This window comes from Cololabis saira, chromosome 1, assembly GCF_033807715.1.
Source record: "Cololabis saira isolate AMF1-May2022 chromosome 1, fColSai1.1, whole genome shotgun sequence".
Classification (NCBI taxonomy): domain Eukaryota; kingdom Metazoa; phylum Chordata; class Actinopteri; order Beloniformes; family Belonidae; genus Cololabis; species Cololabis saira.
The window spans coordinates 35,994,183-36,105,750 of record NC_084587.1 but is presented as its reverse complement, the minus strand read 5'-3'; the positions used below and the strand labels follow the sequence as shown (position 1 = coordinate 36,105,750).

General features: G+C 40.5%; 3 protein-coding genes across 6 annotated transcripts; 2 read left to right on the top strand and 1 right to left on the bottom strand.

Moving 5' to 3' along the window:
* Nucleotides 1–2,620: 2,620 nt before the first annotated feature.
* On the top strand, nt 2,621–33,299 carry tmod1 (tropomodulin 1). Of its 2 annotated transcripts, XM_061722078.1 has the most exons (12): nt 2,621–2,901; nt 9,094–9,172; nt 9,933–10,069; nt 15,440–15,596; nt 18,386–18,502; nt 23,280–23,369; nt 24,364–24,494; nt 25,966–26,073; nt 26,217–26,360; nt 27,317–27,461; nt 28,987–29,086; nt 30,382–33,299. In XM_061722078.1, the coding sequence occupies exons 3-12, from the start codon at nt 9,947–9,949 to the stop codon at nt 30,398–30,400; spliced, it is 1,134 nt and encodes a 377-aa protein (XP_061578062.1). In that variant the 5' UTR covers nt 2,621–2,901; nt 9,094–9,172; nt 9,933–9,946; the 3' UTR covers nt 30,401–33,299. The 2 variants fall into 2 exon arrangements, with proteins under 2 accessions (XP_061578062.1, XP_061578070.1); XM_061722086.1 differs by lacking the exon at nt 28,987–29,086 and having other exon boundaries at nt 2,622–2,901.
* A 200-nt stretch (nt 33,300–33,499) lies between these two features.
* On the bottom strand, nt 33,500–65,044 carry cplx2a (complexin 2a). The gene is made up of 4 exons (XM_061722064.1): nt 64,854–65,044; nt 63,626–63,710; nt 40,248–40,426; nt 33,500–35,064 (listed from the first exon to the last, which is right to left on the bottom strand). Exons 2-4 carry the CDS (start codon nt 63,654–63,656, stop codon nt 34,873–34,875), a joined length of 402 nt encoding a protein of 133 aa, XP_061578048.1. The 5' UTR covers nt 63,657–63,710; nt 64,854–65,044; the 3' UTR covers nt 33,500–34,872.
* A 23,768-nt stretch (nt 65,045–88,812) lies between these two features.
* gne (glucosamine (UDP-N-acetyl)-2-epimerase/N-acetylmannosamine kinase) lies at nt 88,813–110,502 on the top strand. Of its 3 annotated transcripts, XM_061722035.1 has the most exons (15): nt 94,966–95,151; nt 96,241–96,264; nt 96,358–96,432; nt 97,597–97,745; nt 97,909–98,155; nt 98,372–98,579; nt 100,113–100,265; nt 100,409–100,621; nt 101,002–101,089; nt 103,498–103,708; nt 104,945–105,074; nt 105,168–105,389; nt 107,288–107,470; nt 107,702–107,818; nt 108,219–110,502. In XM_061722035.1, exons 1-15 carry the CDS (start codon nt 95,113–95,115, stop codon nt 108,452–108,454), a joined length of 2,295 nt encoding a protein of 764 aa, XP_061578019.1. In that variant the 5' UTR covers nt 94,966–95,112; the 3' UTR covers nt 108,455–110,502. The 3 variants fall into 3 exon arrangements, with proteins under 3 accessions (XP_061578036.1, XP_061578019.1, XP_061578027.1); XM_061722052.1 differs by lacking the exons at nt 94,966–95,151; nt 96,241–96,264 and adding an exon at nt 88,813–88,990; XM_061722043.1 differs by lacking the exon at nt 96,241–96,264.
* The last annotated feature ends 1,066 nt before the right edge of the window (nt 110,503–111,568 follow it).

Below are 111,568 nucleotides of genomic sequence, written 5' to 3'. Positions count from 1 at the left end.
AGCGGCGTTATGCCGGCGTTGTATGGTTCTGTGTGAACCAACATAGGCGGCGTATTGGCAGGACTTCTTTACACCAATATTGCGGAATCTGTGTGAAAGGGGCTAATATTTGCAGTGTTGACTGTTCTTTTTCAAGCCCTCTGCAATTCTCCCCGTGCTGTCGATCAACTTCTGAACCAAATCCTGATAATGGCAGTCCATTCTTGCACAGTCAATGCTTGGAGTTTGTCAGCATTTGTGGGTTTTTGTTTGACCACAAGTTCTCGAGGGGAGTAAGATCTGGGGAGTTTCCTGGCCATGGGCCCAAAATCTTTTTGTTCCCTGAGCCATTTAGTTATCGCTTTTGCTTTATGGCAAGGTGCTCCATCATGCTGGAAAAGGCATTGTTCATCACCAAAACACTCTTGGATGGTTGGGAGAAGTTGCTCTCGGGGGATGTTCTGGTGATGTTCTTCAGGCAAGATTGTGACAGGGCTACCTCCCTTGACTGAGAAGCAACCCCACACATGAACGGTCAGGGGGCTTTACTGTTGGGAATACTAGTATTTCCACCTCATTATGCAAATGAGGAGGTCCAGCTCCTCTACTATTCCTCAAGGAAGAAGCAGGATCAAGGACAGCCCTCATTTACATAATGAGGCAGAAATGCATGAGGTAAAGTAAAAGGAGATGAGGGAATGTAAAAACAAGGAATGCATGTATAAGGAAAAGGGAAAAAAATCTTTTTTTAATGCTTTTAATTGTCAGTTTTGCGCTAAATAAGTTACTTCTTAAACAGTGCTAACATATAAATGGTATGATTTTACAGAAACAAGTTTGTTATATAATGCATTGCAATAATCTCGATGGTTATTACAAATCGAGGTCTTGGTGTCGGCTGCCCACAACCACGTTCAGATGAAAAATAAATCCCAAAAATGAAAGGTTGAGAAAATGATGTACTACTTTAAAAAGCTTCTAGTTTTGCTCAGTTTTAACCTGTACCCTCTATAGTTGGACCCCAACAGTGGACTAACCAGAAGGCCTTTCCTCTCCAACTCAACTTTATGCAGAGTTTAAACAATTTAATTCAATTTAATTTATATAGCGTCTATTACAACAGAAGTTGTCTATAGGCGCTTTCCAGAAACCAAGAACATGACCCAGAGCCATTATTACATAAACATAACATAATCAATGGCAGGTAAAAACTCCCCTAGTGGGAGAAAATCCTTAAGCCAAACAGTGGCAAGGAAAAACTCCCCTTTAGGAGGGAAGAAACCTTGAGCAGGACCTGATAAGGGGGGACCCTGCTGCCGGGGCCACAACCAACATAGTTAATTTGGACATTAAAATTATATGAAAGTAACTGAGGCATTGTCGCAATGAACAGACTTGATACTATATTTCACTTTATTGTAGGCTGCTATTATTTAAAAACAAGGATTTTTTTTCTAATATTAAATATTTGAGAAATCGATGGGAAATGATCCACGGATATGAAAATTGATATTGAAGTATTAATTGTTAAAATGTTACCATTAGTCTAATATATACGGAAGAATATTAGGGCCAGGCAGGAGAAAAATATTTTAGAGGGAGATTTTTTTTTCATTGTGCACTTCGAGGAAAAAAGTCGAAATGTCGAGAATAAAGTTGAAGTACAATTTCGAGAAAAAAGTTGTAATGTTGAGACAAAAGTCGAAATGCCGAGAGATTAATGTTGAAGTACAATTTCGAGAAAAAAGTCGAAATGTTGAGATTAAAGGAGCTTGAGGCCGGATTGAAGATTTACGAAAAAAATCCGTATACATTTTAAGTTTTCTAGTAATGTCAGATGAAGCGTTCCAAACCCAAAAGAATGAGCCCTCTAGTTTATCTCTCCGTTGCCTTGAACAGGCTGTGTGCTGCAAAATGTGCTGCAATTCGGTCCCGAATTTCCCGCGCTGGGCTGCGGATGTGACGTCACATGACGCTGCATGCACGTTCTCCCCGTTCTCCCGTGCCGGCTTCACTGTTGGCTGCAGTACCCCCAACGGCCGTCGTGGTGAAGGGTGGCGCTAATGAGTCTCATTTCTTAAAAGGAGCCTCAAGCTCAAGTACAATTTCGAGAAAAAAGTCGAAATGTCGAGAATAAAGTTGAAATACAATTTCGAGAAAAAAGTTGTAAAGTTGAGACAAAAGTCGAAATGTCGAGAGATTAATGTTGAAGTACAATTTCGAGAAAAAAGTCGAAATGTCGAGAATAAAGTTGAGGTACAATTTCGAGAAAAAAGTGAAATGTTGAGGAAAAAAGTCAAAATTTCGTGAATAAAGTTGAAATGTTGAGAAAAAAGACTAAATTTCGACTTTATTCACGAAATTTTGACTTTATTCACGAAATTTTGACTTTATTCTTGAAATTGTATTTCAACATTAATCTTCATTTCGACTTTTTTCTCGACACTTCGACTTTTCTCTCAAAGTGCACAATAAAAAAAAACATGAAATAAGTTTTCCCCTCCATGGCCCTGGTACTCTCCCATCAATTTAAGCCGTGTCCGATGATGGATGCAGCAGCAGCAGCCCCAGCTCTGACATCATGGGAGTGACAGGGCAGCGGGAGGAGGAGGAGGAGGAGGAGGAGGAGGAAGATCTCCACCAATAACTTTACTCTGCCCTTTGCGGGAGACGGGATTGAGCCTCTGGAAACCCCAGCAGAGACGGCCGGCCGCGGGGGAGGAAACTCTCGAGCTACCGCTGAAATCCTCCGGCTCGGGTCGGTCCGCGGGTCTGGGCTTGAGCGGGTTGCGGGTTCGGGTTCCTGCTGCTCCGGAGCGGACACGCACCGCGGCTCCGCCGCTCCGAGGAAACCATATCTGGGCAAAGTATTCGGAGCTGTCATCCAGCTGGGCCCACTGGCTATTAATAGCGCTGGAGGAGGTACGTAAATGAATGCAAAAAAGAAATAAAAAGACATTTACAATCTGAGCAATAAAGCAGGGAAATAAGTGAACACTTGTCTCACTTGTTGATGGTTAAGAATTTGCATGCTGAAGATAAGTTTAACAGACCAGTGAGAGTAAAGCTTTCAACTTTAAAACGGATGTTTCTTTACAGTAACCCCTGAGAAATCTGCAATAAAACAGCCTTTTATCACAGTATGATGCAGTGGTCGACACATCTGTACATGTATTACAGGCACATGCTTCATGCTCTATCAGATGACATATTTGCCACCTGGTTCCTCATCTGAAACATGCACAATATCCAGAAGTTTGTGCAGTTTTTTTTTTGTCTCCTAATGTGAACACAACAGTCTGATGAGTGAGGGGACTCTGCATAAAACATTAGGCTACTACATGTTGACCCCTGCAGGATGCACAAAGGGCCGGGCATCAGTCAGGTTCAGGGCAGAAGCTGAGCCGCTGTGGCCCTCACTGTTCAGGTTGTGATAAGTGAAACTCTCTGGCTCTGCAACAGCCAAGTAGAAAAAAACGAAACTGCTAACAGCTTAGTTTGTTGTTCTGGAGAACATGGGTGTTTCCAGAGATACCCCCCCCCTCCCCCCCAGATTAGTCAGTTTGATTAAATGCAACTAGTGGAGATCTTGGACAGGACAGGTGAACTGCATGTATAAGCTGTCTGTCACATTCAGGAGACTGTTATCAACTTAAACTAGCTAAAGTAGAGGCTGTTTTCTCACTACTGTTTTACGGGCAGATTTGTTGAGTGTCAAAGTAGGGTTGCCACCCGTCCCGTAAAATACGGAATTGTCCTTTATTTGAGAAAAAAATATTGCGGCCCGTATTGAACTAATACGGGACACGATTTGTACCGTATTTTCATTAACCTTTACACCATATTCTAGTTGAATTATTGAAATAAGTTAACTTTTACACCATATTCTAGTTGAATTATTGAAATAAGTTAACTTTTACACCATATTCTAGTTGAATTATTGAAATAAGTTAACTTTTACACCATATTCTAGTTGAATTATTGAAATAAGTTAACTTTTACACCATATTCTAGTTGAATTATTGAAATAAGTTAACTTTTACACCATATTTTAGTTGAATTATTGAAATAAGTTAACTTTTACACCATATTCTAGTTGAATTATTGAAATAAATTAAACTTTACACCATATTCTAGTTGAATTATTGAAATAAATTAACTTTTACACCATATTCTAGTTGAATTATTGAAATAAGTTAACTTTTACACCATATTCTAGTTGAATAATTGAAATAAATTAACTTTTACACCATATTCTTCACCTGTAACTATATTATACATATTGGCTGATGTGGACATACGTAGCATAGGAGGCTATTTCAGTTACTAGTATGGTTGTCTGTCTCTACAGTCATGCAAGTTCAATGCTATTAAAGCACTTTAAACTTTAAATCAAAGCATTTAGTTTTTTCATATAAAATAAAAACATTTTTATTCAGTTTAGAAGTTTTGGGGCTTTTTTTTTGGCTCCTGCGCTGCTGAAATCAGGGCGTCCCTTATTTCTATTTCTGAAAGGTGGCAACCCTATGTCAAAGGCTTTGGTCACTCAGAGTTTTACAGAATATGTATATGAAGTTAAAAGGAGTTTCCTGTTAAAAATGCTGGGGAAAGCAGTTTTTATACTTTTGAACCTGAGATTTACAGTATTTGTGACAATGGTTTTGCTTATACACGATCAGCTTTCATATAACTTTCCAGCTATCTGCCTCAGGTCATCAGTAGCCGTCCCCCCCTTCTGCTCAGTGTATTTCCTGTAATGAAGGCGAAGCATAAGCTCACAGAAACTTCATAAATACAGGCAGAGGTCTGCTTGATATCATCAGAACAGGTCAGCATCTTCCAGAGAATTTTGCAGTGTTATTTGGAGTCCAGCCCAGTTCTTGATCTTATATTTTGGAAACGTGTCCTGTCATGGATCTTAAAGAAAGCAGAACAAAAGAACTGCATGCTCGTCTCCCCTGTTGACAGGCAATATGTTAGATGAGAGGCAAATGTTTGCTGTCACACTGAGCTCATTAAATGCCACGCGTCATGGGTTTTAGTTTGGGGATTGAGCTCAGCATTTTCTGCCTAATTAGAGAATCCTCTCTTAGTTTGATGTGGATCCTGCAAAGTTATAGTTGGTGCTGTGATGTGGACTTTCATAAGTAGCAGCTCAGCTCAGGTCCAGAGGAAAAAAAAGTGATGATCCCGGGTTTAGAGTTTGCTGTGTTCAGTGTTGTGACTCGTACACGTTCAGCTGGAGCTGATCCATCGTCTCACATCTTGTTCCTTATCCAGGGGGGGACTGCAGTAGATCTCTTCACTGAAACAAAAGAAAAACATGGCACAGACTATTTGTTGGTCGTTATTTTTCCACAGAGGGGAAAGAGATGAAAATTTCAGGGAACGGTGTGGTCTTCCCCCAAGATCGTACTTGTGTTCATACAGTTTTCTCCTCTGTGTTGTAGCAGAGGTGGACAGAGTACTCGACCCCAGTACTTGAGTAAGAGTACAAATACTACTGGTCAAAATTTACTCCATTACAAGTAAAACTAGCTCAGTCAAAATATTACTCGAGTAAGAGTAGAAAAGTACTTGCTTTTAAAGGTACTTAAGTATCCAAAAGTAAATGCTTTTAAATTTACTTTAAGTAAAAGTAAGAGTAAGAGTAAATTTCTTATTTTCCACATCAGTAAATTACTATATTTTTTAATTTTAATTTAATTTAAATTTAATTTAATTTTTTTACTTTGTCTGTGTTTTGTCTGTGCCCTCGTTTTTTATTCGGTCGAACTCAAACATTGAGTTAAGATACGGCCAAGGATTTTGTGAAAGTCCCTGCTCCGAGTCCGGCTCATTATCAGACGACTCAGCGGATTGTCTTTCTTCTCCTGACGCAGGCGTAGCCATTGTTGCGGCTCTGTCTTGACTTGTTGCGGCTCTGTCTTGACAAACGCAGGCTACTTTGGCGGTATCGTTTTGAGGAGGCTTGACGTATTTCCGCTTTACGTACATCCCAGTGGAGAGCGTGCACTGTGATAGGTCTCCTCCTTTGACAAAAACAGCTTGTGTCCAATAGGATTTTAGGGAAGAAGAAAAAAGAGCAGACCTGAAAGTAACGAGTACTTTTCAGCCTTCCTAGAAATTTACTCGAGTAAAAGTAAAAATATTTGTCTTGGAAATGTATTCAAGTAAGAGTAATAAGTACCAAAGAAATCTAATACTCAAGTAAAGTACAAATCCTCTGGATATGTACTTAAGTACAGTACTCAAGTAAATTTACTCTGTTACTGTCCACCACTGTGTTGTGGCACCAATTCATCAAAAATGAGAAAACTCCCCCCACCGGCCCCTGGATGAGGTACGCCAGGTGTACCTCATCCAGTGGCCGGTGGGTGTCTGTGGCCCAGTAATCGAAGCCGTATTTGGTTGGGTGGTGAGCGCATGGACTTGTGCCAGGCTGGACGAGTCACATCTTCCCAAACTTCGAGACCCGGGAACTGTCCAGGTAGTGGTTCACACAGAGCTACACAAATGTTAGTTATCGTCAAGCTCTCCGTCACGAAGGCAGGTAGTACAATCTTGAAATGTCAAATGTGAAATGCCTTGAACAAAACCTTAAAGAAAAATATGGAACTCAGTGAAACGTGTTTAAAATATATTTGGGATGCATTAGCTAGTTGACCTGTTGCCTTTTCACCCAAATTAGGGCTGGGCGATATGGACCAAAAGTAATATCTCGATATTTTCTAGCTAAATGGCGATACTCGATATATATCTCGATATTTTTTCTGTGCCATAATTGGGGTTTCCCCCAAAGCATTATAGCATAGCGTCTCTGTTAGCTTCATTTTTTTCTGAGACAAACCCTTAAAAAAACAGTCAGTTTTAATACAAAGCCTCGTACCAAATGTCACACAGGTTTCTTTATTAACAGAGGTCTGCACAATATCAAAATGTATAAAACAAATGAAATAAAAATAAACTGCCTGCATATATAGAATAAAAATGCTTCTTGGATAAAATAAAACAAATATCCCTTTCCTGCATAACAATTAAATTAAAATACACTGTGCAATTAATACAATGTAGACAGTAACAGGCAGACTTTTCCACTGAGGTTGACAGTTGTGCAAATAACAAAAAATTTGTGCAAATCTCAAATAAAACATTCAAGTCAATTTGTCAGAAAATAAGCTATATCAAAATCGTTAAAAAAAAAAAAAAAAAAAAAATTTTTTTTTTTTTAAATCGATATAAACGATATTGTCTCGTACCATATCGTGTTTGAAAATATATCGATATATATTAAAATCTCGATATATCGCCCAGCCCTAACCCAAATCATTTTATTTAACAGTTTTACAGCATGAATGATAGGAAATTGAAAGAATTAGAGGGTATTTATCCTGGTGGGTAACCTCCGGGTACTCTGGTTTCCTCCCACAGTCCAAAACATGCTTGGTAGGTTAATTGGTGATTCTAAATTGCCCGCAGGTGTGAGTAGTATGTCTGGTTGTTTGTATCTACAGTATGTGGCCCTGTGATGGACTGGCGACCTGTCCAGGGTGAACCCCTGCCTCTCGCCTATTATTAGCTGGGATAGGCTCCAGCAGACCCCCGTGACCCTGCAAAGGATAAAATGGGTATAGATAATGGATGGATGGATTATTTCATAGCTGATCTCCTCGACAGTTAAACAGTGACAGTGTTCTGGAGTCTTTGGACAGATGAAACCAAGACACACTTGTATCGGTGATGGAGAGAGAAAAGCACGGAGAAGGAAGTGAACAGCTCATGATCTAAAGCAGACCATGAGTCAAACGTGGTGGAGCTGGTGTTATGACACGGGCATGTGCGGCTGCTAATAGACCTGATGTTTACTGATGATGTGACTGCTGGCAGAAGTAGATGAAGTGTGTAGGATTGTACTCTTCTCACTGTCATCTAAATACTACAAACCTGACGGGACTAAAACATGTTGGTTAGTCAAAGAAATGGGATATTCTTCCAAGTGAGCTGACTGATCTCAGCTCAGCAGAGGATAATGTTCCGGTGCTGGAGATGGACGGACCCATGAGCAAGCAAAAACTGAAGGTGGCTGCAGTGAAGTTCTGGTAGAGCCTCTCCATGATGTTCATGGGCGACAAACTGCAGGCAGTTATTGACTGAATAACTGTCCAAACCTTTAAAATGATGGTTATATGTACATACAGTTTTGCTTAAGTGACTGTAATTCCTAAATGGTCCTTTTAAAGATGAAAGTCGACACTTCGATCACATCTTGGTTGTTGTAGTTCAAGTCCATTGTGGTTGTGTATGAATGCAAAAGCATAAGAAAAATCAATCGTTAACCAAAATACTTCCACACTAGGGAAGGGCGGTATGGACTTAAAAATGTATCACGATCATTTCTGGCATTTATCCCGATAACGATAAAAATGACGATAAAAAAAAAATACCAATTCAACTCCACCTTTGTAACTATAAATCTATCACCACATTCAGTCTTTGGAGCCTCCAAAACACTGCTCTAAAAGAATACTAAATGCTACTAAACTACACCAATTAAATTGAATTAATAAAATCTTTCTTTCTTTCTTTCTTTCTTTCTTTCTTTCTTTCTTTCTTTCTTTCTTTCTTTCTTTCTTTCTTTCTTTCTTTCTTTCTTTCTTTCTCTTTCTTTCTTTCTTTCTTTCTTTCTTTCTTTCTTTCTTTCTTTCTTTCTTTCTTTCTTTCTTTCTTTCTTTCTTTCTTCTTTCTTTCTTTCTTTCTTTCTTTCTTTCTTTCTTTCTTTCTTTCTTTCTTTCTTTCTTTTCTTTCTTTCTTTCTTTCTTTCTTTCTTTCTTTCTTTCTTTCTTTCTTTCTTTCTTTCTTTCTTTCTTCTTCTTCTTCTTTCTTTCTTTCTTTCTCTCTTTCTCTCACACGTACGTTGTGCGTGGATTTAACACAGAACCATAAATCAGCTTTACACAAAAACGTCATCAACGGGAATTTATCATTCTTACCGTGGGGAATTTTTTTGACGGTATATCGTGAACGGTAAAATATCGCCCATTCCTATTCCACACTAACCTGTATTTGTCGTGAGAACTGTAAAACTCTCTTCACACTTGCTTTCATCCGTTTCAGGTGTCTCGCTCTCCCTGAACCAATCTGGGCCTTGGGTTGCCTTTGCTGTGGTTTTAGTGCCGAGGTGGGGATCATTGAGGTGAGTACCGTCCGACGCCGTATCACCGAGGTCATTTTCAACACTGCTGGCTATAAATGAGCTGGTCAGAGGAGGAAGAAGCGCTCAAGCTGTTTACTCAAGCAGTAGCTCAAATACAAAGGCACAAACTTCACTCTCTTAACATATAAACCAGGGGTATTCAACTAGATTCGGCCGGGGGCCACATCTGCAAAAGGACTGCATGGAGAGGCCGCACAATTTGAAAATGTGGGGGTTTTCAAAATGTATTTTGCACTCAAAGACGAAGACTTATGTAAATATAATACATTTGTATTATACATTTGAATATATCTAGTTTACATATGAATGATGTATTAATTGTCTCCAGAAATTGATATTGACCTACTTTTAATAAAACACGCCATAATGACAAAGCACCACTTTCCACCAACATTTCCTTATTTGAATATTATATTAAGCATTGAGCACAACCATTTTAGTCCATAGTAGCCAGTTATAAAAATATTATAAAAAAAAAAAAAAAAAAAAAAAATGTTTTTTTTTCAACAAACACCTTTTTTGAAATATGACCAGGGGCCACATAAAAGCTCCTGGCGGGCCGCATGTGGCCTGCGGGCCGCCAATTGAATATCCCTGATATAAACCTTTTTACGTCCTACAAGTAGCACTTACTTTTAAATATCACCCTCACTTTAACGCAACGTACCCTTTCAAATAACCAACTAAGAACTGTGTTTTTAGATTTGCGTTTTGTAACAGATGCCATCCATTTTTTCAGGTGTGCTGTCTAAGATGTCGAAGTTAAAGAAGGAGATGGACAAGTACAGGGACGTAGACGAGGACGAGCTGCTGAACAAGCTATCAGAAGAGGAGTTGCAGCGGTTAGAAGATGAATTAGAAGAGCTTGATCCTGATGTAAGTTTATAACCCCAGTCTGGTGGATTCAGGGATGCACCGTGAGTGGAACTGCTCATGTATGAAACACTGAGGTGTAGCAAACTTTTCCTTTGGATTGCAACTGACTGGTATTAGGTTTTTAACAAACTGTGCAAAGTGCAAAACAGTCTAATGCATTTTCATCCTTGAGTAGTTTTTGCACAAATTACATATTTTTACAACATTAACGCAGGAGCAGCTGATCAACGGCCTTGAATCTTGCGTATACAAAACCAGGCAGTGCAAAGTCTAATAAACAGCAAGTGTACAAATGTACATTTTTACTGTACTTTCTGAGCGCTTGACCTGCAGAGTTTACATTATCTGAGTGTAATTAAACTAAACACATAGTTCTGTTATGTTTTTATGGCAGTCCTGGGTTTACATTGTGTTTTACAGCTTGTACAAGTAGGAGAAATATGAAGAGATCTGCCACAATGAAAACAAATTCCAAATTATACAGATTACTGAGTCCAGATGAATCTGCGTTTACAGTCACCATTAGTCAGCCACATCAGTGGAAGAACTTCTTAGTCTTGTACTGTAGTTGATAATGTTGCAATCTAAAAAGGAAACTCCGAAAAAACAGGGACACGGAGAATGAAATGAAAACAGAATGCGACACGTACCAAAAAACGTTGGGACGTAGGCAGCAAAATACTTTAAAAGTATGTGGTACTAAAGAGAAACACACGGAGGAAGATCTTTGATTGGTAAACAGGTCAGTGACACGATTGTTTATAAAGGGATCCTTTTAAAGAAACATTTCAGAGGGAAAGATGGGTAGAGGTTCACTAAACTGAAAAACTGCCTATAAATAGTTAAACAATTTCAGAAAAATGTTCCTTGGCATTAAATTGCAGACTTTAAATATTGCATCATCTGCAGTACATCTTCAAGACATCTCAAGAATTGGGAGGAATCTCTGTGTGCTGTGAGCGATCGAGGGCTAAAATCAGCGTTAGCCGCCCCAGATCCACAGAGCCGTCGGACAGGAACGATTCTGTGGATGGAGATCGCTGCACAGCTTCCTGGAACACTCCCAGGAATCACTGGCGAAGTAAACAGTTCACCGTGCCGTCCGCAAATACAGATTCAATCTCCGTCATGCAAAGAAGAGGCCACATACGAACATCATCCATACAAGCCACCGTTTACAGCTGGTGCTAAACTACATATTGCTTCTGCTACCAAAACAGCTTTGTGGGCCAAGAGTTGGGGTGCCTGCCTGCAGTTCAGACCTTTTCAAATGAAAACATTTGCTACATCATGAAAATAAGAAAACACAAACTGAGACCAAAACCTGTTGAGCAGTCCGGATCCTAAATTAGACAAGAATGTGACAACATTCCTCCTCCAAAACTCCCAACAGCTGAATCGCTCTGTTCCCAAACACTCCACGTAGGACTGACCCCACTTTTGTGAGACATATTACTACCATCAAATTTAAAATTACCTTTTTTTTTCTTAAGCTGCTTCAATTCCATAGTTTAAACATCCAATATGTTCAATCTTCTGTCTTCTGATTGTATAATCATTGCATTTTATACAGTTTTAACTAAAAGTTTATTTGAAACTGTGTACGTATTAGCTAAATATTCTTTGGGTATTTATTACACAAAGTGGCCTCTATGTTTTTATGTTCTTTTCTGCTCAATAATAAATGGTATTAACATGCAAATAGCATTCACTTCAAAGTAGAGCAGTTTTTCTTCATTTTTTGAGGTGTCTAAATTTACTATAGAACTCTTCAATATACATGTCTTTTTTGACATTGTGGGTGTTTAAAGTTAAATTAGCGCTGTCAGGTGAATGTTGTGGACTAAAAAGTAATTTATTTTTCTCGTTTAAAAGAAAATGAATTTGAGCCGTGTAGACTTCCCCATTATCTACAGTAGTTTTAATTTTTTTATTGAGCACAACTACAGAAATGACAACATATGAGCAAATTGTATTCGTCTTTCTGCAGGTCTTTCGGATGAATTTATATCTGGATTTGTCAACTGAAGTTCAGTGATTTATGATGGTCTGAGGGGAAGCTCTAATAGTGTTTAGATGAACGTTTAGTTGCTCACAAAGAGCCTGGAGTACCCCTCAATGCCAAGGGTATGACTGGAGGAGTGTAAAGTCGAGGCGCGTGTGTGTGTGAGAGGGAGAGAGAGACTGATGCCAGCAGTGAGCGACTGCAAGGACTCCATGACGTAAACGTCAGACAGGGTGGGAAGTGTGTGCGTCATGCTTACCTTGTTTGTCTGTTCACGAGGGTCACCTGTTACCCAACAGTTAAGTGCCCATTGGCTATAAAACATGCATTAACTTTCCCAGGAAGATGTCCCACATCAGTTCCAGTAAAACCCAAACAAAGAAAAACAAAAACAGCTTATATATATATTGGACAGCTGCACTGTGATTACCGGTAGTTACAGTCAGCAGACATGATTCAAAAGAACAATTTGTCTTTACTAAACACTTCAACTTGGCTTAGGGGTGGGGTGTGTGTGTGTGTGTGTGTGTGTGTGTGTGTGTGTGTGTGTGTGTGTGTGTGTGTGTGTGTGTGTGTGTGTGTGTGTGTGTGTGTGTGTGTGTGTGTGTGTGTGTGTGTGTGTGTGTGTTATAACTTATTATAACTATACAAGCTAAAGTTACAACATATTTGTATATGTTTTTCATATTATTTACATCATATGAAATTAACATTACATTTAGTATGAGGTTGCTTTAATTATGTGGCAAATGATAATAAACACAAGAAAGATGGTACTAAAACCAAGGACAGGCACAGTGATCAGTCAGTATAGATATAAATCCATAAATAAATAAACCTCTGTCCATTATTTTTCATTTTTTAAGGACAGGCAATTGTGTTATATAAAAAATACATTATAAAATGGAATAAAACGTGAAATAAAACCTGAGCTCAGTGCAGGGCCTCCCAGGGTTGTTAGAGAGTGGCAATGCCCATGACTGTCACTTAGGTAGGAGCACTGGGTGATATAATGGGAAAAAGATCGGGAATAAAAAAAAAAAAAAAAAAAAAAATCGATATTCAAATTTTGAATATCGATATTGAATCAGCTGCATCGCGATATATTGCCATATCGATATTTTTGCCCACACCTAGATACAACCATCTGGTGGCCCAATATGAGCACATTAAAGGTGAAATCTGTTGGCCCGTTACATCTCAGCCTTGAGGATGTGGAATAACGAGCCCGCTCCTTCAACCTGACTCAAGTGTCAATGAAACATTTTCAGAGGAATAATAAAGATCTTGGTTATTAGAAGTCAGTTTCAGGTTTTTCTCCAACTGTAGCACGCTACAACATGTCCATTACTAAAAGACAGACTTCATGCCCTCGTAGAAGTAAAAACAAAGGTCCACGACAGGCTGTCATACCCGGGGTTTCCTCCTGTCCACATATGCAAGCAGCTCAAGGTGGCCGTTTCATTTAATAAAGGAAACGAGTGACAGATTGCTCTGAAAGGGCGTGCTAATAAAGTTCTGTCTGCTACTCTTTCTCTGGGTGAATTTAGATATATGTGCGTTCACGTGCGTCCGAGTCGGTTTAGAAGTAAGTGCAGCTTTGTTGGATGCACAAATAGAGGAAGAGATTTACTCCATCTTTGTGTTAGCACCCTGATCTCCTATTTATTCTACACCCTGATATTTCTGTTTACACAAGTGCAAATATAAACACACATTGATAAACTCATCCACACATAATGGCCTCCAGATAAAGTTTACAGCTAGTCATAAGAATGATGTGTTAGTTAAAGCTAAATGAAATAGGCTTAATGTGCTAATATGCTGTCGTTTCATTAGTCTCTCGTCATACCTTTTAAAGTCAGCTCACCTGTCTCAAGGACGCAGAGAAAAAACAAGCGTACGTGCTACAGTTATGTCTCACGGATTAAAAGTGTGGCTTTGGAGAGGAGGAGAGACTCCGATGCTGTTAAAAATAACATGCTGTGATTGGGACCTATCACAAATAGCTGATGTCACCGTGTAGCAAAGAAAGCTTGGTGTGCTGCTCAGTTTACAGAGGTCTTACTGCAAACTGCTTGGCAAGAAATTCAAACTGTTTTGCTGTGATGTTTTTGACGTGACTTCTTTGAGGTTTTGACTTAAGGATGGCGGGCTGGAGGCAAATGGACAACTGAGTGAGGTAGAGAGAGAAACCGACTGATGAATATAGAGTCCCCTGAGTGCTGAGAGCACAGATAAGATATGAAACTATAAGCAGCATCTCTAAGAGCTTCGTTCTGAACGTGGCTTTAGGTTGAAAATAGCTTGTGTGTGGGGTTATGGTATGGGAAACTTCTCGGTGCTTTGTTGGGCTGGAGCGGAGATAAGGTCTGATATAGAAGTTACATTTACCAGCACATTGATAATGTTCTGTATATATACCTACAGTCATGTGCAGTACTCGAGTTGTAAAAAAAAATCAGGGGGGGTGGCGGATTTTATCATATGGGGACAGATAATTTGTGCTGATTACAAATAATATAATATATTACAAATAATAGCACTGACTAAAACATCTGCAGAAATACTGCAGGAATGACATAGCAGCAGTTAAATGCAGCCTTCTGTAAGCTTTAAATATCCACTGGGCTTACATCAAATACATCAAAACACAACAATAAAAAACAGTTTTCTGAACTTATCAATATGACTCTGTCCTTCACAGGATAAGTAAAATGGATCACTGCAAAAACTCAAAATCTTAACAAGAATATTTGTCTTATTTCTAGTTAAAATGTCTCATTTTAGTGAAAAAAATCTCATTACACTTTAAACAAGACTCATCACTGGAAAAAACAACAATTTTCACCTGTTTAGAGTAGATTTTCACTTAAAATAAGTACAAAAATCTGCCAGTGGAACAAGATTGTTTTGCTTGTAATGAGAAGATAAATCTTGTCCCACTGGCAGATTGTTCTACTTATTTTAAGTGAAAATTTACTTGAAACAGGTAAAAATAGTAAAATAAGTTATTTTTCTGGTGATGACTCTAAATGTTGTTATATCAGTAAAACCACATTCATTGATGAAATGACATAAGGGATGGAAACGAGGGATGGCAGTTTCAAAGGGGGGATGATTTTGACTGTTTTTTATTTCAGGGGGGATGCCATCCCCCCTCATCCCCCCTCAACTCCTGTACTGGTCACGTGAACAAAGCAGAAAGTGCATCCTCCTTCATTGGCGAGTTCTCAACCATCAACACATGACATTTTACACTGACATTATTTATGCACACTGAACCGTGTTCCTGCCATAACACGTAGTTTTGTCCATGTCTGCAGTATTAAGAGTTCACCTTGTAAATTCCCCTCTTTGTCTAGAATGCATTGCTGCCCGCTGGGATGCGGCAGAAGGATCAGACCAAGAAATCCCCGACGGGAACGTTTCAGAGGGACAATCTCCTGGCCCATCTGGAGAAGCAGGCCAAAGAGCATCCGGACAGAGAAGACCTGGTGCCCTTCACCGGAGAGAAGAGAGGTGGGGATACACTTCCTGTTAGAAGCAGTTTGATAACTGGGTCATGAATTTAGTACATTTTAAAAAAGTCTTCCTGAGATATTGTAAATTGGAGATTTTGATGCTTTTTTTTATTATCAGCAAATGCATGCATCTGGATTTATTTTATTCAGACAAAAATGTGTTTGAGGATTTCTCGGTAGTCTGCAGGAAATTGTAACGCAAATATAATTAGAGCGAATAATTCCTCTAAAAATTAGAATAAATGTTTGCCTTAGTCCTAAAATGAACTTACACTAGGGGTGGGTATTGCCGACCTCACAATAACACATCACAATACTTGAGTCACTTACAATACGATATTGCAATATCCAAATTTTGCAATATATTGAAATGTTATACATATTTCGCTGAAAACTGTAAAAGGCAATATGATCTTAAAATCTGATTTGCACGTACACCAGATTATAATGATAATTCATGGGACAAACTGAGTCAAGACAATGTAATTCAAATTATCCATGCTGTTTTATTGTAGCCATACAAGCTACACCATATTTGCATATGTTTTTCATATTATTTACATTATATGAAATTAACATTAACAATACACACAATAAGGTCGTACTGGATTGACAACCCATCTGAAACATGATTTATTATTTGGAAGAAAAAAAAATCAATGTTCAAATTTTGAATATCAATATCGAGTCGGCGTTTTGTGATCTATTGCTATATCGGTATTTTTGCCCGCCCCTAACTTACACGATGACAAACATTTCTTTCTCTGACTTTTAAGAGTTAAGTTAAATGCTGCCAATAGCTGGGTTATCTAAGGACCTTACATTTTGAAAATATGGTTTAAAAAGACTGTTGAGAGTTTGGTATCTGATAGGTAACATTCAAACTTAGACCCCGTCCACACGTAGCCGGGTATTTTTAAAACCGAATATTTCCCCCCTCCGTTTATAAAAAAATTTGCATCCACATTACATCGTTTTAAAAAAAAAAACCCTTCCACACGTAACCGAAGATCTGCGTTTTTGACCACATTCATAAGCATTTCAAACCTGTAGATAATCTGCGGCTCCCAGGGAAGCTGCACCTCCGTGGCTCCGCTTCCCCAGCAGGCGCGTCTCCTTCTCCCCCCCGTGTCCCGCCACGGAGCTGCCGCGTTATCGACGCAGCCCTACGCCGTAGCCTACGCCGTACCCTACGCCGTACCCTACGCCGCACCCTACGCCGTAGGGTACGGCGTAGGGTGCGCGTCGCCGCGTACCCTACGGCGTAGGCTCTGTGTCGGTGTAACGCAGTAAGCGGTGGTCAAGAGCAGAGACCATTTATTTAATAGCTTGGAGAAAAGATGCTGGATCATCTGTAGTTCTGTAGTAAACAAAAGGCGCACGTCAGAGCAGATTTGTTGTTGTTTTGGCGCATAATGTGACGTTCGAAAACGCAAAACTCTGATTGTGTGTGTCTACACGCATCTACATAAACGGAGTTTTCAAAAATCTTCACTTTGCCCGGAGTTTTTTTTAAACCTTCGTTTAGTTGCGTTTTCATGTGGATGACAGGTCAAAACGTAGGAAAATATCTCCGGTTTAGCAGATATCCGCAGATATCCGGCTACGTGTGGACGGGGTCTTAGTTAACTTAGAGTCTCTGAAGTCTGCGGTGCAGCTTAGTTCCCCCAACGCTCCCTTCAGCTGGTCCTCAGAGGTCCGTCAGCTGGCCAGCGTCAGTCTGGTGTGGACACAAAGATGTTTGTTTTATGGATGGTGAGAGATGCCAGACATATCATATCATGTGCAACTTTAGACGATCTCTCAGCTGTTGCCCACACCGCGCTCTGGTTGCAAGTGCTTCTGCTTCTGTACACTTTTCTGGGCGTATATTCAAGGTGGTGAAGTCGCTCTTATGCAGACAAAGCCTTTCACTGGCCACAATGTTTGAAGGGAAACTCCCGTGTACACCAACTAGTGTTTCAGAGCCGGTTTAGAAAATCTCTTGGTGAAATTTAAGAAGCAGGCCACACAAATGCAGAAATAGCAGACTGATATCAGCAAAGATACAACTCTCTTGGCCCTTTAGGTGTCACATAAAATGATCTTCATGTTAGGTGACTGATCTGTTATGAATCAGAGCTGACTGGTGCAGATGGACCTCCCACTGCCTCACGTCTGTCTGATTCTTCTCTTTAGATTGAATTCAAATAGATACTATTGTGGTTTTTTCAGTGCAAAGTTCTAAGTTGTCCTTTTTCTTTTCTGAAATTCACTAGTTCTTGACTGCATGATACGAGTCATGGCAGAGATGGGACAATACAAGACGAAGCACAGAAATTAGAATAACGCTAAATTAAATACTGAAGAAGATTGTAAAAAAAAAAGTGTCTGAATAGAAGAGTGAGAAAACTGATGTTTATATCTGAGTGTGTGGGCATTTCTCAGTCATGATCATTTCTCTTGGACAAATTATATTTGTTAACCTCCTCCGTTTCCTTTGTTACCATGGTGACAGTTTCTGCAAATATTGCAGAAGGGTAGAGAGAGTGATATCAGGGGACATTTTTGAAATCTTCTCATTTTGAACTTGGAGAGCAGTTTCTCAAAGAAACACGGGACAATGCTCTAAGCTTGTCTTCTTGATCTGGGAGGGCGATATGACCTTAACAGTACAGCTTTGTCAGCTTATCTTATTCTGGGCAAGCTTCCATCCAAAGTCAAGAAAAGCTGCCACCTATTACGAAAACAAAAGAAAAAGAAAAGCATGGATTGTTTTGTATTAAAGTCTACCCATCGACTTTGCAGGGAAGGCCTGGGTGCCTAAAAAGCTGGTGGACCCGAGCATAGAGGACGTGACCCTGGAACCGGAGCTGGAGGAAGCGCTGGCGAGTGCTACCGATGCAGAACTCTGTGATATCGCAGGTAACCGCAGTTTACGTCAAACTTCGTTTTCATCTTCTCTACAAAATTATGAATGTATTTTTATAAAAAAAGGTAGATATTATATATAATTATATATATATATATATATATATATATATATATATATATATATATATATATATATATATGTATATGTATATATATATATATATATATATATATATATTATTTATTATTTCATTCTTGTTGTTTTAGCCATTGTTTTCCATGTTTTAAGGTTATACAGTAAGTAAGTACAGAAACCGAAATCAAATAGGAATAATAAAACATGCTCATCGATGCATATTATTACAAGGTCGCAAAATAGCGGGAATTTTTCAAAAATCGAAAGCTTCCTTGGAATTAAAGAGAATAAATTATACATTTTCAAAACTGTGCATTCACTTATATCAGGGATATTAAATGTTGAAAAAAAAACATCTTTCAGCACAATGTTGGTCAGTACAATTTGTTTTAAAATAAATTTAATTTGACAATAATTGAAGGCAGCACGGTGGCTTAGTGGTTAGCACTGTTGCCTCACAGCAAGAAGGTCCCTGGTTTGACTCCCAGGCCCGGCAGGACCTTTCTGTGTGGAGTTTGCATGTTCTCCCCGTGCTTGCGTGGGTTTTCTCCGGGTACTCCGGCTTCCTCCCACAGTCCAAAAACATGCATATTAGGTTAAATTTGTGATTCTAAATTGCCCGTAGGTGTGAGCGTGAGTGTACATGGTTTGTGTGTATATATGTGGCCCTGTGATGGACTGGTGACCTGTCCAGGGTGTAACCCCTGCCTCCCACCTGAATTGAGCTGGGATAGGCTCCAGCAGACCCCCATTCCTCCATAATGTCTGAGGCCATGTAACAAAACCAGTAACAAGACAGAACCAAAACCTAGACAACGTTTAATCTTTAGTATGAAAGTTTAACAAACATTTTTTTTTTTTAAGTTTAGTTTTATGCAGTTCCAGTCAAATATACTTCATGTCAGCTGGCTAACCACATTTTGTTAATAATCTAAGAGGATGTTACCGAGCTCATCGGATGACTGCCGCTGTTTCTTCTTCCATCTAGTATCCAGTTTTCTTTATTCATACATCATTTTCTATACCCGCTTAATCCCAAACATGCTAACGGGGGTCTTACCTGGTAGGGGTACACCTGGAAAGTTTGCCCGTCCATCGCAGGGCCACATATACAGACAAACATCTACATACACCTCACACTCACACCTACAGGCAATGTAGAATGAGCTGTGGGAGGAAGCCGGAGTAACCGCAGAATCCCACACAGGACCATGCAAACTCCACACAGGAACACTCCTCCAACCAGGAACCTTCTAGCAACAGGGCTAAACACGAAGCCACCATGCTGCACTTATATTACTAGGTCAATTATAGTTTACAGGTTATAGTTTGATTTAGCATGATGTGTATCCATTCTTCTAGCATATTTCTAATTTTCCAGCCTTCATGTAGATTAACTGTTCCAGAATAATACAGTTTCATATCAAACTATATACGTATACATCTCTCTGAATGTATTCTCCAGAAAAAAGCCAGATACACAGCTGGTGTCTTGATACATGTCAGCCTCACTGATGCAGAAAGATAAAATGTGAATGAAAAATACATGCTTTGTTAGGGGAGTGTCCTACGGTTCTTTTTATTCATGCTTACTTGTTTTTAATCACACTTTTTGGTGAAAGAAGCCCAAGAAAGTTCTGCTCCCAAATAAATCATTGTCAGCAGTGGCATTAATAAAAACAAACTGAGTAAATGAATGTGTATGTCTGGCAATGACCAGGAAAATGTTTATATTCGTCTTTGTTACATGTTATTAAAAGTTGCATCAATTCCCATGGAAACTCCCATGGATGATTTCCAAAATTCCCTAGCGTATTGTCCCATGGAAGGTTTCTGGGAAGTTTCTGTGAATTTAATTGAAATGTTGTGCTCTTTTGCAACCCTTATGCACTCTATAATACACTTTGATCATGTCAGTCAAATGGTCCTTGCTTGGATGCCCATTATTCATATAGCTTTATTTTACCTGTAATGAACTTTGGTCAGTTTTTAAATGTGATAAATAAATAGACTTGACCTCGACTTACTTGTGATATTCCCAGTATTGGATTGCTGTGCTGAATATGTTCAAATGTCTTAACTAGTCTTCATTCTCCATGTACGCACTAATCAGCGTAATCACATCATAATGACCTAAACAGCCCTTGTTAATCTCATTTTCCTCGGTCTAACTCTTGTCCATTTCCTTCAGTGCTCCTTCCATCTTCCCTCCACCCCTCCCCGCCACCACTCCATCAGTTTCTCCATGTTTTCTTCTCCAACGCCTGCTGGATCTTTCAATCCATTAACTGAACACCTGCCAGGGTATCTGCTGACAGCAAGCCATGGTTGCATGAAAGCACTGTTTTCTCCATGTGTTCATGCTATTGTTTTTTTTTATGAGCAGACACTGACAGTGACACTCTTTGTGCCTGTAACTGCTCATACGCTGCACATACGTTTTCATTACTGCTGTAACAAATATTTTGTTGCATGGACTGACAGCCCCGTTTTGCACTTATTTCTATAGCGGCTGTTTAGCCGCTATAGAAATAAGTACAGTATTCCTGAATCTAGTCAAAACAGTCTTACTTTAAGCAAAACATTTCTACCAATGGTGTAAGAAAATCTCTCTTGACTAGAAATCTTAAAACTAGCAAAATAGTCTGAAATAGTCTTGAAGAAAGGTTTTGTTGTGAAAACAAATATAACAATAAGAACTTTTTGACTAACACAATTAGCTTAATAAGATCAAGATGTACATCTGATGCATGCAGCGCAGCTTCTCGTGTCCTAAACATCCCAAACCAGTAACCAAACAAATACAAGGCATTTTTGAAATGTAATACTGCACAACCGGATAGACACTGATCTTAACTTAAAGGAGCTTGAGGCCGGATTGTGGCAAGATTTATGAAATAAATCCGTATACATTTTAAGTTTTCTAGTAATAATGTCAGATGAAGCGTTCCAAACCCAAAAGAATGAGCCCTCTAGTGTATCTCTCCTTTGCCTTGAACAGGCTGTGTGCTGCAAAATGTGCTGCAATTCGGGCCCAAATTTCCCGCGCTGGGCTGCGGATGTGACGTCACATGACGCTGCATGTGCGTTCTCCCCGTTCTCCCGTGCCGGCTTCACTGTTGGCTGCAGTAACCCCAAGGGCCGCCATGGTGAAGGGTGGCGCTAGAGAGTCTCATTTCTTAAAAGGAGCCTCAAGCTCCTTTAATGCAGTATTCAGTATGCAGTATGTGAACAACTGCACACTTTGTAGTTTTCAGCATCAAATGGTGTGCTATTTCTGGGAAAGTTTCAGTTTATAGCTATCAACTAACGAGTCTATCTCGCAGCTTGTGTCCCATAATCAGAGGTGGAAAAAGTACTGAAAAATTGTAATTGAGTAAAAGTATCTTTACTTTGCTTAAATCGTACTCAAAGTAAAAGTAAAAGTACTCATCTAAAAATGTACTCGAGTAAAAGTACAAAAGTACTTCATTTAAAATGCAATTTGAGTAAAAGTTACTTTCAGTTATTTAATGCAAAAAAAGGATGAGTCACGAATCAAATCCAGCACAAGTTGTTTTAATTAACTTTGAGGCATATTAAAGTATTAATTTAATTAATTTAACATCCACACTTGTAAAAGCTCAGCTGAGCTCAGTAACATGATTCTCTTACTTCCGCAGAACAGGACAAAAAGGACAGTCACAACCTGTACTGTAAAGTGCAAACTATTTTCAGTCATATTGTCCAACCGACAACACTAAAACCAGAATCAAAGTATTCAAACACAAAATAAAGTGCCCAACGCCCGCAGGATCCTGCTATTCACAATAAACCAAAATAAAATGCCCACAAGATTTTCACCATAGATTTTGTACTCAGTAACGTGAGGGGGTTCAAATGTAGCAAAGTAAAATACTTGGGTCAAAATGTACTTGAGTAAAAGTAAAAATTACATATTTCAAAAACTACTTAGAAAATTACAAATTACTCATAAAAAGTACTCAATTACAGTAACGTGAGTAAATGTAATTTGTTACTTTTCACCCCTGCCCATAATGCAGTGGGCCACAACGCGTGACCGGCTTCCAATAATGCCATAGCATAGATGACCACCATAACACCAGTATACACTACAATGTACACAATGTGTATGGCATCATGTATAGCACACTTTGTGCCATGATTTCATAACCTCTGACACAGACCACAATTATGGCCTGTTTTTTTGCTTTTCTTAACTGACTAACTCCACAGAAATCTATTTCAGATATCTAATCTTGTTTTAGGTTTAACAAAGCACTCGCATAAACATTTTATCACTCGTACAGCGGCTCTTCTCTTGTGTGGGAGTTCAGCATCTTGCCCAAGAACCATTTGATGTGTGTTGGGGCCCAAGATGGAAACACTCACCATCCAGCCGAAAGACCCCCCCGAGTAACGCTCAACTGCCGCAGAAGTAATTGAAGTTCATGACATCAGTGGGACTACTGGGGCTGAGGCCTTATGGATGTTTGATAGTTTAAACCCAACATGTCAGGTGTGATTTGCTTGGGTTGCTGCAAGTGTTGCTTTTTATGGTATATATGAGCATGGTGACCCATTGTATGGTTAAGCGTTTTATACTCGCCTTTATTTATTTATTTAATTTTTTTTTTTTTTTTTCAGCATTCATGGTGTACATTTATATTCTGTCCTCGTGCTTTTTTCTAGCCATCCTGGGTATGCACACCCTGATGAGCAACCAGCAGTACTACGAAGCTCTGGCCAGCAGCACCATAGTAAACAAGCAAGGCCTCAACAGTATGTATGACACACAAACACACGTGCATTTTATCACTCCTGCATGTTACTTACGATTACATCTGGCTGCATGACTTGTTTTAAGAAGACACAAAGACACATGGCTGTGGTTGGGTTTCTGAAGGCAATGGGGTTGCCTTTAAAAGAAATAATGTCATGTTGCAAGAATGAAGGTTGAGTTTTCTAGGCAGCTGATGCAGTATTTCCTTGCCCTTGGCATGCTCTCTAATATAATGATGTGCGCTAAAACTAAGCAGGCTCTCATACGTTGTTCTAAAGCTGCTCTCTGATAACTTATCTATTTACGTTTCATTGCATAAACTGTCTTGTAGATTTCTTTTATCACTCCATCACGCAGATAGCTGCATACCCATTGATGAGCTGCTGTTTATCTTGAGTCGTGGCTCATCTCGTAGACTTTCATCCAGCTCCAAATAGAGCTGTCAGACAGGCCACGTCATTTCCAAATATGACAAGCACATAGAGATACAGTCTGCTGACACTTTCAGTTGCTTTGTTTTTGTCTAGTTTTCTATTCGTGAAGTTTTTTCTTTAATTTTATGGCAAAACACCTATCTTAATTGTCATATAATTAGCTGTTTTATACTCATAGTATGACATTTTGGAAAATGCAGAGATGGTTGGCTGAAATGGCTTTGCTGTACAAGTAGGGATCCTCACAACCGCGTACAGTATTTATTATGGTCGTTTCCTGTTGGAAAACACTGTAGCTGCATGAACAGCAAGCAGAACTGTGTGTCGTTTGGCAAGAAACTCTCATGCTGACAGATGTGTTAAAGCTCCGTAAAGCAATCAGTTACCCAAACAATGTAGGTTTCTAGAGTTCATTAAATTTGATTTAGAAGCTAGACTCCAAGGTGCTTAAACAGTGTCAGGAGGTGAAAAGATGGCATGTGTTTTTACTGACAGGGTGGTGAAGTCAGGTGTGTTAATGTTGAACTGTTGAGCAGAGTCTGGCTGTGCTGCTTTCCAGGTGTGATCCAGTGCACCCAGTACAAGCCCGTCCCTGACGAGGAGCCAAACTCCACTGACGTAGAAGAAACGCTGATGAGAGTTAGGAGGAATGATCCTGACCTGGTGGAGGTCAACCTCAACAACATCAGGGTAACCAAGGGTTGTACTGTTTGGACAGAATTAAGGGAACACGTGACTTAAAGGTGTCACCTCATGTTTGAAGGGCAGTTATTCATTTGATTGATGCAATTTATGACACGCTACAAGCTGGAACTTTAAAGTGGTAATCCTGCTAATTTCCATCCAGCAAACTCTAATCTTTAGTACCTCTTGCGTAGCTCTGTATCCAGAATAACTCTTAAAGGCTGCAGTCTTTTCAGACAAAGATCAGCAATTACAAGGACAGATGCTTTGGAAAATTGAGAATATTTAGCCTACAGGCGGAACATTAGACAATTAAGGACCAAATGGAAACATTCAGTGTATTTAACAGCCCCATTGCAAACTTTTCACCCCAAATTTGCCAGCTTTCAAGGGTATCTTGGCATGAGGAGTCAGTGAAACTGATTGCTTTTCTGCGCTGCTCCTGGCAATTAAAAAAAATCCACACACTGCACACACAGCTTAGACATTTCAGATAACTTTACTTGCAGTGCAGATGGTCGGCCTTTTAGCGTTGAAACTGCACTGACTTTCACACTTTGTCTGTCTATGAATCCAATGTCATAGCAGTCACTGGTGAAGTAGTGTTGCATATAAATGAATGTGTTAGAGCAACGGATGCTGGGGCTTTACAGAAGCTTAAAAAAGTAAACTTTCCCATGGAACCAAAAAAAACCCTTTTGTAGGATCTATCTTGCAAATAAAAATAAAACCCTTAAGAGATTTTAGGGTTCAGCTGAAAACACATATGTTAATTAGCGTGCTGTCGAAACCTTCCGCTGCAGCGTTCCTGTTCATTTGTAGGCCACCCGGCCTGAAACGCCTCCTGTCATGCCTGCCAACACCCCAGAAAAGAAAACACTAAACAAACATGTCAACAAGATGCAGCATGACATAGCCGTTGGATCGTCCAGGAGGCTGTCCTAACTGCTAACCACAACCAGCCCTCTCACCAGACACGACACTTCGGAAATCCCATTTCGTGCACATTCTGTAAACACGCTCTGCTAGAAAAAGGATGCATCTCGTTTTTGAACTGCTGGTCACGTGTGAGATGAAGATTCATTATGATAATATTGTACATAATTCTGAAATATATCATATTATCCCTTTTTGATAAACATTTCAACTTTTTTGTACAGTTAAACCTTTTCAGACTAAAACACAAATTTTACATGTCATTTCTTCATTAATCATGCCATAAATCCATTCCAGTGCAAGAATATCCCCATGTTGGAACAATATTGTGAGGAAGAAAAACTAAATAAATTGAAATTTTCCATCAAAATAGTTAAGTTGCAACAGAAGTTATATTTTTTTAAAGCAGCTAAACCTGTACTTCTACTATACAAGACATGGTGCGTAGATATTTCACAAAAATAAATAATTAGGTTTTGGGTAGAGTTGCTGAAACCATCGACAGATCTCTCTGAAACAAACTGTGTTTTTCTCCAACCAGAATATCCCCATACCGACTCTGAAAGCTTACGCAGAGGCGCTGGCGAAGAACACCGTGGTGGAGAGGTTCAGTATTGTAGGAACCAGGAGCAATGACCCAGTAGCATTTGTAAGTATTCCTCCAAATTTAACAATTACAAAACCATCCGTATGGCACATGTGCCCAGTGCAGCTACAAGTAGTCATTTTAGAGCACATAACTCCGAAGCAACATTTGAAGGAAGATAAATTGTGTTTGGTGTGTTTCCTCAGGCTTTGGCAGAAATGCTGAAGGTGAACACGACACTGAAGAGTCTAAATGTTGAGTCCAACTTCATCACAGGGACCGGAATCATGGCCCTTATTGAGGCGCTGCAGCATAACGCCTCACTGGTCGAGCTCAAGATTGACAATCAGGTAAAAGTCGACACACACAACCCACTCGGCTTGGGTTGAGGCAGCCCACTTGCTACTTCAGTTTTGCGCTCTTAAGTTGCATTATTGTGGGTTACACTACACAATAATACATGTAATACTCACTCATTCAGATTGCCTTTGTACCTTTCGCCATGTAGCAAATATGACTCCATTCAGTCATGGACTAAAACACACACACATGTATGTATATATATATATATATATATATATATATATATATATATATATATATATATATATATATATATATATGTATATGTATATATATATATATATATATATATATGTATATGTATATATATATATATATATACAGTACTCGAGTTGAGGGGGGATGAAATAAAAACAGTCAAAATCATCCCCCCTGTAAAACTGCCATCCCTCCTTTCCATCCCTTATGTCATTTCATCAATGAATGTGGTTTTACTGCTATTTCAACATTTAGAGTCATCACCAGAAAAATAACACCAGAAAAATAACTTATTTGACAATTTTCACCTGTTTTAAGTACATTTTCAATTGAAATAATTAGGAAAATCTGCCAGTGGAACAAGATTTATCTCTTATTACAAGCAAAAAAATCTTGTTCCACTGGCAGATTTTTTTACTTATTTCAAGTGAAAAAAAAGGTGTTTTGGTCAGTGCTATTATTTGTAATATATTATATTATTTGTAATCAGTACAAATTATCTGTCCCCAATGCATATGATCAAATCCACCATCCCCCCTGATTTTTTTTTTTACAACTCGAGTACTGTATATATGTGTGTGTGTGTGTGTGTGTGTGTGTGTGTGTGTGTGTGTGTGTGTGTGTGTGTGTGTGTGTATTAATATATATTATTCCCTGCTGCTCATGGAGATCATCTTTATTGGCCCTGGAGAGTATTTTGTTTAACCGCTCTTCTTCCGTCTCTCCCGACCTTCTCCACCTCCAGAGCCAGCCGCTGGGGAATAAGGTCGAGATGGAGATCGCCAGCATGCTGGAGAAAAACACCACCTTGTTAAAGTTTGGATATCATTTCACCCAACAGGGCCCACGCCTCCGTGGCTCCAATGCTATGATGAACAACAATGACCTGGGTGGGTTTCACATCACGCACTTGCACACACCTGCACACACCTGCACACACCTGCACGTAGGAGACGTCACTACTTCCAGACTTATGGCTGGGATCATGACAGAAGTCTTTAAAGTGGCCATATTGCGCTCAGTTTCATGCGTGTAATTTGTCGTATCAACAAAGACCTCTACCGGGCTGCAGAGCCTTTCATCATGTGTATGTATGTAATTATGCATACACACGTGTCAACAGGTGTAGATGTGAAAACTGTGCTTATTAAAAATCAACTGAGTGAGAAAATATTGGCAGCCAAGAAGTAAAAAAAGCTAATGAACCACTTTTCACTCTCTAGTAGCTCTTGATTCTCTTTTTCTCTTTTGTATGAGATGCGTTAAAGTAACAGTTTTTTTTAAAGACCGATACTCTGAAACGATGGTCACCGTGCCAGCGATGTTTGCACCATGTGAGCTTCAATCACCGGAACAGTTCTCAGTTTCTGCAAACCCAGCACTATGCTGCGCCTCGTTAATGAGCTGACCCTCCTTGAAATGTTACAGAGAAACAAACCCACTTGCTCCACCACTGGTCCGGACAAGCAACCTGCATCTAGCGAGCCGTGGCTGCCCAACGTCCCCCCGCAACCAAAAATACATTTCTTAGGAGACATCTGGGAACTTCAAGCCAAATATTTAGTTGCAAGTACGAGCAGATCCGCCGGGATTTAAAACACACACGGTCCGTGCTGCGGACTCGTAAATGTCTGCTTTTAAAATGCTGAAGCTCCTGCTCCTACTGTGGATGAGCTCTGCCTGGAGAATAAAACCATATGAGGATATTCCAGCCTCTATTCCATCAGAGAGCCGGTGTTAGAAAAACTCTCCATGGAGCTACACGGGGATACTACAACATTTACCTCGTGTTTGGAGCGTGCACTCAGACCTAAGGTTATAATTAATCATAACAACACTAGGTAAGTGAGAAACCACGGAGAAGCATAATATGGCCACTTTAAGCTGTATTTATCAGTTCAAAATGTGCAAATGACTCATTATTCTGGAGTTGCTCGTGCAGCTTGTGTATAGTCTCTAAGCCTATTGTGTTTGGCAGCGTTAGATGTTGCGTGCACCATTATTATGGACGTCTTATCTCCATTAAATCTGTTTGAGTTCCACTTTAATCAGAGTCTAATAGAAAAGTCCCACTGATGTCATCGGTTTGGTAACTCAGCGAGACAGCCGGCCAATGAAAACACTACCTTCCTAGGTTATGACATCAGCCCTAAGAAAAGACGCTGCATGGGAGAGAACATAATGTAACGACTGGAGGAGCAGCTTCCTGCATGAATTTATTCAATGGTTTTAAATTAGTTCATTTTTAACCTTCTTGTACGATGAGTTTTATTATTGTAACCATGACTTTACTGACTTTACTGTTAATAATTGCAGTTATCTTTTATACATTGTCTCTTATGGTTTTATAATCTGCTGGTGTTATGCTCCGCACGACTTGAGAGTGTCATCATTTTTTTCCCCTTCATGTTTAAGCCCGTGTCGTCAGGTCGGAGTCAGACGGCTCCTTCACCCTCACTTTATCTGTCCCTGAACTGGAGAGAGCCTTTGGGAAAAAGTTCAAGCCCAAGACAAAGTAAAACAGAAACTCAGCTGAAACCAAAACACAGCACTCTTTGACCGCTTTCTGCTGCAAATCCCTCCCGGTTCTCTCTTAAACCGCCAGAGCCACTGCTGCCTCCTATCAGCTCCTCTGAGAGTCTGTTGCTTCTCCACAGCACCCGTCGTCGTGTTCCTTCTTTTTATTCCCTCTTTTCATATCTGTCTCTTTCGTTTTGCTTACTTTATTCCTAAAAAAGTGAAAGCTTTTACAAGATGCAGTAGTGGGTGAATGGAATAGTCAACTCAGCAAATTTAAATTCTACTTTTGTTCAATACACAAGTAAGACTTGACTATTTTTTCAGAAGGATTTGCAAATCTGTCGATTTAAAACGCAAGAAAGATTAGTTTTCCCAAACAGACACACAAATGAGAAGGATGCATCTATAGAAGGATGCTTCTTTTAATTGAAGACCAACAACAGAAGCAGAGTTTAAACCTGAAACTGAGCAAAACACGGATGGAAGGCAGCACCGACTAGACGATAGTCCTCTTCTGTCTCTACAGTCAAGAGTACAAGACGCGTGTTCTGGATGAAGCTGAGCAATTTCTACTCACCGTTGCAGTTTCTGGATGTTCCAACTTCTTTTGCAACTGCGCCGCTGTCCTGCAGCACACCTGCTTCAGTTTTTCATGACTTCTTTTTGAGTCAATCTTCTCTCTTTATTTCATGTTTTTTCTGTTGTCTTCTTTCTTTTCTCTTGAATGCTCCCAGGCTGGATCACTGTTGGGGTGGAAACAGCCCTCAGACCCTCTGAAGTCTGAAAGGGGCTGGCAATGCTTTTTTTGTTTTTATTTTTTGTAATGAGTTCCTAGTTGTCACAACAATCAAGTCAAATTAGACCCCATTCTGTGTTTGAGTCTCTGTTCTCCTCCCCATCCCTGTCACGTGGTGAAGTGCGCCTTCGTCATGTCCCTGGGGAGGACACTGAACCCCAGATTGCCCGTGACAAAAAATACCCAAAACATCTAAATGTGGAATATGGTGATCTGCTGTGGTGGTTCTGGGAAAGACACTGATTAGCTTCATCCGTGTCTTACCAGACCTCCGCTAATCAATTTGTCGCTCTATTTCTGAGTTGATCCAGCCTTAGATCTCCCATTTGTCTCATGTTCCTCATCTGCATCTCTTGCTATTACATCAGCAGCTGTCAACTCTTTGACCACATTTCTCTCCCTTTTCACACGATGATCTCAGTCTACTTTGGTTTTCTTTCTCTGGTTTCTCTGTCTCCCTCTTGTAACCTCTAACTCGTTCTGTCCATCCGCAGTAAGACAGAGACGGCTTGAAGGAGGACCCATCTTCCCCAAGTGTCGGACAAATGTCTAGAAACCAGGGCTACCTTCAACCTCCTCCATCGCCACCCTCCCACACCCACTCATGGTCCACGACGGCAGGTTCAATTGTTTTCATGTACAGACGCTTGCTTGGTAGACGTTCAGTTGGATTAGTCAGAAGAATACTTTGGAGCTCTCGATGCATGTGAGAAGTAATCATTTTATTCTGTGCTCTGACATTTGTATTTTCACACCGATTCTAGGCCAAAAAGACCGATGCTCTTTGCACAAACTAGCCAGGCAACACGATCCTTGGTATTTTGAATCCTACAGGATGTCATTAAGTGTCCTTAATAGATGTGCTTTTAAAGAGGACTCATTTGAAAGCTGATCTTCAGCTCTTAGATGTCCCAGTTCCTGAGGTGTCGAGTGAATTATATTAATACTCTTGAGTGAATTAACTGTGTTGCGTTCTCTGTTGTTGCCAAAAGGTCAACACACTGAGGCATTGTCCCTTTACACCACATACTATGAGAATGCTGTAAAGGATGTTGACCCAGTCATGAAAAATCTGATGTTATGCTCATTTAGTCATTTAGTAAGCCGTTCAGATACTAAGCTACATGTTTTTTTTTCATTAATCGAAGGTAAACCTGGTTTACTGCGAGATGGGTCTCTTTATAAAGAATATATTTATTTGAGACAGACCTGAGAAAGAGTCAGAGCTGTTCAAATAACTTGGATGAACGGTGCTTGACAGCGTACGAGTGTCGCTATAAAATGAAACGCTCACTTGAATGAAGCATTTACATCGGCAGAGGCACTGAAGTGACGCCCACAACTCGCAAGCGTTTGAATGCATTTGTGTTACACTCTACTGGGTCTGGTTTGTTTGTGTTTGTTCATTTGTATTTACTGGAGCTAACATGTTTGATGTCATATGAAATGGTTGTTACTGTAATTGTTTATCCTTATAGTTTTTGCATTTAAAGCGGCACAAGGGAACTTTTGCAGTTCTCTGCTCAGAGGGTGTGCCTGTTGGCGTGGAGGTGAAGTTATTTTTAAAATGCTGTCTCATGTTGCGTCTCTTGTCCAGTCCCCCTCTTGTTTTGTCTTCCATCGTCACTTTTTTGAGTCTCTTAATCGCCACGATGTCCCCTGTAGCTCTGTGAGCTAGTTTCATTGTTGCTGGTGTGTGATTTTAAACGGTGCTTGCTGTGAAGCGATGTGCGCCTGTCACAAGAGACAATGGGGCAGGAGTCCAAAGGTACTTTGGGTGGTTTGGTTTTTTTGTTTGCTGAAAGTGGGGACGAGAGACTGCAAGAGTTAGACAATGCTTCCTAAACGTAATCAGCTAATTCTTGAAATTAAATTGAAAAAAGACTTGATTGTGCTGCTTTGATATTCACTCTATCGAAATAAACTAATACTGAGACTACTTTAAAATTCACAAAGTTGACAATATATATTTAGCAGTAATTAGTTGGAGTTGAACCACTGAACATCTGACCCTTTGATGCTGGATTTATTAGCCTGATAGAAATGTTCCCATCAAAGACAATTGCTTTTGACCAACTCCAATAATTATGTTGGAGGAATGCTGCTCTGTATTTGAGAATAAGGAAAAGAATGGCTTCAAAATTGTCTTTTTCCCAGGAATGAGAACCCATGAAGCTCCAGTGAAGAAAACATGAAATAAATCAGAGCATTTTATTGATTCAATAAGAAGTAAGTTTGAACTGCCCATTTTAAAAATCAGCTTGTGTCCTTGATGTGAGTAGTTACCTGATGATTGACTGAATGCTGAATCCTTGATGCCTGATCACATTTCTGTACCACCCTCACGATCATTACAATGATAAATACAGATGTATACAATGAAAAAGAATCTAAAAAATAGATCAAATGATTAGAAAATAAATTAAATTATCTAATGTATTTATATAGATACAAAAAATATATTAACTAGAAAACTGTTAAAAACTAAACGGGGTGTTTTTAATTAAATATGGAATAATAAATACTAAATTTAAAAAAAAATATATAAATTCTGTGTGTTATTTCATATATCAGGCATTAAGGGGTTAGGGTTTAAATAACTCATTCAATGTTATTTCAGTTTTACACTTTTCACTCCTTTGGATGTCAATCAACAAATTGTAATTATTCATTGTAAACATTTACACTCCTCACACTTAGAATGTTTGTCTTTTTTGTTTGTTTTATTTGTTTTGTAGTAAAATAGAGTTTGACTTTTTTTGTTATTTTTTGAGTTGAATGTTTTTGATTATGAATTTAATAAAGCTTGAAAATTGTCTATGATCTTGGACTCGATGACGTCTGGTTGAATGTTTTCTTCAGACATGTGGGAGCTGCAGCGACACCCAGTGGCAAAGTGAAGGAATTACATCGATCTACTTTGGTTTGGTCTGCTGGATCATGCCCCCCTCTGTCCACCACCGGTACTATTTACACATTAAAAAAACAGTAGCACTGTAGCATACTTTTCAGTGATCAAAAAAATAATGTTCTCACTTGTATTTGCATAAGTAATAATTGATAAGTTCTTATATAGGGTATTTTTGCATATTTGTTTTCAAAATAACTTTTCAATACAACATCCATTCACTTGAAACACGTTTGGATCTTTTTCTTACATGTGGTTGTTTCAAATCTGAAACATTTGAGTGTGTTTAAAGTCTAGGTTTTTATGGTCAGCCTCTGCACAATTCTCCATTTCTGCTTTCCCAGCCAATCCGTCATTGTATGTGAAAGATCATTATCCTGTTGAAAGATCAGGTTCCCTTTCTTTGTCTTGAGGACAGATGGCCTCACACTATCTGAGATGGCTCTCTGATGTGATGTACAATTGATATTTGAATCAATAAAAGCAATCTATTCAGTCCCTGAAGTAGCAAAGGAAGTGCAAATCACTGCATTCTGTTAATAAAATGTTGCTTTGTGTTTTATTTCTTAATGTCAGTCTTCCAGATTGTCCGTTTCATCAGGACCAAAGCTTGGCAGCTTCCCCCATGTTTCAGAAGGGACAGAACCATTTCAAATGTGTAAACACATGCAGAAACACAAAAGGATGACACGTGTTTACTTCCTTGTGTCTGTGAAGGTTTAACGTTTTTTTTTATTATTGAATCTCAGGCAGAAACATACACGTTAATTCTTTATTGCTGTTGCCGTTTCATGTCACCCTCATCCAAACCAACAACATTTCCTTTCATTTTATTTCATAATTCTGTAAAACAAAATCAGTTGGCAAACTACAGCAGCTACTTCTCAGTGTGAATGTGAACTGAAAGGAAGTTGGTCTCTTTTTCACAGATATTTACAAGAAGCAAAACCCAAATGATCTCATTCAGACTCCATTTGGTATTCTGTTCTCATAGATCCTGAATGTCATACTATACATACTGTAAGTTCTGGTTTTATGGCTAAAAGCTTAAGGTTTTAGCTGTTACATGAACAGCTATGCGGTCAGTCACCATTCAAACACAGACAAAAAAAAAGAAAAATTCAGTTCCCTGTATACACACGTCTATTTTTTAATACTAATGTTATAAACGGTTATATTAACATAGTGAAAACACAGTCAAACTCAGGAGTTATTGCCTTCATTTATATATATATCTATATATATATTATTATTATTTTCTTGTTTTGCATGACAAAGAGGGGATAAACAGGGATCAGGTGGTTTGGATACATATTCATACATCAAACTTACCAGACAGATGGCATGCAAGACATACAAAAGAGACACACGAGCTAAAGGGAAGAAACATCTGTAAACGCTATACTGCTTGAACATGGAAGACGTGGGTACCGGAGCGGCGACGGGGCGTCCGAGGGGCAGACAACAGTGAACGTTTAACACTGTGCAAAAGGTTTGACATAAATTTCAGACGTGGTCCAACACGGACACTTTAGGATCACACGACAGCGGTTTTTAATTTGTGTTTTTAAAATATGGCTTTTCGAGTTATCACATTTGTTATTTTAGCCAGCAGACGCAGAGACTATTCATATTTTTTCGTATAATATCTATGAGTGTTTGCCCACTTTGAGGCTTGCTAGGTGTTTAGTTATGTACAAAATGTGTGGAGGCGGTGGACCCATCGCAGAGGAGAGAAAGATTCAGTCAAAAACTTCAGACCAGAAGGTTTAACCATCGAAAGTGTGTCTGTGGCCCTCTGCTCTTCAAAATGTAGTTAACACAATTGAAGTTAACGTGGGACTGTGGAGTCGGTCTAGCTTCGTCTGGCGGCTGTATGCCACACTGCTGGCTCAAATGTGGTTCCTTCCCCCGTCATAAAACCTTAAGTTCCCCCAACACGAAAGCACTTCGCCAAGTTGTGACTTCAATTAACACAGTGACATTTGACTGAGGAAGAAAATATGACTCAAGCCAACATTGTATATGCAGCCTCCGAACTAAGCTAGACGTCAATATCAGTAGTTAACTGGGAATCCTATTTCTTGAGCATGTCTTGCAGTGGGCCCGGCAGGTACTTCATCACTGTATCCATGATGCTTTCCTCCTCTTCCTCATCTCCACAGCCGGCTGGCACGAGCTTCTTGGGTCGAGTCAAGCTGCCTGGGTCTTGCTCCTCTGCAGCGGCTGCGGCCTCCGCCTCGGCTTCCTCCTTCTTTTTCAAGCCATACTGGTAGTCACACACAGGAAATGAGGAGTTATGGATGGAAAGACCAAGTGCACTTATATGGAAACATCTTGTGGCATTAAGTCATATTTCGTACTGTTCCTTTGGGAAAACCCATACGATTTCTCGAGGATTTGAATTATTTGGCCCAGTTTGATCAGGGCTAATCGTTTTTTGGCACATTTGGCGATGTTATGACAACGGCAAGTGCCCAATTGTCCTAAGATTTGATTGAGACCCCAAATAGGAAGAAACAGGGACACAGGATAGATGGGTGGGTTCACCTGGACCAGTTTTTATTATATCAGTTATGTCGTCAGTAAAAGTAAAATAAAATGACATTGAAGGCTTCTGTTAATACTATTATTGGTGGAGATGTTTTTGTTCTTTTCTTGACAGATTTCTGCGAGACCTTGATTTAAAACCTGGTTCCATTTGACTAATGAATCAAGTTTGTTTGCGAGAAAAATTTGGCAAAAAAATGGTTAATCCAGAGGGCATTTTCTGAACAAGATTTGATATTGTGGTACCTCAGGATAATAGTCTCCCAACAACAGGACAAGTGTACACATTGAGTCGGCGACTGCAACCTCTGACACCTTTTTTATTTAGTTAGCTACCATAAAATGTGATCGTCCATTTGATCCAATAACAGGAACTGAAGTAGGACTACATTAGGAAACAACTCAACTCAACTCTAACAATAGCGAACTCTTGTCTTCATGGTCTGTGACCCCTCAAAAACAAAAAGCTTTTGAGATGACGTTTCCAGATTACAACATAAATGTATTAACAGAACTCTGGAAATGTATTTTCAGAACTCCTGAACTAAACTCCTCTGACAGTGAAATAAGCCGTGTAGGGTTAGTTTGGACTTTATTTACACAGAATGAACCAGAGCGAGGCTCCACTGAAGTAACCGACCATAATTGGATAGCAAGCCCTTGGAGCGTTCCTTATTGTTTGTTCATAAAACGTGAGGAAATGAACCAGAAGAGGAAGGTTTCTTTTTATCCTTCTGATTAACAGAATTGTCCTCAGGCCTGCTCCGTCCAGCTACTGTCGGTCCTTCACGCAGCATCTGCAGTGACGTGGTCACAGGAAGCACAACCAGAGCCTGCAACCTGAGATGTTTGCAGAAGAGAAATCTGACAATGAACTCACTCAATAAAAAAAAAAAAAAATGTTAATCAGATTGTAGGAGTGCCTTTTTGAAAAAATGTTATGCATTTTTTTTCATTATTATTATTTAAACCCTTTATCTAATCTATATTTTCAGTCTAAATTCACCTCGGCTTTCTACGTAATCTTGAAAGTACACTGATCTATTTTAATCAGTGGAGTAAAAATAACACAAAAGCAGCCACATCTGTGTTTAAATAATCTCCCTCTTGAACATTTTTATGGAGGTAGTTACGCTGACGCGCAGACGTGCAGGCGTGAACCCTTCAAAGCATCTCAGATTCAGCCTGTCTCACTAACATTTACATTAAATAGCACTAGGTTTTTAGTTTGGTTTGATTGTTTTTTTTCTCCTCATTTAGTTATTTAAGTAGCATTTTATCTTTGAAAAGCTGTTCTTAAATATATTCAGTGTTCACCATGTCCCTTTCCTCACACGTCTGACTGTATTTCTTTGTTTCGTGTTGACAACAGTTTGCTTGGCTAATCCAGCAGATTAAGAAGACCATCATACCTCTGTATTACCAAGACTGTGTTGGTTAAGGGATCAAATATAAATGCCAAATATATGGTAGTATGGGAGTATGGGAGAGTATAGTTCCCACAGATGTTAAACAATGGATGGAAATTATGTTTGAAGTTGCATCATATGAATGCATGCAATGGGAACTTATTTTTTTGTAGGTAGGATAAATGGAGAAATTCCTACACATGGTGTTAAATGTTTATTAGAAAAAAATTTAAAAAATTTACCCCTCCTTGAACCGCCACCTTAAGGGGTGAATATACTTGCTGTTCGGAACGCGGCTGCATCATGGCCGACACACGTATCCTGGATTCGTTTCACGCGTCCACATGCACGTTCTCCAAAAAACACTGAACGTGTACGCGACTTGCTTTGCCCGCGAGTGGCGCTGGTCAAGGTCGAGCACCTGGTGGCCAGGTCTTTGCCCATGGGACCCGGTAGGGTTCAGCTCAAAACGGCGACTTGGGCCCGTCTTCAAATAGGCTCACCCCCCCGCAGGAAGGACCATGACAGGCCGAGGCAATGTGGTTTGGGTAGCATTCATGGCGGGGTGCCTCGGCGACCCAACCCCTGCACCAAAACCCTCTCAGTAGGGTCATGGAATGTCACCTCGCTGGGGGGGAAGGAGCTAGAGTTTGAGCGAGAGGTTAGGAGATACCGGCTAGAGATAGTCGGGCTCACCTCCACACATAGCTTGGGCTCTGGAGCCCAGCTCCTTGAAAAGGGCTGGACCCTCCACTACTCTGGAGTTTCCCAGGGTGAGAGGTGGCGAACTGGTTTGGTCTTGCTTTTAGCCCCCCAGCTCAGCCGCAATCTGTTGGAGTTTACCCCGGTGAATGAAAGGGTCACTTTCTTGTGCCTTCAGGTCAGGTAAAGGTCTCTTACTGTTTTTCGTGCTTACGGCAACAGCAGTGCGGAGTACCCAGCCTTGTTGGAGTCCCTGGGAGGGGGACTTGATGGTGCTCCAACTGGGGACTCCATTGTTCTACTGGGGGACTTCAACGCTCACGTGGGCAATGAAGAGGCGTGATTGGGAGGAACAGCCTCGGCGATCTGAACACGAGTGGTGCTTTGTTGTTGGACTTCTGTGCTAGTCACAGTTTGTCCATAAGAAACACCATGATCAAGCAGAAGGGTGTCCATCAGTGCACGTGGCACCAGGACACCCTAGGCCGGAGGTCAATGATCGACTTTGTTGTCTTTTCATCACCTGGTGGTGAGTTGGATACACTGGTGGAGGAGGAAGTTGGACAGACTGGGCAGACCCAAACATATTGTGAGGGTCTGTTGGAAATGTCTGGCTGAGCCCTCTGTCAGGGAAGTCTTCAACTCTCCCGAAAGTTCCCCGAAAGAACTTCTCACAGATTCCGAGGGAGGTTGGGGACATTGAGTCCGAGTGGACCATGTTCTCTGCCTCCATTGTCGAAGCGGCAGCTCAAAGTTGTGGACGCAAGATCTCTGGTGGCTGTCGTGGTAGCAACCCCCGAGCCCGGTGGTGGACACTGGAAGTAAGGGATGCTGTCAGACTGAAGAAGTAGTCCTACCAGGCCATGTTGACCTGTGAGACTCCTGAAACAGTCGAAAGGTACAAGCAAGCTGCAGCTTGGGTGGTCCTGGAGGCAAAAACTCGGGTCTGAGAGGAATTGGGTGAAGACTTTCGGTCGACCTCGAAGAAATTCTGGCAAACCGTCCGACGCCTCAGAAAGGGGAATCAGTACACTGCAAACACTGTTTACAGTGCAGGTGGGAAACTGTTGACCTCAACTGGGGACATTGTCGGACGGTGGAAGGAATACTTCGAGGATCTCCACTGACATGCCTTCAATTGAGTTAGCAGAGACTGTTGACTCTTGGTTGCACTCTTCCATCACCCAAGCCGTAGTCACTGAAGTAGTTCTTAAGCTCCTCAGAGGCAGGGCACAGGGGGTCGATGAGATCCGCCCTGAGTACCCAAGTCACCGGATGTTGTAGGGCTGTCTTGGTTGACACACCTCTGCAACATTGCATGGAAGAAGGGGACAGTGCCGCTGGAGTGGCAAACCGAGGTGGTGGTCCCTCTGTTTAAAAAGGGGGACTGGAGAGTGTGTTCACAACTAAAGGGGATCACACTTCTCAGCCTCCCTGGCCTACGCTAGGGAACTGTAGAAGAGAATACGGCCGATAGTCGAACCTTGGATACAAGCGGAACAATGTGTTTTTTTTCGTTCTGGCCGTGGAAGACTGGACCAGCTCTATACCCTCTCCAGGGTTCATGGGAATTGGTCCAACCAGTACACATGTGCTTTGTGGATCTGGACAAGGCATTTAACCTTGTCCTTTGTGGTATTCTGTGGGGGGTGCTCCGCGAGTATGGGGTCAAGGGCCCTCTGTTAAGGGCTATTCGGTCTCTGTAGGATTGGAACAGGAATTTCGTTTGCATTGCCGGCAGTAAGTCAGAGTTGTTCCCAGCGCATTTTGGACTTCGGCAGGGCTGCCGTTTTTCACCAATTCTGTTCATAATTTTTATGGACAGGATTTCTAGGCATAGCCAGGGTCCGGAGAGGATCCGGTTTGGGAACCACAGGATTTCGTCCCTGCTTTTTGCAGATGATGTTGTCCTGTTTGCTTCATCAGACTGGGACCTTCAGCATTTTCTGGGGCAGTTTGAAGCCGAGTGCGAATTGGCGGGGATGAGAATCAGCACCTCCAAATCCGAGGCAATGGTGCCTTCTCTGGGTAGGTGGAGAGGTCCCGCCTCAAGTGGAAGAGTTCAAATATCTCGGGGTCTTGTTCACGAGTGAGGGAACGATGGAGCGTGAGATTGACAGACGGATCGGTGCAGCGTCCACAGTTATGCGGTCGATGTACCGGACCGTCGTGGTGAAGAGGGAGCTGAGTCTAAAGGCGAAGCTCTTGATTTACCGGTCAATCTACGCACCTACCCTCACCTATGGCCATGAACTGTGGGTAGTGACAGAAAGGACAAGATCGTGGACACAAGCGGCCGAGATGAGTTTCTTACGCAGGGTGGCTGGACGCTCCCTTAGAGATAGGGTGAGAAGCTCAGTCACTCGGGAGGAGCTTGGAGTCGAGCCGCTGCTCCTTCACATTGAGAGGAGTCAGCTGAGGTGGCCTGGGCATCTGTACCGGATGCCTCCTGGACGCCTCCCTAGGGAGGTGTTCCAGGAAAGGCCTTCTGGGAGGAGACCCCGGGGAAGACCCAGGACACACTGGAGAGATTGCGTCTCGGACTCCCCTCGGAAGAGCTGGAGGAAGTGTCTGGGGTGAGGGAAGTCTTGGCATCTCTGCTAAGACTGCTGCCCCCGCGACCCGGTGACGGATGGATGCATATAGATCTGCAGGAGGCCTTTGTATATAGGGTTGTATACTGTCTGTTGATGATGGTGTTAATGTCTGTTTTTGAGTTTGACTGTATGTTTATGGGTGTATGAATACATTTAAAAAAAACACTTTAATGACAAAAAAGATAACATCATACCTTATCCCTAATGCCTTGCCTCATCACTTCCCTCTCAGCCTCCATCTTGGCATATTTGTCCTTCCTTTCCTCTTCCTGCTGCCTCAGGGCCTCCTGTCGCTCCTCCTCTTTCTTTGCTGCGTCGGGGTCTTCCTCCTTCTCTTCCCCACCCAGCATCTTGCCCACATCAGGGGGACCTCCTAAAACAGACAAAGAGAGGAAAATAAAGGAAGACATGAGGCCTCACCACAGATGCAGCAGGTCCAACAGGACGCAGTTGCCAAAATCTCAAAATATACCATGAGACAAAGTGTTTAGAAGAAGTCGAGCCAGACATGTGACTAATGAATTGCCTCTGTATCCTTTTTTTGGGTCCCGCACTTGGAGGTGTCGCTCCACTGTTAAAAGCCTTGGGGTTACTTTTGATAGTGCTTTTAAGTTTGACAGACAGATCAGCACCGTAGAGAAAGGGTTTTTTATCAACTGAGGCTATTAGCTAAACTCAAGCCCTATCAGTCTACTAAAGTTCTCGAAAGATTTATCCATGCTTTTATTACAACAAGGCTGGACAACTGTCATTTCCTGTAGGTGGGGTTAGCTTAGTCTTCACTTCAACGCCTGCAGCTGATACAGATCGCTGAGGCTCTATTGCTGGCCAGCAAAAAGAAGAGAGACCACATCCCTCCTTCTCTCTTCTATCCAAAGGTCCTTTTAGGATTTTTATTGCTTGTTTTTAAAGTCTTGGGTGGTGTTGTTCCTCTGTAATGTCCATTTTCATACTAGAGCTCTGTAAGGAGGCCTAATACTGAGTGAGGACCTGCCAAAGTCTGCTAACAAGCTGAGCTTTTGGAAGACAAATTCATGTCACAGGTCATACAACACGGCAAGGTCTCTCCCACGCAAAGATTTCAAACTGGAGGGGTGGGGTGGTATCAAAAGGTGCTGCTCTGGTGCTTTTGAAGGAGGGCAAAGAAACAGCCAAAGTAGAGAACCATGGACGCAGTGGCCGGCTAAGGAAACAAATCCCAATACACCCCCTACTTTCTACCACTAGCCCTCACTCACTACCACTAGCCCTAAAAATGAGTAGGGCCCTTGAAATCTTCCCTAGGGATTGGGGCACCACTTGCCATGTCACTGCGTGGTCACGTTCGGGTACGTATGCGACGCCGTAGTTACGTTTGCACATACGTCACACCATATCAGGAAGCTGCGAGCTAAAAGAAGGCTAGAAGCTGTTTTAATTTCCACCGTAGCGCTGTTAATATGCCACTTTATTAAGTTTTAATATTTTTTCAGGCGTAAAAGTAACCGTTAAGATCCCCAACCCTGGGCTCAGTTTATCCAAATAACGCCTGTTAAGAAATTTGCGCCGATGTTTTCGGGATGAGAACAGCCTGCCGGCTCGGGAGCTGATTTATGGTTCCGCCTTAAATCGACGCAGAGCCTACGACGTACAGCATACGGCGCGCGTCGCCGCGTAACCTACGCCGTAGGCGCTGCGTTGGTGTAACGCGGAACCATAAATCAGCCTTTATTCTGGCGAGGTCTGAAAAAGACTTCGCAACAACGGACAAGCGAGTGATTATATACATTCACTGAGTGAATATTATGAAAGTAAAATATATATTTCTCGCTAGAAATGTAATCAAAACGCATTTTTATGCAGAAACTAACTCAAAATATTGATTTTATTCACTAAAAAATAAGAAATGTCCGCCATGTTTTTTTTTTATTCAGTCTGCAAATGATGATGTAAAGCATTCTGGGAAATTTTTTTAGCCCTTGGTCAGCTAGTGAGCATCTGAAAACCCTCGCTCTGAAGTGCTAGATTCATAGCCACTACCCCTCGTTTTCCCCACTAGCCCTAGATGAAAAGAGGAATTGGGACACCACTACCCTCACGGGAACGCGCAAAATTTAGGGGTAGTGCTGAAAAGTAGGGGTAGTGGCTGTATTGGGACTGGGCCTTATTGCAGAAGGCGAAAGACACATTACGCTTCCTTCCTTTTGAAATCAGAGGATGTTCATCAGTCCCATGAGCACACCCATATATGTCTGGAGACGTCTGACCAAAAGTGGTTTTCATGGGAGAATGGTGGCCAAGAAGCCATATTTCTGACCTGAAACAAGACGAAGCGACTCAGCGATGCATAAAAATGTTGGAACTGGGGTTCAAAAATGCAGCAGGTTCACTGGACTGATGAGTAAAAATGTCAAATGTTTGACGGCTGAAAGGCTGGAGAGCAGTGCACTAACAAGTGTCTTGGTCGGAAGTTTGGGATTGTGTTTCTGTAACTGAAGCTCGTCAGGCATCCTCACGCTGAGAAATGCAGATAGATACTCGAGGCCCTGAGCTCAACATGCTCTATCGTCTAACGCGGAGAAACGGAAGGATTTGAGGCAGTTTACAACACTGAAGATCTGTGCTCACTTCTCCAAGATGTCTGGATACCTGTCAAGTTTCTGGGAAACCTCAAATAAATGTCAGAGAAGCAGAACACTGCTTCAGCTGGAAGAGTAGAATGAAGACTGGGGAATATACTGAATTAGTATATTTCTGAGTATCATGACAGAATAAGACATATCAAGGAGGAGAGGAAGAGATGATTTGATCTAATTGTCTTGTTCCTATTAGCAGGATTAGCCATCAGTTCCTCTAGAATACACAGAGAGTATGACACCGCTGAAACGATGAAGAGAACAAATCAAATGGGAAAATAGAAGGGAGGACAGAAAAGATGAAAAAAGAGTATAGGAGGATGCAGCTGACGGAAAGGAAGACAACAGGAGAGAGCTTAGTCCTCGAGCCTGCTCCGTCTCCCAGTATAATTGCAGTTTTGACTCATCTGTGTACTAAAAACAAACTAAAGGGAAAATATAGAGATAGAGCCAGATTACTACAAACCCAGATGAGTCATATATTGAATTACCCTTCAGAAACGAGACATTCTGATGAGCACCACCCAACATCAAAATCTCAGAATTATAAAAAAAACAAGTGGCATGCAAAATTTACAAAAACGAAGAAAAAAAAAGAGAAACTTGGTTCTGTGATCAGATGGCTCATCATGAGAGACATTATGGGGAAGAATATTAATATCTGTTAAGTCAATTTGTTCCCAAGGACTTTACTAATACTGCAGTCTGAGTAAACTGTAATTAATCTGCGCTTCTCTCACGCCCACCAGTCAGGGAAGGGCCGGGACCGCCGCGCGAGCAGGAAATCAAATGAGTGAGGGAATGAGCTTGGTCAACAAAATGCTGTATTCAGAGAGTGACACAGCCATTACGCTGTAGAGCACAAATGAAAACACAGTCAAACATCTATGTAACGTGTCACAGCCACAACACAGCCATAAACAGCCCCAACGATCCATAATTTCAACCATAATCCTATTTTGTAATATGTAGCAGTCCTAACTCTATCCATGTGCATCTGATGCCTTCGCCTTACCGTTCACAAGTGAGAACCAAGTACAAAAGTGAGCCGAGGGCAAAAAAAGTGGTGTGGGATTGATCTGGAGCTTCTCACATGTGAGTTGGTGAATTAACTTCCCTGTGCACCCGCTCTGACCCCCTGAGGCGTTTGGTGCCTATTCACCGGTCCCAAACATCCGTATCATCATGGTGAGGGGATGAAACTTTGACTTAGACATAAGCTGCAACTCTGCACTAAGACGGGGGAAATGAATCCCGAAAGTGCAGTCATTTTACGATTTATGAGCTCTTATAGCAAAATTGCATTATTTCTTTCTGCGTTTAGTTCCAGCTAAAAAGGGGTAATGCTGCATCAGCGATGATGAACTGCACAGAGAGGCTGACAGCATCGTCTGTCCAGCCACAGCACATAGGTATTTGTGATTTTTATAAGTGTGCATTTGAGAGATGACAGCACATGTGGGCAGAAATAGCTGCTTAGTTCCAGTTTTGTATTGCGAGGGTGAGTTATTGTTTGGTTGAGGAGTTGCCTACTTTCATTTATTTCAATTTGTTACATTTGCAGTGTCTACTTCTCCAGGCTTTAATCCACCCACGTTCATTGGACTGCTTACATGTACGTTTTCAACCATTGGTACTAATATACATCATGTTTTCATAGCAGAAAGAGGCTGCAGCACAGTGTACTAATTCAGGACCAATAATTTAAGAAACACTGAGCTTGCCATTTAAATCTGGAACTGATATTCTCAAAGATGCAGGCAGATTTCCCCGATCCATGATGAGAGCTGATTGGACACACTTAAAGCAGAACGGAGGATCATCGGGCCTCAAAATGTCGAATAAAATTCAGAGAAAGGGAGCGACAATAAGGCTGACTGAGTATGTTATTGTACAAGACAGAAAAAGCTCAGCTACTCTAAACCAAGCTGAAACCAACCTGCCTGGTTCCATAAAGCGATACTGGAACAAACGGATCATCTTTATTGAAATTAAGTAAGTACGCTTGTGAAAGTTTGAAATGGAGAGTTGAAAAGTTGGATTTTTGTCCTCAAATGTACATGAAAATTCAGTGCTTTGGCATGAATTCAGCTCGTTATCAGTGAAACTCAAACTTCCTGTGGTAGCTGAGATTCCTTTCCTTGATGTATTTGGACATGGCTTTGCTGTGAGATATAAGGTGTCAGTTCTTTAAACTTTGCTTATAAAAGTTCGCCGGTTAATCGTTGTAAAATCAAAAGTCTTGAGGGGAAGTGGAAAAGACGGTTGGCCTTACTTAAGTTCCCACAGCCTGAACCTTTGACAGCATCAGATAAATAGCACTTATCTTCCTTTTCCCACTCAAAGTTCTCAAGCAAATCCTTCGCCAAATCCTAACCGTGGTGGGAGCGCAGACAAGGGCAGAGTGCAGATAAGTAGAGACACCACTGTCTTCGCCAAGCTTAGTCAACAGGAGCATGTGCACCAGAGGGGGGATATGTGCTAAAAGAGAAGTCGTTCATTTAAATTTCCCTCAGGTGGAGCTCCTTTAAGGTGTGAAAATCAGAATTTCAAGCAAAACACCTTCATTTCACCGTCCTCCATTCATTTATAAGCACATAGCAATTAGCATACTTGTCATTTTTACAACTGTATTTCATGCAATTATGCAAAAATGTCTTCATTTCTATTTTAATTGAATTTCAGCACAGAAGAAGTCATCATGATCTAAATCCTGCACCCAAAAAGACAAAAATAAGCTTTGCAGCCCGTAAACTGGAGCATAATTAAATTGTTCTAAATATATCATACTTTTAATGCTCGATATGTTCAAGTGCACATCTTTAACCACGTCTCCAGCCAGTCTAAAGGCGTAGAGTCAGACACTTCACTTCATTCCTCCGTAGCAATGTGTAGCCACCCGTTTGTGTCCCTTTTACACGTGCTATTTAAATCTTTCCTTGGTGATCTGATCACAAAGGGACAGCTCAAAGCACGTTTATTCTCACCTCGCATTAACGTGTGTCTCTTGTGCGTTTCAAGTGATGGGGTAAGAAGATCTAAAACTGAGCTGGTTCTGTGATGTCCCAATACTCTAAACCACATACTGAAAAACATGTTTTTCAATCATGTGATGAAGACTGGAACCCTCAGCCAATCATATTAGAGTGCTCCTTCACTTGATTGTCTGTGCTTTAACAAGATTGGGAAAGTTAACCTTTCAGAGTGCCTCCTCTTTGCATTCCACCTTAAAGGAGCATGAGGCTCCTTTTAAGAAATGAAACTCTCTAGCGCCACCCTTCACCACGACGGCCGTTGGGGGTACTGCAGCCAACAGCGAAGCCGGCACGGGAGAACGGGGAGAACGCACATGCAGCGTCATGTGACGTCACATCCGCAGGACAGCGCGGGAAATTCGGGACCGAATTGCAGCACATTTTGCAGCACACAGCCTGTTCAAGGCAACGGAGAGATACACTAGAGGGCTCATTCTTTTTGGTTTGGAACGCTTCATCTGACATTATTACTAGAAAACTTAAAACGTATACGAATTTTTTTCATAAATCCTGCCTCAATCCTGCCTCATGCTCCTTTAAGTTAATTAATTTTGTATGCTTCATATTTTGCCAGATCTTAACTTGAGATGAATTGCTGCAGTCTTGCACAAAAGAAATAACAGAAGTAACAATTTCATATTGGTTCGTAGCACCTTCAGGCGCACAAACATATGCTCTCAAACCCAGAAATGTTCTTCAAATTATGACCCGTACAGACCTAAAGAAAGTCTAGTACTGGTTGCTAATGATGAAGACGACGTGCGCCCAGTGCGCACTGAACATATCAGACGGAAGGTTGTATTTGATTCACAGCTGCTTCGCAGTAGGGCTGATCTATTAATCGATTTTAAATCGTAATCGCGATTATGTAATTAGAACGATGTTAAAACGTGAAAATCGTAAAATCGATTTTTCACTTTTTTTTATTTTTTATTTTATTTTTATTTTTTTACCTTGTCTGCACACATATTAATGATTGATGGAAATACCTCTCAATACCTGCGACAAGTGCCCCATGGGAGAGGCTCTTTAGTGTAGGAGGGGGCGTTGTAACATGCCACCGGGCATCCCTCAAGCCAGGTGCGGTAGACCGGCTCGTGTTCCTTGCAAAAAACTTGCAAATGTGAATAGCAAATGTAATGACTGACATTACACACCTCTACCTCCTTCATGGATTGCATTATTATTTAGCATGCAAAGACCCAGTTTAGTTTAATTAGAAAATGTCTTGTTTTATTTAATTGGAAATATAACTTACTGTATGTTTGCAAGTGCTGATTTGCTTATTTTTTTTTCCAGAGATAAAACTTTATATTTTATTATATTTTTTAAAACTTTTTTTCAACTTATTTTACAGTTTTGCATTTATTCAATTATTTTTGGTTTAATAAGAGCAAAGTTTGCACTTAAAGCCCAATGGGGCAAATGTTCAATAAAAAAACAGCATATTTGAAATCATTTCTTTGCCTTTTGTCAATTCACAAAATAATCGTAATCGTAATCGAAAATCGGATTTTGAGAGAAAAAAAATCAAGATTTTTTTTTGGGCAAAATCGAACAGCCCTACTTCGCAGGTTTATTTTTCATAACATAACTCATAAAACATAACGAAAATGTAAGGGACTCAGAAAATGTGTTTTAATATAAAACAGTTGCCCCCCCCCCCCCATTTTTGTTTTTGGTTTTGGTTGTTTTGTTGAGAGCTGAACTGGCTGGACGGACTCGCATACAGCGGGAAGTTACCCTTCCAAGCCAGTAGATGGCGCTCGAGCGCTGCTGTGGGTCTTACCGAGAGAAGAATTCCACAAGCCAACGGAGCGCCAGAAATAAAATGGCGTTGGCTTTGTGAAGACGTTAACCCGTTGTTTCTCTCATTATTAATCCACAGTGATATCCATCCTGTGAATTACATGAACCGGTCCAGATACCCCTAGATCTGGAGCCGGTTACATTTGGGGGCTCGTCCTGGGATTGGATTCTGATACTACATCACTGCGAGTGTGTGCTTATTGTGACAACGTGATTCTGCGCTGAAGGCTTCAGGGAAGGCTGCTGTGAGTGCGTCATCCAGAGAGCAAGAACAGCAGGTGTTACGTCACGATGACCACGGTACCTCCACGGCGAGTGCTGATCGTCCAGATCCAAAAAAGACTTTCTGATTTGAGTCTCACCCAGTTGCAGACTGTTGCCAGTTCGATTGATGACGGCACACAGACTGAAAATGTCGAAGACCTAACTGAACCAGAACTTTATGACCTGATAGTCGAGTACATTCGAGGTGACAAGTTGAGAGCGCTCGAAGATCAAGGCTTGAGTCAACTCCTCCATTTGGAAGACCTGCTCACTGACCTGCGATGCAACCCAGATGCTGGTGGAACTGCAGGAGGTGACACAGCGCCTCGTTGGGTAGAGAAATCACCAGCCCAGCAGCTTGAAGACACTTCACCAACTGCCGATTTGGACAAACAATCATCAGCAACCACCCGAGGTAAAGACATTGTTGCCCACCCACACACCACCTACAGTGACCTTTCCACCAAAACTTTCATGGAGGACAGAGACACCTACGCACCAGCCAACGACCTTACCACATCGATGCCGGCCAAATCCAGCCTCGCGGCCACAGGTGGTGCACCTTCGGGTAGGATGAGTACTTCCTCCACTGATCAAGTGATGAAATTGACTGATGTAGCTGCTCTGTTGCCACGTAGAGAGTTTAAGTTGCATGGAGGTCAAATCTCTGATGTTGGTTCAGATATGTCATACAGTTGTCTTTGTAGACAGATTGATGATGGGTTACAAGAGGGTTACAGTGAATCTGAGGTTATGAGAACAGTACTTAAAATCACTAAACCTGGTACATTCAGGGATATGTTAACGAGTAGAGATGATCTTACAGTTGATGGTTTAAAGAGGTTTCTCCGCTCCCACATTAGGGACAAAAATGCCACTGAGCTCTTCCAAGAGTTGAGCAGCGCCAGACAGCAAGACAGAGAGAGCCCGCAGCAGTTTCTCTACAGAGTTATGGGTTTAAAGCAGAGAGTTCTTTTTGAGTCACAACAATCTGATGCAGGTTTTACTTATGAAAGGAAGCTGGTCCAGGGTACTTTTCTTCACACCCTCTACCAAGGGTTAAATGAAAGAAATAGTCATGTTAGACACGACCTTAAGCCCTTCCTCGCAGACAAACAGGTCAGTGATGATCTCCTCTTAGAACAGATCACTAAATCCACGAGTGAGGAGGAAGGGAGGTTAAAGCGTCTGAGCACAGGAGTTAAAAGCAGACCAGTAACTGTGAGTGCAGCCCAACATGACGGTACTGACCAGTCTAACCTGACCATACAGACTAAAGTTGACAGTGAGTTACAAGCCAATCGTGCTGCTATTAACGAGCTGACTGCACAAGTGTCCTCGCTAACGAAGCACCTGGCCCAGATGGTAAAACCTAGTGAAAGCACGACAGCTGGAGGTCTTAAGGCGCCCATCACTCATCCCCAGCCACCATCCACTCAGATAAGGGGCAGGTGTAATGACTGTGTACAAAGTGGCAATGTGAATTGCCCCCACTGCTTTAATTGCGGCCAGGCGGGACACAGAGCCATTGGCTGCCTGCAGAAAAAGTTGTCGGGAAACGGAAAGAGGTTACTGGAAAGGGGCAGCCAGTGACCTCCCACAGTGAGAAGCCCTGTGTGAAGACCAAAGCCGTAAAGGACTTTCAGTCCAACACACCACGCCGTCTGTGTCATCCTTTGCAAACACCTCTGACTCACTGAACAACATGTCTTTGGCTATCTGCTGTTCGTCTTCACTGAGATGTGATAAGTCAACAGGGGGATGCCATTTACCTTTTGCTGTTTGTGGTTCTGTGTCCCCATCTTTCCTTTTTTCTGCATCAGTCTGTTTGTCTGTACTTAACTGAACTGAGCATGCTTGGGCAGATGGTGGGGACGTAGAATCAGGTCTCCAAGGAGGACACTTAACTGGTTTTACCTCCATAACCTCCACCACGGTGCCAAGAACTGTTCGCTGTGTTAGATAGATATCATGTTTGGTGGGGTTTTGGATAGGAATTTTAGCACATTTTGATGACCCACTAGGAACGTCTACAAGTGCTGAAAAGAGCTCTAACCCCTCTGGGCACTTATTCTCTGGACTGGGCTCAAACAACAATGTACCACCCCCTGGCCAACCCCTGACCATGCACCTAACTTCACAAATTTGTCCTGCAGGGATGGTTATGCCTTTCTTTCCAACTTTCACCTTGCACTGGGATGATGTCTCATCAGCTGACATTATCGTGAGGACTGAAACTAGTGTTTCTACTGTGCTCTCTGAAACACTCAAAGCCTCTTTTAAGATTGCAGTAATATCATGTAAACCACCCTGTTCTTTATTTTCTTTAATGATCTCTACAATGACATTACTACCTAGTAAAGAACAGGTACAACTTTGACTGACCAGAGCTGGCACTTTAATAGTCACCTGTCCCTGATTAGTGCTACCGATCTGGAGATCTAATTCAGCCCATCCATCATACGGGACTTCAGTACCATTAGCTGCAGATATTTCAAGGAAGCGTTGATCAAGTAAAGTATCAAGCGGCTGAATTTCAACATTAGGTAGTGCTTCCTCAAGCCACGCTCTACCCACCATCGTCACCATTGCCCCTGAATCTAGCAGCATTCGGTGCGGAACGCCATTGACTGAGCAGGAAACCATACAACGCTTCCCAATAAGCTGGGCCACCCGTGTTTTTGTAATTGGATGACGTGGTGTGTAGAGCGTGGCTTGAGGAAGCACTACCTAATGTTGAAATTCAGCCGCTTGATACTTTACTTGATCAACGCTTCCTTGAAATATCTGCAGCTAATGGTACTGAAGTCCCGTATGATGGATGGGCTGAATTAGATCTCCAGATCGGTAGCACTAATCAGGGACAGGTGACTATTAAAGTGCCAGCTCTGGTCAGTCAAAGTTGTACCTGTTCTTTACTAGGTAGTAATGTCATTGTAGAGATCATTAAAGAAAATAAAGAACAGGGTGGTTTACATGATATTACTGCAATCTTAAAAGAGGCTTTGAGTGTTTCAGAGAGCACAGTAGAAACACTAGTTTCAGTCCTCACGATAATGTCAGCTGATGAGACATCATCCCAGTGCAAGGTGAAAGTTGGAAAGAAAGGCATAACCATCCCTGCAGGACAAATTTGTGAAGTTAGGTGCATGGTCAGGGGTTGGCCAGGGGGTGGTACATTGTTGTTTGAGCCCAGTCCAGAGAATAAGTGCCCAGAGGGGTTAGAGCTCTTTTCAGCACTTGTAGACGTTCCTAGTGGGTCATCAAAATGTGCTAAAATTCCTATCCAAAACCCCACCAAACATGATATCTATCTAACACAGCGAACAGTTCTTGGCACCGTGGTGGAGGTTATGGAGGTAAAACCAGTTAAGTGTCCTCCTTGGAGACCTGATTCTACGTCCCCACCATCTGCCCAAGCATGCTCAGTTCAGTTAAGTACAGACAAACAGACTGATGCAGAAAAAAGGAAAGATGGGGACACAGAACCACAAACAGCAAAAGGTAAATGGCATCCCCCTGTTGACTTATCACATCTCAGTGAAGACGAACAGCAGATAGCCAAAGACATGTTGTTCAGTGAGTCAGAGGTGTTTGCAAAGGATGACACAGACATAGGTTGCATCCCAAACCTGCAACTAAAGATCCACTTAACAGACGAAATACCAGTTCAAAAGTCCTACAATGCCATTCCGAAGCCTCTTTACAGAGAAGTAAAGGAATATGTGCAAAAACTGCTCGACCATGGATGGATCAGAAAATCCACATCACCATATTCGTCCTCTGTGGTCTGTGTTAGAAAAAAAGACATGAGTTTACGATTATGTGTTGACTTTCGTGGAGTGAACAGTAAAACAGTCCCTGATCGCCACCCCCTTCCCCGCATACAGAACCTGCTGGATAATCTTGGGGGCTACTCATGGTTCTCCATACTCGACCAAGGTAGTGCATACCACCAGGGCTTTGTCGATGAGTCTTCCAGACATCTGACGGCTTTTAGCACTCCTTGGGGGCTGTATGAGTGGAACCGCCTCCCATTTGGCCTGACCAACGCCCCAGCAGCTTTTCAGAGATGCATGGAGGGTGTCCTTGATGGTCTGAGGGATGAATGTTGTTCCCCATATTTGGACGACATACTCTGTTTTTCCAAAACATTCCAGGAACATGTTGCAGATCTTAGAAGGGTTTTCCGTCGCTTGCAGGAGCATGGTGTTAAGCTACGCCCAAAAAAGTGTGAGCTATTCAGGCGTCAAGTTAGATATGTTGGGCGCCTAGTCACAAGTGAGGGGGTTCGGATAGATCCTAAAGATCTAGAGGCAGTGCTCCAGTTGAAGGAGAGGCAACCAAAAAATGTTGGGGAGGTTCGTGCTCTTCTAGGGTTCTTGGGGTACTATCGATCGTTCATTCAGGACTTCTCCCGGATAGCCCGACCGTTGTTTAAACTCCAAGAGAGTCCTGTGGCGTGCGATGAAAAACCTATGACACCTCGGACCACCAAAACCACTCAAAAAAACAATAAATCTGGCCAGGTGCCATCTCGGACACCCGTCCAATGGACTCCCGAACATAGTGCTATAGTATCTCGCCTTGTTGACATGTTGACCAACCCACCCATTTTGGCCTACCCTGACTTTAATTTGCCGTTCACATTACACACCGACGCATCTAAAGATGGCCTAGGGGCGGTGCTTTATCAGGAACAGGGGAGTAAGCTACGTGTTATCGCTTACGGTTCGAGGACGCTCACGCCGGCTGAAAAAAATTATCACCTTCATTCAAGCAAGCTTGAATTCCTCGCATTAAAATGGGCAATTTGCGATAAGTTTAGGGATTATCTTTACTATGCGCCCACGTTTACTGTTTATACAGACAATAATCCTTTGACTTATGTTTTGTCCACGGCCAAATTGAATGCAGTCGGCCACCGCTGGGTTGGCGAGTTAGCTGATTTTCATTTCAATATCAGATACCGGCCAGGCAAGGCGAATATTGATGCTGACCACCTGTCGCGTTATCCAATGAGGCTCCATGAGCACATTCAGGAGTATACGGAGGTTATGCCCCCCGATGTTGTCTCTGCCATATGGCAGGGGGACAAGGCGATGAGAGATGAAGATGTGCCATGGTTGGCAGCATTGCAGCTGGGTACCAGTGACGACAACTCACCTTCCATTAGTACACCTCTGTTCACTCCAGAGGACATACAGTCCGCCCAGGAAGGGGATACATCTATCTGTGAGGTGATGAAACTGAAACGGGAGGGATGGAAACCTAATAATAAAGACAAGAGACAAATGGGACCAGAAACACGGAGACTGATACATGAGTGGAGCAGACTCAGGTTGGACAAGGACATTCTGTACAGGCAGACAGGACAACATAAACAACTTGTTCTCCCCAATACACTTAAGTCGACTGTGCTCAAACATCTGCATAATGACATGGGGCATGTGGGGGCAGATAAAGTAATTCACCTGGCGAGACAGAGGTTTTACTGGCCCTTCATGCAGCGAGAAATTGAAGACTATGTCATTCGTCAGTGCGCGTGCATTAAGCAGAAACGACCCACCATCCCAGAGAAAGCACCAATGGGTTCGATTACAACAAGTGCCCCTTTTGAACTCATCTCTGTGGACTACTTGCACCTCGAACCGAGTAAAGGAGGTTACGAATACATTTTAGTACTTGTAGATCACTTTACTCGTTTCGCGCAAGCTTATCCAACTAAGAACAAATCAGGCAAAACAGCAGCTGAGAAAATTTTCTCTGACTTTATCCCGCGCTTCGGGTACCCCCAAAAATTACATCATGATCAGGGCCGGGAGTTTGAAAACACCTTATTCCAACGACTCCAACAGCTGGCGGGGATTAGCCATTCTCGAACAACCCCCTATCATCCACAGGGGAACCCTGTTGAGCGCCTGAACAGAACCCTTCTCCAGATGCTCCGCACACTGCAGGAGGAGAAGAAAGCAGAATGGAAAGACCACCTTCCCCATATAGTCCATGCTTATAATGTTACCAAACACGAAGCAACAGGCTATTCACCTTTCTTCCTCCTTTTTGGCAGAGCCCCGCGGTTGCCTATCGATTTGTTGTTTAATCTGGAACCTGAGCAGCAGTCGCAGACTGGACAGGAATATGCTAGAAAATGGGCTTCTCGGATGCAGGAGGCATATAAGATTGCCTCAGACAATAGCAAAAACAGCTCCCTGAAAGGAAAAGAACGCTATGATCGAGGTGTTAAGGGGATCGCGTTGCAACCTGGTGATCATGTCCTCATCAGAAACTTGTCTGAGAGGGGTGGCCCGGGAAAACTTCGCGCGTACTGGGAAAACAAGATTCACCGTGTTATCGAGAGACTGGGAGATGGGCCTGTATACAGAGTTCAAGCTGATACAGGAGACCGAACCCTTCGAGTACTGCACCGTAATCTCCTCCTACCTGTGAACGACCTACCATTGGAACATAATGAAAAGACCAGTCATACACACAAGACACGAACTAGACAGAGGAACCCTCACACACACACACAAATGGCTGAACAAGATGCCAGTGACTCTGCTGAGGAGGAGGAGGAGAATTATTCATATAGCTTCCGACACTTACCTGTGTATGGCAGGGGAGCAGTCAAACCGCGACCACCTCCACTGGAGCCACACAGTCGGCTGAGTGCTGTGGCACCTGAATATCAACCCAGGGGTCAAGACCCCAACCAGCAACAAAATGAACCTGTTGTGATGCCAGAATTGGTACAGGCACCGACAGAAGCTCAGGTGCCCTCATTGGAGGAATCTCAGGAACTATTACAGCAAAATGATGCTGGGGCTTATGAGAGTATGGAGGAGTGCAGGGCTACTGAACAGATCTCAGAGTCAGAGGAGGAACTGTCGTTGAGACGGTCTACTCGAGCAGCAAAACCCAGAGCTGTGTTCACATATGAACATTTAGGGCAGCCCACTTACCAACCATGGGTCCCGGGAGCACATGGGATGTTTGCATGTGTGCCTTACCCCATCCCGGCTTATCCAGCAACCCCTGGAGCCTGTTACTTCCCCCCCCAAGCAGTGTGGACGTGTTAGGTACATGACATAGACTGGACTGGCCAAACGACTTTTCGAGTTTTTTATGAAGCAGTTCCCAGACTATGTTGCTTTTTCTCATTTGACTATTGGACATTCTGTTAGTTTCGCTGTAGATGTCCGGAGACATCTTTTGAAGCGGGGGAGAGTGTAAGGGACTCAGAAAATGTGTTTTAATATAAAACAGTTGCCCCCCCCCCCCCCATTTTTGTTTTTGGTTTTGGTTGTTTTGTTGAGAGCTGAACTGGCTGGACGGACTCGCATACAGCGGGAAGTTACCCTTCCAAGCCAGTAGATGGCGCTCGAGCGCTGCTGTGGGTCTTACCGAGAGAAGAATTCCACAAGCCAACGGAGCGCCAGAAATAAAATGGCGTTGGCTTTGTGAAGACGTTAACCCGTTGTTTCTCTCATTATTAATCCACAGTGATATCCATCCTGTGAATTACATGAACCGGTCCAGATACCCCTAGATCTGGAGCCGGTTACAAAAACAACAAGCTGAATTGCTCACATCCAAAAACACATAAACACAAACTAGCCACATTCTAGGCACAGTCGAAAACGGTTTGCTTCTTCAATCAGCAACACCTGTGTTTGAGTTTTGCCAGGTTAAATGGCGTAACCCAGCTGACCTGGAATCAGCTGAGCCACGCAGCAAATGCAGCCCCCTAGTGGCATGGAGCAAAATTACATGAAATAATACAAAAATGAATATGGCTCATACATGACCCTTTTTAATTTTTCTCACGATGAGGTTCTGTTTTGAATATGGTGAACAATTTTGGGGGGGTTTGTTTGTTTGAGAATAAATGCTCTTCTTTGGTTTTCTGGAAAAATGTGGCGTTTATATCAAAGATGAAGAAAGGGGTGAGGTGGAGAAAGTCTGGATCTTTTTTCACGCTGCTCTAAATGCCACATCATGGTTTTGCCACATCCTTTTTTTTTTCGTTTTCCTGTTTGTTTGTTTTTTCTGTAACAGTTTTGCTCAGCATCATCAGACCAATCCCAGATTGTTAGCGTTAGAGAAGTCAACTTCTGCTCATAGTTTCTGCGTCACTGACTCTCCCATCGCTCACATGCGTTCTGTGAAGTGAATAACAGACAACAGCTGCCACCAGCTCCGTCTCTGAGGTATGAAGATCAGCTGTCTCGCTCCTGATGCACGTATTGAGGTGAACTGAAGTTTGTATTCTCAGCAATAGCCTGATCTAAACTTTTTTCTGCAGACTTGTATCACCTCCTTTCAATAAAAACAAAAGCACTCATCATTGTACGTAGTCTTTCTTCACTATAGTGTTTAAGGAGATTTACAGATGGATTTTTCTCTCTTACATAATGAATTTGATGCAAATTTCCTTCATCACTTCAAAAAATCACTTCAATAAAAATAAGAAAGGAGATATTCCATACCTTGGAAGGGGCAATTTGTATAATATAAAGAAAAATAACTCAAAGTAAGCACTAATAAAACTAACTTAATAAAATAAATATGGGTTAATCATCCCGTCGGATTCAGAATGATGGCCACATAAACTAGAGATAAGTGCTGCATGTTTGCTCTGTGTAGTATTCATATAAAGAGCGTAAAACATAGAATTGCAAATTTTAAATATATCTTCTTTTTTTTCTTTTTGCTGTTTTTATAAGTCGCTGTTGCACCCGTATATTTGTTATTAAAATTAAGCTTTAACATTCAGTGCGGGTGATCTGTCCCCTCATGTCTTCTTCCCTGCTTTTATATCTGGTGTTCGGGATTTTCTTTCTAACTGCCGTTCGTCACTTCTGCGTCAAATTCACCTCAGCTCTAATTCAGAGGTCACGCCTCTGATCCACTGGTCCTCTTGCCGGCTAATTTTTCAAGCCAGTCTCTCTAATCCCTGTTCTTTGGAGCTCATGTCTCTCCTGTCATTTTCCCTCTAGACAGGCTTTCGCCTCCTCCCCATCCTCTCGTCTTCCTGATGCCCAAGGAGTCTCATCATAAGTCTCTGCCACTTCCAATCTCCTATCATCCAAAACCAGCCTTTACACTGCGAGGCTCCTGTCTCTTTCCTTCGTTGATATCAGACTCCACCATGATGCTCCACTCGAGTCTCATCGCCAACCATTTTTGTAAATTAGTCTTTTGTGCATCAAATAATTTAGTTGATTCCCCTCAACTGATTTCTCCTTATAGAACTATTATGCTCGCATCATGGCTCAGAATAACATAATAAACTCAGTGAATGCAATTATTTGTGTGACAGTCGGTGGTTAACTTGACCATATTGATGAACATATGATTGACCATATTAACTTGACATATTGATGAGTCTTAGCAATGCACAGTAGGGCTGCATGATTCTGGACAAAATGAGAATCACGATTTTTTTGCTTAGAATTGAGATCACGATTCTCTCACGATTTTTTTCCAATATAAAATGTATTGCACTTATTACTTTAACTTTGCAACAGCTGAACAAAAAATATAATAACAATAAACATCTCTTGTCTTCTTTACACAAACCTTTGAATAATTTAAACAATAATAACAATTTTGACTAATATTTGTTCCTCCCTGAGTTGAACACCCTTTCAGAAAGGGGACTTGTAACAGATCCTGTAGTTCTGAGGCAACAAATTATTCCTCTGGCTGGGATGAACCCCCCATTGCCTTTTGCTGCTATTAAGAAGCTGCCGATACAAAAGGTAAACGTTACAAAAAATATGATGGTGCCTGATAAAAGACTGGCATCAACTTTGTAACAGCTGACATTGAACATAAAAACAATAAACATCCAAAAAAAAATAATATATATATATATATTTTTAAATCGTCATCATTTGGAAATGAGATTGCGTTCAAGCATGAATCGAGATCGCGATTTTTTAACGATTAATCGTGCAGCCCTAATGCACAGATTTACACATTCGTTAACTTAATCATGGTGCCCAGGTACGTACAGTGATCAAAGTGTGGGTGTCTCTCTTGAATGGTTGAACGCTCCACCCATCTGACATGCTGTCGAGAAACACACACACACACACACACGCGTACACACACATGCACACTTTCCACTCCAGCAAGACCTGAAGGCCACTTTGGAGAATTGAATTTGGTGTGTCAGACACAAAGCAAGTATGGGGGGTGTACACCCATCATGTGATGAGAACCGGATCCCTCGGCCAATCACATGAGAGTGCTCCTTAACGTGATTAACTGGGCTCTAACAAGACGGGTGAGAGAGGAACCTTTCACAGTGCCTTCTCTCTACATATCCCCTTAAGTAACTTCATTTTGTAGGTTTCAATACATTTCAAGGTTTCAACTTGAAATGACATATATTGCAATATGGAACTACAAAAAATAACAGCACAAATGATTTAAAACACTTTCTAACACATCTCTGTCACACAAAGCCGGTGAAAATGCCCTCCTTGACAGAGAGCTTATATTTTGGCTTATATTCTTGCTCACGTGGCCACGTGTTGGCGTACAGCATATAATCAGCTTTCATTAGATGCGGAGAAAATGGCATGAAATCGGATACCAACCACCCTAAAAATAAACTAGCTATTAAAAAGTCAGGGCTGGTCACTAAAATATACAGAACATTCATTCGCCTGCATTGCTTTGCAATCAGTACAACACCACCTTTTCAGAAAAAAACTCTATATACACTCTTCATAACAGAATTAGCTCAAGTAAAAGATCTCACATAAATATGTGAACAAAATCCACAACATGTAAATCTGACTGACAGCTATCACATCACACTGATTACCACGGAAACTGTCATTAACGTAATTTCTACATCAGTTAAAGGGGACCTATTATGAAAAACACGTTTATTCTTGCTTTTACATATATAAAGTGGTCTCCCCTCAGCCTGGCAACTCAGAGAAGGAGGAAAGCAACCAAATTCTGCAGTGTCTGTACAGCCGCCCGGATGAGCCATCCAGTGCCATCCAATGTGCCTCCAATGTTTGAAACCACGCCCACAACTGACTCCGGCATTTTTTCGTAGCGGTGTATCGCGTCATTCAAGCAGCCAATCAGCACAGAGCCTCATTATCATAGCCCCGCCCACTCAGAATCCTGCATAGATAATGCGGTTAGAGAATGGGATGCTAAAGACATTCCTCAGAGGTTGAATTTCTAATTTATTTAGCAAAAAAAAATCAAAAGCTTGTTTTTAAGACATTCAAGGACTGTTTAAAATAGGTATTGGATGCCATAATAGGTCCCCTTTAAATTCCGGTTTCCTTCCAAGATTATATTTAAAGCTATCTTTATATTAGGTCCCATGAATGAATTCAAACATGTCACCATCTGAGAGATTAGAAAGAGTTGATATGAATCCTTAACCAGTAGCTAAACGTTACGATTGATTTATAGGCTGCACTGCCGACGTTTCTGCTGAGTCGTGTTGTGACTGCTGCTGCCGGCCTTCAAAGTTTGATTGAGCCCCAGACCTTGGGCCTCAATGAGCAGCTCACAGAGCAACCACCCACGCTGCCACCCTATCTCCAAGTTTTAGGAGTTTTAAGAGTTTCAGAAGTGCAGCGTCAGCGCCGAAGCACTCCGCAGCAGGGACTTTTATTTCAGCATAGATTTAGAGTTGGGAGCAAATGCTGCGGATGAGCCTGTTCAGTGGTTCCCAAACAACAGGAGAGCTTTATTGATTAAAATGTGCCTAGTTGTTGAACAAAGCATATCTTAATGGTTTTTGGTTCCCCGGCCAGTAATTTCAGGATGTTAGAGGCTCATAAACTGCAGTCCAGGGAACAAGACGGATTCACAACAGCTTCCTCTTCAAATGAAAAGAGTTCAATATTTGCTTGTGTTTCATAAAAGTAGCTGCGATGGGAGGAATCGGCCTGAAGCTGTTCAGGTGGGACTGATAGGATATTACAAAATTCATCTTTTCAAATTGATTATCGTTCTTTACACTCAAACTGAAAGCTGAATTCTTAGTGAGGAGAGATTTCCACCTTTCCTTTTATGTTGATATGTTGTTCCAGGATCATTTCTGATGCAACAGATTAGATTTTTTTTGTATCTTGATTTCAGTGTTATGTGCACATATAATGTGTGAGTTGTGGTAGCAACACAGAAAAGTGACACTTCCATACATCTTAAAAAGTGAGCCAGACATGACACAAGGACTAGATATTTCATGTGTTTTTTTGTCTTTTTAACATAATTAAATTTGCTAATATAAATCATTGTTTGCATTTCCAGGACTCCAACACATTTAGAAATAGCTCAAATGTTATAAAGTTGGTACAGAGACAATGTGGTGCTAAAGAGCTGAGAAAAAAATAATGATGTTGTTTCAAACAGACGGTTGTAATAATGAGAGTAAATGATTAAAACAATGTCTCTTAATCATTTCATGTATGAATATTTTTTTTTAAGAAACTGCAATTTTTTTCCTCTCAAGTACAAGAATTTCTTTCTAAATTATATATATATTTTTTTCTTTTCTTCATTTTTACATTTTTTGAGAAACCTTTGATGTCTCCACATTCATGTACATCATACAATCATCTCACAAATAATTCATAATAAACTCAAACTACCTAAATGCTCCATTGCAGAGCTAAAATGGAAAATGTAGTTCATATGAGGGTTTCAGTGAATGTGGGGGGAAATACTGAGTGTTGAAAGCTTTACTGTCCTTCTTTTGGAATTTGTTGCAGCATTAAATGCAAAAATGTTTGTGTAATAAATTAAGTTACATTTATGAGGAGAAACATCTGAAACATCTTGGGTTCATAGTGTTTGTAAAGAAATTAAACTCAAATTAAATGCAAGAATGCCTTTAACAAAAAAGAAGAAAAAAATGCTGTTTCTTTCCATAAAATCCCAACTTTTTCATTTCTTGAATGCGCTACAAAAGTCAGTTAACATAAATGTTTTATTGCATTCACATGAATGAGTTCTGCAGCTCTTAGACACTCGCTTTTGGAATTTTGCAGTAATAATCATGAAATCCAGTCACATCCGGTTTCAAATGGGGCAATTGCAGCAAACGACCGCACAGCCCAGAAATGTTTCACACTCCAGCCATGCTGAGTCATCACGGTTCAGCATCGTTCTGTCCTCTCTTCTCCCAGGTATCTGTAACCGGAGACGCTTTAGAGGATTGCTTAATGCACTGGCAGCAACTTTCCTATCCCAAAGGCTCCAATCCTCAATCTCATTGTCTAACAAGCTCACGGAAACACTCAGTGAAAAGACAGCAAATTCCCATTCAGACAGCGGAAGGAAAATCAAAGTACACAGGGATAGAAGATCGGGTTTCTGATCGTTTCAGAGCACACATTTAATATGTCCTATTTCTTATCTCTCAAGGTTGTTTTTACCCAAACGGGGCGATCTGTCAAACGGGCCCTTTTGACAGGCCTTGATGTTATTTTTCAAAACACCGTCCCATGAGCAACTACTTTCATGCGACAGGCAAATATTCATCTGTGGAAAAAAAAAGAGTCTTGTCTTTTTTTTTTGCCATAGGCTTGATTTTAAAACTGCTTACACACAGAAATAAACATATTCAACCAATTAGGGTCACAGTGACACATCGGCGCTTCTCTGGGAGATTGTGAGGATCATTTATTCAGAAGTGAAAGGAAATAAAGTTGCACGCTTGTTGATGCTGATGTCCTGCGTCTCAGTACAGAGGCGGTTTGGTCGATTTGGCAGTGACACATCTGAGTCAGCGTTGACCCGGAGTTTTGCACGTTTAGGTGATGGCACAGCAAAACACGTCACTACCAGCCACAGACACTGCCACTCAGCTGAATCCTATGGGTTACCACAGGACAGGGCCGAGGTGGCCAAGCGGTTGTAAATGGTACAGAATGAGTTCTCACAGTTTGCATCAATGGTAAGTTGACAAGTGTGCATCTCACCCACGCAGTGGTTACTAATGCCCCCCTCCCCCCCCATATCATCACAGATGCTGGGGTTTGCATGATTCACTGATAACAGCTGGTCTCATCGGTGACGCCCAGTACCGGACTTTCTTTTTTCTTTTGAACAAGCATGCGTATCCTGTTGATGAGCTTGTGCTTGGAGACCTTGAATGAATTTCTGCCCGGGGCTGATATACGGCCTATAGGGCCTTGGCCTTCAAGCCCCCATGTATCCCCCAGAGTAGCAGTCATAATCGAACTGTACGTGCTGAAAGACCCACATTCTTTGAAGCCTGTCGTTGAGACTTTGCCATAAAGGTGGTGAGTCAGGACCTCGCCTTGCTTGCAAACTCTAAGCCCATTGAAGCTCCGCCTTTTAAACCCAGTCCTGGCATCCCCACCTGTCGTAAGGAATCTGCTGATTGCAGAGTCTTTCAGAACACTAAAATTTGCTGGAACACCCTGAGCAGCAGATCAATAGCTATATTGATTGATTGATTATCTAGCATTTTCTAAAAAAATTATTACCCTACTATATCTGAAATGACAGTTAGCTTTGGAGATCTTCTCTGAAGTAAATTGCATTTTCAGCATTTATGCAGATTTCTGTAGGAAAAATGTAAATCTTTTCCTAAACAGAAAACAGACTATCAACACTAAGATCATGCTAAAATACATCAGTATCAATTAGACAAGTACTCTTTTGAATGATCCAACTTTCTCTCTCCTTCATCTTTCTTTCGCTCACATGAATCTATGTCCTGGCATGTGCCTCTGCAGCCCCCATAATTTGCCTGAATATGCAGTGACATACATAGATAGGCCCTTGAGGAGCTATAAAACATCTCTCCCGCATAGGCTGAGCTTATACACACAACCAAAACACCCACGCTGGGAAATGTATTCCCGTAGTCTGCAGGCAGAGCGCAGCCTGACTGATGCAGAGCGAAACTGGCATCCAACTCAATGCAGCTCATTTAAGAATTCATAGCGCGGACGCAATGCACAGGAGCTATGCAGGGCAAGGCGGCGCTTGCATCTGCTGCATCCCAATGAGAAGCCAGGGCTGTGCCTCAACTCCACAACCCAACTGTAACCGGCTAACTGCTCTGCAACCTGGACGACGACAGCTCGGCGGTACACATGATTGAGTACAATGTGTGTGATTCCTCCATTTTAACCACTGGTGCCACTTTCCTGCCATTCACCTTGAAGTTAAAGTTACAAGAACGCTGATATGAGAACCGTTATGATGCCTAATTAGGGACAAAAAATAGCCAAGATAATATTCAAGAGGATAATAAGGGAGGGCTTTAAAGGACAAAAGTCTCATAAAGAAAATTTAATCTCAGCTCTTGGCCAAACCACTCTTTTGTTATCTCTATTTCCTCAGTAGGTGCCAAAGAATAGCTTTAAAAGCACAGTCAGCTTGGTTATTAAAGCTAACTGTGAAAATCCCCTCGCTCTGTGAAGTAAAATCAGGCTGCCTTCAGGCTGCGCTTGTCCTCGGAAGATGACATGCTGCAGATTCAAGATTTTCTCCAGACGGTTGCACCACTACTATGTGAGCATACTAACCAAATGTGCTACTGCAAGTGCACTATTTCATCTGCAACTGTCCTAGATGATATATTAGGACTTGGCTGAGATGCAATTTTTAAAAAATAAGTTATGAGATGCAGAAAGAAAAAAAATGAGAATATGCAGTTGAGGTCAATAGCTGGGTTGCAGGATGGATTTCTGCAGCCCAGCATCCTCCATAAAAACCTGTCAAGTACTCATACGGTGCAGCTGCTGCCGTTGAACATCCCTTTAAATCCTTAACACTGCAGTGCTGTTAAATCAACCTCCAGTCAGGCAGACTACTCACCTCCCAGCGCAGCTTTCATTACAAAATTCATGATGAAGCAGTTCTGTGTTCTCCTCCTTCAGCTCCCACGTTAACAGGGACAGACCTGCAGCCAGGGGACAGAATACATAAGCTGTGACTGCACGTACTCCAGGGTTGGAAGAGTTTGATGGGATAGGGGTGACGAGGAAGAGGAGGAGGAGGAGGATGAGGAACGAGGAGGAGGAGGCAGCTCGATGCAGAGAAGAGAAAAACATGAAAACACTCTGATGGAGATACTTGTTTGGGAAAGGAGTACCAACACCTTGAAAAATAAAAAATAATAGAGCCCCTCTACAATACCTTGGGGGCGTCTTTTGTGTCAGTATATGGGCCACAGAAAGCATCACCTCCCACCAAGTACAGGAGCCTTGCATGTTAGGACAAAGAGGAGTATTCAAAGGGCTGACTTTCCTGCCATTTTTGTTGTCCTCTTTTATCAGTCAAAATTAGGGGTCATATTATTGCTTTCCCATGAGCATATACAGTAGTTTAAGCTAATTCTGGGGCTGATATATAAGATTTTGAGCCACTGCTCTTTAATACTATCCGGACTTTGTGCCTTTAAAACTTAACACCTACTTCAGGGTAATTAAAAAAAACTATTCATCATAATATTCCTGGGATAATGAGGTCTACAAGCAGAGTCTTAATCTTTCTGCTTTTTTTTTTTTAATGACATATCTAACCAATTTACAAGCATGCACGCAGCCTCTGCTGCATTTTGCAGCATCCCCCCCTGACATTGCAGCACAAGCGAAGCAGTCTTCTAGCGTGGACTCATTCAGTCTCTGCTTCGTCGTGTTTTATTGGCCCAAAAAGTCGATTTTGCACCAACGGCGCAACCACAGACTGCGGAACGTCTTTAATGAATTTTCTGATTTCATTACCACCTCAGCATCCTCAGCATCCTCCTGCAGCAACATCATCGGGCTCCCCTCACATGAACCCCTCCACTAATAACTCGCAGCGTTCTTGGTGCGGTGCAGCATTCCGGCACAGTAGTGTACACTCTGTCCTATACCCCCAAACATCGCTGCACCTATAAGCGTCAAATGCATGCAAACCCGAGGAGCCACGCTCTTTGGGAAGCGTGTTATGTTAAAGTGTGTTGGAAGCACAAGCATCTTCTGCATGAAGAAGTGCATGAACCTGCCACCGTCCTGTCCCGCAGCCCTGCACCGAGCCCATCTTGCGGATGTTGCTTTACCTGGTCCTGCTTGATTCCGGCTCAAAGTTCGTCAAAAAACAAAAAGCCTCAGCGCCCTTCCGAGTTCTTGTCCTTCGGCGGGAAGACACAAAAATACCAAGCTTGGTGACGGAAAGAGGAGATCGTGCCTGTCTTTGTACGCTTCAGTTTGCAGGCATGCCGGTTGTGTCAGAGTGGGGCTGCAGCGGAGGAGGAGGAGGAGGATGAGGAGGAGGATGAGGAGGAGGAGGAGGCTGAGGAGGAGGAGAGTATATTCCTGCAGGACGAAGGGAGAGCACGCACAGGGAACGGGGTGGGGGGAGCTGTGCAAATCCAGCATCCAACCTCCTCACTTTAGTTTTCCAACTTCAACAGAAAGTATTGCATAAGACAGTAGTAGTTTATATTTGTTTCTTTTTCTGTAAATAAAAAAAAAATTGCATGTGAGACATGAATTCAAATATAACTTCAGCATTTTCTACATTGTTTTCCTTTTGTCTCAGACTCCATGATCTATAATGTGTATAATCTTTTTTTTGTTATTATTTCAAAGCAGTGATGAACACTTTTAAGGCTGATAATCCAAGTTATGTTGCTAATGGACGGAATCAGATCACTGAAATACATCATAAATAGATTCACTGAAATCTGCACTCCATCAAATCATAGTACTTCTCACAAAAACCTGTAGTAAATACGTGAGTGTGTTAGAGAGACAGAGAGAGAGAGAGAGAGAGAGAGAGAGAGAGAGAGAGAGAGAGAGAGAGAGAGAGAGAGAGAGCGAGAGAGAGAGAGCGAGAGATGTGGGATCCTTTCAAATGCTCAACTCAACTGTCATCTTTTCAAAGCAGTAGAGCAAACCAAAATCAAGGTCAAGACTCGAGGGGGGCTGAACATTTATAGTTGTTTACTGTACGTCTCTGGCTCGTTTTTCATGGAGCAGAACGAATTTGGCTCTGATGAGATCGCCCCTAATAGCTGGTTTCAGTAACCGTAGCTCAGCTCCAGTCTCATAACGCTGCCCACTCCATACTGCACTGCAGCATCACCATGCCGCTTACAGGTTGTGGGTCCACAGGAGAGCTGTCCCATGAGCCAGAACCCATGAGGCCAAAAGCCAAACTCGGCCTTCAAGCCTCTCCTAGCATTTGCTCCAGGGTAACGCCTCCAGTAGGGCTGGGCGATATGGACCAAAAGTCATATCTCGATATTTTCTAGCTGAATGGCGATACTCGATATATATCGATATTTTTTCTGTGCCATAATTGGGGTTTCCCCCAAAACATTATAGCATAGCATCTGTTAGCATCTCTGTTAGCTTCATTTTTTTCTGAGGCAAACCCATAAAATCTTGAATAAAATAAAACAAATATCCCTTTCCTGCATAACAATTAAATTAAAATACACTGTACAATTAATACAATGTAGACAGTAACAGGCAGACTTTTCCACTGAGTTTGACAGTTGTGCAAATAACAAAACATTTGTGCAAATCTCAAATAAAACATTTAAGTCAATTTGTCACAAAATAAGCTATATCAAAATCAAAAAAGAAAAAAACAAAAAAAAATTATTTTTTTTAAATCGATATAAACGATATTGTCTTGTACCATATTGCGTTGGAAAATATATCGATATATATTAAAATCTCGATATATCGCCCAGCCCTAGCCTCCAGTAAACACAATCTGGGCATGGTAACTTGGAACTTTGATGAGAGTTTTCCTGAACAGCATCTGGTGATCCACTCAGGACCAATTGGTGTTGGGGGACCCTACAAAACAGTTCTCGTGTGGCGTTGGCTGAAGGGGGTGAGGAGGGGGCCGGCCCTGTTAGAGGTTCAGGTTTACCCAGGACCCCACTAATGACCTATAGCTCCTGGATCCCCGGAGCACATAAACCAGTCTGCCATCAAAAGTTGCTGATTCTTGTAGTAGGTTTGAACATGTCCCGGGACGAAAAAGAGGCTTCAAAACCACCCCTCAGAAAACCACAGATAGCCCGTTCAGTCCTTTTACATAGCTGCAGACTTTGAACAGGAACAAAACCTCGGCTGTGACTAATAACTAATGATGTTTGACAAGTACACATGAACTGTATGTTCACAAAAGGATGCATATTAATAAACAGCTGTGTTAATGTCTGCTTTCACTTCTATTGCTCCCATCTGCCCTGATTATTCTCACCTTTGTCTCGCCTACCCCTGAGACTGTTGTTTTTCCTCTTTTCCTTGTTAGTTTGTCTGCTTTGCTGACCTAGTTTGCTCTGTAGCTCCCTGGCTGGGTTCCTAAATTGTTGTTTTATATTTTATTTTTGCCTTCCCTTTGGCTTTCCTGCTCTGACTTATTTGTAACTCCTGCTTCCTCCCATGGTCTCCTTCATTTGGGTCCTCAGCCCTTGAAGCAGAACAGAAATACCGGTATGTTGAAGGCACGGCGCATGTTTTCCAGGAGGTAAAACTAAGTCTTTGATATATTTTGAAACCTTTTCATTTAATTCCCAATGGGCAGGACACAGAGGTGCTCTGGTTTAATGTCATCTGTCTCAGCATTCGCTTAAAAACATTTTCTCTGGAGGATGAGAGAGTCTGCAGCAGCGATTGTATCTGAAGTTAGATTTTCCTCACTGGTGTCTTTCTTTACTCTTCTTTATTGTTCCTATCAGTGATGATGTGTTGTCATTCTTGAGTTGCTGAGATTGATGAGCCCATTCACGGTGAGCTGGCAGGTACCATGATGTCACAAGGACCAGACAGCCCGGTTCTCAACTCCATGACACGTGATGTTTCCTCTTATTAGTCCCAACCATCTGATTATCTCCTCCTCCCCTTTTTAGCAACTGAACCGATCACTACAAGATACTGAGAGAAAAACAATATTTAGCTTTTGTCTATAGGGGCTTGTAGCACCCTATAATGTAATAAATTCCTGAAAATGTAATAACGCCTGAAAATGTAATAACATTTGCACTTAACTCAATCAAAAATGTAATAAAATCCAATAATGTAATAACTTCACCAATAATGTAATAAAATATCCTGACTGATATTGTAATAACATTTTTACCGATAATGTAATACCTTATTACATTATTGGGAATTTATTACATTTTCAGGTAGGTCTTTTTTTTTTTCTTCCAAAACTGATAATGTAATACTTGACAAATAATGTAATATATATGTTCCTTTTCAGTCCTGAGTTCTACATTTTGTGTTTTAAGTATCTAAGAATGTTATATACACTGGATTTGAAACACCAGAATGACCATTGGGTTAAATTGCACACTTTCAGTACCATGTAATACATTCCCAATAATGTAATAAGGTATTACATTATTGGTAAAAATGTTATTACAATATCCATCAGGATATTTTATTACATTATCGGGTAAGTTATTACATTATAGGGTTTTATTACATTTTCGATTGAGTTAAGTGCACATTTTATTACATTTTCAGGCGTTATTACATTTTCAGTAAACTATTACATTATAGGGTGCTACAGGGCTAACCATTTTCCAATTGTAAACCTCTAGTTTTGGAACATGTAGATTTTTGCCTTGGTGAGTTCACGTTGTCTCTTATTGTGTGCCAGTGGCTTTGCCATTAGCACAGTCTGTGAGGCAGACAGGCTAAGAGCACACAGAGCACCAGGGGAAACGTACCCTGCTGCATCATCCCATCTATTAATCAAGACAAAAGAGGTTGTGTCCAGTCAGCACACTCAGGCACAAGCATCCATCACACTGTTTACAACCTAAAAATACTCTGAAACAACAGCTCGTACTTTGGGATCCTTCAGAGCAGCCTCCGACGTACCACCAGTACTACATGGTTTCAATTCTTTGTGGGCGTCGAATTTATGGTCTCTGGACCTCACACTTTGATTTATATCTGCTGCGATGTTACTTGAAGGCTGAAATGACAAATATGTTCTCCTCTGTCGGTTTGTCATCTTCCTGATGAAAATGGGATGTTGTCCCACAGTTAGATGAAAACAGAAACCACAGCATAATCCACAACGTCTGCCTTTTCTCTTTTTGTACCTATAATGTGCTGCTTAGACTTGTACTGCTGAGACCATGTTATTTATTATTTATTTATTATTTATTATAACAGTATGTGGAGCTATGGTAAATATCCACACATGACTACACTGTGAAGACGCTGTAGTAACAGGGGAAACAATAATACCGAATGAATTTTGGACATTAACTTTTGTTTCTTTTTTCTTCTTTTTGTCATTTAATTTAATTTAATTATTAGTTAGTGCTCATATAATAATATATTGCAACTTGTGATCTATAAAGTAGTACATTATAACTCAAAACACACCCTTGTTTTAATTTTATTTAGCAGCTCTAGGGCAAAGAGAAGCTCATATTAGTGCAACAAAGCGTTGGATGATGAAGTGCCTGCAGGCGAAGCTTCGCTCAAGGAGAGCAGGATTCTTGCACAATGCATCACCTCGGTGCTGGTTTGCCATTTTGAAAGCTTGGACATTATGAAAGGCAACGTCTGTCTTCATCAGTAGATCGGCTTTCAAAAATGTTGCACTTTTCCAGCGTGGTTTTCAGTGCACTCACCCAGTAATCTGTACCATGTAAACTGAGAATCTATGTCCAATAACCGATAACCCGAACCCAGAATCAAAGAAGCATAATCCATGATCTGTAAACAAGAAGTCAACCTCTGTAAATGAGTGCTGTAAATGAGTGGGGCATTCCTGAGCTCCAGTGTGGCTTCAAGATCTTTTTTTATTTTTTAATTTATATATGTAATAAATATGCAGTCTGTTCCAAGCATTAATGGCGTTCTTTGGTCTTGTTCACTTTGGACTATTCAACTGTGGAAAAAGTGAGCAGATATAGAAAACACAACATGAAAGGGCACTTTTTAACAGAGATTGATTTTCTTTGTTATACATTCGGGGATTTTAGTCTTTTATTGCCTGTGCCCCCAGTTGTATTGTTTTTTTTGTTTTTTTTGTCACATTGTAAAGGCTGTAATCAAATGCCAGCTGTTTGAGGGCAAGCTGCGTCAAAACTCCCATATATCCTGTGATTCATTAGGTGTCAGGAGCTGAGGCATGCAGTGGGATGGAGGGCCTCAGTATCAAAGCTCATTTATTGTCATACAATATGCAAAGCAGCAGAAAATCAGCGTAATGGCTGTGGGGACACAGTCACTTTGATGCATTAAGCTGTTACATACTCCAAAAACATTTTATGAATGCGGTGGCAGCTGAAAACCTCCTTTGATCTATGTGAGGAAAATCCTTTAAAGGTAAATTCATTAAGACCAGGCTGACAGACACGGGCAGTGTTTAGCTTGAACGTCCGGGGATAATGAAACTGCATTTCCACTGATTCTGCTGCAATACGAAGCCAGCTTCCTGCTTACTCTCATTATATTTAACGGTTTGTTTAATCGTATAAGTATCTACAATATGTGCCAAAGTCTAAAGCACCCCCAGTCTCGTTGCTTTTAAGGACCATCCATATTTATGTTTCTGTATTTATTAGGATCCAAACAGAAATTTTACAGTGATAATGTTAGAAGTCGCCAAGTTGCAGTGCTGCAACGCAAATTTAAAGTTTTATTTCTCTTATTGGGAAGAAAACAGTGGTAATTATTATAGGCAAATGTTATACATGCACTATTTTAACGAGGTGATGGATCTTCCCCCATTCAAATAATCCAGTGACTATAGTGCTGACTGAACACACAGTAAAGTCTGCTGTCATTGAAATGTGATTTTTTTTTCCAGGTTTTACTTTTTCATGAAGGACCTTGAAAACAAGCTGACATAAAGACCACCAACGGTCGCATATCTCTTTCAAATTGAACAATATATCTTTAATTCGAGGTACCCCGGTCATGAAACTTTCCACAACTAGTGCTCTCACCGGATGCCCACCAGACTGCCTCTACGTAATTATTTCTTCAAAATACCATAACACAAAGGATTGAAACGTCACCTGCTGTGGGTTGTTATAGGTGTTTACGGGGATTTGCACTGTGAAAGGGACTGCTGTAATCCATTTCCTTTGAGAAATCACAATCAACATGTGAAAGCCCAACCGAGCAATAAATTGTAAGTCCTGACTGAATCTGTTTGTGCTGCGATAACCATTTGACAATAAAACATGATAACTCTGCCTCCACGGCATCTGCAATCATATTTTATAGAACGGATTAAAAATATTACTGGCGTCTCCGCATTCTTCTTTGTGCCTGTGAATTTAGGCGGCCGGCGTTTTCCTTTCTACTCTGGTAGGTCATATTCCTGCATCTGAAGGGCAAAGTGGCTGTTGTGTGAAGTCGGAGGGGAGGAGTGGTTCTCTTTGGACATTAGTCTGCTGTCCATCATCCTTGCTGCACTCAGAGGCCCCAGAGACGCTGGGCGAGGGAGAGGAGGAGGGCAAGGGAGAGAAAGAAAGAGGGAAAGGAGGTGGAGGGGTTGCATGTAACTGTGTGTGTGTGTGTGTGTGTGTGTGTGTGTGTGTGTGTGTGTGTGTGTGTGTGTGTGTGTGTGTGTGTGTGTGTGTGTGTGTGTGTGTGTGTGTGTGTGTGTGTGTGTGTGTGTGTGTGTCCATCAACCTCTGAAGTTCCAGACACAGGGAGGTGTGAACTGCTGCAATGCGTAAAGGCATCGCAGCGTCATGCAGAGAGAAAGCCCTTTAAGTGACTTACTGAAAGATGAATGATGGGCTGGCTGACTAGAGGCCAGGATTTCCCACATTACCCTGCTCTGCTGTACGTCACACCTTTTAAAAAACACATGTGATGTCACTGTACAGAGTTGGCGTGTGTGAAGAAAAGCTAAAGATAACGGTAGCTCCTTCAGGGTGAACTGCAGTTGAAAATGATCATCACCTAATTAGAACAACTGGCTTCATACGCTAGTGTAAACTCTCAGACATCCAGGTCATTGCACCTCTCAAAGGATTAAAACAAGGCAACTGGACTTCCTTTTCTCTTGTGTCTTCAAACACTACTGAAAAAGGGAGGTGCGGTTGCCTGGTTTCAGGCCTTTGAGAACTTGTTTCACATGTGCTCTACACTTGTCCTGAATATCTCTCAAATGAAGAAAATTAAATTAATTATTACATAATTGTGATACAAATCAAGAAGAAATTTGTTGAAATAATCTCCATAACAAACAATAAACCAAAATAGGTAAAATCATAAAGCCAAAACACACCCTTCTTTGCCTCAACCAGTTCAAAATGTTTGAGAGTTGCCTTTTTGGTCGACCAGCTAATTTCTTACCCTCAGAAAGCATCTCACCAATGGTGAAGAAGGTTAATCTCAGTCTGATTGAATTAAATTATAATACTGGAATTGTGCATTTCATAGTTTCGCACCACACCACTTTAAACCATTTCATGCACTTTCTATTCATTTACGCTATATAGCTTATATTACTGATCATCTGAAACATCATCTCAGAACTGAGGGGAAATAACATATTTTTCTTGTATATTTCCTTTGAAACTTGGAAGTACAATGTTTTATCCAGGCTGTCTATGTTTCCATATGTACGGTAAGTTGCAGCATTTACACTGAACCTGGAAACCACTCCCATCACGCTTCACATCGTCACAGCCATATTGTGGTGTCAAAAGGTCTTTCACTCCCATGTGTCCGACAGCGGGACGAAGGTAAAGTGAAGGAAGCAGCCCAGTGTGACAACTGGAGACATTCCAGTGTGAAGAAACAAGACAAAAAAAAAATGGTATAAACCAGAATTAAAATGGTTAGGTTGTCATCCTGGAAGCAAAAGGGGATGCAAAGATGAAAGGTGCAGCTTTGAGGCTGAGTGATAGCACAGGTACATAAATATATCATCTCTGTGCAGCCAGTTTGTGTCCTGAATGTTTGACCTAGTGTCTCAGTGACTGGACATTGTCCTTGTGTTGTACACCTTTTCTTAAATGCAGGTTGGGAATGGTGCAAATCCCCCTGCAGCCTTCACTCTCATCTATATCGTCCCCTGCACCTGTCTGGAACAGGAATGAAATACTGCAGGAGGCTGGACCCCCCCACTCTCCTCTACAAAAACACTTGGAAAGCAGCCAGAGCGGAGTGCATCGTGCCCTAGAAAGCCAGTGCAGGAGAACTGTCATGGAGCAATGCAGGAAGGATCATGGCCATTCAGTTTCAGTAGCAGAATATATATCTATAATTATTATTTTGTACAATATCAAGTGGGAGTTTTATAACAGTGTGACAAGGATAAAAGTCAGTTATTGAGTTTAAGCCCAATCACAGACTGCAGTGAAGGCTTGTGTCTGCTGTCCTTCGGTGATATTGGCCTACAAGCACCATGCCAAAGAGAAACAAAAGCTCAGAGAGCTGAATGTTTACCAGCGCTTCATTTCCCCTTCAGGTGAGAAACTGCGCTGCCTCCTGCAGAGCGCAGCCAAAAGGCTATTCCAATGTTGACAGACGCTCAGCCGAGGTAAATGGGAGAAGTCTTTTGTTGTCAGATATTCTCATGCACATTAAATGGACAGAGGGACGTTTTGAAGAAGAATTTCCTTGCAGAAAAATGGAAAATTGTGAGATTTTCTGTTATAAACCAACGGTTTGGCAGCATGCCAAAATGGGACTTGCATTTTCAGGCCAAATCTGATATTTTCATGATTGTCAACAAAAAAAAAGAAAAAGTGAAATTCAGACCCTTTGTACTCGTGTTAAAAGCACACGTGAAGTGCCCAACCAGGTGGTGTCGGCATCGATGTCGGCGTAGGGATGCAGGCCTGACCGCACAGCAGAATGGACAAGTTATGATTCAGGTAATAAAATAAAACACAAGGAAGAAGCCAGAGTGGAGGCAGATTCATGGGATACCAGCCGTTTGCCGCTTGCACGTGTCTTATTTAGTATGGGTGCTAATATGCTTACATGAATATGGGTGCTTACCCTTATCAGCAAGCAAACTTCAAAGAGAATGTGCGTGTGTGCATGCTCGCTGGCTGCTCTGAGAAGTCATGCTAATTAATAGCCAAGAGTGTTTGGCTTAAAGCGGTATTCCTTAAATTAGAAAACACATTGTTGTCCAACTTGGCTGAATGAAATTGCCACATTAGTGCCCGTGTCCCTGGGAGTCATTCTAATGTTATGTAAAATATCCCTTCAAAACAAAACAAAAACTCCTAAACAAAATGATAGCAAGCGTGTCGTTTTCATGAAAATATACAGATAATCGATATGTTTAACTTTAGAATATTGGAGGAGCAGGACAGGTTTAGACTCGGTCAGGCAATAGCAGACTTTGAAGCCATCATCTAAATAATACAAAGATGTTATGACATAACAAAGATGCTGGGGCCAGCTGGGGCCAGGATGGCAGCTTGGAGGTAAGGGGGATATAAAGGTCTACACACTCTTTGTTGCAGGTTTACAAAGGTAGACATAATTACAACATAAATCTGACTCGTTACATCCCCTAATGTGTTTTTTCAACAAACAAAAGAAAAATTTAACAACAGGGAACAAACAATGACTGCATAAGTCTGAACATCCTTTCACATATTATCAGTGGGGAAAGTGTGGCTGCACAAGGACGTCGCAAAGATCAGGACAACCCTCCAAAGCTGAGGAGACTACGCTGACGAACTTCTGAGGGAGGAAACCAAGAGGCTGACAGCAACACTGAAAATGTGGCCAGATGGATGCTGTGTCTTCAAAAAAAAAGAATATGCAGGCTTGTCTGAATTATGTCCCAAAAAATGTGTTCAGTGACAAAAGGTTGAACTTTTTGGCCTTACTTCTAAAACGCGAGCACTGATAACTGTGATACCAGAACAGCTGACCTGAAATTGAAGTTCTTATCATAAGCTTGAGTTTCCATTATGCCAGGATAAACGGCAAAGTGCCAACTGAAATTCTGCTACAAGAGGAGACTCCACTGTTTCATGAGATTCCTTCCGGAAACATTCCAAAGATGAATAAGCTGATGAAGACTTCTGCTAGGGTTGCCACCTTTCAGAAATAGAAATAAGGGACGCCCTGATTTCAGCAGAGCAGGAGCAATAAAAAAGCCCCAAAACTTCTAAACTGAATAAAAATGTGTTTATTTTATATGAAAAAACAAAATGCTTTGATTTAAAGTTTAAAGTGCTTTAATAGCATTGAACGTGCATGACTGTACAGACAACCAACCATACTAGCAACTGAAATATCCTCCTATGCTACGTATGTCCACATCAGCCCAGATGTAATATAGCCTACAGGTGAAGAATATGGTGTAAAAGTTAATTTATTTCAATAATTCAACTAGAATATGGTGTAAAAGTTAATTTATTTCAATAATTCAACTAGAATATGGTGTAAAGGTTCATTTATTTCAATAATTCAACTAGAATATGGTGTAAAAGTTAATGAAAATACGGTACAAATCGTGTCCCGAATTAGTTCAATACGGGACGCAACATTTTTTTCTCAAATAAAGGACAATTCCGTATTTTACGGGACGGGTGGCAACCCTAACTTCTGCAGCAGTCATTTCAGAAATGTTCGGCTACAAGATTAACACAACGGGCTTTAAGAACCTCCTTGAAAAGAAGCTAGGTAAAGGAAGCTAAGATCAAGGCTTCGTGGAGATAAGTAAGCCGGTCCGAAAGTTACAATGAAGAAAGATCTTTGTGAGAAAAATAAACTCTCAAGTCTCCTGAGGCGCTGAAGAGGAAAAAACAAACAAACACTGTGACAACTGAGCCACCCGAGGCTGAAGAGCGAGACTGAAGGGTACTGGAACAGCACGCAGGAGACACAGCATCGAGTAAAACAAACGATCTGTGTCTGGTGAATCTGAGAAGTGACCTCAGCAATCTCCCACATCGTCACAAAGGCAGACATCCGAGGCCGACTGTCATGGGTGACAAACTGGACGGCAGCAGGTGCTAACGTCATACAAGGTTACTGGCTAACCAAACTACACTACAAGCTACACGGCACAAACACCAACCGCACACACTAACTGCTTATAGATGGGACTTACAAGGCTAACCCAAGGCTGGACAGTCATCATCGTAAAATGATCCCCAAGGGAAGAACTATTCAATAACTGGGTCAATAACCTGACAGCTGCTGTCAGGCGTCACAGGGGTCAAGATCGCTAGGTACGTGGTTACACACGTGAGCAAGGCCAGGGAGGGAAATGAAAGTAAAGCCCCAGCTACCGGTGACAAATAAACAATCACTCAGGACTGTAAGATCAGAGCACACGTAGATAGATACAGTACATCTATCTATCTCTTTTTCATCCATAAGTCCATTCAGTCCTTATTATATTGTGCAATACTCTTCCATCCTTTCAGTGCAATATTCTTCCACCCATTCATGTACATTTTTATTTTTATTCTCCCATTCACTCTTTTCTTATAGTGTATATATATATATATTTATGTTTACTTTTTTGTGTACAGTTTACTTGCTTATATAGTCTTGCATTTGTTTTGCACTTTGACGGAGCTGCTGCCTAATTTCATTGTAGAAGTATAATGATAATAAAGGCTTTCTATTTCTATTTCTATTAGTCGATTACGCTGAAAAGTCGACATCAGTATATCAGGAAATGTCCCGGTTACAATGTGTGTGTGTGTGTGTGTGTGTGTGTGTGTGTGTGCGTGTGTGTGTGTGTGTGTGTGTGTGTGTGTGTGCGCGTGTGTGTATGTGCGCTATATAGGTCATGGTTAATAGCTTTATGAGTTACACTCATTGCATCTTGCCTTTTTTATTATTTATTTCTCAGTGTTGCAAACCCTTATCTGTTCTGTAGTCTCTACAACATATAATACAAACACACACACACACACATACGCACGGACACACACACATGCTCCATCTAATGCTTTCAGTGATGAAGATTGTGCTGACAGAGCAGTCTTGCGGTAACCGCCCCGTGGCTCCTGTCCAGTGAGAATGTGTGGGTTTGTGTGATGGTCTTTTTTGCTCTCTGTCATACTGTCAAAAGGAAAAGCGAGAGAGAGACAGTAAGGAAACAAACTCTTCTCATACTGAAAAGGCTGTCCAGATTAGGATTACCTTAAAAGTTGCATCTCGTGCTCTTTTCCACGTTATTCTGATGAAGAAGACATCATTTCTTCATGCAACCACAGTTACGATATCTTTTGTTGTTTACTTACATCCATTCAACAAAAATAATTCAGAAGTGACATTTTAAAAGTCTAAAATGCTCCCACTTGTGCTTCATAATGGAGATACAAAACAGCAACATAAAACACAAACGTACCTATCTCTAAGCTTTAATAACATCCAGCCACAGATTTTACTTCTGGTTGAAAAAACTTTTTCTTTGCATTCCAAAGATTTTTCTCTCTGAATGGACACTGCACTCTCTCTTAACGTCATTGCTCCTCTCTTCCAGAAATGGCATTTTATGAATCTTGTTTATTGATTGTGTTCTGTGTCTTGTTTTGCAGACACACACACAAACGGAAATTGCTGATGGTGAGCTTTCCAGTGGTTTGGACATCTGTGAATGCATTACATGAGTGCTCAGTCGAGTATGCATATTTAATGACCATAAAAATGTACAGCTGGGGGAGGGTTGTGATGGCTCGTCTGCTTCTTTGGTTTGCTTGACACTGTTTCCACCTTTAAGACTATGCATGAGTACTCGTGATATCAGCGTACTCGCAGAAATAAGAACTGCTATGTTATTATTTGAGACATTTAATGGATGTCCAGAAAAAAGATTTATCACTCCCTCCCCTTCTGGATAGCTCAGATGAAAACGCCCATACAGCCTCTCCTTGCTTTACATGTGACTTTGCAGATATGATGTGTGCCCTTGAAAGGAACCTTGGCTTTCATTGCAGTGATGATGATGGCGATGAGAGCAGCACTGAGTACGGTGCTGCCCCCTTATGGACATGAAGGGCAAGTGTCTCTGGTTCCAGCTGAGGTTACTGCTGTGCTGGAGCTATTTTAATCATAGATAAAGGGAATTCCCATAAATTGCATAGGGAGAGCGTAAAGCGGGGTTGGGGGGGATTATAATACCCAGGAAAAGTTGTTTAATTTTAGAAATAAATATCTGATGCAGCATTTCAAAATAAAGGAAATTAGTTGGCAGCAGCTCAGTAACATGACATGATTTTGTGAGACCATGAGGCTGAGGCTGGCGGATTGTCACCCCTGAATTAAAAACAAGATTTAACAAGTTTCAGTAGATGTCTTCTATTAAATTCACTCCCAAATATGCTAAGATGACAATCCCCTTGTACCCTCTTGTTAGTTCTACATCTCTTTGTTTAGTGGAGGTGCATAGCACTGCTTTATCGGTACAGTTCAGTCTGATAACAACCAGAGACAACACAGGATTTCATTCCCTGAGACCAAACAGCTTCCCAATAGCAGTAAACAAACAGAGTTGATAAGTTAATTTGATCTACATGCATACATTATCAGCCTTTGCTGCTGAGCATTACATTATCTAGTAGTCAATAAACCTTTACTACTGCATTGGAAGGGGGAGATCTATTGACAGGACTTTTCAATACAGGAAAACAAGTATTTTCACTCTTGTTTTTTTTCCCACAAGTTTATTTTTTAAGATAAATATTCTTTTTAATTCATCCTTGACACCTTATTTAATTTAAAAGAAACACAGTTGGGTTATACCAGCTAACATTCAGTAGTCCAACAGAAGCAAATGATGCTGAGCAAACCTGAACTTTGATTGTCAAAAATATAATATTCTTCCTCTGATCAAATGTCAGTCGCACCAATCCATCAGAACATCTAATCATGAAACAGAATTATTAAAAAAATAAAATAAAATGGCATTTCAACATGCATGTAAGGATATAAAGAGGGGGAGGGGGCTATGAGGAAGAGGAATAAAACATGCTGTGTGTCTGTTCTGCGTCACATGAGCGCAATCAGACAGAGAGGGGTGCTGTTGCAAAGAAATGGCAATTTTTTTCATTCAACCTAATTTGAACATTTTTAGAAATGGTAGAAAAATATCAGATGATTGTCACAACGGTGTGGGCGGCGTTTCATCGATAATTGTTCTTGTGTATTTTCTAGAAAACAGAAAAAGCACAGAAACACTACAGATGTGACCAGTGAATGAAACACTTTGGTCCCAGTGAATACAAATCCACATGACGAGTCACAAGCTGTGAGCATGACACGTCTAACAAACCTCTTTTTTCCTCTTGCCACTGCTCTCTTCTACAGCAGATAATTCCCTGCATCAAATTGTTCTGGCATCATATAACATCTATAAATTAAAATAATATTTTGTATAAGTTTGTTTATATAACTGGCAGAAATGTGTGTGCATTTGTCATTCAGCTTCACTATCCAGCCACCATAAGTTATAAATTATATACATTGATTGCGGCTTTAACCACACTATCTGTGTGGGAATCTCTTTAATTTCTGGCAGGAAAATGACTCAGTTCCCCAACTGTGCCTCAAAAGCTGCTTAATAGTTGATTTCATGGATGTCAGAGCATAAATTGCTTCATTTAGTTGATTACATGCTAGAGTTTTACAGACCATCTTTCAGAATTTTCCATTTTAGTTGAACCAAATTGAGGTGGGAGAAATAACCACATAAAGGCCAATGTGACACTATGCAAAATCCTAAATCAAGACACCAGAATAAATGAGCTGTGTGACCCATTATGCCTGTGAGGCTTTTAATAATAAGGAAGTTACATTCAAAAATGAACTATACTGAGTTGGTGAACTGTTAAAATACATCATAACAAACGTGACTTATTGTCTTTTAAGATACTTTAGAGCAGCAGTGCCCAAAGTCGGTCGTCGAGGGGCCGCAGTCCTGCATGTTTTAGATGTTTCCCTCCTTCAACACACCTTGATACAAATTGCTGTGTCATTGTCAGAGTTGTGCAGACCTGAATGATGAGCTGATGATGACCTTTAATTAGATTCGGGTTTATTGATGCAAGGCAACATCTGATACGTGCAGGACTGCAGCTCTCGAGGACCGACTTTGGGCACTCCTGCTTTAGAGAAACCGTGTGTGCCTTAAGTAGAATGTTTCTGTTCTATATCATACTTTATATATAGCACCATGTGTGCACACTAATGTTTTCAGTGATATACAGAAGTGCCCTTATAGCATGCAGGAGCAGCAAAAACAAAAGTCCATCTCAAACCTCTAAATAAAAACAAGCTGAAAACATTTCTGTAAAGGTAAACGGTTTTATTAAGTTAATAAGCTACAAACGTTTCATTGTGAAACACTTGATCAATAACACTTGAGTTTGTGTCAGACTGTTTGATTTGAGTTTTTTTAGTTTTAAAGAAAGAAAGGAGAAAGTTTTGGCTTACTACTAATATCTGTGTAAATGTAATTTAAAATTGTAATGTAAAATTTAGGATGTGCAGCTGATAACTGTGTAACTGGAAGCGTCGCTGGAGACAGTAATCAGTTCTACAGCACAGCACTGCTGATAAAGCCCAAAGTGGCCTGCTCACACAGAGATCATCCCCTTAGATTTAGTCAATTACAGTAATAAACTGTAAAGCAATGGGGTGGGGTCTTTATATATTTACTCAGTTTTCAGTGCTGTCTGGAAGACAGAGTCTGCACTTCTTCACACCCAGCTATTGATCTGTAAGTGCTTTGGTCCTCAGTGCAGATCAGTGAATTCTTTCACCATCTCATTCCTGAGTTCATTTTTTTTTTTTTTTATCTCGGCTTACTTTATAATCCTCATCAGACCTCGTACACCCAGCTCCCTCGCAGGGTGTAATCAGACAAGCATGAACCACAGCTTTTATGCAAGCCCAGCCTTGCTCGTGGTGAAAATAGCTGCATTGGTGGTTGGTTTGTGCGTCAGGAGCACCATTATACAGGCTGGGGCAATTTATTGCGTTGCACAAGTAATGGAGTTATTTACAACACACCAACTGAGGGATTCACAAACTTGTATCCAAAACAAAACTAGATTTTTGGTAACGCTTTCACATTTAGAAATAAAAACATGAATTTTGTTGCATTTTCCCAATTAAATTAGAATAAAATGTAGAAATGTAGTACTTAGTTGGACCACCAGAGCGAGACTAATAACTGGTAGTTATGACGGTAGCTACAATTATTTTCTATAAATACAATTTTTCTAACAAGCAAATTTTCCCTGAATGACAAACTTTTTATCAGTCTGACCGTGTCAAGAATATTGAGGGTGAAATCGATCCAGAGTATGTCTGTAGCATCTGTAGCATCTAAATTAGATGCTACATCATATTTCTGCTTGGTTTAAGGATGTTCCCTGAATGCAGTGACTCTGACTTCAGGACTGCGTTTTCATACATTAGTGTGTGATATCATAGCTCAAGACATTTCTACTCTATATTCTAAAAAGATAAACATATTTCCAGGTTAAAAAAAACAAACTTGAATGGATTCCAAGTGTATCACTATTTTTTGTTATCACTGCAATGATCTATAAAACCATGTGAGACGGATAAACCCTGTTTTCAGGTATTCATTTCCGCCATGTAATCTGGGCAGCCAGAACAGCACAAAGGGGAGTCTAAAAAAGGCTTATCAGTACACTCCATATCTAAGTCTGAACAATGTTAATGTTGTGAACATTGTAGTACTTATGCCTGAAACGCCATCCTTCATCTTCTCTCTTATCCTGGAGCAAACCCTTTTAACATTTACATGATTTCATATTTTCACAAGTAGAAACTTAATTTCGGATAGTCAAATAGGATTTACATATGTTAACTCTAACTGCTGGGGATTAATCTGAGTCATTAACCATGCTGTAATACTTTTAAAGTTTAATAATAATACATTTTATTTATAGAGCACTTTTAAAAGATCTCAAATACGCTTTACTCAATATACATGATTTACAACTTAAAAATTATAATTTGTGATTATATAGAACCCTTTCCAGCCTACGTCATCACAGGATGCGCGCGCATTGTTGCGGCAGAAGAGCGGCAGAAGTTGTATGAGTTTGAATAGAGCGAAGGAAGATTTGTTTCTTAAGTTGCGTTTTTGGAGTTGCAGTAACGTTATAGAATAACAACATGCCCACCAGCTGTTGTGTGTATGGGTGTACAAATCGAAATCCTGAGGAACATACATTTTTTGCAATTCCCAGAGGAATAATGATATTGTGTGTGCTAGTCTCACAAACCTTAGCAAAAGTGTTGTTCCGAAAAAATCTAAGAAATTAGGGTTCTGAATAATAACATCAAGTCTTGACATTTTTTTATTTTCTCATCAGTGATTTGGAGCTGTGACTATGAATTGAATATCAGCCATTAATGATTTACTTGACTATTAAAGTTTTGCTAATAAACTACCGGAGTTATTTGTTTTTTCTCACTGATTGTGTAAATGTATTGATTATTTTCTCTTTTTAAAGATACAAACATCCAACTTCCACAGCTTTAAATATGCTGCACAAATATACATATATTCACTATATGTGTTGTATATCAAACTCAGGTATATTATAGATATATTAATCCCCACAAACCCTCAAATAAAAATAATGAATTTACCTAAAAATAATGAACTAAGTTTTAAAAAACAGTATTTTGCATTATATACCTTTTAATGTTTTTCTTTTTATCATATTAGTGGGAATAGGTTTCTGTAAATTACTGGTGATAATGTGAGATGCAGGATGGACAATAAAGCTCATATAATTTTTAATTTTTTTTAAAATAACTATCAACTTCATTCAGCCAGCACAGACAAAGGTACACATGACATGGCTTTCATTCAAAGGCAATGCTTAATGAAACTCATTAAGAAACAAAGGGGACACAGTAAATTAACAAAAATAATAAGATAAATTAAATAAATATGAAATAATAAAATAACTTAAAATGTCTAGTGTATAAATACATTCAGTTGACTGTCATAATTCTTTACAAACTTCAGCTGTGACAGCTGCTGACAGTGTTGCAGCTTCTCCTGAGTGTAAACACTAGGTTTCTCAACCAAATACAGATGAATATCCGGCCATTGGACATCGGGCCACTTTGTGATATCTTCCTCCGGGAAGGAAGTTGCTTTCCATCCGCCAAAGTTAGTTTAGTAACGTAATTTCCACGATCTTTTTCCGTCAATCGGCTGGTGTAAACTGTCATGAACTCCGTCTTTCTGCCGCAACAATGCGCGCGCAGCTTGCCTACGTCATACTTGTTTACAAACACGGAAAGGGGTCTATAAGTATCATATAAATTCAATATCAGAATGTAGCAGTTAAACTGCTATCTATCTCATATCTGAAGCTATTTTGTGAGTTCAGTTAAAGTCTGTTCTTGTGGGTTATTTTGGTATCTGTCATTCAGGCTATCCTCAGCTGTCAAACTCACATCATTTTCACCTCATTGTTTTCCAGTGGCACTCTGGCCAAGGTTTTCAGAACCAGAAATGTATAGCTACTCCGTCATGTTTCCATTCATACAGTCAACAGCCACCTTTCTCCCACATCCACCTTATCCTCACTATCTGGGAGACTCCATCAGCTGTCATTAACACTGCTGCACCACCATTAAATCGACGCAGAGCCTACGCCGTAGGGTACGCGGAGAAGCGCGACGTACGGTGCGCGTCGCCGCGTAACCTACGCCGTAGGCTCTGCGTTGGTGTAACGCGGAACCATAAATCAGCCTTAACTATCATGGCAGAAGAATCCAAAATATTAAGCCTTAAGACTAGTTGCCAGTTACAATAATTACAGTATTTAGTTTCGTCATTATAATCCTAGATATAATTTTGAGGGAAGGAGATGCAAATATCGCTACAAGTAGGCTATATTAGAATACTTCCGGGTCATGAGAGGAAAATGACCGCAGTGGCAGCGATGAGCGAGTGCTGCTGTCGACATCAGGCCCCCAGTCTCGCGCTCAGCAGGCACGCCGATTTTTTCCAGTGGCCAGCCGCGGTACTGCAACAAAAAATCCCATGGGGCCCAGAAAGCTTTTTTCCCATAGACCGCAATAGTAAAAGAGAAGCCTCTAAAACTGTTCACAGGACGCCTCCAACTGTAATCACCGGCAATTACTAATCTTTGTATTCTATATTTTTAAGTCATGGACTTTATATCCGTCAAAAATGTTTTAGAACGGCCAGAAAAGTCAAAGAAAAGTCTCTTTCTGGGCGTGACGTCACGGCTGTGCCGTGCACTCGCAAAGCGCGGTCGTGTGTGTCTCGGGAACGAGCATGGCTGAAACTAAGCCGTTCGGCGGAATAATCACTCAGAAAAGTGGAAAACACGGCTCAAAGGTGTGTTTTTGTTTGGTCACATCGATTTAGTTTAACTTTATGATAGTTAAAGTCTGTTATTAGTCTCTTGTCAGCTTTCGTTTTTAACCCTCTGATGCACAACATGGGTTAAAAGTGACCCGACTGAGATTTTATGTTCTTTATATTTGTAATGGATAAGTTTTATCTTTTGGTCTTCCAGGTATTCCTCTGCCCAGCAGAGCATGCGTTTCATGCGCCGGCATAGGAAGGTCAACCTACATCTGGAGCTGCTGATCCAGTTTTACTCTGCACTTGCCTGATTGTCTGGTTTGGTTCAGCCACCAAACAGGACAGACACAGTGTGTGTGTGTATGTATATATATATATATATATATACACACATACACACACACATATATATATATATATATATATATATATATATATATATATATATACATACACATACATATACATACATACATATATATATATATATATGCATGTATGTATATATATATATATATATATATATACATACACACATACATACACATACATATATATATATATATATATATGTACACACACATACATACACATATATATATATACACACATACATACGTATGTGTATATACACATATATATACACATACATACACATATATATATACACACACACACACACACACACATTATTTATCCAGTTTTTATTATGTATCCCATTGCACTACTACCTCTTTTTTTTGCACTACAGACTGACCACCTGAACCCACCTGCTATCTATGTTTGTACTTGTTCCTGTTCTCTATTTTATGTTATTGCTCAGTTCTTGTTGCTATCTCCATGTCTTTTTTATGTGTGTACAAGTGAGTACGTAAACCGGAGGCAAGTTCCTTGTATGTCTGTACAGGCAAATAAATCTGATTCTGATTCTTCTGATATTTGAACTTTATTGGATTCACACACAACACACAGTGAGGTGTAACGTGTGGCGCTAAATGCAAAGTTTGTTAGTTCCAACACAATCTGATTTTCTGAGTTGCTAATTCAACAAATTAACTTGATACATGATATTTCTTCAGACAGATTGTTGACTTGAACAGTCACAAACATTTAGGTGATTAAGAAGATAAATGACTTGTAACTTGTTACAGGGAGAGCTCCTTCCACATCATGGCTGAAAACCATCCTGCGATCAGGGCCTTGAAACGGTGTCACAGACAGGCCACAGGCTAAGCTCTCTTGTCTCAGTAAAACAAAAGAAAAAGCTCCCAGTTTCTGGAAAAGCAAGGCTTTTATTCTGCACCTCTAAGTTTTGAAAATATTTAAGCAAATATTGCACTTTTGATAAATTAGGGATTAAATGGTGACTTGACAAAACATTTGTATTGTGTTATTGTTTAAAGTGATAAACGTTAAAGCACATTTAATACCACATGTTCCATAAATTAAGTAGGTGGTTTCTCTCAAAAGGAGGTTGGCGGGAGAGGGACATGACTCCAGGAGAAGACTGAACTGGCTGGTAATGCTTTCCAGGGCTCATCAGTGGAATAACATCTTGTAATCCATCCATCAATCCTGTGTGGCATGTAGCTGTAGAGGATTGAGAAAACAGAAGTTTAATTAATGATAGAACAGTAAAATGTAATTTCAAATGAATTATTCAGTCTAATTCAGTTAGACATCATTTGCATACCACCAATGCCTCTAGTGCCCACACACACACATACAACATAAATAGCCTGTCTTAGTTAAGAAGCCCACTCACCACGGCAAGGTGCAGGCCAAGAGTGGGAACACAAGACAAAGACAAACAAGACAAACCCTGACAAGACCACAAAAAAATGAAGACACCGACCTCAGTTTGATTAGACTTATTTTATTTTATGTCACAGTAACCTATATATTTATAAAACATAATAACTTTAACAATCAAAAACACAACAATTTGTATGAACTTTATTTGAATTTTATTTATGTATTTGTTATTCTACTAAATTTTATTATAACAATAAAAATATCAAGAAAAATATCAAAACATCTAAGGCATGGAACATTTTTTGCCTGTTTGAACAGAGTTCCTTTTGGAAAATTACTATAGAACAGTGAACATGTTAACTGAACTGTTTGTAATATAAATGAACAATGAAACAGAAAAAAATCCCCTTTCTGTGATTGTGTGTGGCCTTGAGGTCTTGGACATATGAAAAGTATATATTATGGTACCTATATGTCCAGGTAAAGACTTGTGCTCCGTAATGCAAGCTACAAGTTTTACTTTGAACACTAAGTGTTTTTTTGTGTGTTTGTTTTTATAAAGATGACTCGTTTTATCCTTACTCAAAAAAAATAAACTCCACAAATTAACCACATTTAAACATATTTGACATATTTAAACATAATACTTGACAAAACTTGTAATACAAAAAATATTTGTCTTAATGTAAGTAATAAACTTGGGAAGTTTCATGGTGATACCTGCTATTTACATTTTTACCCTATTTTAGCCTATTAACCTGGGGTGTCTCATCTTAAATAAAAATGACTCGTTTTATCTTTAATTAAAAAAAACACACAAATGAACCATGTATAGTCTATAACCATGACTTTGAGAACAGCATCGGTTGATTTGCCCTATAAATCCCTAATTTCATTGTGTACATCTATCATTACCGGTCTGAAGGACTCATGAGCGCGCAGCGCTTGTCCAGAGCGCGCAGCGCTCGTTCACATTGCCCCGGGGCATGATGGGAGGCCCCAGAGCATCATGGGAGGTGACTCAACTGCGCATGCTCTATGGGCCCGTGTACCAGGAAGTAAACCAGGAAGTAAGAAATTTTTTCGGCGGATGCGCTGGGTGAGCAAACTCCATTGAAATGAATGGGCGGCCATTTTCAATCCTGTATCCAGTTATATAATACATCCATGGTCGACATATTAGAGAGATAAAAGGCTTCACTGCTGTCCCTCATCTGCTCAAACACACACCACTGGGCCTGCTGTTTTACTTCAGTCAATTTCACTCTCACTGATAGGGTGGTCGAGACTAGAGAGTGTATAAAGAAGTGGAGACCAGACAAACCTAACGATGTTTTGTCGTGCGCCTATTTACATGGTATTACCACAGCAGCGTTAAAGCTACTTTCAAATTAAAGGTACACTTCTGGATGGCATTTCATAGTTTATTTGTGTATTTCACTACTACGACTACTTATACCATCATTACTACTAATACTACTACTAATACTAATAATAATAATAATAATAATACAAATTACTATTAGTTTTAGTATCATTATTATTTACTAGTAGTATAATTCCTAACCCTAATGATGATGATGATACTTAATTTGTATCATAACATCTCAGGGCGCTATGATGTTGATTTTTAAAATAAGATGCCTGACTTCTGGCATCTGTTTTATTTTTTTTTTTATTTATAATTTGAATTTCTATTTCTGGAATTCGTTGTAAAATCTGAACGTGGAATAGACTTCTTTATAATGTTTAATAAACTCTACTGCCCTTATTTTTAACAACTTGTGCTTTTTATTATTTTACCTCTTTTCTTATCATTTTATTTCATTTATTTGGTATTTAAACGTACTCTTAAATTAAATACTTTCTGAAAACCGCAAATGAGATGTGTACCTGCTGTACTCTACTGCCCTTAGTTTTCAGCAACTTGTGCTTTTTATTATTTTACCTTCTTTTCTCATCATTTTATTTCATTTTATTTGTTATTTACTGTCTAATTATGTCTTGCCGCTTTTAATGTTGATGTAAAGCACTTTGAATTACCTTGTGTTGAATTGTGCTATATAAATAAACTTGCCTTGCCTATCATCTAGGGGCGAAAATCCCGGGGGGGACAGGGGGGACAAGTCCCCCCATTAGTAAAGCTGTCCCCCCCTAGAATAATTTGAGACAGAATTAATAATTTTGGAACAATGCAGTAGTATTTAGTAGTGATGCACCAAAAAGAAAATTTGTGGCCGAAACCGAAATCGAAAATAATAATAAACAGTAAAATCTCTTTACACTTAAAACAAGACTCATCACTGGAAAAAAAAAAACAATTTTCACCTGTTTCAAGTAAATTTTCACTTGAAATAAGTAGAAAAATCTGCCAGTGGAACAAGATTTATCTTCTTATTAGAAGCAAAAAAATCTTGTTCCACTGGCAGATTTTTCTACTTATTTTAAGTGAAAATCTACTTGAAACAGGTGAAAATTGTTGTTTTTTTCCAGTGATGAGTCTTGTTTTAAGTGTAATGAGATTTTTTTTTTAACTAAAAATGAGACATTTTAACTAGAAATAAGACAAATATTCTTGTTAAGATATTGGGTTTTTGCAGTGTATTATGTCAGATGTGCTGTATTATTGCCACCTTCCACCTAATACCATTGTTTTGTATTACTCTAAGAAAGGTCTTCTGCCTGTTTGCGAGATAGAGATGAAAATGTCAAAATGCTGTATTAAAGGAAGGCTAAAACTTTTATTCCTTGTCCCCCACTGGATTTATTCTCTAAAATTTTACTGTTTATTGTCCCCCCCAACTATGAAACGGGATTTTCGCCCCTGCATCTAATATAATCTAATATAATCTAATCTGACATAATTATAACATAATGTGTAGAATAATAATATAATACTCCTTTTATTTCGAAAGCAGCACCAACACTGCACCGTAATGTCAGGAATGTGCGCGCACACCCAAACATCCTCCCGAGCCATGTTAGAGGGTTTCTGACTACCTGGCTGTAGCTGCAAACTCCAGCGACTGCAGCAGTCATAAACTCATATATTTTGTAAACTTTTATGTTATTTTTTTTTTTTTTTCAATGAAGCCACAACTGGGATTCGTGTAAATAAACATGAGGACAGGAAGACCGATGTGAACAATTTAGGTGAGCAGTCTGATTTCATCCTGGTGCCTTTTGTTTTACACTTTTGAAGTTACCAACTTTAGTAATAAAGTAATACCGTGTACCATATTATAATAATAGTAAGGGCATATGGCCTACACACATATAGCCCCACTGTTGTTTCGTTCGCTCGATCAGAACAAAGTTGGTTTACAAGGGTTGGTTATCGAGCATCTGTATTTTCTGAAATCGACGCACATCGCCAGAGTGGCGTGTCTGCTCAGGCCCGGCGAGGATTCAGTATGACTCCGTCCAGGTCCTGCCTGGTCCTGCCTGGTCCCCGGGGGGTTATGAAGGCGATGCTGGGGACAGCCAACCTTACCTGGCTAGCCGGTGACAGCCCGTTCACTTTAATGATGTGTAAATGAGTCAAAACCAATGGTAGTAAGTAACGGGCTCAGTGGTGCGTTCATGGTCTTGAGCCTGAATTATGGTGGGACGCAGAGCCCACGCCGTAGGGTACGCCGTACGTTGCGCGTCGCCGCGTACTTTACGGCGTAGGCTCTGCGTTGGTGTAACGCTTAACTATAAATCAGCCTTTAAGATGAGTCGTCAGCAAACTCAGATTTCTCTGATTGTCTGGCTTTCACATGGTTATAAAGTAACTACATTTCAACATAAACAAGGCAAGGAAAGTTTATTTATATAGCAACACAAGGTCATTCAAAGTGCTTTACATCAACATTAAAAGCGGCAAGACATAATTAGACAGTAAATAACAAATAAAATGAAATAAAATTATGAGAAAAGGTGAAATAATAAAAAGCACAAGTTGCTGAAAACTAAGGGCAGTAGAGTACCGCAGGTACACATCTCATTCACGGTTTTCAGAAAGTATTTAATTTAAGAGTATGCTTAAATACCAAATAAATGAAATAAAATGATAAGAAAAGAGGTAAAATAATAAAAAGCAGAAGTTGTTAAAAATAAGGGCAGTAGAGTACAGCAGGTAAGTATTTAATTTAGGAATACGCTTCAGTAAACAGTAATGTTTTTAGGCCTGATTTAAAGGGGACCTATTATAGCATCTAATACCTATTTTAAACAGCCCTTGAATGTCTTAAAAACAAGCTTTTGATTGTTTTTGCTAAATAAATTAGAAATTCAGCCTCTGAGCCATGTCTTTATCTTCCCAGTCTCTAACCTCATTATCTATGCTGGATTCTGAGTGGGCGGGGCTATGATGATGAGGCACTGTGCTGATTGGCTGCCTGAATGACGCGATACACCGCTATGAAAAAATGGCGGAAGCTCCGGCCGGCGGAGTTAGTTGTGGGCGTGGTTTCATGCATCGCTCCCGTCGTTACGTAACAACGGGAGCAGAATCTGAACGGCTCGTAGAAGTCACATCACACTGGATGGATCATCCGGGCGGCTGTACAGACACTTCAGAATTTGGTTGCTTTCCTCCTTCTCTGAGTTGGCAGGCTGAGGGGAGACCACTTTATATATGTTAAAGAAAGAAAAAACGTGTTTTTCATAATCGGTCCCCTTTAAAGGATCTACAGTTGCAGCAGACCTCAGGTCTACAGGAAGTTTGTTCCACCGGTGAGGAGCAGAATAACTGAACGCTGCCTCACCTTGCTGGGTTCTTGTTCTTGGGACACACAACAGTCACTGGTCACTTTATTATTTACACTTGTTGAATTGTTCATTAACACAAATATCTAATCGGTTAAGCACGTAGTATTTCATTTAGGCACGTAGACTGTTCAACAGGACTTGCTGAAGTTCAAACTCGGCATCAGAATGGAGAGAAAAAAGGGGATTTAAGTGACTCTGAAGTCTGAACATGGCGTGATTGTTGGTGCTGCACCATTTACAGAGCCTGCAGGCCCTGCAAATGTCAGAGGAGAATGGGGGAGACTGGTTCAAGATGAGATGGGCAACAGTAAAATAACACCTGTTTTAAGTCAGAAAGCACAGTAATTGCACCTTGAAGCAGGTGGGCCCAGTGTTGTACAAGTTCATACTTCTCATGAACTAGTTCAAAGTTCAGTTCACATAGTTTAAAAATGTATAGTTCACGTTCATAGTTCACCATTTTCCCTTTGAACTAGTTGAAATTCAGTTCATTTCAATATTTTTAGGTGAGAAGTACGAATGAAACGCCAGACTGTCCTAAAACTGTTCACTGTATACAATCATGTATTGTCCTAATGGCTTTTCAACTTTAATCAGAGGCTGTAAATCTCCAACAATGTAGTCCTTTATCAGTTTCTCTCCCTGTTGCTGGGAAATCAAACCCCTGAAGGCTGCAGCAGTGTGACTGGGGTCGTTTGGGGCTGTTTTGGGTCTTCTTGGTCTTTCCTGATGACTTTGTTTGATTGACAAGGACTTGCAGATATTTTCTCACACTGGGCGGATGCTTTAACTCCACATGACGTTTACAATTTGAAGTTGACGACGCAGACGTTCAGACTTGTTTTCTCAGCGCAGGTGGACGTCATCATTTGCACAGAAAGGTTATATTTTTACCGTCTGACTCTTTGGGAGACAATGTGTAAAATTCCTGCAGATAATGATAAGGATCATCATCTGACGGCTCGCTGACTCTGCGTCTGCGACGTGTCTCTCTTCACTGGTCATGTAAAGACTGCACCGGGCTCGGGCCGCCGTTGCCATGGAGCTGGTGCCCGTTGTTACGCTAGTGTGCACTCCATTGTGGGTAATGTCGTGTGAAGTCGTCGTCTCATCGAGTATTTTAAATGCTTGTGAAATGTATTGCGTCATAAATGGACCCAAACAATGAAGCTTAAACTCACATAACCTGAACAGTTAAAATTACAGTACGTTATCTGCAGATCTGAACAAGTTCACATTCAAGTTCTTTATTTACAAATATGTTGCGTTCAGTTCAACGTTCTCACAGAAATGAACGCGTTCATTTGAACTCCTTCATGCACAACACTGGGTTCCCCCAGCAGCAGAGGGAACCACAGGTTCAACATTCACTATTTTTAACTATCAAATAGTTAATGTTGAAGTTGACACCTTTCTAGTACTGAGTTGGACCCCGTTTTGCCTGCAGAGCTGCATTAAGTCATGGCATAGGTGTAGGGGTGGGTATTGGGAAGGACCTCACGATACGATACGCATCACGATACTTGAGCCACGATACGATACACATTGCGATATCCCGATTATGCGATATCCCGATTATTATATTCTACATAGTTCACCGAAAAATTTAAAAATGCATTACACATCTTAAAATCCAAGTTGTATATATGTTTTATTATAACTATACAAGCTAAAGTTACAACTTATTTGTATATGTTTTTCATATTATTTACATCATATGAAATTAACATTACATTTAGTATGAGGTTGCTTTAATTATGTGGCAAATGATAATAAACACAAGAAAGATGGGTACTAAAACCAAGGACAGGCACAGTGATCAGTCAGTATAGATATACATCCATAAATAAATAAACCTCTGTCCATTATTTTTCATTTTTTAAGCACAGGCAATTGTGTTATATAAAAAATAAATTATAAAATGAAATAAAACGTGAAATAAAACCTGAGCTCAGTGCAGGGCCCTCCCAGGGTTGGTAGAGAGTGGCAATGCCCAGGACTGTCACTTAGGTAGGAGCCCTGGGTGATAGAATGGGAAAAAATCGGGGATAAAAAATATAAAAATAAAAATCGATATTCAAATTTTTAATATCGATATTGAATCGGCTGGAAAAGTATCGCGATATATTGCCATATCGATATTTTTGCCCACCACTACATAGGTGATGCTATGAGATTTTGATCCACATTGACATGATAGCATAAGTAGTTGCTGCAGATCTATAAGATGTGCCAAGAAAATATCCCCTTTATACCCCCACCAGTCTGAACCATGATACAAGGCAGGATGGATCCATGCTTTCACTTTGCTTACACCAAACTCTGATCATACCATCTGAATGTCAGAGTGAATTTGATTCACTTTGAGTCAATTTGATTTCCTCCTCACGAATATACTTTGAAACATCTATATTTGTTTGTATATTTGTGAATTGGGTTGCATAATGGTGAAGTGTAGCGGCCAACAGGAATATTGTCACGCTGCCTGCCCCTCTCTCCGTATGAAGCGAACAGATGGACAGATAGATGCAGGTGATATTCATTAAGCAATCAGTGAGCCCTAGTGACACACACACACACACACACACACACACACACACACACACACACACACACACACACACACACACACACACACACACACACACATATACACACACACACATATACACACACACACACACACACACACACACACACACACACACACACACACACACACACACACACACATATACACACACACACACACACACACACACACACACACACACACACACACACTGCCCTCAATGACAGGTGAGAAACATTCCTGCTTCTATATTCAATATGTTTCTCACCTACTTTCAGCCAGCTGGTATCAGGTAAAAAGGAAAGATGCAAATATATTGAAATAATTAAGTTTTTCTCCACTATAATTACAATAGCTTCTCTCCACTTTACTTTTCTATACTTTGTCAATGTAGAAATGTATTATTCAGCGACAAAATAATTAGCATAATTCCACATAGCTACCATGGTCTTGTGTTAACCACACAAAGAACTCCCTGTCCCCTCCATGTGAGATGCAGCCACACTGTCCATCCTCCATTCATATTTAGGATATTTAAGATTACATGATAGAATGAGAGACTGGGCTTCCTTTTCTTTTGTCCTTTGATAAATTTCACATTTAATCTGGAAAGCATTGTAAATTTGATGAGATTTGTGGGGAAACTATACAGCAACTCCACAAACACGTGGTACAATGCAGATCAAGGCCATCAGGTCATGATTCAGCGGCCCAGCTGCATGTCACGGAGCACTCTTTTAAGGACACTCATGTTTCGGACTGGAAAGACATTGTTTAAAAGAGGAGTGGAAGAAACCCATTTTGTCAAACAAGGAAACATTATGTTAGAGGAAGCAGGAATCAGATTTCAGTTATTAAATTGGGCCTTGAATCTCCTTGCCAAGTGGCTTTTCAACCGTTCACCTTGACTCATGTGGTTTAACAAGCTAAACAACTTACAGTGGACAAAAGACTCTTGTGACCCACGGGAAAGCATATGACTTCAGGAGCAGCTTATAAGATCGAACGACCCACCAGTTTATTTGAACTCACAATGTTTTCTGGTTGGAAGGGGAAACAACTTCAAGAACAAAGGAAAAGCAAGTTTAGTTGATTTGATTCAAGCTTTTGGAGTTACCATGACCTGGCTGTAAAAATCATAGTGTGTAGTCCTTATTTATTTATATACATGTATATATATGTATATATATTTCTGTAATCTGTTCCTCTGAAGAACAGGGGACACACGCTAGCTGCAAAGTTCATAGTCCATTGTATGTTTGCCCTTGTTCTTCATCCGAGGGAGGAGCATTAAAACAAATTGTTGGTCTCGTTATCATGTTGCGTTATCTGCATACTTTATGAACCAGGATGTCGCAACTGTGTCAACACTGAGGGCAGTGTACGCAGCTGATGTTTATATTTCTTACTAAGTTTGCAGAGCCTTTGCTATATCCTCATCTAGAATAAGGAGCAACCATTATGAGTCACAGGTATTAATTACTAGGTAGGCTTATGCCAAAATCTCAAGGATTATTTTCAATTATGGCTAATCATCTGGTTATGTTGTTTGTAAAATGAATTGTGATAAATGTCTTTAAATTCTAGTAGTTTTATGATCTTAAATGAAAAAGAGATTCAGCAATGTCTTGCAATATAGGGGTGGAACAAGGAGTGGGGAAAACGGATGGTTTTGATGTTTTAAAATGATGGCACATGGTTTTATATTCATCTTCTTGGCCAATCATGGGGTGCGACTCAAATCATCCCAGCCCCGATCTCACGCGGCCCCTCCCCCAGCTCCGTCTCTGTCATCCATCCTTTCCCTCTTCTTCTCTCCTTATGCTGTTAGCTGGCCTGTGCATGCCTTCTCTCTGTTACTGGCATGAAAAGCAAATGAAATACCAAGGGCTGGAAAAAGAGCCAAGGGTAGTTTTCTTTGTTAGTTAATAATCTAGAGAGGTGTGGGATGGAAAAGCAGCCGGGTTTATTGCGCAGAAACCCTCACGTGAGTCTTTTTTTCCCCTCTTCTTCGTCACTTATCATTTTTTTTTTTTATGATATTCTAATCGCTCTTGTTTATCTCAATTGATGTATTTCTTTCTTTTTTACTTTTGGCTTCTCCATCCATTCCATCCATATTGCTGTGTCATCTCTGCCTTTGCTTTCTGCATGCATCCCTGCCCCCATACCATATTGCTGGCTGCTGATGCTGTCTTGTGATGCTCGAGTGGGGTGTGCTGAATTCGTCTAACTGTGTGTGAGACCCAACAGTCAATGTTGATCTCACTACATTACACAGTTATGACTAAAAGGGTACTCGAAGAACATCACTCTCTGTGATGGTCAATCAAATTACTATCAAGATGTGACACGTTGGTTCCTCCCCTTTGCTCCACCTCTCCAGCAAGTATCATGATACTCAGTTTTCTTACCAAACCCCCCCCCCCCCCCAAATATATATTTTCACTTTAGTGAAGGGTTAACATGACTGAAGTTGAGCATTAAATAGCTTATTAGAATTAAAGGATGATAAAGTCATCTGTGTCATATCAATTCTGAAACTTTTCAAAACTGGCAAAGCAACACTGAGCTCACAGTGTTGTGGGACAAATGCTGTACGTTTCTGTCTTCTTTTTTTAAAATATTTGCATAATTGATGTGGAAACATGAACATTGCACTCCATATTCTCATAGACACATTGGTTTAATCTCCATTTCCCCAAATGGACAGTATAGTGTTCAACCACCTGCATCCAAAACTAGTTCCACTAGTTCTACAGGCACCACAAATCAGCTGCTGGAATCATGCTTGTCTTATTCGATGAGTGCAGGATGAGAAATATTTTGGCTAGCCTTAATCAGTATATTTTTTAAAGTATTCATGATCTAGACTAAATATTGCAAGACCGTACAAAAAGATTAGAAGTGTATACTCCTCCCTTGAGCATCTTCTCCTGACAGTTGAGCTTTACCTGTCCATTCAAAGCACTGTTTAACAGCATGCTGACCATCTCCATCACGTTTTTAGCATGTGTTGTTTATGCGAAAACATATAGCCTTTTTAGTATAGTTTTGTTGTGTTTTCATGCTTCAGACTCTGAATACTTGGATGGCCCAAGTGAGTATAACATTAGGTGGATTTTATGACACCAATGCGATGAAGGCGTTTTCCTAAATCCTAACTGGATCTCCTTTTCTCTGTGGTTTCTAGGAGCTGTACTCTCTGAGAATGCAAAGGAGCATAGAAAAGATGGAGCGAGATAAAATGGAAGAGGAATCAAATCAAGTATGACTTTGTGTCTTTGTCTTCATGTCAAACTCTCCTGTTTGAGAATGTTATCTGTCAGGTTGTTTCAAGGAAAATGGAAATGATCGGCAAATACTCTCTGGTGCTTAAAGTTCCTGGTAAATGTGGCAAACATTGGCTGTTATCCAAGTGTTTTCTTGCTCAAGCCTATTTGATCAGTTTATTTATTTTTTATTTTTTGTTAATTATTGATTAGAAAATTAGTAGTCAGCAACATCTCTGTACAAATAGAATCTTTTTTCCTATATTTATTTTTCTGTGCATTTGTTGTGTGGAGATGGTAATAGTTTTTCAGAGCACAGTAAGATAATTATTTCCTGTTTCAAAAAGGAATCAGGTATGTAGTGAAGAGATTCAATTTTTGTACAAACCAACTTGAACATACCAACCCACTGGAACTTTGACATTGTTCGCTGTTTACTGTTATGCACTTTAACATTCCTTAATTACATATGTGTAATACTGAATACCCGCCTGAAAGTATATTGCACATTTATGTATATAACTATATTTTACTTTAAGATAAGATAAGATAAGAAATCCTTTAATAGTCCCCCAGAGGGGAAATTTCCAGATTACAGCAGCAAAGGGGATAGTGCAAAACACAAGAGGCATCAATATTACACAATAATAATAATAATAATAATAATAATAAAAAAACACTATAAACAGTATATACAATAATAATAATAATAAGAAGAAGGAGAATGAAAATAGTAATAAATAAAAAATACTAGTATACAAAAAAAGAAAAACAGATGGATATTTAAAGATGTTATTTATGCACGTTGCAGTGAATGATATTGCACATTATTTTCTAGTATGTATATTTATTGTCAGGTTGTTATGGTTGTGGTCTACTGTGAGCAGTGCTGGTTGTGTAGTCTCACAGCTGCATATTCATAGTCTATATTTTATGTTTATGTTTAATTTTTTATTTTTTGCATGCTCCACTTGTAATTTCCTTCTGTTAGATTACTTTATTTTTACTTAATACTCAGGACATTCAGTGCAGGGCAAAGCAGCAGAGTAAGAATTTCATGGTACAGAGAAATTGTTTCTGATAATAAATGCTTTGAATAGTTGAATACTGATGTGTTTCTCCTCTTCATGTGGCATTTTTACACCTTTTACTTGGTGAAGGGTAAGAGGAAGTTGAGGGTGTGTGTGGCAACATGCAACAGAGCAGACTACTCCAAACTGGCCCCCATCATGTTTGGGATCAAATCTCAACCTGATGACTTTGAGTTGGAGGTGGTGGTGCTTGGTTCGCATCTCATTGATGACTACGGGTAAGGCCGGTTAGCTTTCTCTCAAAAGCAGCTGTAAAACAATAAAGTAATCACTCAATTATTAAGCACTATCTGACGTAACTGTTTATAATCTGTTAGGGGTGTTGAATTGTAATTAATCATTTTCAAACCCTGCACTTTTGTTTTTGTTTTCCCACTCTAGGAACACTTTTCGTATGATTGAACAGGATGACTTTGACATTGGCTCTAAGCTCCATACCATTGTCAGAGGGGAGGATGAGGCAGCCATGGTGGAGAGTGTTGGGTTAGCGTTGGTGAAGCTCCCTGACGTCCTACAGAGGCTGCGGCCTGACATTCTCGTCGTCCATGGCGACCGTTTTGACGCTCTTGCTCTGGCAACGGCAGCAGCTCTTATGAATATTAGAATACTTCACTTGGAGGGAGGAGAGGTCAGAAAAATTCTTTGTTGTACAGCTTCCACTTATCAGAAAACTGTTTTGCTTACATTACGTTACACTCAGGTGTTTGCTCTGTTGTATTCTTTGTGCTGGATGCTCTTGTTCCTGTCTTTAATTTTACACATTTGCGCTTGAACTTCATAGAGTTTGCTTTGCAGCTGCAAACAATGAACAGGATATTTTCTCATCCATAATGGTTATTTTCAGGTTAGCGGTACCATTGATGACTCAATCCGCCATGCCATCAGTAAACTGGCTCATTACCACGCCTGCTGCACCCACATGGCAGAACAGCATCTCATTGCCATGTGTGAGGACCACTCTCGCATCCTCCTTGCTGGCTGCCCCTCATATGATAAGCTGCTGTTGACTCACCAGAGAGAGGACTACATGGATATCATCAAGAGCTGGCTAGGTATGCATGGAAAACTTGGAAATCAAACTTGTCATAAATCCACAACTGCAGTTATTTAAAAGGGAAGGGTAGTATTTTCTTCTCTGAGATATGCAGTTTTAGAAATACAGCACATACGCAGTATGAACTCACTTCAGCAAAAGTCAGGACGATACATGTTTCATTGCTTAAATTCAGACCTTATATTTTTTCAATACTTATATTGTCTTGACAGTAGCCTTACTCCTCCTCCTTGCTAAGGAAGATTACATCTACTCTAGGATACAGGTGATGTTCAAATTTCTGGAAAGATGTTTTTCCAAGATTGAAAGACAATGAAGAGTGACATCCCTTATTCCAGTTTCCCAGTTAATGTCATTTTTTTTCTTCTGCTTACCACTGTGTCTTATTATTTTTGTCAGATGCACTCTTGCTCATAGCTTCTCAAGGTGCATTGTAGGCATTTAGCACAGTGACATATCTTTCAAAATCTTTTACTGCGATTGACTTCTGGATCACACGGTGGAAGATGTTCAGTATACGAAATGAGGAAATATAAATTAGATATTCGATCAAATTTATGAAGCATCTGGATTATTTCCTATCTAATGTCAGCACCTTTTAAAATCATACAGTCTATGATGAAATTCTCACTTTTTATTTGAAAATGTCGCTGTCTTTCTATTGCCATTGGTCCTAAAGGTGACCTATTATGACATCTAATACCTATTTTAAACAGGCCTTGAATGTCTTAAAAACAAGCTTTTGATTGTTTTTGCTAAATAAATTAGAAATTCAGCCTCTGAGCCATGTCTTTATCTTCCCATTCTCTAACCTCATTATCTATGCAGGATTCTGAGTGGGCGGGGCTATGATAATGAGGCTCTGTGCTGATTGGCTGCCTGAATGACGCGATACACCGCTACGAAAAAATGGCGGAAGCTCCGGCCGACGGAGTTAGTTGTGGGCGTGGTTTCATGCATCGGAGGCCAACCGATGTAAATCGCATACGTAACGAAAGGGAGCAGAATCTGAACGGCTCGTAGAAGCCACATCACACTGGACGGCTCATCTGGGCGGCTGTACAGACACTGCAGAATTTGGTTGCTTTCCTCCTTCTCTGAGTTAGCAGGCTGAGGGGAGACCACTTTATATATGTTAAAGCAAGAGAAAACGTGTTTTTCATAATAGGTCCCCTTTAATAAGTCTGCCCACTCCGCTTACGTAGCAGTTCTTTCCTCCACCCCAGCAAAGAGATGGTGCTACCTTGGAACCGCTTTTTCTGGCCCGGAGCCAGTTCTTTGTCAGTGGAAACAGAAAGTCCGGTTCCAAAATCAGCACTGGCCCAGATCCAGCCCTGGAACCGGTTTGGTGGAAAAGGGGTAAAAGAAACCATTAGGTGCCACATCTGGTCAAATAGTTGTGCAGGTGAAATAGATAAGTGTGAATTTAGTGCAGGTGAAGCAGTTCAGGCTGTTGATTTGTCTTAAGCAAGAGAGTTCCAACTGTTGTAGTATGGTGTCGGGTGCTTAACATTCTGTCTTTACTTTGCAGGTGACAAGGTGCAGGACCGTGACTATATCGTGGCACTGCAGCACCCTGTCACCACTGACATCCAGCACTCTATCAAGATCTATGGTCTGATGCTGGATGCACTGCTCTCGTTCAACAAGAGGACCCTCATCCTGTTTCCCAACATTGATGCTGGTTAGTCACACTTACGTAGCCCTTTAGTTTCTACTTGCATTTTTATTTGCCTTCATGATTTTTTTTTTTTTTGTTGAGACAATTTAGTTTTAAGCTGGATTACAAAGGTCACCACCAATTAATTTTTCTTCACATGTAACCAGGAAGTAAAGAGATGGTACGTGTCATGCGAAAGAAGGGCATAGAGCAACACCCCAACTTCCGGGCAGTGAAGCACATTCCCTTCGAGCAGTTCATCCAGCTTGTCTGCCATGCCGGGTGCATGATCGGAAACAGCAGCTGCGGAGTGCGAGAGGCCGGAGCTTTTGGCACCCCAGTCATTAACCTGGGAACACGGCAAACGGGCAGAGAAACTGGTAGGTAACTTGCTGCAGTAATAATAGTTGTGGTTTGGATTTCACTTCCAACTCCGTAAAACAGGAAGTTTGAACCATTTGTGGAAGCAAACCGCAGCTCTGCTAAAATTGCTGGTTACAAAGCTTGTTCTGGGTCAACAAGTAAATTTAACATTTTTAACCAAATAACTAAGTATAAGAGTCTGTCATATTTGTCCATCAGTCTGGATAATTGTATTCTTTCTTAAAGGCAGTTTGGCATCTGCTCTGAATATTTGAGAATTGTGGTACATTAAAGGAAATATTCACAGAAGTTTTGCAACATATTTCTTTTACGTTCACTCAGCAAACATAGTTAAAGTTATCGTAACAACTGTGTTGGTGACATGTGTCTCTGTCAGGTGAGAACGTTCTTCATGTCAGAGATGCTGACACTCAGAATAAGATCCATCACGCTCTGGAGCTGCAGTTTGGAAAGAGATATCCTTGGTATGTACGACTTCTTTTTCTCAATTTTTTCATCTTGAGGTCCTCTTTTACTTTTTTTTAATTTGAGCATTATTGTGACTTACTACAACAACAAACATGTGTTAAACAGGTGAATGCTTGTCATTTTTAAAAAGTATTATATTACAGGTTATTCATCAAGCTTACTGCAGTTACAATAACCACAGTTGTGAACATGAGACTGAAGCTTATGCTACAGGGAAACTACAGAAGGAAGTTCACAGGTGGCTCAGTTGGCACAATACAGGTGTCCTCCCTTCTTTGCTCTGCGGGCGATTATTGTCTTTACAAAACTGATAAGAAATCAGCTCTCTCGGGCACCACATGTACAGGGGGTTGAAGGTCTTCATCACAGCTGGCCCGGGATTAACCAGGGTTGAAGGAAAAAAGAAAAACTTAGACACTTAGACTCTTTATTGCTTATCGCTGTTATAATGGCCAGAGCTCTGTCAAATCAATTTGCAAATAGCACAAATTTCATCTTTTGTGTCAGATATCACTACTATATAACATAGTGTATAGAGGAAAATGTTAAGTAAAACAAAAGTGTTACATAAACCACTGGTTTTGATCATAATTTGACGGTATAGATTACTTTTGTTTTTTGTTTCAGTCAAAAAGAAATAAAGATTACTCAATCTACTTAAAATTGGCCGTCTGCAGGGATTTTGAAGTGGCTTATAATGACTTTTTCATTACCCTTAAATGTTAGTGTTACACCCTGACTTGTTGGGCTGCAACATAAAAAAGGGAGGCTGAATATACAAATCAACCCTACAAACAACCCTTCCATTTATCTGGGCTTGGAACTAGTACTATGAGGACACAGGTGTGCTACGAGGGCAGGGGTGTGCTGGCTCTTTTGGAGAATGCTGAGTTTAATCATAAAGTTTAGTTTAGTCATGAACTGTATAAAACAATGGACGAAGCATCAGATCAGATCAGATCATTGATTTCTGAAGAGCAGTTTAAAAGCCTGATTTACTTTGCATCCCGAGCAACATGGCTGGGAACACGCCCACTGTATGTAAATCAAAGTTAGTTTTGGCTCCCAACTCCTTCAGCTGAACATTGCCGAAATATCTGCAGTGGTGCCGTCAGACATTTACAGTGGAATATACCGTTGAACATGTTGACGCTGCGGCAAAATCAAAAATGACTCCAACGCTCGGGTAATACAAACGGATAGTTGCTTTGCTAAGCTAATCTGCATGACAATTACAGATGAGGAATTGATAGTGGTTGGCCATTGGCTGAACCGAATAATCAATCATATTAGAAATAAATGTAAAGCTTTATGTAAATTCTTCTTGTGTGGTAGAAAAAAATTCACCCCCCTCAGAATTGTCATCGGTGTGATATCAAATGACTGAGAGCAAAATGTTTTTTTGAACCAGGCTGTAAAATGTTCGTGTCTGCTCTAAAGTTGGACATTTAAACAATGGAGAATTTGTAGCCAGCCTGTATGGGCCAGTCGGGGAACTGCAACAAATCTTAAGTGTCCTGCATTAGGACACTTCACAATGTTACAGGGCTGCAAAACCTTCCTGTTGTAGGAAAACATACCTTGATCATAGAAGCATGAGCACATGTATTTGTGTTTGGGTTTTCCCAACACAGGAAGATTCTCATTTATGCCCTTCATTCCACTTATATGCTTTACAAATATGTATTTGCGTTCAGTGTAGAGAAGTAAGTAAGCAAGTACAGAAAGGCAGCTTTCCTATCTCATCAGTTGCAGCTCAGTTTGTGCTGTGCAGTGAAAGTTCTTTGTTTGGATCCCTTCGGATGTTCCAGTGGAATTCAGCATTCAAACGCTAATATTTTCACAGTGTCGTATGAATATTGGTCAGCACACCATGACCCTGACCTGGCATGTTCTCTCCAGTTTTGGCTCTTCCACTAAGTGTTTCTCAATCCTGGTCCTCGTGGGCCCCTGTCCTGCATGTTTTAGATGTTTCCCTGCACCAACACACCTGATTCTAATTAAAGGTCCTCATTAGCTTGTCACCAAGGTCTGCACAACTCTGTTGATGACACAGCTCCTTGTATCACGGTGTGCTGAAGCAGGGTAGCATCTAAAACATGCAGGACAGTGGCCCACGAGGACCGGGATTGAGAAACACTAAAGGCTGTATGGCCTTTGTCTGTAACAAAAGGTTGTGTCAGTCTGACACAGAATCTTTAGTTTGCTCTGCATAATTTTGAGGTCCACAGTGAAATCACTGAAATGTGTAAAATAAGTGGTCAGTTTAAGGATTCCAGGCTTGTATGTAGAAGGCTGCAATCATGTTTACATCTTGCAGATACAAATCTACTTATTAACATTGTTATTCAAACATGTCTTTTGTTTTGAGTGCAACAATTTTAATATGAACATTTTTCACCAGTTCTAAGATTTACGGTGACGGCAATGCGGTGCCTCGCTTCCTGAAGTTTCTGCGTAGCATCGATCTGGATGAGCCCCTTCAGAAGACGTTCTGCTTCCCTCCTGTGAAAGACGCCATCTCACAGGACATTGATCACATTCTTGAGACCCAAAGTGCTCTGGCCGTTGACTTGGGAGGGACCAACCTGAGAGTGGCCATCGTCTGTAATAGAGTAGGTTGCACACACAGTTCATGGACAGATGCAATTACTGATATTATTTTTACACACATATCTTGTCAATTTTAATAGCATGAAGCTTTTCTCGTGATATTGAGGGTGAATTTGTATTTTTCACTTTGAAATTTGTATAAGCCAACCTCCTTGTTAAAAAAGCTGTGACATTTTCTAAAATACAAAAAAACCTTAATCTCTACTGTTTACAATTCTTTTGAAGATTTTTTTTTCTGACAAACAAAAGTGCAAAAAAAGCTATTCTCAATCTATTCACTCACCAACTTTTTATATGTAATAAAGCTAAAGAAACCAAGGATTTTATGCCAGAAAAAAACTAGCAAAAGTAGGGACAGTTGCAAAAAAAAAAAAGAAAAATAATACAAATATACACATATCCTTCTGAATGTTTCCTCTTGAGCGTATTAATTGGTGATTGGTGTCAGGGTGTCAATATTGGGTTATGGATTTGTTTATCCAAGTAGGAAAATATCATGGCTCACCGCTCTGTTTCAAACACCATCAGAGGATCACTGATCAATTCAGAAAATATATATATTGGTATAAAACTGCAAAGAAGTTAGATCTTACAGCATCTCCAGTCTGTAATTTAGTGAAAGGATTTGAGTAGTCTGAAGAAATGTCAGTGTATAAAGTCCAGCGCTGGAAACCACTGATGGATGCATGTGACTTTCAAGCCCTTAGACCTGCTTGAGAAACTGTCATGTCACTGTGAGCAATATATTTTTTGGGGCTCAGGAGTACCTGTGGATAATCACTGTCACTCAACTCAGTCTGCTGCTACATTTATAAAAGCAATGTGAAGTTGTAAAACTCAAAGAGGAAGTCCTATATCAAGTCTGCACATAAACAATACAAGTTATCTGGGCTGTTTGTAATGCTTCAAGTTTTTTCCATTCACACCCATACTAAACAGCTACATTTATAAACTGGAATAGTGTTTACATCGACCAAAGAAAGTTCAGTTTTTGGGGGTTGATTTTGCTTCAGTAGCTGCTTTAGTTTTACAATATTTTACCCATCACAAAGCAAATGTGGGGAAACATCAATTTAATTCATTTATTTATTTTATTATTATTTTGTTGTATGTAATTATGAAAAGTTTGCAGATATTCATGCTCTGGATTTGTAATCTATCATCATTTGTTCAGCAATTATCATTCTCCCCCATCACTCTGCTCTGTTGTTTTCCTCCCTCTCCCCCTCACTGTTCAGGGCAAGATAGTGAAAAAATACACCGAGACCAATCCAAAGACGTTTGAGGACAGGATGCATCTGTTATTAAAGATGTGTAAAGATGCCATGCGGGATGCCGTGCACATCAACTGTAGAATACTGGGTGTTGGTAGGAAAATACTTGCATCTTAACATTTCTCAGTTTCAAAAAGAACGCGAGAGAGATCTAAAATTCAACCTTCTTTCATTATCTGCTTCTCAGGAATTTCCACCGGTGGGCGTGTAGACCCACAAGAAGGTGTCGTTCTGCACTCCACAAAGCTGATCCAGGAGTGGTCTTCTGTGGACTTGAGGACGCCGGTCTCAGATGCCTTACACCTGCCTGTTTGGGTTGATAATGATGGTAACTGCGCTGCGCTAGCTGAGAGGAAGTTTGGTCATGGCAAGGGAGTGGAAAACTTTACCACTATCATAACTGGGACAGGTGAGAATGGAGAATTTGGACACAAAAACGTGTCAATGTTGAGTATGTCAGCTGTAAAACTGGTTGCAAGTTGAACCTTGTCAGAACACCGAAAACCTGCGTCCATATTTACACTGTATGCATTTATCCAACCATCTTCGCCCACTTATCTTGGGTCGGGTCGCGGGGGTGGTAGCCTAAGCAGGGAAGCCCAGACTTCCCTCATTCCGGCCACTTCATCTAGCTCAGGGGTCGGCAACCCAAAATGTTGAAAGAGCCATATTGGACCAAAAACACAAAAAACAAATGTGTCTGGAGCCGCAAAAAATGAAACGTCTTGTATAAGCCTTAGAATGAAGGAAACACATGCTGCATGTTTCTATATTAGTTAGAACTGGGGGAAGATTTTTATTTTTCATTATGCACTTCGAGAAAAAAGTCGGAATGTCGAGAAAAAAGTCGAAATGTTGAAAAAAAAAGTCAAAATGTCGAGAAAAAAGTCAAAATGTCGAGATTAATGTTGAAGTATCTCGAGAAAAAAGTCGAAATGTCAAGAAAAAAGTCAAAATGTCGAGAAAAAAGTTGAAATGTTGAGAGAAAAAAGTCGAAATGTCGAGAAAAAAGTCGAAATGTTGAGAAAAAAGTCAAAATTTCGAGAAAAGGTCAATGTTGAGAAAAAAGTCAAAATTTCAAGAAAAAAGTCAAAATGTTGAGAAAAAAGCCGAAATGTGGAGATTATAACAGAAAGGAAAAAGGAAGGAAAAAGAAGAAAAAAGAAAAAGGGAAAAAAAGAGAAAAAAGAAGAAAAAAAGGAAAGAAGAAAAAAAGGTCAAACATTTTTGAAAAAGCTCCAGGAGCCACTAGGGCGGCGCTAAAGAGCCGCATGCGGCTCTGGAGCCGCGGGTTGCCGACCCCCGATCTAGCTCATCTGGGGGGATACCAAAGCGATCCCTGGCCAACTGAGAAACATAGTCCCTCCAGCGTGTCCTGGGTCTCCCCCGGCGTCTCCTCCCAGTGGGACATGCCGGGAAGACCCCACCAGGGGAGACGTCCAGGACGCATCCTGACCAGATGCCCGAGCCACCTCACCCGGCTCGTCTCTATGCAGAGGAGCAGCGGCTCTACTCTGTATGCATTTATAGAAATTTATATTAAAGTAGACACATTTTTGTCAGTTCAACGTGGAAAAAATTATAAGAATTATGAGGCAGCTCAGTTCTTTTGGAGGAATAGCTATTTGAGGATTATTTTTTAATCAGATTAAATGTAGTGCATCGAGCTGTCAGGCCAGTAACATAAACTTAAAGGGGACCTATTATGGAAAAACATCTTTTTTCTTGCTTAAACAAAGTGGTCTCCCCTCAGCCTGCCAACTCAGAGAAGGAGGAGAGCAACCAAATTCTGCAGTGTCTGTACAGCCGCCCGGATGAGCCGTCCAGTGTGATGTGGATTCTACGAGCCGTTCAGATTCTGCTCCCGTCGTTACGTAACAACGGGAGTGATTTACATCAGTTGGCCTCCGATGCGTGAAACCACGCCCACAACTAACTCCGCCGGCCGGAGCTTCCGCCATTTTTCCGTAGCGGTGTATCGCGTCATTCAGGCAGCCAATCAGCACAGAGCCTCATTATCATAGCCCCGCCCACTCAGAATCCCTCATAGATAATGAGGTTAGAGAATGGGAAGATAAAGACATGGCTCAGAGGCTGAATTTCTAATTTATTTAGCAAAAACAATCAAAAGCTTGTTTTTTAGACATTCAAGGCCTGTTTAAAATAGGTATTAGATGCCATAAATAGGTCTTTAAGCATGATCATGAAAGACTTGTTCTGAAGTAAGTGATTGAATTGTTATGTATTGGATCAGCTGTTTTAGTGCACTGACAGTCCAAGGGAAATTGATATTGTTACTCTGTGTAGGTATTGGAGGAGGAATTATCCATCACAATGAGCTGGTCCATGGCAGTACCTTCTGTGCAGCCGAACTTGGTCACATCATGGTTTCACTGGAAGGACCGGAATGTTCATGTGGTGGCCGTGGCTGCATAGAGGCCTACGCATCCGGCATGGCGCTGCAGAGAGAGGCCAAGAGGCTGCACGACGGTGAGTGATTGCTTTTTTTCCAGAATCTTTTGGGAAAGATGAGCTGGTCCCTTATTTTTGTTTTCTGCAACTTTGTGCATACTTTTATGTGTAAAGCAGAATTATTATCATTTATTTCCAAAACAAAATGACCTGGAAGTGTCTGTTTTCAGCCCAGTTGTCCAAAAGCCTGAACCATTATCAGTCATTTTAAATGTATATCTGTGATGTTTGTAATGGTGTGGTTTACAGAGGACTTGCTGAAGGTGGACGGGATGGATCTGAAGCTCTCTGAGCCAATCACTGCTGCCCACCTCATCAATGCAGCCAGAATGGGAAACTCCAGGGCTGATGCTATCATGCACAAAGGTCAGTGAACAAAGCAAGCACACAAACACAGTCGTACACATACATATGATCATTTATATATATGTATGTCATTTCTATACATATAACTTAATTCTAACCTAATTTTCCTTTTTAAAAAGCTACAGCATACCAAAATTCAACCAGGGATCACACAACAGAAATACAATAAATAGATAGGCTCAAAACAGCAGTCACTTTTTTCTTTTAATCTATTTTGGTATAAATGTGGGTAAAAAAGAGACAGAATGAAGGACAATGTATTAACAGATTTAACAAAAAAAAAAAGTGTATATATATATATATATATATATATATAAGTGTATTTGTTTTTTGTGACTGAGAAAACTGAAGGTTGATACGAAAATTAAAACGTTAATTATCTTCTGTCTTCTCCTTCCAGCATCTACAGCTCTTGGTGTGGGAATTGTAAACATCCTCCACATGGTCAACCCTTCAATGGTGATTTTGTCTGGAGTCTTGGCGTCCTACTACCATGCTCCTGTTCAGCGCATCATCTCGGAGAAAGCACTCTTCTCTGCTCAGAGTGTCAAGGTGGTCACATCAGACTTGGAAGAACCTGCTTTACTTGGAGCTGCTAGCATGGTGTTGGACTACGCAACAAGAAGGATATACTGAGGGATCCATGGTTGATTCTAGGAATAACAGAATAATTAAGCATTTTTTTGTTACTTTAGCTGTTTGTCAAAAAACAATAACATATTTTTATAAATGTAAGGAAAGGTGAAGGAATTGCAGCTCTTTTTCCCCCTTAACTCTGTCTGAATGAATTTTACATTTCAAACACTTTTGGGATACTTTTGCTATATGTTTTGGATTACGGTGATGGTACCCTCATATTGTGATTTCTGCTTTTGACTGTGTATGAACAGATGTTATATGCAGATACAGAATTTCTCCTGCAGCCTCTGTCATCTGTAAAATGAGGAGTAAACCATGCTTGCTATGTAATCACAATGTGAGATAAGTATCCTTTAAGTTGTGAGCTGTTACAAGCTTCGTCTATACTACTGTTGTTCCATTACAGTTGTACAGGTGACCATCTGTGGTCCAAGAACGTTGTTCCACTACTGCTTTGGCTTTTAACATTCCGTTATCTTGACAAAAGCCTTTATTTTCCCCCGGGAAGTCATATCTTAAGGATTGACTTGGATAATTACATGTGTAGTGCTTGAAAAGTGTTCCGCACTGAGCTGGAATATGTGCAGGAGCTTTTTGTGATCACGAGTCCTGTGATCATCATCTGTGGTATACTTGTCTGTTTGTGTCCAAGCTTCATGTTTGCTTAGCTCACCAGCATCTTCTTAGAGAAAGTAGCACATTTTCTAATGTTTCCTATTTCTCTGAGTGTTTGGTTTTACAGTCGAAGGATGCCATGTTTCACTTGCTTTGAGAGCTCCTTGGACCGCATGTTATGAGTTCTTAGAAACATCTTCCAAATGCAAATACCACATTTTGAATCAACTTGTGATCTTTTTACATGACAGTGCTGTAATTCCTGAAGCCTTCCCACAATGTATATGTTAATACCATTTATTTAAAGCTGAGAATGTTTTCTTCAAGTCCGTTTTCATTACACAACCATAATCTGACTATGTTTTGGTAAACAAAGAGTAACAAAACTACTCTTAGTGTCCAAACATTTCTGGATTGAGTTGTTCTAATGTTTTATCTCAAATGCTTACAATAGCTGGATTCTAAAAGTGCAAGTCATGCATGTACTATGAGGCATTTCTTGAAGCTAAAAAAATGATGTTTAAGTCACCATTTCAGTATATTGTTTTTTAATTTGCTCTTCTTGTTGATGGCCTGAGTTCTGTGTGACAGACACACGTTAGATGTGACCAAAACTGTGCGGATACATTCTGATGTATATCTTTTATGTTTTAAATGATGGTTTTTCATTTTTCTCTGCATCTTGTGTCAACATTTAATTTCCAAGTTCACCGTTATATGAATTGAAGCAACTTATCATTTGTTATTGCATTTTTTTAAATAACTGGTTCTTTTTAAGTTACTGTTCATCTGAGGCAAAGACTGTCTTCATATATGTAAAATGAGATGTTAGAACAGGGGTGTCAAAAGTTGGTCCTCGAGGGCCGCAGTCCTGCGTGTTTTAGATGTGTCCCTTTTTTTATCAAACCGTTATACAAGGAGCTGTGTCATCAACAGAACTATCCAGACTTTGATGACAAGGTGGTGACGACCGTTAATTAGAATCAGGTGTGTTGATGCAGGGACACAACTAAAACATGCAGGATTGCGGCCCCTCGAGGACCGACTTTGGACACCCCTGTGTTAGAACAACAACCACTTTGGTCCTAGAGCTGCAATGATATGATGTGATGAGGGCTTGAACATGAGGTTTTCTTAATTAATTACACATATATAGCTGCCACAAATGGCTAAATATAGGAATTTACCAGCCTTTTAATAATATTAATAATATCCTATGGAAAAACGACACCCGACACAAGTGGGGCACCAAACTTAATCCAAGACTTTAAAGAACCACCTTGCAGAGGGTACCTAATACAATAGCTAAGATGCTAAAAAAATAAAGGTGGTTAAGCAGTCAGCAGCCTCTGTTTTTCATTGGTTAATAATGTTGCTGCGTTTGAATAAACGTCTTTGGAAAATAAAGAAAGTTGGTTTACTTCTAACTACTTAATCTTTCATGGTATTTTTTATACTGAACAGCTCAAGCTTGTCATGTCTTTAGTAAAAACTGCAAACATTTTGAAATCTCTACACAATTAAGTGTTCTTTATTTTATATTTCATAACAGTTTAGAACAGGGGTTCTTAACCTTTCTGACCTTGGGGCCCAATTTTTTCAGTACAGAGTGGCCCGGGGCCCATTAAATATAAACACTGTATAGCAGGGGTATTCAACTTTAAGAGGTCCATTTAGAGAAAATTTACTCAAGCGAAGGTCCAGAACATCATAATAAATATATATATATATATATATATATATATATATATATATATATATATATGTATGTGTGTGTGTGTGTGTGTGTGTGTGTATATATATTCAAGTAGCCTCATAGTTGTATCAACATCTGCATCTGACTGTTATATTAAAAAAAGTACATATTTGCCAATTAACATGTTTAACTTGAATTAAACATATTTTTTTCTCTTAAAAATAAAGTAGATTTTATTTTATTTTTCAAATGCTATCTTATTTTATTTCTCTACCAGCAGTTTGAATTTCCCCTTTTCTTTGTTAATTGTCTCAACACATTTTTATACTAAATTAATATAAACACATCTTAACAATTTAAGGTTCAGGTTCAGGTTCTCATATGCATGTGGAGGTGCTCATTGATGAGCCTGAAACGATATTTAGTTTTAATTATGTTCACTGTGGAGAAAGCTGCTTCACAGCTGTATCTGGACCCAAACATGGGTGTTTTAAGATGCTCAGCTTATTTTTCTGTGACTTCAGTTCAGACTTGAGTGGATATGTTTGATGAAAAACTTTGTGTTTTGTTTCAGTGGCGTTTCACTTTCGCACTTCGAACGCCACGGTCTCTGAACGTATGAGACACTGGTTTTGTCCCAGTGGGAAGACTGAACAGGATGAATTTGTCCATTCCGGGTTGCATATTTAAAAATACAGCGAGGACAAAACTTAGTTTGATTTTACTTTAAGTTATTTACATTAATAAGTTGTCAGGACTCAGTGTGTCGGGTTTCATCCGAGCCTGATCAGCTGCGACGG

Coding starts and splice junctions, on each gene's coding strand:
- cplx2a (XM_061722064.1), bottom strand. CDS start 63,656: ATGAATTTTGTAATGAAAGCTGCGCTGGGAG. Junction 40,427..63,625: donor AATGAAAGCTGCGCTGGGAG/GTGAGTAGTCTG, acceptor TGTCTGTTTTAG/GAGGTCCCCCTGATGTGGGC. Junction 35,065..40,247: donor GGCAAGGCATTAGGGATAAG/GTATGATGTTAT, acceptor TGTGACTACCAG/TATGGCTTGAAAAAGAAGGA.
- gne (XM_061722035.1), top strand. CDS start 95,113: ATGGAAAAGCAGCCGGGTTTATTGCGCAGAAACCCTCAC. Junction 96,265..96,357: donor TGAATACTTGGATGGCCCAA/GTGAGTATAACA, acceptor TGTGGTTTCTAG/GAGCTGTACTCTCTGAGAAT. Junction 105,075..105,167: donor CTGTAGAATACTGGGTGTTG/GTAGGAAAATAC, acceptor TCTGCTTCTCAG/GAATTTCCACCGGTGGGCGT.
- tmod1 (XM_061722078.1), top strand. CDS start 9,947: ATGTCGAAGTTAAAGAAGGAGATGGACAAGTACAGGGACGTAGACGAG. Junction 18,503..23,279: donor AGAACTCTGTGATATCGCAG/GTAACCGCAGTT, acceptor GCTTTTTTCTAG/CCATCCTGGGTATGCACACC. Junction 26,361..27,316: donor AGCTCAAGATTGACAATCAG/GTAAAAGTCGAC, acceptor CTCCACCTCCAG/AGCCAGCCGCTGGGGAATAA.